Source organism: Xiphophorus hellerii, chromosome 15 (genome assembly GCF_003331165.1).
Source record: "Xiphophorus hellerii strain 12219 chromosome 15, Xiphophorus_hellerii-4.1, whole genome shotgun sequence".
Lineage (NCBI taxonomy): Eukaryota > Metazoa > Chordata > Actinopteri > Cyprinodontiformes > Poeciliidae > Xiphophorus > Xiphophorus hellerii.
Genome location: NC_045686.1, coordinates 20910685 through 21054863, shown reverse-complemented (window position 1 = coordinate 21054863; position 144179 = coordinate 20910685). Strand labels below are relative to the sequence as shown.

At 40.9% G+C, this 144179-nt stretch overlaps 1 protein-coding gene across 2 annotated transcripts; it reads left to right on the top strand.

The window, feature by feature from the left end:
* The first annotated feature begins 52566 nt into the window (after positions 1 to 52566).
* On the top strand, positions 52567 to 113758 carry flrt2 (fibronectin leucine rich transmembrane protein 2). 2 transcript variants are annotated; one of them, XM_032585217.1, is made up of 2 exons: positions 52567 to 53647; positions 103859 to 113758. In XM_032585217.1, exon 2 carries the CDS (start codon positions 104277 to 104279, stop codon positions 106254 to 106256), a length of 1980 nt encoding a protein of 659 aa, XP_032441108.1. In that variant the 5' UTR covers positions 52567 to 53647; positions 103859 to 104276; the 3' UTR covers positions 106257 to 113758. The 2 variants fall into 2 exon arrangements, with proteins under 2 accessions (XP_032441108.1, XP_032441107.1); XM_032585216.1 differs by lacking the exon at positions 52567 to 53647 and adding an exon at positions 100249 to 100850.
* The last annotated feature ends 30421 nt before the right edge of the window (positions 113759 to 144179 follow it).

The window sequence follows — 144179 nt, the reverse complement described above, 5'->3', positions numbered from 1 at the left end:
AGTTTGTCTGCAAACTACAGAGATATAATAAACTCTGACAAACTAACAGGAATTTAAAGGGGCAGTATTGTGTAAAATAGCTTTTTATCGTGTTATAATGTTACTCCATCATCAAAAACAAACCTGGACTGTTGTTTTCATTCTTTCATGCATATTTGAGAAATCTCCCGTGGCGACCATTCAGCTGTAGAAAACTCCTGGCCCCGCCTACGAGGCTCAGCGCCTTCAGACTAGCCAGGAGCAATTAGCAAACACCTGGTGGAACTGCAGAGTTCATTATAAAGCCTGTACTTCTCAATGAAACGCTGGTAAAAACATTGTTAAAGGATTAATAGAAGGGCCATGTTGTGATGACTTCCTGAAGGCGGAGTTTCAGAAAGAGCACGAGCTTCTTAAAGAGACAGACGCCCAATTTCAAGGTGTTACAAAGTAAAATTTTTCTAATGTCATATTTGATACATACAGCATTTTTACAACAACTGAAGGTAACATAGTTACCTGACTGCTATAAAATGGCGCTGTGTGTCTGGAAAAGACATGATACTTTAACTAGAATCCCCAGACACTCTGAGGTTTGTGGTTGTAATTACACAAAACGTGGAAACGTTCAAAGAACGTAAATGTTTTTTCAACAGCTCTGAAACAGGGCCGTTCAATTTAACGTTGTAAAGATAAAGACTTCGCCCATTCAGTGATAGAGAAGCCCGTTTCTTTTCTCAAGATACAAACGGTCGATACCTGCTCCAAGGTCTGGGTGAAACAGTCCTATCATTGCAGTCATCACCTCCGCCTCAGGCTTTCTAAGGCCTCGATCTCCTCGTTTTGCTCTTGAAAGCTTTTTTTAACTTTTAACCGGCCGAGCAGCCTCGCTCGCCCTCTGCAGCTTCCTTCCCTCTTCCCGTTACATGTGACGTGATTACTCTGAAAGCGGACATATGGACACCCAGGTTGCTTGGATAATTTCTCCTCATGCAGTTGACCCGGCGTGACCGACAGGACTCCGCTTGGCAGTTTGTGCTGCAGTTCTGGGCTGCCATTCATCAACCACGGCAGGTTAAACCCTGAGCACAATCTGTTTATATCAATAATTATGAAGCGTCATGCAGCTCGAGGGCCGCCAGGGTGCAACTACATCTGCTGTTGGAGCGTCAGCGCGAGGTCAGGCGTAGATGTGGGAAGGTCTATGGGTTGTGCATCTACCGGAGGATGAACCCTTTGATAGGAGTATTAGTTATGTGTGTGTGTGTGAGAGAGAGAGAGAGAGAGGGGCCTGGGAGGTAGAAGGCACGTCTCTGTCTGAGTGGACAGAAACTCTTTATTTCTTTCTACAACATTGGCCACAAATTGAGCTGTCATTCTGCTGCATCCAGGACCGGGCCTCACTCCTGTGATGGAAATATTTCAGCCGCGTGATCTCTCCTCCAGGTCTTTGTTAGTCTGGGAACCCCATCAGGTTTGATAACTTCATCCACCTTCAGGGTAGGGGGGCGGACAAAGACCAAGACCAAGCCAGAACGAGTAATGGGGAAATGTTCAAACTTTAATACGAAAAGTCTCTGTGACATTCTAATAATTGTCTTCAATTTAATTCGTTTTCGCCATCCGACTTGACTAAGGACAGTCTGAAATGTGAACAGGTTCAAATTAAAAGGGGCAGTATTATGTAAAACGGACTTTTTTTTTCTTTCTTTTTTTTAGCTTTATCATGTTAAAATGTTGTTCCCTCACCAAAAACATACCTGGGTGTTGCCTTGATTCTTTCATGCATGTTTGAGAAATCCTTCTACTCCTCAGTGAAACGCTGGGAGCCATGTTGTAATGACAGAGGCCCAATTTCACGGCTATAAGTCAGGAAGTAAAATGTCTTTTAAGTCATATTTGATATGTGTAGGATAACACAGGTAACATAAGCTTATTTATGCGCCTAGAAAACACATATTAATGCGCTTTTAACACCAACTCAGTTCAATTTCCTAGTAAATGGACCAATAAATCAAACTAAATAAATCCAACAGAGTAAGGCTGCCCAATATATCAGTTAAAATATATATCACAGTAGACACAAGAGCAATACATCTGATAGAATATTCAATATATAGAATATTCACCAAACTTTACACCAGTATCACGCAGCATTCTGGGGGATGTAGGCAGAGGAAAGGCTTTAGCCTCTCAATCTGCCATGGCTAACTAAGCTAGGTTGGTGGCATCAACTAACTCACTCTTTGGTTACCTAGCAACAACCTGCTGGCTAACTTGCTCAGCAGCAGTTTCAGGTTTTGCCATTGTATCTAATCATTTCTTAAAAACAAATAACCACAATGTGGAGTGAAAACTGTGGATAAAAAAGGAGAGATTATGTCACCAATTTGCCAGTATTTCAGATTTTAAAACAACATTTTTTTAGCAATATTTATTATTATTATCAACTGTTATTAAATGCTTTTAGGGTTAGGGTTATCATGTTAACTTGTGAAAAGATGCTTATTAAAGGGCATCTGTAGGGATGAGCTCAAAATTATAATTCATTTTTGCTTTAATTTAAATCATTATTATAGTAAGAATAAATAAAATATTACTAAATATGACTAAAACACATACTTATTTGAAATATGAGTTAAACAGATGAAATACACTTTATTCTGAAGGACTATCGGTTCAATTTAATGGCGCCAACTTTTGTTTGGGCTGTTTCCAAGGCAACCAGGTCATTTCCAGATATAACCAGCCATTGTTTTCTGCTATCAGGGTATATGGAGGTTTTAAGAGCTGCATCTACAAAACCACAAAAGCCTTTCTACTGAACTACATTTGTTGCTCAAAGACAGCCAAGAGCTCAGGGTAATTGTTGCGGCTGTACTCGTCCATGTTTATTTTAAAAATGATCTTTTTCTAAATGGATCAGAAGCCAAAGGGCCAATAATACATTTATTAGAAAAACAAGTTTTTTGTGTTTTAAAGGATTCTATACTTGACAATTTGGGGAACTGGAAGAAAATATGTGTTTTTGCCTTAAGCTTTCGGCCACATGAGACTGTATCAATTGATCTGCTGGCCTTAATCTTCCTCCCGTTGCCATGGGTCCCAGAGGTCACAGAATATAGATGATTTTGTCACCTTCCATTATATTGATTATTAAATTGCCATATTTCACAATTCCTGCCCTCTTCTGTCTCCATCCGCTGTAATTCATGGAGTACAACACCTATATTAGTGTCTCAATGTCAAACCTTCACATTTGTAGCCAACAGGAAATGCAGCACAAGTTCCAGCTAAGAAGACAGAGAAGAATTATAAATTTTCCAGCCATTTTACTGCACATTCAAGTAACTGTTACCTTCAGCTGTTCTAAAAGTGCTATAAATATAAAAGACATTTAACTTTGTAATTTAACATCTTGAAATTGGGCCTCTGTCTCTTTAAGAAGCTCCTGCTCTGAAACTCCGCCTTTAGGAAATCATGCATGAAAGAAGCAAGAGGTACATTTTTCCAGGTATATTTTGTATGAGGGAATATTATTATAACTTGGTGAAAAGCTCAAAAAAGGCGATTATTCATAACACTACCCCTTTAACAAAAAGTTTAATTTGCTCTGTTCAATGCAGTCCAGAAACGAAAGGTGTTCAGCCGATGTGGACAGTATTTCCTTTTACCGTTTTGATTCGACATGTCCTAATCAGGAATTTTTGTTGTGGATCGGTCATCCAAGGATAGGCATTTGTTGATAAAAAGCCCCAGACTACATACTGATTCTCCAACTTAGCAATGTTGCTTCTCGTATTCCTTCAATTGTCCCTGGATTTTCCTCAATATGTTGCTCCAACAGCAGCTGCTGGGGTTAAACAAGCTACTCTAATGTTTTGATGATGTGTTCGTGAAGACATATCAGATTTAACACATCAGTTTTCTCAACTAACTAGCTGGTCCACTCTCTGTTTTGATATGACTTGTTGATCATTTGGCTGTAGAGAAATAAGCAGATCTGGTTGGCAATGAATAAAGTGATAACAACAGGTTAGCCATCTTCTTAAAGGGCCAGCTCATTTGTATTTACAGAGGCATACCAAAGCCTTAGATGGATGTAATTATGTTTCTGCTCTGGTTATGAGGGATACAGTTTTGTAACCCGGGATCATAGTTTAGCATTTCGGGGACGATGCAGAGGACGGTCTCTCTGGGATCTCGCTCCAACCTTTAACTGGCCGGTATCCATGGTGTTCTTAGCATTCTGATTGGCAGGGATTCACTCAGAATATTAAACAATCACCCCAACACACCCAAACACCTTTCTGTTTTGGTGATCAGTGCACTTAAACAGCCTTGTGGTCTCCGCTTAGGAGACGGCCTCCTCCAGCCTCATCAGACGGAGCAGCGTCACAGGAAGCCATCTGCGCTGCCGTTGCCTCAGACACGCAAACGACTTCTGAAATTTGCTTTTACTCAACAACGCGACACAGGAAACGGTGGCGGTTTCAGAAGCCTGTAGACACAGTGTTTAATCGGCGGGGACAACATGGAACTTTCAATGGAAGATTCAATTTCTTCTGTGGGATGTTAGTTGTGGAATTGATAGCAAAAGAGTAAAAATAAATAAATACAAATCTATAGTTTCCAACATTCAAAAAAGTATTAAAAATCTTCAAAAACCTGAATTTATTTTTATACTGCTATTGAAAAGCATCAGCTAGCTCTTTTTTGGATACCGGCCAGCTCTTTTTAGCTAATGTTAGTAAGAGTCGGAGATCTGACCTGAACCGACAGGTTAGAAATCAAGAGGGTTGAATACAAAAGCATGCCACACTTTTCAGTTTTTATTTAAAGATATTATTTTTATTCCTCATGACATTTATACACCCTATTGTGTTCATGAATCTGACAAAATGCGTTGGATTTAGTGTTGGTGGCATGTCGAAATGAGCCTGTGTGTTTTTATGGATGTAAATATTACATTTAGTGAGAAAAAGAATCATCTTATCATCATTCTGACTGAGCCGTATCACACGCAGCTGGCAAAAGCTCCATTTCAAAGTGCACTCTTCTTTTCTCTTCTCTTCTCAGCTGTTTATGATGTTACAAAAGCCAGCGGGGCTCTAAACAGGCTGGAGTTTTGTTGTTTTTTTTTTTTGCCTCCCTGGGATGGCGAAACCGCCGTAGCTCTGTTTTCCCGAGGGCGTACGGATACAGTAAACACAACAATCTAGAAAGCAGCAGACTGCGTGTGTTTTACTTACTGTACGTAGCGCAGCAGCGAGTGAGCGAGACGTAGCCTAATAGCATAATGATATTAATGAGAGCCCATTCATCACACAGACTCATCACTTAAGTTGATGAATACCAGCAATTTATAGCAGAGACTGGAGTGGAACACGGCTCTCGCTGCTCCGCTCGCTAACCTTTCAGCCTATTACGCCGCGTCTCTCCTCAGGCTGCACACTGAGCGGACCCGCCTGGCAGCTGCCGAGTGTTTGTCGAGGGTCCCGGGAAAAGAACATCACCAATATATAATGACTCTGACTTCTCTGAAAAAAACATTTCCACAGATTTTTATAGTACAAGACAAAATTCCAACGAGTTTTTCTCAGAATCAAATTTCCAGAATTTAGTTTTGCATACATACAGTGGGGGAGAGGCTGGCTGGCTGGATGGATGGATGGATGGATGGATGGATGGATGGATGGATGGATGGATGGATGGATGGAGGGAGGAACGGATGGATGGATGGATGGATGGCTGGATGGATGGATGGATGGATGGATGGATGGATGGATGGATGGATGGATGGCTGGATGGCTGGATGGATGGATGGATGGATGGATGGATGGATGGCTGGCTGGCTGGCTGGCTGGCTGGATGGATGGATGGATGGATGGATGGAGGGAGGAACGGATGGATGGATGGCTGGATGGCTGGATGGATGGCTGGATGGCTGGCTGGATGGATGGATGGATGGATGGATGGATGGATGGATGGCTGGATGGATGGCTGGCTGGCTGGCTGGCTGGATGGATGGATGGATGGATGGATGGCTGGCTGGCTGGCTGGCTGGCTGGCTGGCTGGCTGGCTGGATGGATGGATGGATGGATGGTTGGATGGATGGATGGATGGATGGATGGATGGATGGATGGATAGTTGGATGGCTGGATGGAGGGAGGGACGGAGGAACGGACGGATGGATAATGAACTGATAAAGCTTTAATGAGTGTATCAGACTCCAGATGAGGTGAAACGCATCAGATCAGATCTTCTGCTGTAATTAAAAACTCAGATGCTGGAGAAGCTGCAGCCCAGTTTGAAACCTTCTGAAAACAGACAGAAAACCTAAAATTAGAAGACTTTATAACTCACTCTCCTTTTAGAATGTCCTTTTAGTCGCACATTAATTATTCATGCAATAAGAGGCATGTTTTTATTACTGAGCTGAAGCACTTGGAGCCCTTAGCTGCTGTTGTGTTTTTTTTAAGCGTATTTGTTGATTTATTTTATTTATTTTTCGTTCCTCTCTCCAGCAGCGACAAAAGACGACAAAAGCGTTTGGAGATATTTTCCATTTGTGTTACGACTCGACTCGCCTTTCTCTTTCCGAGGCATTAGACTGAAACGAGCTTTAATGACGGCAACTGGATGACTAAAAGAGACGATTTGCCTTCAGACGGCGCGTCTGCAGCCTCACGTTTAAAAATAGCGAGGAGAGTTTGTTTAAGGGAAGACGAATAAAGCGGCCTCAACCAAATAAACAATCTATTTCTGCTGTACATGGCTGCTGCGGGATTCATTTTTATCAGCCTAAACACAGCTCTGCCATCCAACCTCCCGTTCCCTTTACAAACGTAATTCATTCGGCGCCGAAAATATTCTGTCTGTGACTCACCTCTCCAGGCTTTAAATCCAACATACAGTGTAAACGCGACCGCCTCCATTCTTCTCATTAAGCGCGCCTGCAGATGATTAGCATTTATTAAATCAGAGCTGCTAAGGACAAAAGGAAACTGTTAGCTGGGCTAATTTACTCGGTAATGAGCGCATTAGCGGCAACGTAGTTTTTGCAATATTCCAAGGCAACGTTGAATTCATAAAGGCATGAATTTTTACAGCCTACGTTCACTCTGCTAGCTCCTCATCCCCTTCACCCACTTTGTCCTGCTTGAGGAGATGTGGGCGCTACGGACGACGCAGGAACAGAATACAGTTGTATAGAAATAGCGGGGTTTTTTTCTTTTTTCGTCCACCATTAGGGAAATGCAGGTGTAACAGCAGCATCAAGATATGTAGGCTCACACTAAAGATCAAAAAGTTTAAAAATATATAGTTTAAAAAACCAAGATGAGCAATAATAACAATGTGTTGTGCAAAATATAGCTTCAGAAATACTGAAATACTGAACAGTTATCAGAAATAGGATTGCACTCGCAATCCAATGGATGTCCAGTTGACTTTTTAAAAATATAGGTAATGTGCAAATGAGCAATAAAAAAAAAAGACAACCGGTTGTCAGTGCAGAAAACAAATGTGCAACGAAGTCAGCAATGTTATTTAAAAATGAGTGAAACTGTAAATAATTGTTGAAATGCAAGCAGGGACATTGATTTTGTTGGAAGGAGCTTTGATTTCGCTGCTTTGTGCACCTGGGATGCTTCGAAGGGAAATGAACCAAATCGCTGAGGATTGCTGGAAGTTATGTTGCAGTTACAAAACATTTTGTTCTGCTGAAACGAAATACGGCAGAAAGTGAATCTTCGCTTTCGCCGGTCGTGTTAAACGCTGGCACCATTGCGCAACTGATACAGGAAGTTAGAAAAGTAGCTCCTCCGAACTGATGAGCTCCAGAACGGATTTGTGTATTTTTGTTGCGTTGAGGTGAATGTGTTCAGTATTGATTAGGTATTGGCAAACAACAGCAGCTGAGATGAAAGTTATACCTTTCCGAAAAGGCGTCCTTCTACACACTTTAGTGTATTTAAATGTAAATAAACAATATGCAATAGGCACTTGCTGAAATATTGCACTTTTATTAGAGTTTAAAAACAAAGTAAAGCAATCAGTTCCAGTCTTGTGCCTCTGTCACAGTTTTGCATATCAGGCACAAAGATTTCAGGCTGTAGGTAAACATGTACAAGGGTTAGACACCATATACAGTCATATTCAATAAATATAAATATGCGTTTATCAGATTAAATGAGCCTTTTGAAAATAACCTTTAAGCCAACATTATCTATTGAATTTTTTTAATATATTATGTAATATTATTACTCTAAATGCCATGTTTTCATTAGCTGCCAACATTAATCATCCTAACAAATAAAAGCTTGAAAACAGCACATGTGTAATTAATCTATATAAAGGTGTTTCATTTAGCTGCAGTTAGCAAAAATGTACATTATGCTTCACATTTCCACTGCTGCAGCAGAATTTATGCCAGTGCTACTTAAACGTTGCAGCAACAAGTATTTGCTATGCTATGCAGACGCTCTGTCTTCACCGGTGAAGATTCTCACATCTCAGCCTTCTTTGAACTTATAGTGGCTCCAACAGGAGCTAATTTCTGTCAATAATTCAGCTACTAATTATATGACCACTTAAATTATTATCAGTTCTGACAGACACTAAAAAAATAATTGTAAAAAAATCTTATCATTTTTTTTAACTGTACACCCAGTACACACAAGTGACTTGCTTTGACAGTTCATAGATATGAGAGAAAGGCTCTTTTAGACTCCCGTACACAGGAGACAAGATGAGAAACAGTCTGGCACCAGCTTCAGATCTAGCGTTGAGCTAGCTGCAACAGCATCCTGGGAAGAGGATGTGCTTTAAATCACACAAGATCCAAGCGTACACATTTTAGGACGCTGGATTCCAAACACACGTGTAGCTTTGTCTTCTTTTTTTTTTCTCGACTTAATCTCCGTCTCAGCTGTCTTTTATTTTCCCCTCACACTTACACGGAGCTTTGGCGAAAGCTACAAAGTATCAAAAAAAAAAAAAAAAAAGGTTTCCATCAAAGAGCCGTGATGTTTAGGTTTCACACCATGGCTGCTGACAGTCTGAGTGCGGCGAGACAACATTTTCATGTCACCCGGTGCCTCTCGTCAGTCCGGCCTTGTCATCTCGACTCTCTGTATCTCTCAACATGTCATTTTCATCACTCCTCTCCGACTCTATCCATCATTTTCACCCCCTCCCTCCCGCGTCGTCGGGTCTTTTCTCCCAGTCCCGCCTGAAGTTTTTCCATCTCCGCGCACGCGGCTCATCGGTTATTGTGGCGCACGCGGTGGTCCTCTGAATAGCAGTGGGCGCGCTGTTAGGCCCATTAGCCCGAAATGGCGTTGAGGGGGGGAGGGAGGAGGAGAAATGAATCGGCACCGATGCAGGTTAGCATGACCCTGCGCGAGGCGCGGGGATGCGCGCGCGTGGGCTGCCGTGAATAGTGGCGAGTGTGTGGATAATGGATGGCTGTGAAGCGTGTGACACAGACAGGAAGGAGAGCACAAAAGAACATGATAACGAGCTCGCGCGACACAACGTGGGGTAAAGCAAAATGCATCCGTTTAACGTCACGTGCGCCTGGAGCTGCTGTGAAGCGAACAAACACAGTTAAGCTCAGATTTAATAGCATGATGATCAGACTTTTTATTCCCACTCAACCATGTTTGCACTTATGAAATCCTATTTATCCATTTCAAGTGATGAGAAAACAAATGGAGCTTTTAGCCATGTCTCCACTCCACAGAGGGAAGTATTTTACCTAAATACCAAAAATAAAATGTCGGTGAAAATAGCCGTACATTGAAATAAATAAAAACAAATATTTACATAAATAAAAACACCGTTCAGTTTTTCACTTGTGTGAAATGTCTGACAGTAAAATGTGTGTTTTTTCAGGGAAAGACATTAAGAGTGCACAGTAGCTTATTCTTACTTGCAAAATAAATAATAATATGTAAAAAGCAAGACATGCAGGTAAGCTGGCAGGATTGAATATAATAAGTAAATAAGTGTAAATAAGTTTATACTTCTGCCTACCTTCTTTACAAATAGCTGTAAAAAAAATCATATTGTATTTAAATTGTGAATGTGAATATGTTTGAATCAAATACATAAACTAAACTAAAACGGCTCAAGTTTCCACTGAGTGTTATTAATGCATATTAATACTCACAGTGTATTTGATGTTTGAACTATTGAAATAGGCAGCCATAAGTGTTTTTAGCCTGGAGTCCAATTCTCATTCAGTCTTAAAGGGGCAGTACTATGTATTTTCCAGTCACATAGTGCCATTTTATAGCACAATCATGTAACTATGTTCCCTTCAGTTATAAAAATTTCATATACATCAAATATTTCTTTAAAAAGAAATTTAACTTTGTAATTAAGGCCCCAAAATTGGACCTCTGTCCCTTTAAGAAACTCTTGTTCTTTCCAACATTGCACATTTAGGAAGACATTACAACATGGCTCCTCTATTAAGCCTTTAACAACATTTTTACCAGTGTTGCACTGAGAAGCAGCTCATTTAATGAGCTCATCAGATGCACAGCTCCATCAGGTGTTTGCTAATTGCTGCTGGCTAGTCTGAAGGAGCTGAGTGGGGGAGGGTTACTCTGTGAGGCTGAAACTCAGGAGCTTATCTGCTGGTCTGAGGAGGAATGGTGTCTTGTAGGCAGCGTGAGGTCGCCACAAACGTTGTTGCACAGCTGAACAGTTGCCACGGGAGATTCCACGATTTCTCAAACATGTATGAAAAAAATCCAGGCAACACTCCAGGTACATTTTTGATGAGGGAATAACATTGTAACATGATGTAAGGCTTAAAAAAAAGTTGCTTTTACATAACACTGCCCTTTAAGCATTGTCTCATGTTGTAATGTTAAACATTAAAGTGACCCCTGTCTGATTCCCGGTCTATGCACGAAGTGAGAGAACAGCACCGAGGCGACGGCCCATATCTGCCTCCCCTGCTTCTCAACTGAGCAGCTGCGGAGACCCTTTTTTTTCCTTTTTTGTCAGGAGTGAGCTTCCACTCCTCACATCTTCCTCATTTATCACTCCGTACCTCAATGGAATCTTTCCCTCCGTGTTCAGACGCGTCCAGCGGCTCCATAACTCACCCGTCTGACGGGCTGACAGCTCCGTACAGAATTATGAGCGTCTTCCCGAGCGTCTGCGCCACTCTGTGTGGGCCGTCCACGTAGGTGTGCGCATGCGGACGTTTTGTGAATCCATGTGTATGCCTGGGCATTAATCTCCTGTCTCGTCACACACACACACACACACTCATATGCCACACAAAGGTCTTTCTGTTCCACTCCGCACAAAAAAAAAGGTCCTGCTGTTTCTTTTCTGAGGACGTGACAGGACAGGTGTAAAAGGCTGGTGGCAGCGGCGCTTGGCAAAAAGAAAGTGGGGAGGGGGGCAATGTAAACAGCCAAGAATGTGATCCACATCACAGCCACTGATTTAGGAGCGGCCAGGGTTTGGCGGGGTGAGAGGTCACTCACTGCTGTGCAACAAAAAGAGATGAAACATTATCTCCTGTGACAATTGAACTCTGTTCAAGTCGTCCCTCCCCCTTTTTTTCAAACCAATTGCCATTGTCTGTCAACTTCCCGTGTGAGTAATAGATGCTTTTAGCCTCACTTATGATTCATGTAGATTAAATGTATCACTGTGGCACAGCTGACTGCTGGGAGTGCGGGGCGTTAAGAATAATACTGTGAGAAATGACACTAACAGATGGGCCGGTTCGTCTTGGATGTATTTATTATTGCCAACATGCCTCATGTACGTTTAGGCTTCATGTTTCTGCCATTAGACTTTTTTTTTTTTTATCATGAAGAAAATGGATTATGTTAACAGAAAAATGATCAAATGTTTGGGTTTAAAAGGATATTTTGCAATTTTGATTCTATGGAGAAGTTATGAACTTACCTGTGGAAATAAAGTTCTCATTATCAGTATCATCAAAATACATGAAAGAATATTCTAGATATGTGGAGTGACTTTGAAGTAAACATAGCTGAACCAATTTATGATTTTTTTAAAATTTATTTTTAAGTCATAGTATGAAATTTAACTATAAGGCAAACAGAATAAAATCCTACTTGAAGTTTTGTTTTTTTCTTCAAAATCTCGCCAAAAATTGCCAAAGTGACCAGCATTTTCTCAATCTTTCATAAAGAACAGAACAATACAGCGGTACTCCTCTGCACCTGTTGCTGTTTACTGTTGCTTAGCTGTCTAAGAGGAGATATTGCCTGTTTCCCTTGCTTACTGCAAAGGAGACGCAAATGTGATTGTTTGGAAATATTTCCGGTCATGACAACACCAGTCATGGAGGATGTCTGGTAAGCTACGGACAGGAGGCTAAATGAGCAGGTAGCTTCATTAATACTGAAATACCAGGAAACTGTGGTATTATTGCAATCTGTTGTTACCAGGGAAGACAAAGAAAATATCACAACAAAAGAATTTAAACTTCACACACAAAGCTATAGTTGTATGGATGCTTAGTGTAGTCCAGACTAGCTTAGCATTTCATTTGGAAAGTCTCTAACAATAACACTGAACAATAAGTCGAGCAGTACAACTTATATCTGAAAATTGATTTATTTTATGTACTTCCATTAAAATCTAAAACATTACCGGATTTTACTGAATAAAATTTCAGAGCTGTATTTATACAGCCGTTAAGCGTGATTGGAAACCAATCTGGACCTGACAATAAAAGCATCAAATGGGTACAGAAAATAGATGAGAGTGAGTCTCTATGACTTGTGTCAGAATATCCTGTCTTTGGATGCTAAAGGGGTGAGCACTGAGTTTTTCTGAGGTATTTTGTTCTGAAAGACTCAGGTCTCTGGCCGCAGCATCAACACAAAAGCAGCAAGATGCTGGACAACTCGACTCATCAGAGCTACGCTGAAGAAGCCGTCGTTTAGAGCTGTTAGACGCACGTAAATGTTTAAGGCACACTTTTATTTTACCAACAGCACATTATCAGCCACACCTCAAAGGCTTTTCAAAGGAAAAATAGTTTTTTTTCCTGAGATAACTCCTGAATTCTTGGCGTCATTTCTCAACCGGTTTCACGTTGGCTGTTCAGTAAAATAAGTGAACCGAGCGATTTGCAAAGGATGAAGTCTGCTGCGGTCGTACTTCAGCAGCAACCGCCAACCTGGCCTGGACGAGCGTCCCTGACCTGCTAGCTCATCTGTTTGAACTGACAAACTGAAAGGGCAGCGGGATTAGTCACTTATTAAGCAAGGGAGGCTGGCGCTGTAATCACTGGGGTTGTTTAGTGGACGGGAAAATGCTCCTGGACTCGGTGAGTCACCACTGCAGGAACTGAGACCAAAAACAGAAGTCCAAGAATAGCTTTGTGACAAAAAAAATTAATAAAAGATAGGTGTTTAGATTCTACAGTGACTGACCTCCTTCAGACAAAGGCTCATTATTTCCTCTACATCTTAAAGACACTATGAAAATCCCACGACTTGCGACTTCAACCCCTCGCTATATAACTGCTTGTTATTACAGCAGATTAGATGAAAGGTCTGGACAGTGCAGTGCTGGGACTGGACTTCTTGTTTTTTGCAGATGCTTCCACATTCCCCGGCCGCATCCTGAACACCATTCAAGTGCGCTAATTACTACTAAGAACATAAGAGGGCCTTTGATTTGTTGGAAATGAGCTCTGCGCCTCAAACACGAGCCTCGCTTTCAAAGAGACCGTTTCCTGTGAGAAACCACCGCGCTAATAAATGCGCCCTGATTCGAATCGTTCGGCTCCACAATCAGACGACACCAGAAGCAGAGATCGAGCGAAGCCGTGTGCTGTTATGGTAAAAAAAAAAAAAACAGGGCAGATTTATATTGCACTGGCTTAGCCCCAAAGCCATGACTGTTTTGTCTGTGAACCTCTCGGCTGCGTACTTCAAGGTCCATTTAAGCTACTATCACAACGTACTTGACAAGTTTGTCATTTCTCTTAAAGCGGAGACATTTCCTATTACCATTTAACACTCTCTGCAGAAGTAATTAGTGACAGCCATCTGGTTGTGACTCCGTCACAGAGGAGCATAAAGCAGGATGGTTGGCTTGAGACTAGAGATTTCATCTGAATTCACAAAGTAAATATTGTCAAAGAAAAAAAAAGCATCTTTGAGGTCATGAAGTTTTTGTATTTGACTTATTGTTGTTCTTAATGTTTCAAATTCATGTGTTTTGTCAGCAATACGTTTCACGTAGGGCTGCGCAGCGGTGCGGATGTTAGCGGTGTAGCTTTGCTGTAAAACGGATTGTGTTTCTGCATGTTCTCCGTGTGCATGCGTGGGTTCTCCCCGGGGACTCCGGCTTCCTCCCACAGTCCAAAAACATGACTGTTAGATTCATTGGACTCTCTAAATGGTAAGAATGGGAAATGGCCCGTATTTTCATAGCGCTTTGCACTACATTCAGGCATGCACTCATTCACACATCAGCGGGGATCAAACCAGCAACCCACCGATTGAAAGACAAACTCTTACCATCGCCATTGTTGCCCTACGGCGTGTGTGTGTGTGTGTGTGTGGGTGTGTGTGGGGGTGTGTGGGCGTGTGTTAATGATTATTTGTCCTGTTCAGAGATTAATCTGCCTCTCGCCCAAGGACCGCTGAACACAGGCACCAGTTCCCCTTATCTCACTAAGCAAGTATGAACAATGGATGCTTCATATAGAAACTTGTAGGGAATGACTTTGTTACTCTAAACATAGACAAGGCAGTGACTTGGTCCTGCAGGTCCCCATATCAAATCTCTGGCATTAGGAAGAGAATCCAGTGCCGAGTCCTTGTGTAAATTGAGGGAGGCTGTGTTGTGTTTTCTATGGGAACCCCATAGGAAGAGGCGAAGAAAGGACGACAACCACCCCTTTAACTCCAAACTGCCCCAGAACCTTAAAAATATGCCAGAATCTGGACAGTCTCCTCTACTTCTGTGGTCAGATTGTGGGGTCATGTGATCTCTGTAGTCCAGGAAGCTTAATGTAAGAGCCTCATAGCATTAATAGCATAATCACGTCTCTGTGAATTGGTTGCTAGAGAGTTTAAAGGAGAAAATGCCAAATTTCAGCCACTATCTCACGTCTAGCTCACATCAACTATCTTAATTTATGGTTACATATTCACCAAAAAAATCCAAAAATCCATCCTCTCAAGAGCCGTGGCTTGAAGATGAACCACATCATTTGCAAAAAACCCAACCATAATGTCCCCTAACCAGTCACCCGACTCCCCGTGGTTACACCCCGAGGTCCTGTCCATAAGCACCAAGAAGAGGATCAGAGAAAAGCGCCAGGCAAGGCAAGTCCAGCCGCACTGGAAATACTCCTGTCTTTTTTTGCTGACAATGCAAACACAGCTCTTGCTTTTATTATATAAGGACTGCGTAGTGCTTTAAAGCACCAGGAAGCACGAGCATTGAAAGCCGTAAAACACAAGGCCAATGCTACAGCAGCAACGAACCTTTCTTGTCTTAAAGGAAGTGAAAGAATGACACCCCTGCCTGGAGGAATGTAGCATTCCTTACTTGTCAAAAGATTTATTACAAGAGAAAATTCATCTAAGTACCTTAAAAAAGAAGACATGCAACACTAGAAATTGCTCTGGCAACACGACCGTGCTGTAATTGCTAGCGTCTTGAGAAATCTGCCGCCCGGAGACAAAAAAAGGTCAACATCTGCAAAGCCCTCACAGATCCTGTGAAGAAAGTCACGTTCAGCTGAGGTGACGAGTTAAAAGCAAACTGTGGCTCAGGCAAGTTCCGACAGACCTCTGGCAGAGTGTGAGGCGAAACTGTATCATCCGTTGTCACCGATGGAAACAGATTGTCCTCAGTTTAGACTGGGGCTTTATCTCGTTGGCACTCACAAAACACACAAAACACAATGCTTACCGCGAAGATAAAACCAGAGAGCAAGTCTCTGCTTGCAGCGTGTCGACAAGGCCGTGTCCATCGTCCTTGACACTTTGTGTGAATCCACTTAAAAACGTTACCCACTGATTGCGTCTCTCGCTCACATCCTACAATTACTCCGAGGCTCTTGTATTTAGCAGCTCGTACTTTGTTTTGGAACACACATCTGTGAGTCTTCCTCGCTGACAGCACCTTCGCTAGGATACGCTTGGGAAGACACAGAGACCAGCACATCAAAGTGCAGGTGGCCCGTCAGTAACATAGGGGCAGAGCGGGATGGAGGCATCACATCGACAGCGATAAGAGGCCAAAAACAATACCGCAGCGCCGCCAGGTTTCCCGTCGTCTCTCACCCGCTCACATCGACCTTCAAAAGGTCTCGTTTCATCTTTTGTCTACAAAGTCTCAGCCAGCTGGAGCGGGGCGGAACGTGCTGCTGTCTGTGAGCGATCGCTCAAGGTTGTGTGTTACAGTGGCAGGTAAAACAACAGAGCCAAGGAGACTAAGGCAAGTTCACCCGTATTTGCAGGGAGTGCGTGTTTATCTTGAAATAACGCGTGCTCAGTGTTTGTGTACATGCCGATACCTTCTTCTTCTCCTTTCTGAAGCCTTTCTCTTGATTGAGGTGACTCGGCAAGCTCAGACGTGTTTAAAGGCCAGACAAGGCAGCCATCAGTCATGTCTCTACAGTGGAAAGCCGACTTTACGCGTCAGGCTGAGGAGATGTGACCATCGTTCCTGATGTTGATGTACGCCTGTAAGAATACTCAAAATGTTCCCTGTAACAAAAACTACGGGGGATCTGGAGGGTTCTGGCTCACCCTTTGAACGGGTTCATCCTTTCTTAGTGGGCCGAGCCGATGCGCTCACCTCTCCTCAATCATTAATCACTCAGAGTGTTGCCAGCGCAGATCACTCAATCTCTAAATGTATTAAGGCTAAAGCCCAGTCTGGGAGGTTGATGAATTAATAATGAGGTTCACATGAAGGTCTGTTCAAAGTGGGAGAGAACAGAGGTGCTTATCAACGTCCCGTCAGCACGAACACCTTGGACTTCAGGGGTTCGGGTTAGGTGCCAAATATAACTGTGCTTCATGAACCTGTTAAAAGTAACTTGTAATTTTTTAAAGATATATTATTTGGAAGAAATCTTTTACGCAAAATTACACTTTATCTCATTTTGTCCTTTTATAGCTGCAAATTTAAATGTGGCAGACGCATCTAAAAACCGAGACATTTGGAATATAACTTGATCTCAGTCGGCTATTTTCAAATATTTCCACAGATTTAGGTCTGGACTTTGACTAGGCCCTTCCAGCACATAAGTATGCTTTAATCTAAATCATTGAGCCTCTTGCTGTTCATGAACTTTAGATTGAAACTCATCTTGACTTATTCTGTGTACGAATGGTAGAGTACAAACAAACTTGCCCTGAGTTGCCTTTGCTCATGATCACGCTCTCTGTCCTGTTTGTCGTTTCTCTCCCTCGAAGGCCAGATGTGAAATGGAGCATCCTTTGTTTAAACACACCTTTGGGTGTAACATCTGCGTTGGAACCCTCACCGGCTGATAGAAACGGCAGCTTCGCCGTCGGCCCAAACGGTGAGGCCGTAAACGTTGCGTTGGGCTGTCCGTGGCTTACGAGCGACTTGGGATCGATAAACCTGAGTTTTGTCCACACTAAAATAAGAACTGGATGAGTTTTCGATTTCAAGAACATATCTCTATTCAACATCTGTAAAACATGTGGAGACAGTGGGATGACACGGGCGTATAAATCGCTTCAGTGGGCCCGAAACATTTATTGACGATTTCATAGAGAACATAAGCATCTGGACACAGTTTTGAAATTTGTGGTGCTAAACTGTATTCTGCTCTGCTGTCTAATAGCTGAAGACAAACAGTTTTTTTTTGCTTGTGTTAAAAATACTTACTGTTGGGGCGTGCCGTGGTGGCGTAGCGGTTAGCGCGACCTGTATTTGGAGGCCTTGAGTCCTCGACGCGGCCGTCGCGGGTTCGATTCCTGGACCCGACGACATTTGCCGCATGTCTTCCCCCCTCTCCTTCTCCGTTTCCTGTCAGTCTACTGTCATTTAAGGGACACTAGAGCCCACAAAAAGACCCCCTGGAGGGGTAAAAAAAAAAATACTTACTGTACTCACAAGTTTTTGACCTTTTGCCGTTTTTCCCCTTTCATGTTTTCGCTCTAACAGTCACACAAAAGCAAAAGCAGCAGAAAAGACCAGAGAATCTAGGAAAGCATAACTTTTCCAAGCCAAAGTGCATCAGCAGGGAGGCCCCGCACAGCTGAGCTGCTCTCCCTCAACTTTTGTGGCCGGGACGTCTGTTGCCATAGCAACGGTGTCCTTCTCTCCTCGTCCTGTCTCGCGGTGCAAAGCGGTGTGATTTTTGCGCCGCCGTGTTGCTCATCAGCAGGTACGCGGGACGCCGGGAGCGTCTGCCGAACGGTGGGCGACCAGCCGTAATGACACTGCTCTCTGAACAGCTCAGCGTGCGGCTCCTGGGGCCCCCGGCTGCTGCAGCCTGTCTCAGCATTTCTTCTCCGTCAGTGGGAGGCGGCGCAGCCTGCAGGGTAAGAGCAAATTGGCCAGTAGGAGTTGAGGCTTTCAAGGACAGGAAGGAAACAGGGTGAAGAGGAAAAGCTAACGCCGAAAGTTGGAGAAGGTCTGGTCTTTACAAATCAGTACAGTTTGATTTAATAGATGGGTTTTGTCTTTTATTCCTATGGATAATTTAATTTTATATTCCTACATACAATGAGTGACTCGACCATTTGGCATTTTTGGTACATCCTAACCACAAAATTCTGTGTAATTCATTTGGGCAATTTTCTCAAAGACAACAATCTGAAAAGTGGAAAAGATATTTAGTCTCCAAGGTTGGAATTTTTTTCAAAGCGCTTTACACCATAAAAACATAATAGAGTATTATGTGCAACAGTACCTGTTGCACGTGTTGCATAAACAGCATGTTTGGCTCTGGTTCAATTGGATGATTGTACCAGATGACTGGATGGTGATGTAGAGTAGACTCCACAACCAGAATACCTTTGAGGTGTTCTGGTTCTGGAAGGTTGATGCAGCAACAACAACAACAGGTCTTGGATGTATTTTAATGCTAAGTCGCTCAGTGATTAACAAACTGCTAAAAACATGTTAAACTCTGAGCGTTCTGATCGACCTTTTCGGAAGACGCCGTTGCGGCAACCAGTGCGACTAAAGATGAAAATTGGGTTCTGCGATCGTTTTCTTCTTTTTGCACAATCGATTACGTTCTATTACTTCAGGCTTTGTTTGGTGCATCATGCCACCTGAGAGGTGTTGTTCTGATCTGTCTTGTTTTACAGCCCATTTCACATCCCTATAATTTGCTGCAACACAACTGCCGACTTTCTACTGAGTTTTGCAGCACTTAGCCTCTGGGCTCTTCCGTAATCTTTTTTTAACTGCCTCAGCTTAGGAACTGCCACCCCGGCTTCCCTCCTGCTCTAGCATGTTTTCGGTTATTGTTTTACTCACTAAATCTACTCATGTGCAGCTTGGTCTCCTTTTCGCTGTTCTCTGTGTGGGAAGGGCTAGGTATTTCAAATAGAAAGGCACACTTAACCCGCCGTACACCGGCTGCCCTAAAACAAGACCTCAAGGAAGTTAGTTGTTTGTGGCAAGCTGTAAGACGTGCTGCAGCATTCGGATGAGGGGAGCGCCGCCCCTCGGAAACCCAAATCAAAGTTAAAAGGCGAGGTTTCTCTGAGGCATGACTCCAAATGAATTCTAATGTTACAACTTCACTGTTTTGCTGCCTGAGAGGCCAGGCGTTTGCAAACACATCGCTGATTTAGATGCAGGAAATGTGAAAGTGCACTGTCGTGTGAAGTGTTACAGTCCCTTGACTCTTTCCATATCCAGAGTCGTGGGTTTAGAAGTGACCAAATTAGGAAACAAAGTTTAGGAGACAGAATGTAATCTCAGAATGCCTGCCACAGAGGTTTGTTGGAGAATGTCAGAGAACAAACAGCATCAGGAAGACCAAGAAGAGATTGGGCAAGAAGGAAGCTGTTGAGAGGTGTAGAGCAGAGCTGAGCTCTAGAACTCAATTTATCGTCTGGAAATTAAGAGCATGGCACAACCACAAACCTACCAAAACACGGCCATTCTACCAAACAGCAACAATCAGAGAATCAGCCAACAACCCATCCTGACTCTGGAGGAGCTGCAGAGATCCAACGCTCTTTCACTGAGAATCTGTTGACAGAACAACTGTTTGTCCTGGAATCCACAAATCTGGGTCAGATGGAACAGAGTCAAGATTACTGAGTTACTGAAAAAAATGTTATGAGGAAAATGTTTGGAGTTTCCCACAACTCGTTGGAGATCCAAACAAAAATCTGAAAGCAGAGGTAGAAGTCAGACAAGATCCAATCTGACCTTTTTGGCTTGTATGCAAAACTGTACATGTGGCGGTGGTGGTCCAAAGCTGTTTGGATGCAATTAATTAATTGAGACATGAAACTTCTTCCGATTTGATGGATGAAGCTAAATACAGGAAGAATGACACCTGTTAAACATTCAGGAAGACTTGGGGCAGAGACAGAGGTCCACCTTCTTGCAGGAGAGCAACAGCTAGAATGTTAGAACGGTTCAGTCAAAGACCAGACGTAAATCCAACTAAGAATTTTTGGAGACCTTCCCGAATGTTTTGCAGTTTTCTCTCCTCATTCTCAATTTCAGACTCTGGGAAAATCTGGTAGAGATGCACTCCAAAAGACTTTCTACTTCATGGTGAAAGAATTCTGGTTTTGATGCTCGCGTTCTCACCAAAACGATGAAAGTAAAGAACATCACCCAAGTTTTAAAGTTCTTACACTATAGAGAATAGTCTAAGATTACCATTCTTTATAGGCTTTAATAAACTTTTGTTTAAAAGTCTTTGAATGGTTTAGCACCAGAACTCATTTAAGACCTGTTGTTGTTGTCGTTGTTGTTGTTGTCGTTGTTGTTACATCAGCCTTCCAGACCTCTCAGGTCTTCTGGTTCTGGTTCTGGTTCTGCTCTGCATCATCAGAACCAAACATGGTGAAGCAGCATTCAGCTTCTATACGCCACAAAAATCTGGAACAAACTTCCAGAAAACGGCAAAGATGGCGAAACACTGAGCTCCTTTCAATCAAGGCTAAAACTCCACCTGTTTAGAGCTGCCCCAGATTCATAAGAACCAGAACATTGATCCATACATTTGATGCTCATTTGCTTAATGATTTTCATGATGGCATTTGTTGCTTGTTTCATAATTGGTCACTATATTATGTTTTTAAACCCCCTTGTCGCATATTTCTGCGGGGGGTTTTAAATGCAAAAACACAGAAAAATGAAACTTAACAAGCTGCTGTTAGTCTCCCCACCATAAACGCTACTTATCATTTGAAAGAGTCAACGATTTATTGGCAATAAGGTCAACCTGATTAACACAGTCACACATCTTGGAACACTAAACAGTGATTAATTGTTTAGTTAATCAGTGTTGGTCACTAATAATGCGACCGATGGCCTTTAGAAGTCTCATACTCAATCCAGCTAATTTTATCACAGTGACCACAGCAACCTGGACACGGCCGGTCACCTAACCCGACAAGGAGAGCTTCAATCAGAGAACCATTTGGCTTAAATCAAAGCGACTGGCCTAGTCAAAGTCCATTTGGAGAGACTTGAAACCTGTACAAAACCGATCAATCCAGCCTGAAAGAGTTTGAGGTATCTTGTATAAAATAATGGGGGGGGAAAAATACAGTCTGTAAGTGTGAAACTCAGACAAATCTAACAGACTTTCAGCGGCGACGTCCTAGAAAAAATATTGAAATGTATTTTACTAACATGCAATGCTAAGAAAATGTGGGAAGGTATTCAAGGCATATCTTGAATATCAAGGCATATCTTGAAGATCGAACTGAGTCGGATATGAAGATATCTTGAATATCTTCCTGTTTTCTCTCCCAGTCCACACCCAGAATGCACTTTTAAGGTCAGCCAGTCACCTATTAAAAATCTATAAGCTGTTGACTTTTAACCAATGAAATGCATCGGTCGGATTGAAGAGACAAATACTGGAAATATGGAGATAAAATATGAGAAGGAAATCATTATTAATAACAAGTTGTCAAAGGAGGCCCGAACCAATTATCTTGGGAACATGAATCTTTGGTGAAAACGTTTTAAAATCGTATTTGGGGGGGGGGTCCACATTAGATCCGTACCATTGAATAAAGTAATTTATTACAGAACATGCAGTACTGTAGAGCCCAGCAATGTGTCACTGAGAGCCTTTGTTGTGTTGATGGGGAAAAACACTGAAGTTGTGCAGTAAGACTGGAGATTTTTTTTTTTTTTTTTTATGCTTCAAAATGGTTCACTGTTTCCATGAAGTTCCTACCAGGGCTTTTCAACAACTGGTAAAGCAAACATCTTACCAGGAAGTTGTAAGTTTGCGTTTTATCAGCGATGCTTCTGATAAACACTTGAAACACTCGTAGTTTAGCTGAAGGTTGTGAGATTCAGTTTCAGATCACTGAAATGACAAAATCTAAATCAAAGCCAAATGACAGGAACAGCAATTAAACTGAGTGAATCAGATACATGCCCTTCAGCAGAAGCTCTTATAGGTGCAGTAGGTAACAGTTATATACTGTATATATATATTTATATATAAATATCTCGTCTCGAGAGCTGAACTTGCAAGCTGAAAGCATGTTTGACGCTAAGTGGTGACATTTGCCTTTCCTCCAAATATTATTTTCACTTTAAATACTAACTATTTTTAAATTCCTGCCTTTGTTTGGGAAGGTTACAAATTTCAACTATTTTGTAAAATAATGGCAAAAGTGAAGCTAAAAGAAAAAACATACTTTGGTCGCAATTTCTTCAATCAGTAATTTTAGGTCACAGCAATCACAAAAAGAAATCCTGGAAGGTTTTCTCAATTGCTGCTTCTACATCCCAACTCAATAGATGCTTCATTTCTGCTGCATTGTCTTGAGCATTTCATACTGTTTACTTTGTAGTAGTTTTTTTTCCTCTCCATCAATCAAAATAATTACAGTTCATTTCAAGATAAGGAAAGAAAAACACTTGAAAATACTCATTCGCCGTATTAAAAGTTGCAATTTTAATCACACTACCGTCTATTTCCTAATGATGTAATTAAGAAAAATGAAAAATTGAAAACAGAAGTGTTTAAACTGCACTGCTAGAGGTAAAAAAAAAGTGGGGAGAAATTGTGGTATAAGAAATGAACATTCAAAGTATTCGATAATCTGATTAAAAGTTTGGCTTTTTTTTCAGCTTGCTGGCCTTTCGTGAGTTTAAAAGATGGTTTGTATGTTGTAGAATTTTGAATGCAACACTTAGCATTAATTTAAGGGAAACAGTCTGAGAGAAGAAAAAAAAAAAAAAAAGGCGAGACGACAAACGTTTGGAAAGAGCCAGCAGGTCGCTCCGCGGCGGGCGGTCCGGGCCAGGCGGTCCGGGCCAGGCGGTCCGGGCCAGGCGGTCCGGGCCAGGCGGTCCGGGCCAGGTCACTGCACGTTTGGATGCTTTGCTAGTTTAGATCGAACTGAGTCGGATATGAAGAAGAAAATTTTTTTTTACAAAAAGTTATTAGGTGTCAGAGGTGGATGGAGGAAGATTAGAATCTTGTAAAGCAAAAATAGACAGGTGCTGTGTAGCGTACAGGGCAAACACACTTTTTTTTTTTACTGTAAAGTAACAAAAATCTGAAGTTGATAAGACCTTAAATCTGCTCAAGCAAAATTTCTCTTCATTTCTGCTGACTTGTGTTCTTCAAACTTAACTTCCGTAAGAGGCATTTGACGCCCCGAGCATCCATAAATATATATATATATATATATATATGTATATTTTCCATCTTTAAGCATAAATAGAGAGCAAAAATGTCAACAAACAAACACTGCTTTTAGATAAAACTATATCCAGGCTGAAGCTGTTTCCCATTCAAGGTCTGAACCGTGTCGTCTTTCTGCTGCAGGGAAAGAACAAAACACACTGAGTGTTTAAATTAGCTAAATGATTTAAACACTCAGTGTTTAAATTATTTTGTATTTACTATGTATATCTATAGACATTCAGAAAAGGATGGTATGTGTGGGTGTGTGACAAGAGGTTGTTGTGACTGATATCAAACATCTTTACTGGGTCATTTAAAGTGAACAGCAGTGAAAGTGTCATCGTCCAGTGCTGATGATTGGATCCGAGCGAAAGCAGGCAGAGGCAGAGAGCAGACTGAGAGATTTTTTTGTTATTTTTACAAAAAATAATTAAACAAGAACTTAGACAGCAGGGAAAACACAGAGACCAGATTGATTGGTTGCTTCTGACCCAGCCGTGTATTTCTGAAGTTAGTCCTGGCAGAGGGCAGAGAAGAAGAAGATTTATTTTTCCACAGATTATGTTAAAACTGTCACAACGTAGCGACACTTTTAACAAATACATACAGCACTTTTTTTAAAAAATAAAAGTTACATTCAGCCGGCTTTAACTCAGGAAAATTAATATAACCAACCTACTTTAAAAAAAAAAAAAAAGTTTAGTTTGTTTTAAGCAAACACGCAAACAGAACTCGACTGATTAGAAAGAATACGAATAAAATAATGAGACTTTTTCTTGGCTATTGCCAACGGTAACCAGCAAAAGTGTTTAAGGTCATAATTGGATCATATTTGTTCATCTAAATGTCACTAATTTACCTAAACTAGCTTACCTCTGCTGCTGTAAAGTAGATTTTTATTGTTTATTCCTGTATGTAAGTATTTAATCAAATGACAATCGGTGAAAAACAACTCCACAGATCAAAACAGGCTAAGCTTTCCATAATTTAACGGTGATGAACCCAACTGTACTTTAACTACACCTGCGTTATTTACTGCTTATAAAGAATGATTTACAGGAAGCTTATCTTGCATTTTATTGATGATTCAGTATTTTTCCACTTTTGCAGTAGAAGAAATCAGATGCAGTGACACATCTCTTTAAAACCTTTGCATTCTGTCGTATTATGACCAAAAACGTGCTTCGCTGTTTTATGATAAACTACATAAATAGTGCAGAACTGAGAATTACAAGGAAGATTATAGCTTTCTAACTGAAAAGTCTGGGGATGTATTTCTCTATATATTTGTACAGTTGCTGACTAAAGAAATAGCAAGAGAAAAAAGAGGAGAGCAAAAAGCGCTTTGTAAAAATTCCTCTGTAGTGATTTTAAATAAAAAGGTTTTTCAAACGATTTGCATAATTCTGTTTATCTTGCAAAAAAAAATTGCACAACAAGAGCTGCTCCTGCAGACACGCACACACACGCGTGTGCACACCCACGTGTGTCATCTTGCAATTTGCTCCATTGTGCTTGTTGCACATCAGAGCTCGCTAAATTGTTTGTCTGAGTAGAAGGTTGCGAAACGCTTGACGCGGCGCGGGGACCACGCGGTGACTCAACGAAGCGTGATGATTCTGCGAGCAAAACCAGAAGGAATACGTCAGCGGAGAGATAAGTGGAGCGGAGGGGGAGGGGGCTTCAAACGCCAGGCGAAGGCCCGGGGAAACCAAAATGAGCGGCTTGCGGAGAGCTTAATGCGGCCCTGCAATAAACAAAATTACAGATCAGCGTGGCTTTGTGTTTCACTTTTCAGGAACCGCAAAAAAAAAAAAAAAAAGTTGATTTCCTGTTTACTGGGATGGGAAGATAAGAGAGATGAGGCATAATTTCAACTCATATTTCATCTGTCTTTAACACGAGTGTGATTTTTTTTCCCCCCCTGACTCGACATCTGTGTGGCGACATGCGCACGGCCAGTCATATGACTGGTGTGTGTTTGTGTGTGTGTGTGTCATTCTGGCTTTGGGGCTATGAGTGCTTACAGAGCCAGCCAAACTCCGCCTTGGATTATGGGTGGATGTGCATATTTGTCCACAGCCTTAACACTAACAGTCAAGGTTTATGGTGAGAACATGTAGACAGGAAACCCTGCAGGGCAGCTGCCCCCTGATGAGTTTCACTGGTGTGACGGGGGAGTGGTGTTGGACTTCTTTGAAAGTGCTGAAGGCCGGGAATCGAACCTGTGACAACCACAGGCTTCCGTATGTGGGTTGTGCTTAACCCCTCCACCACCACAGCACCCCCAGGAAGAAGCTGCTTTAAAGGAATTATAGGGTTTCACACCTTCACAAATTCTTTCTTTTTTGTTTTATTTGAATGTTTTAGATCACCAAACTGACCTTTAAATATCAAATAACCATACGAAATGCAGTTTTCAAAGGATTGCCTTTTTTTTTCTTTTAAAAAAAAAGGAAAATAAGCTATCCAAACCAATGTGGTGGTACGTGAAAAAGTAATTGCCCCCGTCAGCCAATAGCAGCTTGTTTGACCCTTTGGCGGCTTTAGCTGCCATCAAGTGTTTGGGATAACTGGTAATGAGTCTTTGGAGAAATTTTGGCCGGATCTGTGGTGCTGATTTCTTCTAATTTAGGCGCATGATGTGGTTTTGCAGCATGAAGGTCCACACTGCAGCGTCTTGGAATGGATTTATGGCCGGGACTCGGAGTGAGCCCGTCCAAAACGTCATCTTTTAGTGATTAAGAGGTGGTCTAATGGATTGTTGTGCTGTTACACATTCAAAAATAATAAAAAAAAAACAGATGGCAGGACTTTTCATGGTTCAATATCCATGAAAAGCAAAAAGGAAGACCACCTACATTGTTCTTTTTCTTAAAATATGTGATAGTTTTAGGATATAACAAGATGCTCTATTGTCGTTTTTCTTTTCTTTGCTTTTGTTTTAAATTAATCTACTTTATAGCTTAATTATTTCATTAAAATAAGTTAAATTAAGTCAAACTCAACCTAATCATGTCTAATTTTGTCCCATCAGTCCACAGTAGACGGCTCCAAAAGCAGGAAGCAGACTACATCGCAGGGCATTCTGGGTAAATGCAACCAAAACAAATGCGAGAGTCTAAAGCTAGCAGGAGAAATGGCAAAAGAGAAATCCTACAAATCGCCATATTGTGACGTCAATCAATTTTTTTTCTTTTACATTTTGTGACGAAGGAAGTTGCGCTCAGTGTTGCGTCTTCTTCGGAGGTTTCCTTGTCGTTTTCTTCGGTGCAGCGCCCCCACAGGGCGGAGGGGGGAACTAGTTTTTCAAAGGGTTTGGTTGGTCGACACGGATCAGCCGAAACCGAAACAAATGTTGCAGTTTTGGTACGAACTATCAGGCGCGAAAGCACACCAAGTGATTTAATGATTCCATAAGACGGGTATTAAACCTGGGTGTGGCTAGTGAAATTCAACTGAAGCGTTCCATAAACAGGAATTCATTTAGATTTAGATGTACAACGGCAGCGTTTCTTCCCCACAATAAATGACATCATCGCAGTGAAACCAGCCTTTTTTTTGTTTTGTGGACTCGGGTCATCTCTATTGGATTTTGGCATTTCTGTTCTGATGTGGAAACATCCAAGTGTGGTAACCTCTCTTTACAGCACTGCATACCGCAGAGGAGATGGGAGATCAGAACTAAGGTGCATCTTGAATAAATACTAATCCAGAGCAGACTGTAAAGAAAGGTCGAGGCGGTCGTAACAGACGCATTGTCTTAGCGACGACTCCAGTCAGCACCGGGGTGTTTCAGTGGCCGGTACAACAGTGCAGAGAGAGAAAAGAAAAAAGCTCACATTCGTCACAATGAACAGCTGTACTGCAGTAATAAAACTATTCACATTAATGTGTTATTACCACCCACTCCAGCACTCGTCCTTGGCTCCAAAATCGAAAGGTTAGAATAACTTTCTGGAAGTGAAGCTGATGCATTAAGCTCATCAGACGTAAAGAAAAACACTTCACACTGCTGAATTCCTCGCATTGCTTTACACATATTTTCATAGATGAATGTCTTCCAGCAACACAAACCAACCCCGCAACGCCGTATTAATCAGCTCTCCGCTAAAGGTTAATATTTTATACGCCGCAACCTTTAGTTCAAGGGAAAGAAATATGTGCAGAGGCAAAGTCAGAGGTAATTACAGTGCGCCGAGGCTCACACAGTGCCTCTTTTGTTGTGTGACGGGAGTTTACGCAATCAGCGAGAAATGCGAAAAGGTGAGCTTTACCCCATCCCCCAGGCCGGGCCTCTCTGACAGCCTCAACTCTCACTGCTATCAAAATACATCGGCTCTTTCCTGAGTGTCGGCCCGGCGGCAGAACACAAGACGAAGTCACCCGGTCTCCACGCATGAAACATTATACAATAGCCAATAAATTCTGAACCTAAGCCCTGGCCTTAAAGCCTTAGCCCATAAATGTAAAACGACCTGAGTTGTCAGGAAACACCCCTTTAGCACCGGTGGGACGGAGTGGGTGGGTGGGAAAGAGTTGTTGGAGTCAATCAAGGGGCTTTGGATTGTGGAGAGGCGTTGTCTGTAGATCATTAAAAAAATAAAATAAAATCTGAAAGAGGCATTAATGATGGAAACAAAAGCCCCTAAACGGGGGAGTTTCTTTACAAGGTGTTCTATCATCCTATAATTTGACTCCCAGACTCTACAAAAGGAGTTTTGATGTGCAATTCCTCGGGCTTTCTGACAGACTCACAGTTTCTCTTAGAACAGTGAGTGAGATGTCTTTCTGTCAAAGAATTAAATTCCTCATCCAACCATAAAAATGCAAGTAGAGGGATACTTTGTGTATTCCAGTCACATAGTGCTTTTTGTTGCACAACCAACTATCTTACCTTCAGTTGTTGTCAAAAATGACTTAAAAGAAATTTGACTTTGAAATTTAACGCCTTGAAATTGGGCCTCTGTCTCTTTAAAAAAAACTCCTGCTCTTTCTGAAACTCCGCCTTCAGGAAGTCGTCACAACTTGGCTCCTCTATTAACCCTTTATTAGCATTTTTACCAAAGAAGAAGCTCCTATAATGAGCTCAGCAGTTCCACCAGCTGTTTGCTAATTGCTGCTGGCTAGTCTGAAGGAGCTGGGTGGGGGAGTGGAGAGGGTGCTCTGTAATCCAGAAGCTTGGAAACTGCAGCTTTGAGGAGGAGCTTTGGCGTTGAAGGCAGAGCTAGGTCCACCCCGGCGTTTTGAACAGCTGAATGGTTGCCATGGGAGATTATAGGATTTCTCAAACATGCATGAAAGAATCAAAACAACACTCCAGCTGTGTTCTGATGAGGTAATAACACTAAAACACAATGTAAAGCTAAACAAAGATACTTTTACATAAAACTGCCCCTCTAAAATGAGGTTTTATGATTTCCTTCCTTTAGTAACGATTTAGATTGGTTATTCTCTGATCTCAAAATACATTTTAGACCAGAAGATTACTGGTTGTACATATCTTCTTTCAAAAAACACGGTATAGAGGAAACTTTGTGTCAGCTCTGTGCAAGGTTTCTTCACGTTACTTTTTTCTTTCTGAGGACATGACGAGACAAATGCATGTAATCTACTGTCAAACATGCTTTAGGAATGCAAAAGGCAAGCCAGACTGGGATATGCCAAGGATTTACTTTCAGCACCTGATTAAAAAAGTAAAAAATGTGTGAAGAAGATACAAAAAGTCAAACGGAGTTCTTGACTAGAAAGGCTCAAGTCACCCGAATAGCGCAACAATCGCATAAAGCCACACACATTTAATCAGATTTAACTTGGAAACACAATGTGCTATGAAAGACAAAGTATAGACGTCCTTTTGTCTCTGGCATTCAAAAGCTTAAATCACAGTCACTCGGGAGAGAAGCGCTGATGGAATCAGATGCATCTACTCTTATCAGATTTAAACTATTTGACGGTGCATTCAGTCCCAGAAATGGAGCATGAACTTGTCTTCATCTCAATCACAGTATATTTAGAGTGATGAACACGGTATCCATGCGTGTCACTTGGATTAGAACGGAGCGGAGGCTGGGGTAAGTTGAGCCCAAGGGTAAGTTGAGTCGCCCCTTGTTGCTAGGAAATGGTTAAAAACAATGATCATGTGACCAACTAGTTAGGAGGCAAGCATCACTTTTTTGAAGTCTGTGAAGTTAAGAACCACACTGGTATATTTGTGAGACTTTAGACTTAGATATTTCTAAAATTTGTTTATTTGTGTTTTTTCTGAGTTACAACATGAGGTCATAAACCGAAGGTAAAAGTGCGGCATTTCAGTTGTGAGCGCAAATAAGGTGGAAATGGTAGCTTTGGGGTAAGCTTTGGGGGGACGTGTTTTTCAACTAGTCTCGATTGTTTGACACAGTGCTCTGAGAAAGAGAACCACACCAGCTGAAAATGGAACAAATGTTGCAACTTTGGTCCATAAATCAAACAGAGTCTATCGGACTTTCAGGTGGGAAAACACCCTAAGGTTGCCTTGGTGCAGGAATCCTAAATATGAAAAATGGCTCATCTTACCCCAGCCTCCCCTATGTGGCTGCTTGTGCTCCATTCTTACAAGAGATAAGAAGAAGAGCCAACGCTTTGGTAACAACGTACGGCACATCTAAGTATTTCATTGCAGGAAACAAAGCGCTTACATGACTGACTTGTGAATGACTAGTGGAGTTTAAAGGAGCGACTCCCGTTTGCAGCTGTATCGTGGAACCATTTCGTGTGCACGCCTAAAGCACCGCTATCAAAGCGAGCCCTGCTAGCTTTCTGCCTTGTAGCCGGAACACAGTCGTCTGGGGTGTGACGCCATTCCCAGCACAGAGCTCTGACTTCAGAGGCAAATGGAACGCAGCATTAGCTCCCCGGTGGGGCATCCATCAGATGTGTAGAGGGGACATCTGCCAGCTACCGAGTCATCCACCTCTCGAAATAGAGCCCTGACAGGATGCGCGCGGAGCAGGCAGCGCTATCTCACTCTCTCTGGTTACACAGGAGAGGATGTTTGTCAGGCTGAAGCTATCACATTAGCATAATCCACGCTGATGAATTTAAGATTAGTACAAGTAGAACACCGGGTATTACTAGGAACCTGTGTGTGAGAGACTGAAATCAGACCGAAGTGATCCGTCAGGTAGTTTATCCAAGGAATGTGATTGAAACTGTGCAATTGTTACACTTTCAAGATAGAGTAGATGCAATTTTGACTTTTACTTTTACCAAATCCCTGTAACTTTTTTAAACCTTAGGTGAAATGTGTGAAAAACCTGTAAAACCCAATTTCAATCACCAAAAAACATCAACATCAGTAAATATGAGCATCTTTTTCTTTTTTTGCAAACTATTGGTAGAAATATTTAAGGTATAGTTTCATTCATTGTCATGTATTATGCATATAGGGTGTCATGTGTTAAATGTGGAACCAAGCAGGCTGTTTGCTGACACAAGATACCTCTCAGTCGTTGTAAAACAGCAGCTGAATACATTTGTTTGAAATGTGGAGATTATCGAGCACCAACAAGGAGTTAAAGCTCAAGTCAATTAGACAAGCTCAACGGCTAACAGGAAGCTCCTCAGACCCCTTCAGATGTGAGAACCACTTGATCAGAAAGGACAAGCTCTGTTAAAACCAAATCGGTTTCTGATTATTATAGACATTTTATTATTATAGACGTATTTTAGGACATTTTGATACCAGGAATGATAGCCTGTCCATCGTCTTCCTACTCAGTTCCTCTTGATTCTCATCTCCCTTCAGGATTCTTTGGATTTCTCCCATTGAGTTTGATTTCTCCAGCTGAATTTCCACCAGAGCCAATTAGCAAACAGAGAGAGGAGTTGTGAACGATGACGTCGATTTTCTGCGCTGTTTTAGAAATGTAGTCTGTCTACGTAGGGTTGAAGTTTGGTAATGGCAGCGAAGGAAACTTCTGAGTCCGTGTTGGAGACACTTCCAAATACTGAACAATTAATTAATGAATGTTTAGGATTTTGCTGCTGACAAAGATGTCGAGACCCTACTTACCACGGGGTTGTTAACAGCAATTTCTGTTAAGCGTTATCATGCGTCATGACTAAATGTTAGCGGTTGGGTAAAGTCAGATCCAATTGTTTAAAACGAGCAGAGTCCACACCTCCAGCAATCAATCGTTTCTCTGTAATATACAGTAGGCTTCACAATCAACTTTCCTAGTTTTACTTTTAAACTAGCTGCCAAATTTTAAAATATACTGTATATAGATATATACAACAGGATGATGGGGTATGGGAAGGTGAACCTCGATGGCATCAGAGGAGAACTTGGCAGTCTATGGTAACCATGGTTACTTGTGCTGTCACTACTCTTCTCTGTACTGTAGCATCTTCGCAATTCCACGTGACGAATCTACTCAGCCACATCCACGCTCACTCACTCCATCAAAACAACCAAACAGGTCAAAGGTCATGCAATTGCATTATTAATGAAGGCTGTCTACTGAAGCCAGATGGATCCCCTGATTTAATAAAGTTGATCAAGTAATTATGCTCCAATCTATGGATATCGTAGCGCAAAACTCCCCCGGGACATACAGGCACCCAGCTTCTCCATACGGTACGAATGAAAGGCCGCAACAGGACATTTGAGGAAAAATAAATAAACGTGGTTCCTCTGCTATCTTTTCTGCTAGACGCTGCAGAAGTCACCCTGTGGTACTCAAACCCGTTTCAAGCCATTAATCTTCCCACCAACTGAACAAACTCAACCTGACTTGTAAGCTCGCCCTCGGGGAACACTTGTGACGAGGTAACGACATCAAACCTCTTCGTGCCGCATGCTTCCCCTGCTCACCGCCGCGCCGACTGATTTATTAGGAACAGCCGCGTTTTAAGAGTTTAATGCGGGAGTGGTACGGCAACCCTCTGTTGTAGCCTGAGGACGACGATTACTGTGTGTCAACAAGAGCAGTAAATCAGCCGTCTGCTTTTTCAACTCCACAATGCCTCAGCGGTTAACAAGACTGAGGATTGACACGTTTCCTTTAGCATAATTATTACATTTATTGCTTATTTATTCGCTTTAGACATGTTGGCTGCAGTTGTGCTCGTTCATTCAAATTTGTGCGACCAATCATCTTCAAGAATCCCCTAATCAGGCCTTACAAGTACAACCCTTTAAGTCATACACGAACAGACCTGCCAGCTGTGAGACACGGTGGTGGAAGTGTCATGCTTTTTTCAGAGGTATAACAAACTATCAATCAATTTCTTTCGATATAAAACGAACAGAAACTGCAGGTGTGTCTGGTGATTTATTTGAGTAAACAAACTTTTTCTTCATTTAGTGAAATTACTCACAGTGGTTAGGGTATCAGAAATGTTACTAGCGATACTTCATAATAAAATTATTCAGTAAAAGTAAAGAAGTATGGCATAGTAAAAATACTCTCAAAGTATTTTTTTTCCAACTAGTTACTCAAGTAAATGTAACTGAATAAATTTTACTAGTTGAGATTCACCAATCCAATATTAATATCTTTATCTGCCCCGATATTGAAATGAGTTCTAGATTGGGTATTGTGACACTGAGCCTGATCCATAAGGGCAGATCTATTCAGTCCAATAAATTCTGATTTATTTTATATTTGCTCTTCTACTCCATATTGCGCGGACAGAACAAATTAAAGTTGTTCTTACATGTTTGACCAAGCTTGTGAAGCTATTGGTGTGTCTCAGTGTGCTGTACTGGTGCGGAGTTATCCGATAAATTTCTAATTCAGTACATTTATGTCTGTGTTTTTAAGAAAAAGGAAGAAACATTTTAAGTCAATTCAGCTGTTTTCTTCATCGGATCTGTATCGGCCAATGCTAGACTTCAGATATCAGATATTGGAAGTGTAAAAGTGTTTTCCTACCCACCTCTGTGTAGGGCTAAGCAGGTGACCTCTGAAGGCAAATACATTTCATTTTGGAGTACACCTACCTCCTTCCACTTCACAGTTGCACTCTTGTTGTGTTTCTCTGTCTGATGAAATCCCAGTAAAACACGCCGGGAGTTCAATGTGACACAATGTGGAAGATTTAAAGGGGTATGAACACTTTTGCGAGGCACTGTAATCCCCAAGTTTTAGCAGGTAGCTACATTTCATCCTGAGGGTGACCTTCCTCTGTTTAATCTCAGCAGCTGCTCAGGCTGTGGAAGTGTGTGAGTGCCACAGCAGCAGCTGATGAGCCATTTCAGGGCTGTGATGCACTCAACAGCTGGTGGTGTCAAGCCTGGGGTGGGTGCAGGAAGGTCTTTGGGGAGGGGCGGGGCGCGCGGGGTTGCCTGTATGCTGAGGGATGTAGAGCATGTCGGAGGGCGGGAGAGAAGCCAATGGCTAAACAAAATTCGTGGAAGTTAGAGCCAACGCCGCATGATCTGAGGTCGCTTATCGACTGCATCTATAAGCGTCCCTTCACTCCGATGACTGAGTTACGCATTCCATCAGGATTCTTTGAATGTCTAGCTTAACACGCTGGATGAAAGGTATGCAAGCATGTTGACGCATAGAGTCAGGCTGGGTGTATCCGTCTAATTATCGATACTATCGATTGCCCAGATGAATATTGGTATCGGATCGCTACTAGCATGATAAGACAGAAGCTTTGACTTGCAGTTTCTTTTCCTAATGTCCAGCAAATTGCTCAGATTTCTTCAAAGACTTCACACACAGAAATTAAAATACCAAATATCAAGAACTTACATTTTACATTCACATCTTTTTCAATTTGAGAGCAGGGTTTCACACCTTTGTAATGTTTGCACTCTAGACGTCTTCTGTTGAATTGCCCCGTGGGCAAAGCTTTACTCCAGTACTGTCAGCGGAAACGCCGTACCGCTCTCTCTTGGCTATTTTAGCGTCATTTATCTTCAGGCAGCTGAAAAAAATCTGACACCCAAATTATACACTGAAGTAAAGATGTATACTTCAAACTTTATCTATTAACAAGGCTGAATGTGACAATGCTTTTGTGTTAGGTTACATACAGATTACAGTTTCAGACTCACGTTATAATATTAAACATTTGTATAGTAGTGCATTTTTTGGTATCGACCAAGTAAAGGGCCAGTGTGACTGATATTGATAACGATACCGATACGATAACTCCCTTTACTCCCAATACTTTCTAAGTTTGATATATAATCAGACTTTTGACCGTTTTTGTGGTTTGAATAATTTTGTTCAAACCGAGGACTAACTTTGGACATAATTTAAAGATGTTCACAAAATGCTCTCATAACATATTAGCATGACAAACGGTAATAATAGAAAAGCAAAAACAAATGAGTGTGTTTTGTGTTACTTCCTAAACAAAGTCCAAAAGATTATCACGAGAGCAATTTAAAACAAAATCTTTTTTTGAGGGAGAGTTGAGAAATGGCAATGCAAAAATAAAATTAACCTTCAAGAGGAAATCAATCTGATACTCATATCAATTTGGTATCGATATTTCCAGTCTCCAGTAGAAAGTAAAAAGGAAATTATTGAAGTTCAATTCGGCTAAATTGTAGGTAATAAACAAACTAGTTTACCTAAAATCTTCTGAATTTTATCATAAACAAAATCAAATCATCAAATTAATCAATGATAACATTTCTAGAAAAAAGTATCATAGAAAGTAGCCTTGTATTTGTAAGCGTCATCTATGCCAAAATCACACCTTTAGTGTAAATGCTACCATATAGCATTTTACACAAAAAAAAGTTATAATACAGCAATACCAAAACTCTCAGTATTGAACACCTGTTGCAAAGATGCAACCCACTATTCGACCACATAAGAAAAGCAAAAATGGTCAGTAAGTCCCTTTACTCCCAACTGTAGGTTGTGTTTTCATGAGATCCGCCTTAATGGTGTCGGGTGAAGGAAAACTCTGTCAGTCTGAATGTTTACAGACACTGGAAGATGAGAGCGAGGGAGCCGTTCAGTGCTTGACCTTTGTCTGGAAATATTTCAACCCTCTCGGTGTACCTCGCTCCAGCAGGATCCTCCTGCAGAGCCAGATGTTCCTCTGCTGCCCTCCTGGAGCTCTGTGGGAACGGATAGGTGATGCAGAGAGAGAGAGAGAGAGAGAGAGAGCCATGGGAAGGTGGAGCTCCCCGTCGAGGCAGAGCTCAGATGTAAATCCGCCCGCACTTCTGATCTGACAATCTGGGAAGAGACTCACTCCGCCTTTATGTTTCGCTCAATCACACGTCCCGCTGTGTGCGCTCCGAGTTCTCTCTGTCCTTACAAACGAAGCACCCTGTGTACTCTCCGGGCCCTGTGTGCGTGTGTGTGGGTGTGCGTCCTTTAAGAAGTGTCTGCAGTGATGACATGACAGCTGAACAAATAAAGAAAGAGATAAACATTGTTGGAGTTGGACACGCCAGATGGGTGCCGAGTGGCATCCAGACGGCGCTGACGAATCAGACTGTGATGCACTTCTTTATTTCTCTATTTTTGTTTCTTTTCCAATGAGAGAATTTAAATTGAAGCTCTTGTTTAAGAAGACATAAACATATTTTATTAAAAACGGCGTCCTGCACAGCTCGACGTTGCATGTTGCGCGTACAGTTCAGTGCACTCCAAACAATGCAGAAAACAAGGAAATATCCCAGGCACCAGACTTTCACGTAAGAATCAGCCGAAAGAAAATGCAGAGGTAAACAGTCAGTGAATCAAGAAAAATGTTTATGGATGAGTTTGAACGGGCCAAAAGATTTTTGTGCCAAGGCACTCACTGTATGGCAGAAGTAAACATGCTGATATAATCATAGTCACTCACAGAAGTCAGTGCAGTGAACCCCCGACTGTTCAAGGCTCAGTATGCAGTACGAAAACGTGACAACTCACAGATTTTTGCACACAGTATTCAACAGAAGTGCATCTTGGGAAGCTGAAATACAGAGACACAGGGATACTTGACACTACGACGGAAGCAGCCAATCCAGGAGCGCCGTTTATTTACCTTGGCGCTGATTGGATGTACGTCCAAGAGTGGAAATAAGGAAGCATGTTGATATTAGCTTCTGTGGTAGTTCTGGTTTATAGTGTGTGTATTGTTAATGCATATTAAGGTATAATTGGCATCTCAAGCATATTTTTGGATTTTTAGCTATTAGCGGCTGGTTGTGGCTTCTATCCGGCGGTGCTGCTGTGTTGAACTGGGAAAAAATGAAGGTGGGACACTTTTTACAGATGAAATGAATAAAAAATAACGGTGAGTGAGGTAATCAGGACACCCTATGAAAGCCCGTGTGTTTTTCTAACATACTTGGACACATTAATATCTAAAATCTGTTTTAACAAATGTGAGATTTAGAAATTCCAGCAACTATTTTCCCAACAATTTAGACTGAAGAAAAACTGCAGAAAAGTCCTAGCCCAGTGTAATTTGAAAAAAATCAGAATTCTGGTGAGGAATAAATTAGCATAACCTTTTTTTCTTTTTGTTTTGGTAGAAGGAAAATTTATGGGGAAATCCTCCCAGGATTCACTTTGGGATGTATTCAAGGGTAAACCAACTGCTGTAAAAAAAAAAAAAAAGAAGAAAAAGCCAGAAGGCCCCTTTGACATTTGCTCCAAAATATATTGGAAAAATACTTTGAGGACTGACCAGACAAATGTGGATCTTTTGTGAGGTTTCTGTTAAAAAACCCATCAAACTACCAGTCAAACATGGCAGTGGTAGTTTGATGCTTTGACCATGCTATAAAAGATTTTGCTCTTTATGGAATCATCCAATCAGTCAGCGACCTTAAGGTCAAGCAAACTCCAACCGGACAATGCTCTGACTTCCTGTCTAAGAACAGATTTGAAATTTGTTCTTTTGGGTCATAGTACATGTATTTATGTATTTATTTATTTTCAGTCACACCACATGAAGAAGCTTATTGCCTAACTGGCCCGTGAGCAGTTCTGTCTGCAAACAGGATATCTAAAGATGGTAACATAATTGCCTGATTGACCTTATAAAACCAGATTTACATTCACCTTTATTTTTTTTTTTTTTTACATCTCTTCCTCTTATGCAATGCTTTTCTGCTCATGTTGTGCTATTTCCTTTTTATCTTTCCCCTGATGTCTTGTAAGGTACTTTGAATTGTCTTGCGTACTATAATGGCATTATCTACATAACCTTGACGGTCCTGGGTGGTGTGAAAAAGATCAAAACGAAGGTGTTGTGGAGCGGTGTAGTCAAAGTTTGAACGTAAATCGAATGGTGATGCCGTGATGTGACTTTAAACCGGCACTTCATCGTCAAAATTCATCAAATTAATTCAATTCAAAACTACTTTATTGATCCCAAAGGGAAATTAAATGTTGTTGTTATTCTTTAATTCAAAGTCTTCAAAATTAGGATGAATTAAAACAATTCTGCAAAGAAGAGTGGAGCAAAATTTCTTCACATCGATGTTCAAAACTTATTAGCAATTGTCCTAATCACTGGATTGCTGCCAAGGGCAACACAACCACTAGCTTTGGGGGTAAATTGTATTTTCAACAAAGTTGCTTTTGATCACTTTTCATTGTAACCAATGCAATTATCATTTTAAAATATTTTTTTTGTAAGTTACATTCAAATTTGCTGACCTGGCAAAACAACAACAAGAAATCTTTAAAGGGACAAATACTCTCTGAATGCTGTACTGTATCTATAGAATAAGCAAATGTTTCATATTAGTGACAATTACTGCCATAAACTCATAATCTCATATTCGTAATTTGTCACATCCTGTATTTCCGTTCCCTCTTTCCCTCAGTGCAATATTGCTGTAAGCCTCCGTATTACAAAATCAGTTAATTTGTCCCATACAAAGTTCTCCCTGCCTCCTTCCTCTGCTCTGCGTTCCTCTGGCAGCGTTGAAGTAGCTTTTTGTTTAAGATTATTAGCTCCGATGTCAGTCACGCTCCGCGTCTTCAGAAGTCGAAATTGCTTCCAGTGACTGCTGTTTTCAGTCAAAACCAGAACAGAGACCCTGCTGCTAGCTACTGTTTTGGTGGTGTCGGCTCTGTGTTGACTCAATATCGAAGCGTAACTCTTAACTCCGCCAGCTGTCCTTGTGTGTTTCTGACATTCAGATAATCGGTAAAAGAACTTTTCCCCCATTCAGAAAATTGAGTTTCATTTAACCCTAGACGGAGGTTAGCAAGCATTTTCCTCTATGTGCTGTAGGCTTGACTAAAACGGGCTTTCATTTTGACCAATGGGCTTTCAAAATACAACTCTTCGTGCTTACAGATATGACAGAGAATACATGCAACTGATTCATACTTTTGTTCTAAAAAGTTTCACTAAAATCTGCATCAGAGAAACATCTTCCTTTTCTAGCAAATTCCACTTTCCAAAGAGTCGCTGCGATTAGCCTTCGTTTCAGACTGGGGTAAGGCGAGGCCTGGTCCCATATTCTTATTTGACACACTACGCACCTCCTCCGGTGCGCCCAAGGTGTGCCGATGCATATTTCAGGATGTCAAAATGGATATTGCTCCTGAGTCAGACGTGCTGGCACAGCCTGCAGCGTCACAGGTGGGGCATTAGTGCCGGGCACGCTCAGAGAGCAGGGATAATGTATCAAGATGTTATGGGGCCGGGTCACCCTGGGGTTTCGTTTTACCCCCAATGTTTGATAGAAGAAGGTTACATGTTTATTAAGCTGTTAAAGAAGGTGACGCAAAAAGTAATATTTAATATAAATTAAAGGATAAAGCAGAAGATACTCAAAATGTGGCTGTTTTACTTGGAACTGCCAACTAAAGTTTTGCTAGCCCTAAAGCGCTAACATAAACATCAGTTCCGCTAATGCTAGCACGCTACACCGACACGGCATTTAGAGGAAGCTAATGCTAAAGTGCTTACTAAAATTCAAATTATATCTACCTTTGAAGGATTTTGACATAATTTCCACATTACGTAATGTTGTTAAATGTTGTTTTTAGATCTTGTTCTGTACTGTCTGTGTTTTATTTTGTTCCTGTATGTTTGAAATAAAGTTATTGTGGGGGGGGGGCAGAAAGAAAGAGAAAAAAAGAGAAAGAGAATGGGAGGAGAGGAAATAGAGCGGCTGTATAAACCCACCCACTTCAAAATAAGAGCATGGCAATAAATAGTTAAGAACATGAAGAATTATTAACAGTCGATAATCAAAACTTCAACCCAGAAGTTGCACTTTATTCTACTGAAAGTTTTCGGGATGGCCAAGTAAAATAGTGCTTTGGGATTTATCAGAAAAAATACATTCAGGGGAAGCTAAATGAACGGAATGTTTTGAAAGTTAGCAAAACTGCTATAGAAAAAATTAGCTGTGCTATTAGCGCATCAGCGTGAAAAGTACCCAGCACCGCATTTGGTCTAATTTAACCAAACGTTTTAGCAAATATGAATCTGAAAAAATTTGTTGAGAAGTCAGCTAATTAATAAATAGTCTGCCTGTGTGTACAGCTGTTCGATAAATCAGAATTTTAAGCTTTGAATATCTGACAGAACGCTGTCAACAACTGTAACTGTGGAGAGCATAGCATAAATCCAAACATGTCAAACCAGGAAAGGTGGGAGAATCTGTGTGCTGGAATTTGTCCGGTGCACATCATCCCAAACACACCACCTCAACTCTGAAACACGGTGGTGGCGACGTCATGCTGTGGGAACAAGGCAGCTGTTCAGAATTGATGGCATGATAAATGGTGGGGGGGGGAATGCAAATATATACCACATTTTCTAGAATCTATTTTTGTTTTTTCGAAATGATGAATCGTTTTCCATCTGCTTCACACTTGCGCTCTAATTTTTCTTGGTTCATCACTTGAAACCCCCTCAAAATCTATTAGATTTTGGTAGCAACATGACAAAATATCCCGTATTCGCGTTTCCTCATTTTTGCAAGCGCAGACCATTACATCAGATCATCCGACTCCTGCAAAACTACGACATGATACAGTCGGCATGCTAACCCCGCAGCTAAAATGTTAGATCACGACTTTATCTCCAATTCCCTCCGTGCTGTTCGAGGGTATTTTTTCATTTTTCTTTTCTTTTTTTTTTCCTTTTTTGTTTGCAACAAACTTCTCTCGTATCTCTTCAGAAGATAATCCCGCCTCGGCAATTGTTGCGTTGCAGCAGACAGGTCTCCGGTTGCTGGTGTGAAGCCAAGCGCAGGAACTGCCTTTAGCCAATCCGCATAAATAGTCGGTAGATGTAATCCGCCGTGGCTGAAATGAGCCGGCGCGTCCTCCAGCGGCATTTTACGAAAGAGAACGGAAGATGGAAAAGTGACACCTTTATGTGCCGCTTTCCTCCCAAGTGAGCTTGACAACCAATAAAGTTGGGCATGAAAAAAAAAAGAAGATATGCAGCCATAATTGTGAGGACATGTACAAAGCGCAGGAGCTTATTATTTGGACATAAGAGGCACATTATGCTTGGCTGCTGGGCTCTAAATATGCAGCAGGCACTTTGACAGCACCTACAAAAGTGCTGGGAGCCCTGTTCAGTTTTTTCTCTCATCCCTCTCTCACGCTCATTCATGACAATACATCTTATCTTCGAGTATCCATCTGCTTTCATGTCTCCGCTCAGGATCTAAAGCAGCGTCATAAGGGCCGTGCCATGATTCAAGTGTGCTTCTCCCAATTTATTTTCCGTACGGCCGCATCACTCAGGCCTCAGAGGTAATAAAGCCGACGCTGCTGGAAAAAGGCATTTGCAAAGTAAATAAGGTCTCCCGTTCTGAACGCCACAAATCCGGGCCCACAAAGTGCGGTTGCCACAGCAGCGCCTGTCTGCGTCGATATCGCCGGTGTCGCCATGGCAGCGCGGGCTGATGTTAATCTTTTGTGCGGGTGACAGAGGCTGCTGGTCGGAGTGGGAAACCCCGGAGCGCAGTTATGCAGAATGCATTAGAGATACATTATGTAGGTGCAAACAGAGCGGAGGGGAGTCCACGGCCTGCCTGGGTCCAGGGACGACTTATTTGGGTTTAGAATTTTACTTTTGCATTACTTGATTCAAGTGACATGAAATTTGGCCATCAGGTGTATTTAAATTTGTTTTACTTTTTTCAAGGTTCAATATGTATTACGGCAATGCTAGTGGAAAAAAAAATAATAATAATTATAAGTAATAAAATTAAGTGAATATAGTCCTAATATTACAAGAGTAAAGTCATAATATTAGTATAAACTCATATGAAAATAAAGCATAATATTACAACTTTATTCTCGTAATATGACTATTTTCAAATTAGTATTACTTTATTCTTGAAATGTGACTATTCTCATATTATGACTTGTTTTTGTAATATTAGGACTCATAATACTATGATTTATTCTCGACATATTTTGACTTTATTCATGTACGAGTTTTTTCTTATAATATGACTTTGAGCTATGTTCACTCTGTACCACTGACTGATCAATTCTTTTTACTGATCAATTCACTTTTACTAAAATTTTTACAAAAACCCTTTGCAATTTTCAAGTGGGATCATCGCACACAAGGTAGAGATATTTTTCTATGTTCTCTAAAATCTGCAACTTTGCAAATCTTTTAAATTATATATTTTATATTTAGGAATTGTGCCTAAAGAATGAAAATACTTTGACAGTAAATGTTGCTGCTTAATTTGGACGTTCCCAGACTCCTGAGGAATGCATTCACTCCGCCCGGTCTTCGTCCAAAATAATTCAACTTTGATAAACCAAACAAAACGAAGGTTGATTATAATACATGGTCCAGACTGAAGTTAACCATAGGATTTGTAAAAACAAGTTTGAAAAAAAATATACATATAGAAGATATTTTTTGGCAGTCTTTACAAGGCCATTCCATGTGTCCATATGACAGAGATGAACGCCCAAAAAAAGTCTGAGTTAATGTTGCGACCGATTTGTGTCACTCCAAGGTTTGGATAGTGTCCCTCTGAAAGCACGTTGCCTTTTTAGATAGTAAAAATACATTAGTTTTAGTGATTAAATTGTCTTTTTTGGTAACAAGCAATTAACAGATTAAAAATTCTGGAAATTGAAGCGGTATAAGACATAGCAAAAGAGTGGATTTGTCCTTGACGCAACTTTCTGAGTTCAGATATTCTCTGTCTGTTTCCTCTCTGAAAAGTGTGAATAAAGGCCACAAGTGCTGAAAAATCTTTTTAAAAAAGAAGAAATCTTTCATTCTTTGGTATGTTTAAAAAAGTAATAAAATCAAAAATAGGAACACAAAATGTTGGAACCCCAAAGGGATACCTGATGGCCGACAACCCACAGACAGTCAGATCAGTTATCTTTGATAGCAAGGCAACAGTTACGCTACAGTGATGTCTTCCACCGGTACCTGAAGACAGCTGACATCCGATTGTTATCATGGGAAAAGCTGCCAAAAGATCAGCCTGAGTTAAGGGAAGCAACCGGAATCTCAGTTCTCAGAGAAAAGACCTAGAGAGGCAACGATTGCTACGCACAAAATAAAACAACAGCCCCTCCTACGCCAATAAACGTGATCTGCCAACCCGATCCGATCTGGATTTGTTAGTCACCAAAGAATGCGTAAGGTCGGAGCTCTGATATCAGGAGAATAAAATCCTCATCATTTGAGGGATTGATGCTAAACAAACAAAAGCTTTAGGATCTTGGTCATGAATGAAAAGGCGCGGGCAACAAAATGCAGCTGGATAAAAGTATTGCGTGAACGAATGGCACTCCAAATATTCCCAACACACAATGTTGCATCCAAGCGTTCTTTTGTGATTGCTATAATTAAGCTGGAGAAGGCAATGATGTTTGTTACTTGTTACTTAATTTGTTGACCAACTCTACTTAGATGACTGTCTTAAGTTACAACAACCAGAACATTTGACGAACATTTGTACACACGTCAATGGTTCTCAGACTGACTTCTGACTTATTCAGATTCAAGTGGACGGCTTGAAACATGACCGTTCACTCTTGGCAGCCGTTTGAATAAACTAAATTTGCTGCCTTACATGCAAATCAAAACCAAGCCATGACACACCAAAGTCTGGAATAACAAACTCTTACTCAAGCGACAAGCTCTTACTCAAACCTGTGGTGTAGTCAGCACCTCTGTTGAGAAACAGTCACCGGATCAGATTGGTCTTTCAACACCTTCCAGTGTCTGACGTGCTTCCAGTGTTGCTTGTTATCATCTCTTGAAGTTTTCTTTCATCTGACGGTTTAAACTTGCACAGAATTGTGTTAGAGCAGGACAGTGATTAGTAATCTTTGTCCAAACTGAGTTTGGAAACCTTACATGAAACTATCCGAATGGCCTTCGCAAATCGCTGACATTAATCTAACCAAAATTAGTGGACAAACCAATTTAAATGAACTAGTGAATGCTACCAAGTCTGCCAAGAACTGGTACAATCCAAACAAGATTACACCAAATATTTTTTGATGACTAAAGAAAAAAGCTAATAGCTTAGGTGCAACTTGCTAAAACTGTCAAATATTAATAGGGATATATGCCTATGTATTTGAGCATGTGTGTACAGTTTAAAAACTTGGAAAAATCCACAGTGAATTTAAATGTGTACAACCAGTCTGGTTTTAAAAACTCATCACGTTGCTAATTGTGAAAACCTTCCATCCTGGAAAAAGAACAGACTTAAAACACAAAACTTATGTTCAGACCATTACATCCTCAGACACACACAGGCATATTGGTAAAGACAGCTGCTGCCTGAAATGATATATAACTTGTGAGTTCATGAAAAAGGAAACAGCTCAAACACTGTGCAAAGATTGAGATAGAAAATTGAAAAATTAAATTATGTAACATTATTAACTATTATCACTATTTTAGTAGCACTTAGAGAATTAAAGAGATCACCACATTTCATAGATAAGAAAGGATTAAGATTTGCAACAGATTTACTAACCAGCACTGATAATGATAGACCATGAGACAGCAACCAATAGAAAATCTGCTGTCAGAGAGGTTTGTGTTTGGCTCGGTAGAAAATGACCAGAATAACAGAAACCAGTTTGAGCAGAAAGACAACCACAGGTGGATTGATATCAACCGTAAAGAACCACAAGGGTCAGTGTTGGCTCAACAGTATTTATTCATCACACAAGAACTTATGTATCATATATTTAAAATATATATATATGTACGTGTAAAGTGTAAACTTAACACACATTTCAAATTTTTATGTTTACAGGAAACGTACCTATTTACAGATTTTGTTTCTAAATTATTCAAAAGAAATTGCAGCTGAAACACATAACACCAATACTACTTGACACGCTACCAGCCAATCCACGAGGGCCATTCATTTACCTTGGCACTGATTGACTAAAACCCCCAAGAGTAAAAAAAGTACACTATTGACATTCTGTGGTAGAGCTAAGACAGCTTCTGCTGTGTGTATTAATGCATATCAACACGCTGTGTAATTGGTGTTTGAACTAGTAAAATAAGTTTTGGGAGTCTCAAGTATTCACAGGTATTAGCTAACAACGGGCGGCAATGAACTCCAACACCGGTGAATACTCAGGGCGAGAGAACGTAATGTTGATTACAAACTTTAATGGAAGTCAAACTGACAGTAAAAAATGCAGAAAAATACTGAAGACTTCACTGGTCAAGTATAGAGCAAATGAATTAATCTCAAAACACCAGTTTGCTTTAACCAAACTGGAAAGTTTGGTTAAAGCAAACTGGTGCATTTATGGTGCATTTGAGTGTGACCATAAGAAGTAGTAGTAAACCTCTCAGTGGAACTGTAGATAAGAACACTAGTTTATTGTCCTGTACAATGATCACCATGCGCGCTTTAAAGAAAAACGCACCCATAGACAGGAAGATAGAAACTTGGCTTCCTCAGTGACAAAACAGCTTTGAACCAAATCTATTCATCAGAAGAGTTGACACTCTGCTGCAGGAGGCGCCTGTACGCCACAGAGTGAGGTCTGTTTCTGTTCTGCAGGAATATGAAAGACGCTCGTCTTTCTTTTCTCAGTTTCTGCTCGGGTCGGTTCTCTGTCTCTTAGGGAAGGGGACAAGCCAAATCGTGGAGCACATCTGGGCTTGGAAGGGGCCAAAGCATGTGTGTTTATGTTGGACAGGTGGTGGTGGGTGCTAGAGAGAATCACCACTGTTTTCTTTCTCAGCAGCGTGCCCTGCGCCGGTTTACCTTGCAGCCGTGCCACATTCCCAGCCCGGGGAAATAGGCTTTATTAATACCTCTAAGAACACACAGGGCTTTGCCAATGTGAAGGTGCATTGTCGACACCTTTTCCACAAATAAGGCTGGGGCCTGAAACAAGTGAGTTAAAGACAAGGAAAGGAAAACATTCTCCTGGGGCCTCGGTGGAGCAGCGGGCAGCTGGATTTTGGCCCCTGTCAAAAGGGGCCGGGGGTAGTGGGGCTGTTTCAGCCGAGCCTCTGCGTTGCAGGTGTTGCTTTTTAATTGGCAATTCCGCGAGCAATAAAGCATTTCACTTACTTTCGCGTGTAAAGTGCTTTCCTTCCATCTCCAAATGATGTAATTACCCTGCTGTCCCAGGCGAGCGGAGCTGCGGAGAGGCGTTAGCTGCCGCTCGCTCGCTCAGCAAGAAGCCTTGGCGACGGCTTCCTCGGCGAGTGTTTTCATTTAGGAATCCAAACACCATAAAGTGAGGTAGTCGTTTGCACAGTAAACACGCGCTTTAATTTCATTTCGAGCCAGCCCCCCGCTCTGCGCGGGGCTGATATTAATGAAAGAAAAAGACATTATTTCCAGTCCACGGTTCTGTTTGATGTATGAAGGGCAGAGGCAGACTTTTGCTCTTTGTTCCAGGACACAGATGGTGGATTTTGTGTTTGTCCAGCCCACAGGGCCGTGCAAAGGAAGTCCTACTGCTGGAACTTTTTCACATTTTCTCACAGATTCATTGTGTTTAATTGGGATCTGATGCAGGGTTCCTTTGCATTTTGCATTCTGGAAAAGTGTGGAATTTGATTGGCGTATTTTCCAGACCTGGATGAAAAAAGAGGACAGAGTTTGAAAAATGTGTTGTGTTTAGACTTTATAAAGTGTCCTCTTATGTAAACAATTTTCTGTCCTTGTATTTGTCTTTTTTCCTCCCTCCCTCTCTCTTGACCTTATTTCTTTGATTCCTTTCTTCTTTGTGTCCTCTGTATTTCCTGCCCTCTTATAACCTTCCTCGTGTCCTACCACCCCCCCTTTTCTCTTTCCTTTTAGCTTTTCTATCTTGTGGTCTCTCTTGGTCTTGGAAGACCTTCATCGCCCCACCTGATGTAGGTCGAAGTGATGGGAACACAATGATGATGGAAAATCAAGAGACGATTCTGGAAAATGTGGATATGGATCCATAAAATCATCACAATATTGAACAACATGTGTACAGTGTCATAAGGTTTTAGACCAAACTTCAAATCGCTTTCTTTACCGGAAAAAAAAAGGATCTATCTGACTAAATGACATTTTCAACAGGAATAGTCCAGTCTGAAAAGTATTATAACGTCCAAAAATTGGGCTTTGGGTGGGCAACATAAAACTGGTTTAGTTCATACCTGCAGGACTGAACTTTCTGTGTTACTACAGAAAACTTTAGGTCCATGTCAGCACCTATTTCCTGTGGAGTTCCCCAAGGTTTAATTCTCAACCCTCTCTGTTTTGTCTGGTATATTCTTCTGTTAAGGTCAAATTTGAGCAACCAGTGCATCTCTTTTCATTGTTACCCAGATGACTGTCAGATTTACCTCCCTATTAAGCCCAAAGGCCCATTCAGCATCTCCTAAAGTGACTAGATGACATCAAAGCATTCATGGCCACAGATTTCTCAGCCTTAATGCTCCTCCACCCTTCTCCAAACTCCTCCACCCATATTATTTCACCACGGGCTCTAATCAAGAGACTTTGTTGTAGCTCCAAAACTATGGAACAAGTTGCCATTACATGTTAGACAGACTTTTTCTTTTGCAGTTTCTTTCTTTAAAACACACTTGGTTTTTGACACATGGTTTGTTGTAGCGTTTTTTTTATTTTATTTTACTACAGTATTTATAATTTGTATTCTTCAGTATCTCATGATTGTCTTTATCTTTCTTTGATCTGTCTTAGTACTGCACAGCACTTTCGTTCAGCTGTAATATTGATGAAATTGGATTTGGATAATGTTAGTCATGTGTTTTCCAAACGTTGCAGCGGCCCGTGCGAATGCAGAGGAGTATATAGCAGGGGAAACAAAGTCTGTACCGATGAGTCCTTCCAAGGGACGACGTCTTTCAGAAACGCCACAAGGGCTCCGATTACAAATATGCTAATGAAGTCGGCTAACCCATGTAGTGATGTTATCGTTGGAAATTTTATGTTAAAGAGGAGATTATTTTCTTTCTTTTCTTTTTTGCCCTCCCTGCCCGCCTGGTGTGGGATTTCCTTAGCGACGTGGCGAGGTCAGAACTTAAGCCAAGTGTCTGTCGACCAGGCATGTGGAGACGCGTAACACTAACCTGCAGTCGTTTGACTAAAACCCCCCTTGGGGGGGCTCTCTCAGCCCTGGAGAACAAGTTCAGCCTGTCAGCTCGTGGCACCAGGCACACTCTGAAACATGAACCCAGTTCGGTCAGAAGAACAGGTGAAAAAGTTCCGCCGGAGCCTCGTGAACCCGGCAGACTGCGGTGTGGACGTGAAAACACAGCGGAGGAAGTGGGAGTGAAAACATTTTCTCTCATAGGGTCTACCTAGCAATGATTTTTTTTAAATTATTTTTTAATTTTTTTTTCATATCAGACCTCCCCAGTGCCTATCAGTATTCCAGCAAGCAGCAACACTTGCCAAAAAACACAAAAACAAGCTGTTCGCTGCCCCTGCCGTTCCCATGGGAACAGGCCCGCCGAGGGTGCGCCCCGCTCCGACACTTAACTGCACAAATGACATGCGAGTTTTTGGGGGGGGGGTTTTCTTCTTCCTACTGAGTGAAACCAGGAGGGCAGGAAGAGAGCGACACGGGCTCTTTCGTGGAGAACCGGAGCCCTCGCTATCAGTAAGCGATTAGCCGGACCCCGCTTGTAAGAGGTGCAGCGTGGGGGGGAAAAAAGGGATCAAGACACCTGAGACGTTGGGCCTGCGGTGCTCACTTCCTCCTGCTAATAAAGTCCACACATTCCTAGTGGCTAGGGAAGCAGGGGTAGAGTGAGGCTGGGGGGTGGTGGTGGTTGTTGTCAGGGGGTAAAGGAAGGACAAAAGCACGAAACAAATACATGCTAAACCACTTCAGTGAGCCATTTTTATTACGCCGGAAGTCAGTCTGACAGCGACGCCTTTCAAAGTAACACTCTGCTCTCGAATATTAGCCGTTTCCTTCCGCGGTTTGTGTCGTCGGGTTAGCCTTCGGTTGGAATTAGCACCTGTCCTCACACCTCTGCTGTTCCTCTCCAGGTGGCACAAACACCGTGTAATTATCCCACAGTGTACCTGCGTGGCTTCGCGGAGGCGAAAGCGAGCGCGCGCCTCAGAACAGGTGTCAGTAATTGCTAACAGTCTTCCACTCACCTGCGTGTGTTCAACGAGAGCACGGCCGAAAGGTTCGACGTCGGCGGCGATGGTGTGCGACAAGGAGAAAGAGAAAAAAAAAATGTTACAGTACAGGATTTGAGGTAAGGTAAATATTTTAACTTTTAAATTAGCTTCAGAACTTTTAGCCCAACCTAGAACTCAAACCAAGAAAAGCAGAGACGCTTGCTAAGTTTTTGTATGTTCAGAGGAATCCATGGGGGGAAAAAAACCCCAAAAGATATAGAGCCAGTTTTAATGGAAACGTCTTTGAAATAAGAGAATACAATTTATTTTGTTCCACAGTTAGACATTTCTGTGCAGCTGGTAAAAATGTGCATTAGTTTTGTAGGTTCGCCATCTTAAATTAAGCACAGTCGGATGTAAAAGCCCAGCAATAATTCCTCCTAAATCTCAGCACTTTAACTAATCTCCCTTTGAGACTTTGGCCAGTTTTTCCTCAGTAAATGCACTCTCCCTTGCTAAAGGCTTTGTGGACTGACTTGTTTTAATCAAAACTGCTTTTTCTGAAAATGTATTTGAAACAGGTTTTTTGTTAAAAAATATATATTTTTTTGTCGGCAGAGCTGTATGCACGACCTGACCACTTTGTTCAAAATGCTTTAAAACTAAGAAGGTCAAATTATTTCATCAAACCTTCACTCTGGATGTCGCATTCCCTAAACAAGCACGAGATGTTCCAGAAGAGGAAAAACATCTCAGTTTTTTAAACGGGAGTGAGAAAAAGCTAAATTATATTTATTAATCCATCTTGTAACAACACAGGGGGAAAACAATGTTAAAAATCCAACCTCAAAATTTGAAAACTTTTATTCAATAGACTCAAGACCCTATTTTGAAGTTGTTTTAAAACTTAAAAATCTTGGCAAACCCAATAAAAATAATCTCAAGAAATCTTTTAATAAACTTTTTATCTATGCCATTTCCCTGGGGCATGAATATGTGACAGAGTTTTAATTCTCCAAGCCGTTTGTCAAAATGGGCAAGAGAGGAAGATGAAGATGGGAGGTTGATGTTTTTTGATGGCCATAAGTCAGGAAACGAATCATGGCTGCAAATTTGTACAGTCACAGCAGTAACTGAAAAGGTTAAACAGAAATGGTTACAAACAGAGTCTGAATGAGGAGACAGGCTCATTCAGAGAACAAGTTGAAGGTTTTCTGATTTAAGTCATTTTGGAAAATAAGCTCTATTTACATTTTTTTTCAAAACAAATGGAACAATGCAATTGGTTTCAAAATTAAACCTAAAAAAATGTAGATTATCATAAGATGTCATATTTTGCAATACATGGACAAATACATAAATAAAACTGAAAAAATAATCTAAATAAAATTGAAAGAAAGCAAAGTGAATAGCAGCTTTTTGCCATTCATAAGACGTGAAGAAGCAAAAATGCTGCAGTCTTTTACTTTACCTTACATCAGCAAGAGGCTGAGTGATCATCCTTGAGGAACACCTTTGGAGAAAAAAAATAGCAAAGCAAACAACAAAAAGCTAGCATTGAACAACTTAATCTCTAGAACAGTGGTCCCCAACCTTTTTGTCACCACGGACCGGTCAAGGCTTGGCAATTTTACTGCGGCCCTGGGGGTCACTCGGCACAACTTTATCTTTTTTTTTGCGCCGATTTCCCCCCTATGACAATCTTGGCGTGTTCCGATAATAGTAACCGATCCTCCTAGTGTGATGTGTGTCACGACTGATCTGGTTCAGTCGGTACAACACTGGGACTGCTCTGATCTAAAATCAGACATATTCAACATTGTCTTGGCCCGACTATCGCAGTGTGTGGGATTTTCCCTGACTGGGAGCAAAACTGAGAGGCGACAATTTTTAAATCGTGCCGTGTGAACCAGACTAAAGACTTACAACCTCTACTCCTCTCATCTCGTCTTGACCACTGCCCTAACGCTCTCTGGCTCTGGTTGCTATGGTAACATTTACACATCCCTTCAAAATAAGATACAGATGCACCACAAAAACGAACATTTTTATGAAAATTGTAACTCACGATAACGACTAATGGGAGCCCTGAGCTTGTTTCTCTGCAACGAGACGGTCCTATCTGGGAGTGATGAGAGACAATGACGCCCGAAGTGTTGCTTATGAGCCGGTCGCCACATATTATGCAGAGCGGGTTTGGAATGTGGGAATCACCTGACGGGATAAATCCATTCTCCTGTCTCTTCTCTGGGCCTTTTCCCCTTCACAAAGAAACTTTCTAAAGACATCTGATCTGTTTCTTACTCATTTTGCTGCTTGTGGGCTCAATGTTGGCACGCAAGAACTGAGAGAATCTGGTTAAAGGATTTTCAAAATAAAGGAACCTCCAGACTCAAATAATACATAGAACGGAAATATTTAATTATTTCTTGTGTGGCCCGGTACCAATTGGTCCACGGGCCGGTACTGGTCCTCTGCCCAGGGGTTAGGGACGACTGCTCTAGAAGACTATTGAGTTTTCTATAACAAAGAGAATGCCTCCTACCAGTTTTTAAAAAAATGTTCAACTCAGAATAGTGGTGAATTTCAGTCTTAAGGTATTATCTGGTATTTAAAATGGAAGTAGACCTGTTTTGATTTGGTAAAAGTTGGTCTAATTTGAATTTATTTTCAAGCTAATCAGTTGCTTGTAGACCTTCTTACAATTTCAGTACAATCAACAATATGCTTTGTGTTCTGCTTCTTAGCGTTATAGTTTTTGCAGTTCATTACGTTGTTGAACACCTATTGTTCTACACCTCAAAATAACTGCCGCTTCCTACTACGTTAATGGAAAGCAAGGTGGTGCATTAACATCTGTCTTTTCCTTTTAATAAGCATTTTAGCTATTTTTTCTCTCAAGTTAGTGCACCGCCTTGCGAAGCAAGTACACTAACTTTACCTCTTTCTAAAATAAGCATTTTAGATATTTTTCTTGTCTCTGGTTACCGCAGTGCACCCACTAGTGCACTATGTCCATGTTAGTCAATATTCTTCTGATCTTCCACTATTAATATTATTTTAGCTAAGCTTAGCATTGATTCTAATTTTTAGCATCCCTACTCTGGGTTCCAACCGACAGGCATACTGTGGCAGGCCCCGTTCAAATTTCTTCAGAAGTTTTCTAGTTTTACCTTCTAAAACTACAAAGGTAAAATGTACCTTTCTAAAATGTACTGTTTTAATCTTATTAACTGAGCCGGGGTTAGGCTATTAGCTTGATTACCATTAAATATATCTTTTTGTATCAATACTCTGTCCAAATTAAACTATTATTCCTTTTGTGCTTGGGGCGACAAACTTTGTTTAATCTATTTGCAGATTTCATATTGCTGACCTAAGTCTGTGAAAGCAGTAGCTCAACAAAAGGGGGTGGGAAAAAAGAAGTCTCTCCCTGAGGAAAACACTCCGGTCTCTAAGTGAGCAGTAAATCTGGCACTTAGCAGTGGTAGTGCGTGTGAATTTGAGCGTGTAAATGTAGTGAGCGTCGCCTAGTCCATAGCCTCCAGAGCTGTCAAATGTTGCCTTGCTCCACAACATCCGTAACCCGTGACCCTCGTAACTCCTGTTATGTTCTCGGCTCTCCAGGCCCCTCAGATTTCCCTCCATTGGTCCCAGATGACAGATACCCCTGTCGTCCTAGTTCCTCCAAACTGCCCCGGTAGCCTTTGACCTCGCCCGGCACCTCTGCCTCTGCGAACGCTGCCCTCGCATTCCAGCCTAAGAAGCTGAAACCTGAGCCTGCGGTGAGCTCATCACCAGGGCCGCGGAACCCAGAGTTAAGCGATACAAAAAAAAAAAAAAATGGAGAAAAACCTGAGAGAGAAGAAGGGGGTGAGGCAGCCGTCGGGAGTGGGACAGGTCTGGAACTGGTTCTGTGCGCCTTCCTGCCTGCCTGCAGGACCTCGAAGGAGGTCGAGTTACACCGAGGAAAGCAAGGAGCAAAGAGGAAGAAGCGTCTTTGAATTCTCCCTGCCTTTGTTTTTCTTTTTTTTGTCCGTCTTGTTTCTTCTCCGTTGTGGCCTGACCGACCGAGCGGCTTCCTCTGAACTCACGGCGGCAGGAACCCACCGCACTCCGTCTGGGCTTTCAAGTTAGCGAGACCGGCCGCTCTCTTCCTCGTGCCTGGGATGTGAGCGTAAACGCCGTGGGGTCGCGCTCTCCGTTCTCTCAGCGCCTCTGTTCTCCCTCTGACCCTGCCATGACCACCAAGTGACCGAAGATGGTGAGTGGCCCTCTTGAAATTTTCAACATGTGTTTGTGTGTGGATTGCTTTAGGGGCTGTGCAGCCTTTTTTTTCTTCTTCTCTTTTTGGTGAAATACAACTGAAAAAAGACAGTCTGTTCCAGAAACTTAATTCAGAAATCATTGTGATTCATGTCTCATATTGTGATGAGTGCCATTAAGATAAGTAATCACTGAAAACATAATTACACCAATCAGTGTCTCACTCACACTGAGTTTGGAGGATGACTTCATGTACGTCGGTGGGGCGGGAGAAAGAGGCTTTTTAGCCAAGAGCACCCTCAGCTGAAAGATGAACTTTTAAAACTTTTAAGAGTGCCATTAGACAAAACCTTTGGTGCATGCATTATTCATAAGCGCCGTGTTCCCTTCTAACTCGATGCCTGTTGTTCCTCCGTGACCTCGCGCTCATCTCGTCAACCTTCGGGGTGACGTGAATCATCCGAGGAAGAGTCTTAAAGAGGTTTGATGATTTTAATGAGCGACCTACAGGTGACGGTAAATAAAAGGTTGGCTACGCATTCTTTTTTTTCTTTTTCTCTCGCTCTTTTTTCTTTTCTTTTCTTTTTTTGAACCGAGCGTGATAAAAGAGCACTTGCATGCTTTCTCAGGGGGTCGTTTTAAAAATTCAAATCAGCTTAAAGGCCAGTCTGGAGTCTTCCATCGTCTTTTCTTTTTTCCTCCGCTGAAAGCCATTAAAAATAACTTTGGAGCCTTTTAAGTTTTACCTTTTTATTAGTCTGAGGGTGAAACGCAAACATTTATCTCTAATCTCTGCCTTGTTGCAGAGGTGTCATTATTTAGAAAAAAAAAAAAAAGGTGTGAAGTCTTCCTCTGCCTCATGCAAGTAAACACACCAAGAAAATGACATTCGCTATGATCAAAAGCTTTGTCGGCAGGAAAAAGAGCTGCCCCCGAATGCACTCAATTTACAAAGCTGCTTTATTTACGGCTTTCACTTAATACACCTCCGGCGCGCTGAACACCAGACCCCGACTCCCAAATGCATGTGATTAATGACGGAGCGTTACATCTTATAGAGAATAACAATGCATACCTCCCCGGTGTCAACATATTTTACTGAAGTTTATTTTACCGAAGATCCACACTTGCTGTACAGGAAACCCTACTTTGCTTTTTTTTTTGTAAAGAAGAAGAAGAAATTCTATTTACAGAATGATTCAATGGCAGCTTTTACCGTATCCACTGAATGGCAGGATGAGTCAAGGGGTCAGATCTATAATGTGCTAAAAAGGAAATAAAGCGCTTCATAACACCGATTCCCCCTGGAGATCAGATGAGCTCACCTTCACTGAGTCACTCATTTTGTTCTGTTTTTTTAAAGAAATCAACGCGTTTTTTTTTTTTTTTTCAGGTCCTGAAATTTCTATTTTCTTCTAACATGTCAAGCCATGTCAACATATGTAAAGTTTTCCGTTCAGTGTTTCTAAAACTCCAGCCGTTGTGTCCCGTATTTCAACTATTAAAAGTAATGTTTTTTTTTCTTTCCTTTTTTAACAGCTCTAATGTCAAACCACTGCCGAAACCACTTAACTATACGTAAATATAAAAACAATAATTCATTCACATATCAGGCATATTTAGATTTAAGTAAGTTTTAAAGATTTCACACTAAAGTATTTTTACTTTAGTGTGAAATCTTTAAAAATGTTATTTTAACACAGAGTGGCTATAATCCATGACAGACTCTGTGGAAAGAATTAAAGATTAGGGCGATGGCAAAGAGGGTTTCTAACCTCAAGAAGTTGAGGTACATTTTTCAAATACCAATCGGCAATCACAAGTAGAGTTTGATGTCTGTAATACCAGTCAAGTATGTCCGTTGATTATTGGAAAGGACACACAAACTTTTGTGGTATCGTGTTAAATAACAAATAAAAACAAATCTATGTATTTAAATTAAACTTCTTTTACTTTGGTTTAATATATTTAAAAATTTCTCATTTTGGAAGCAAATTTCAAAATTAAGTCTTAGCTGAAGCATTTTATTATATTATACAAAAAAGTAATAATGTGCCCTTTTCAACAAGTCTGACTGCTTTTACCTTCCTTTGTAGCCTAAAAGCTACTTAAAAAAATGGCAATTTAGGATTACTTGCTGAATTTGTATGCTAACTTTAGCTTAACTAAGCTAGTTTAGGGCAATTTCAAATGGCTTACTCCATCTTAAGAAGAAAGAATCTTTGAAACACTGGCTTTTAAAAACTCAGGAAATACTTTTTTTTCTTTCTTTTTTTTCTGTAAGTCATTTACAATGATTAACATGTATCAGCAAGCTTTACTTCAGCTAGTAAAGCTAAAATTGTTGGCTAATTTTAGCTAATTAAATATTTTCTGCCTAATCACATTCTTTTGCTTATTCTATTAATCTTGGTCCCTTGTTTTTGTTGGCACTGTGTTCTATCTAATTTACTTAACATTTTTGCACCGAATTGTTTTTATCAAATTTTGCTAAATTAAACTATCGTACAGTACAATTTACGTTCTTTTTTAAAATTATTATTATTATTATTCTACTACAACCTGCCTGCAGTATTAGCTTTAAAACTAAAATAAAAGTCACACAGTCCTTCTCTTTTGTGGAGAAGTCTCCCGAAGCGACATCTTTCCTAATCTGTGAATTCCATGCATTGTCATTCATGTGTCAACTGGAAGACAAAGCATGTTACTAATGTGTCATGGAAGGTGACAGCTCAACAGGCACCTTTTTGAGGCATTTGGGTTTAAGAGCCAAAAGTGAGCTCTGTCACTTGTAATTGCTTTAGGGGACAGGCAGGTAGTCTGAAACAGTTTTATATATTGCAGCAGGATTGAACACATTCGACAGCTGGAATGTGTTTTTGCAAGAAGCAGGAGGGGAGGGAGGGAAAAAGGAGAAAAAAAAAAACGGTTTATGCCTCTGTTTCAATACTGTCCATTCTTACAGTTTTAGGCTAAGAAGTAAAATTATCTGACATTATTTTTGACACAACGATGACCTACTTAGTCTGGAGAGTTTTGTTAAAAAAAATAAAAAATTGGAAATGTTGGAAATAAAAAGCACACTTGGATGACATTTCTTGACTTTTTTTTTTTCCCTTTTAACAATCCTCTTGAATTTCTCTCTCATGTGGAAACATTTGCTTGCTCAAGCCCAATCCTGTTGTACAGTGGAGTCAAGTAAAGGCAGCAGCCTACTATGGGCATGAATCAGCCGTTGTCTGAAGCTGGACATAGCCTGAGGGTAATCCTGCAATGGAGCGGGGAAAGAAGGAGAGAGAGAGACGAAGAGAGGGGGCTAAGACGAGAAGTAATGAGAGAGATCTTAGAGTAGGGAAAGAGAAAACGGACAAAGAAGACTATAGCATGTTTCACCGGCCAATAGGGAGATCCAACACAAGGAGAAGCTTGTTCTTGCGCTGCTTCACTGTTCTTTGAGCGTGTAGCAGAGGGGTACAAAAATGGAGTCGAATACCGTCGGACAATGTGATTAAAGGCAAATCAGAGAATGAAGGTTAATTGGAGTTAAGTGTCTGTAAAAAAAAAAAAAAAAAAAAAAAGCTCCCTCTATATACATCTGCAAGTTAGCCTCCATCCCACCAACTGGGCTCAAATTCCCTCTGCCTCCTGGAAAATAAACAGAAACTAAATAGTTCAGAAAGAATGTTGCAAATGTATATTTTTTGAAGATAATACCTGGGTACTTATAACACGGTCATTAGATTAAAGTCCATTGCCGAGACATTAGAATAACACAAAGACCAAGACCAAAAAAAAAAAAAAAAGGCCTTAACGGTTAATTCACGTCAATGTCTGGAGGTCGAACCACGGCGTTGACGTCAACTGTAGCAACTTAAACCAACAGATGTTTTCATCAAACGCTCATAATCTCTTGCTTAGCGACCACAGCAACCTGTTTATTTGCGATCTGTCATTCAGAGTTAGAAGAGGGAAAAAAAAAACACTTAAAAATTTAGCCTTGGTCTCTAAAAGATGACCAGAGCTAAACAAGCGGGGGGAAAAACTTCACTACTTCCGATATACCTCAGTTTGCAGCCGAGTCGTCCACAATGACCTTCGTTGTGCAGCATTATGGATGTAAGCATCAGTGGTGAAATGCAATCTTTTTCTTAAACGAACCCCTGCCAACCTAAATGAGAAAATCAGCCTGACTGCAATAGCAACAATGCTACAGAACATTTTGAATCTAAACTCTTTTGGCATAAAGACATTTTTTGAACATTAAACACATAATGAGAGAGATTTGAGCTCGACCTCCAGGCTTTTCTGAATGAAAAGAAGGAACTGCTTCAATAAAAAATATATATTAATACATTTCTGACTTTACTTGAAGTAAATAAATAAATTAAAAAAAAACATGGTTAGAATGTTTTTATTTTTATTTTACTTGTGTTACCAACACTGATATTTAAAAGAAGAAAAATTATTTGCAGAAATTTCACTTGCTTGATTTTATGCAGCAAAGTAGCAGCTAACAAATGAAGCTCTGATGGCGTAAATTCACTTAGATAATGAAATGTAATTTAAGCTCTTCAGTTTTATGTGACAGTTAACCTGGCTGTGCCTGCTTGATACTCAAAGTCTAATCATGCCCTTTGCACCATGATCGAATAAACACAATAATTTTTCTTTAGCAAAAAGGCCTCTCACAAAAACTACACTAAGGCCCTTGTCACATTTTCATGTATGTATTTCGTTTTAAAGAAACAGAACTTCAAATAATGTTGCAGCACTAGCTTTCTATACATCTGATATTGTAGCATATGTTATTAATAATTAAAACAGATTTTTCTGTACTAATATACTAATATAAATTATCTCACCTCAATGAAATTCTCGATGTAGCTCCAACGGCGTGGCAGCGGGACCAATTTTCCAACACGTTTACAGTGTGTAGAGTGTTTGATCCTTAACGATCATCCCCAGATGGTCATACAGTCTGCAACAGGGCACCTGGAGGAATGTAAGTGATGCAAAATGTACATATGTTATAAATATTTCACAAAATGTGAGCATCTCAGACCTACAGAAAATGCTTATTTACATAATATCAATTAGAAAAACAGTGTCACTGCACTGTAAACATTGCGTCTGGTAATCTGGAGATTAAGTTCTCTTTATTCCCAGTTGAGGTGGACCAGTCTGATTTTGGAACAGTTTTTAGGTTGGCAGGCTGCTCGTTTCTGGGTTATACCATATTTTTTTTATAATTCTTATTTTGCCAGTTATGAATCTTCCAGGGCCAAAGAACAAAATCTCCTGTATGAAAAATAATTTTTGACTTTGAACATGTTCCAAGCTTGCCTAATTAAGATTTTTTGATCAGGTTACAAACAGTCTTACTTGTTCTTAGGTGTAGTCCTCAGGTAGATGGATATCTTGGAAAATGAATGCATTTTCATGCATTTTGGCCTCTCTAAGAACAATCATTTACAAAAACTCTGACCAAAGTGGAGAGTTACGAAAACTCTGAGTTTGTGTGTGTACATGGGAAAACATGTACACTATCACATTGGCACAACAATTAATGTGCCAATGTATCTCGATACTTGCTTTGACATGATTCCTAATTGGCATCGCCTTGTGTTTTAATAACTTTATATTCTAATACTCTATTTAAAAGTAGTTCAACTTTTATATTGTCCAAACAAATTAAACTTCTGGCACCATGTTTAATTCCTGACAGGAAGTCTTGGTTGTTTTGACGACCTATGTTTGGCTGACATAGGTTTTAGCTACCATACCCACTATTCGTTTGGCATATTTACAGCAACGCTTCATGGTATATTTGTGGAAGTTTGTGTTGATGAAAACTTTTCTGAAAACAATCCCGTGTGTACAGTATTATTTTTGTAAACGATGTAAGATATTCACACCTGTACAAGGAATTAGTCTTTACAGTGAAATCCACCATTTGGAAAATCCTGCAGATTGCAGGTGCAACACTTCATTTAGCTACGTTTAAATATTCATTTTGGAAAACGGTAACATGACGAGGAAATATGTTCAGACTATATTCAGGACTGATTTGAAAAAGTTGAGGTCTTTTGATTTATCCCAAGAGAGAGCTGGTGAATATGACTGATTCTGACTAGACGAAACAATGGGCTGATACTTATTTTGGTATAAGACCAATTCAGTGGACCAATACTAGTGGTGAAAGAATGTCGTCCAACCACAGGAGTCCTGTCAATCACTGGCGTGGGAAATACATGTACAAATAGTTTAAACATTAGATCGTTTTCACTAATTTGTTCAAAGAATACAAATGCACTCTCACTGTTCTAAAGTATCCAGCATGCTGTTGTCCAACGTACCATTAATCTAAATCCCACAAGTGGGCCTTTTTAAGACAAGCATTTATAGAATATGAGGTTAACATTTAGTGTTAATCTGATATGAAAGGTAATAATACCATCATGCCATTTTTTTTTTTTCTTTTTACGCGCACAGCGCTGGCAATGACTGAGTAGGCTGACACACATGTTTTACAGCCCGTAAGCAGAACCATTACTGTTTGCTTTGGAGCCATCATAAATTGGCCAAAAACGCATCGGTGACTCCGAGCCAGAAGGCCTGCCAACAGGCGTACAGCACTCAACATGGAACCTCACTCTGTGATTTTCTGCTCCAGCCTCACCGAACCTCGAACGGGGCCTCGCGCCTCTGACACGTTCTCAACCCCGTCTGCCCTCAACTTTCCTCTCTATCTTCCATTTTTATGTTCGCACTTGATTAAAAACTCACCTTGCCTTCAGGAGCTTGTCTTCAACAGTCGGGATCTTTCGGAGCGAGAAACCTTTTGTTGACGTTTTTGCGAGTGGCGCTTCAGGTGGTTTATGTAGAAGCAGAGAATTCATAGTGACGGATGAAACTTTTGTTTTTTTTCCCTCCCCCCACAAATGCAGCGGCTGATAAGATGAAAAATGGAGACGAGTCCCACTTCACAACGCAGATATGGTGGCGATGTGGGCAGGTATCTGCGGCACACAGATGTTTCTGTGTTTACGCTCCAAACAAACTGTTAAATGACACAATTTAGCCGTTTCGATTTTCTCCTACCTTCTGCTACATTTAGGGAATTTTCTCCTTGCTGCAATTTCATTTGCAAAATATGCTTGTACTTGGTTTCTGTTCACATCAGTGTAAACTGTGAACTCTTAAATGAAGCTTTTATCTAAAAAAGCTGTGAAGCTGCACACCTGGAAACTTTCAAATAAACAATTTAATTCAATCAGACAAGAAAGGAATTTTTGGGGAGATTTTATATTCAATTCATCCCCAAAAGGGCAGGTGCTGATATTTTTTTTTCTTTATGGCCAACAATGGCTAGTAATGTCATGATTCAATTATTGTATAACCAGAAGTGAAGTGCAATCCTGGAATCAGAAGCATATAGACAAAGCTAATAGGTTTAAAATCTGAGGCAAAATTAAAAAATTGCTGCTCTTCCATTTAACCTGACTGAGCTACAGCTACGTTTCAAAGAAAATGCAGAACATTTGAGCCTCTTGAGCTGCAACACCAGCTAGGACATTTCCCAAATGAATGGTTTGCTGCCATATAATCGCACCAGAAAGGGGTTCTAAATTTGAAGACCATTTATCATCCTACAGTACTTCCTGTCTACAGTTATCTGCTTTACGGTTTTGGTTGCATAAAATCTAAATGAAATGCATTGAAGTTTGCTGCTGTAACATTACTCACATCAGGAAGTTAAAGGTGTATGATGATACTTTAGAAATGCTCTGTGTTGGTTCCTATTTTAAAGTAAATTAATCCTTTTTCTGCCCTCGAGGCAAAAGATTGCTTGGATCAAATTTCAATGCACCTAATAGTTTTATGCTCTTCAAGTCGCCACTTGATGAGATCTTAGGCAGCTCATGAAAAAGTACCCTTGTTTTCATCCCCCTTTACAGACTGCCCTGTTAGTCTTTCCATTTCCAGCATGACATCACCGCCTGGTTTCTTATTGCGATACCAAGAGTTGTGACTCAAGGTGGGAACAATAGCCTGATTGTCACAATGCAGTATCGCTCCCAACCCAAACAGCATTCTGACACCATATATGTAACTCCTTGCCTCTCCTGCTAGGGGTTACCGTAATTCTTTTCTTTCTAAGCTTCTTCACATGTACAAAAAGAGAGCGTATTTGTTTTAGTACCAACTGGTTTATCTTGAAGATGCCTATCCAGGGCGAGGTACCGCTCTATGTTTGGATTTTATCAGGAAAATCCCTTCATATCTCTGTGGATATGTGTCTTGTTTGTATACACACATTAGTGTGGCCTCACTACCTGTGTACATTCTTTGCCTATTTGTTTATTTTATGCCTCCTCGTGGTACGGGCAGTCTACATTCTGGCACAAAACACAATTATTCTGGTGTTTTGCATGTCGCTTGCTGGGTTAACTCGCTCTGTCGGCGACCTGCTGATTGACTGATTCCCTTCTATCACTAAATCTTAACCGTTTTTTTTTTGTTTTTTTTGCCAGACCATAGCTGGTCCAGTTAAACTGCAGACTTGTCTCTAACCCTAAAAACACAAAATCTTACCAATTGATTTTGATCTAGCTTCTAGTGAAAATACCTTGGTACACTTGAATTAAGACTAACATAAAAGTAATTTTTATCAAGATATTGAGGCTTGTTTGAAGTAAATAATTCCTTAATTTTGATGAAAACGGTCTAGTTCCATTGGAAGATTATTTCACTTTGTAACAAGACATTTTTCACATTTATCTGACAATGGAAACTTTTTCATCAATATTAAGGAATTATTTACAAAAGAAGATCATATATCCTGCTGAAATTTTACTTTAAAGCTGGTCTTAATTCAAGACAAACTTAAGTTTCAAGATATTTGCACTAGAGTATAATTTGTTTTTGTAGTGATTATGTCACGCAAAACACAAACTCCTTCAGCAAAAGCGAGATTTTTCTCTTGTAGTAAGAGAACTTAATTGATTTCAATTATTCAAATCTAAAATGTCTGGAAATGGAGAGAGAGAATCTCTCTCAAGTGGCAGACAGGTCTCACTTTGCTTAAAAAAGTGAGAACTCAACTGAACACAGCCTCTGGCGACCATCCAGCTCGGCCACATTCCACTTTCACATGACCTTCTCAGCAGACCTGGCCCAGAGCGAGGCGAGAGCCGCCCAGTCCGTCCCTGACCACACTTCAGCTCGAGTGGCCTACATAATTCCAGGCCTCCTTGTCTCCTTTTCTCCTCTTCAGCATTTACTAAGTTGACTCAATTCCAGGCGGCTCAATTGGCTTGTAAATTTCACTGTGCGTATTTACAGTTTTGTTTTACAAGGACAGACGGACATCCTCTCAAATTGTGGGGCCTTTTAAAACTCCGCGTCGTCTCGGATATTTTACAGCCCGTCCTCGGCAGGTGAGAATAAATGTTAAGCCTTGAAAGATTTGCTTTTTAAAATGTAAAAATAAATAAATGAATTGGGTTACCACTCAATCGAAAGTATCTTTATATATCTGAAAAATAAATTCACATGTTTCAGGCATGAAGAATTGAGGCAAGTTTTGTGAAACATCAAGTGTTGGACTGCATCAGGATGGACTATGCTACTTTTGCTGTGACGTTAGCATACGTTAAGTTTTTTCTATAATTACTTCTGGCCTGACTGTTGGAATGAAGATTCAACACGCTATAGTCAGAGTGTCCCTGAGAGATTGACTAGTTATTATCTGATTAACTGGCGTAATAAAGTGATCAGGTATCACTGGCACACATTCTGTGGTAGGGATACAGGATATGTGTAATCTCTAATTTGCAAGAAAATGTTTTGTGACTCTCAAAAGAATCTGAAGCAGTCTGGACAAACTGGTGATCAAAATGTCTAGTTAAATACTGATTTATCAGACGTGTCTAAAACCAATGCTAGATTGATCTATATCCTAAACCACTTTATCTTTTTCTTCCACTGAGAAGACAGATATGGACCAAGTGAGATGAGTATTTTTTTCCCCAAACACAGTTGGAGAAAATGTATGCAATTATCTGACAAAAACTTAAGCACTGAATAATGTCTAACACAAATTAATTTATTAACAATTTTAATCCTTAAATTAATAGATTCCGGACCATGAGAAAAAAAATACATAAAAACTGTGAATAATCCGATATACTACTGCACAGCCATTAGCATAGCGGAAATACTGTCGTTAGCTAGTTTTGTTAGCGACGACAAGTTAAATTTCAACTCCTTTGTCTTCCTACAGATTTAAGATGATACAAGCACTGACCTACTGGCAAAAGAGAACGTGTTAACTAACTTTGGTTTTTGTGTTAGCACTCTTCCATCTAACTCTGAATAATTTGTTTTCTCTCTTTTTTTTCTCTTTTTTTTTTTTGCTTTACTCTGCACAAGTTTGTTCAAAACGATACTTATTTTCTTGAAAACTTTTGACGTAGCCTAGCTCTTTTCATTAAACCCCAAAGTGCTTCTGAAACCAAGCTAATTTTATGTGGAATTCATCATGCAAGAAATCGGACTGAAGGCTTATATAAAAAAAAAAAAAATACCCGGGAATAAATTATGTTCTCTGTTCTGAACACAAATGTCAAACATTGTAAAAATTCCTTTCCGTATGATGAAATCCGGGGTTTTGCCACCCCCCGCAGAGCGTCGACGGCACCAGCTGTCCTTCACACACTTAAAAAGTTTCTGGTCGGGTTTTTATTGATTCCGTGGAAAACAAATGCGGTGGGTCGGGTTTATAGAGCAGGAAATGGAATTGGCTTTTGCAAATGATGTTGTGGGTGTTTGTATTTACAAAGTCAGGGAGACAAAGCCACGGCGCACTTTAATACGCCCAATAATGCGAGAGAGAGAGAGACGGCACATCTGTTTGAGAATCCAACATAAAAGCAGGTGGTGTGTCATCACAGGGCTATGCATATATTTCCCTTGTTCTTCCCATCCATCAAGGAACAGGCAAAAGATAAAGAGCTATAGAAAATACTGTACAGTTATAGTCAGGACTAGAAAGAAATGATGCACTGAAACAAAACCAAGGAGATGGATGAGCAAGTTACAACTACAGCATACCTATCTAATCAGTCGCCTTCTCAAGGTTCTGTCCTTGTTTTGGTCCTGCGTGGGTGGGGATAATTCTGTTCTGTGGGGGCATCTGGAGGAGATTAGGGTTCAATCTGACACTGCAACCCAGCTGAAACATAACTCAGGGATGAATGGAGGGCTTTTAGACTGGTGTCTGTCTTCCCACACGCTGTTCTGCTATTCTTTATTTATCTGTCACCCAATAAAACACTCCGCGTTATCTGATACCCACAGACTTAGCGAGAAAATAAGGTTCTGCCAATCCTATTGTCCGCCTGCTTTTAGACGAGCCTTTGTTGACGCTCTCGACACATGCTGTTTATTTTTTATCTTGCATGAGAAGAAAAAAAAACACCATTGCCTTCGAATAAAACAAGACGTTACAGACAAGGTTGAGAATTTGAAATCAGCTGTCTGCACAGACTACAGTATCATTGTGAGAGAATTTGCGAGATCAGCAAACGTCTGCTTTTTTTCTCTCGTGGAGGGAATCGGAGCAGAGCAAGACGGGAGAGCGAAGCAGAGGGCCGTGAGGGAACGTAACAGAATGACGGCAGTTTAAACCTGGCCAAATTACCCGTCCACGTTGCGCAGGCCTAGTTTAGCTACGTTTTTCATTGGATGCAGATTGGGCTCTTATTGGATTCCGACTGCGTTTCCACTCACGAGCCAGACAGCAGCGTTTATCCAGTTATGCTGGGGCTCCCCCTCAGCACTCTGGGGGGGATCTGATTGACTTCTCTCTTCGGGGCCAAAGATGGAGTCGTGTGTGTGTGTGTCACCAATGCCACCTGCAGTCAGAGCAAACAGTCGCCCATCAGCTGCGCAGTAAAGCGGAGGGAGGAGCTATATACAGTACAGACCAAAAGTTTGGACACACCTTCTAATTAAAATGGGTTTTCTTTATTTTCATGACTATTTATAAGGCAAGAAATCCCATTTATTAACCTGACAGGGCACCTATGAAGTGAAAACCATTTCAGGTGACTACCTGTTGAAGCTCATCAAGAAAATGCAGAGTGTGTGCAAAGCAGTAATCACAGCAAAAGGTTGCTACTTTGAAGAAACTAGAATATAAGGGCTATTTTCAGTTGTTTTACACTTTTTTGTTTAGTGCATATTTCCACATGTGTTATTCATAGTTTTGATGCCTTCAGTGTGAATCTACAATGTCAATAGTCATGAAAATAAAGGAAACTCATTGAATTAAAAGGTGTGTCCAAACCTTTGGTCTGTACTGTACCTATATAGTGGTGGGACTTGGTTCAGATTTTTCATTGTGCCGATTGGAGTGTCTGTAATTAGACTCGTTCAGCGTTCAAGTGTTTCAGGAACCTCGGATCATTCAAGTAACTTCTTTGAAAAACGACTTATTTAGAAATATGGCCCGTGGACACCGACATTGACGTTGGGGACGTCTCTTCTGCTGCAACGCGTTTAGCATTGAGATGCTTTATTTTAGGCTTGAATAGCTTCGCTGATTGGCTGACTCCTTTTTGAATAATATTCACACAATTGTCTTTTCCGGCGTCGCATCAGATCAATTTTTGAAGCAGAAACTGAAACTAACTAAAGGTTCCAGGTGGAACGTTTGTATGTAAAATAAATAAATAAAACGAGTGATAAACTGTTTTAAAACTTTAAATCCTTTCAAATCTATCTAATTAATTAAAACTATATTTACAGCACGTTATAAAATTATTTAGACACCCATTTCTGTATTCACTGACCTCACAAATCTCAATGTATTTTACTGGGATTCCATATAAGACAAAACTATACAGCCTACCATTGTCACATGGAGTGAAAATAAAATGTGCATTTCTTTTACTTAAACAAATAAAAGTCTGAAAAGTCAGGCATTAATCTTTGAGGAATATGCAATTTTGCACATCTAGAGATGCCAATTGTTTATTGCAAATTAGTTTAAGCTCAATCAGATTGGATGGAGAGTAGGTGTGAACTGTAATAATAAAAATGCCATCGTAGCTTTGGTTGTATTTTTAGGTTTGTTTTCCTGCTGGAAGGCAGACTTCAGAATGACTGACTGCTTCCAGAGTTTATCTGTATTTTCCTCAGTCCTTGTTCCATCAACTCAGTTTTGCTCTCGATCTGCATCTGGGAACAAATTGTGGAGTACATGATCAGCGGTTTTTCTACCAACGTATTCTGCCACCTACGTTTTGGATCTCTACAGGTCCTCCAGAGTTACAGTGGAGCCTTGATTCAGTGGACTTAGTGAATTTTCAAGTCCTGGATTTAACTGTCCTAGTTGAGATGTTTCCTATATTTCTAACTAGGCAAGAAGCATTTTATTTTATTTATTGGTACAATGCTAAGAGGGTTAAAAATCTTACTGTTGCCTTTAACCTTAGACTTATGTCCTACTTTGTGTTGTTAATTCATAAAATTCCCAATAAAACCCATCAAAGTTTGTGGTTCTAACGTGACAAACTGTGAAATAGTTCAAGCGATAAGAGAACCTCGCAAGGCAATGCATAGGTTTTGTGTCTATTTCTGTGTGTGTGTGTGTGTGTGTGTGTGTCTATTTCCGAGTGTGTGTGTGTGTTCCTACATATTTCAATCATCATAAGAACCTCCTGTGGCTGTTTAACGCAGCAATCGCATTTCCATATCTCTGTTTGGTTGCCTGCACAATTACCCGACTAGATGCTGCTGCTGTCAATCGAATTCTCATTTTTCGCGAAGGAAAAAAAAAAATAAGGGAGAGGAGGTTATCGCTTGACACGTGTATGCAGACGCAGTTCCACTGCCAAGAGTGCTCAACCCGACTAACGTTTTCATGACCCAGAGAAAGCCTTGGCATCGCAAAAGAGGGTGAGGGGGGACTCTGGGAATTGTTTCAGCTCGTCTCCCTGTAGTCAAAGCGAGGGGCCGCCTGGGTGCTTCTCCCCCTTTGAGAGCGTGCCACTGTCACCGAGCCGGGTTTCAATTTCATCTCCCTCAGCACATCGGTGACACAATTGCTTCCTGCTGCAATTTATTACCCTCGAATTGAAGGATTCCAAGGCGTGAGTCACCGTGTGCGGGCTTTTGGATGTGCAGGTCGGGTTTACATGCGTGCCTTTCCTCCATCTCTTCGCACAGCCGGGGCTCTGACCGGAGTTTGTGAGAGCTGTAGTTATTGTAACCAGTCTTCTGGAAAGAGAAACAGAAAGCGGCGGGTGGCAGGGTGGGGGAAGAAGAAGAAGAAATTGACGCTCTTCCAAGGCAAAGAGGGAAGAGGATGGCCCATTAGGTGATCCCCCCTCCAATCGAGCTCCCTAGAGGCATATAGACTTACTAGCATTAAAGCATAGGAGTATGCTCTGGAAAGCTTCAAAGTGCTGCATCATTTCAGCTGAGACACGGGCAATGTGGGACAGAGCACTCTCCACCCGTCGTTACCGTGGATGCCCGCATCATCTATTTATAATCAATTTTCCATCCTCAAAACATGCTGCGTCTCAATCTCCCATATGGTGGAGAGGGAAGGGAGGACGGAGGGTACAAAGGAAAGAGAAAGAAAGAGGGAGCCTCTGGAGGAGTTACACAACGCTTTTCACATAAATGGGCCAGACACGTAAAAAAAAAAAGATTTTAAAAAAAAGGGGTTTATTGAGTCCGTTTTGCTTTGAAAGCAAAGCTCAAATGAGGAGAAAAATACTCAACTCGTACGGGCCGTAAGTCTGGAGCGGTCCTCCTCTTTACATTAGCCCCTAAACCGTGGAAACCCGCGTCGTTATCAGCAGTGAAATGGCCTCATTTGCACCGCCGCAAAATATCACCAGTCAGCTAGCGAGGGAGCTTCGTTCTCCGTCCTCTTCCTCTGCCGCCTTTATTATCCAGGGACGCTCTTACACTCTGATTACTCCGGGTATGGCTTTAAACGTTTTTTTTTCCCGTGTGTATTGGAAACGCGCTCATGGGTGGAATTTGTTTTGCTTTGGGTAAATGTCAGAGGAGCCGCACTGTCAGGGGATGAGTATGGTGAAGACGTCGCACATCTTGGTGTGCCCAGATGACAAACTGAAACGTGGCTGTGTGGGAGTTAGGTGTGAGTGTGTGTGTCCTTTTCCAGAGCAGATGATGAGTTGCTTCATTGTTGATGGAGGTGATGAACCCACGTTGTGATGACATTCTGTCTAAGTGTGTGTCTCTGCACGCCCGCCGTGTTATTTTGTCTCAGACATGGATACGGTGAAGGAAGTGAAGTTCAGCGTGGGCCTGTGATGATGACGGAGAAATATGACCAAGCGCAGACACAATGGGGGTCAAGAGCTTAGTTTTACCCTAATAGCACTTATTCAGACCCATATGGAGGAGGATCGGGGCTTTTTGATGCCACTTGGCTCCCGGCCACCGCAGCATATTAGCCAGGAAGTACCTACAATAAACCAGAATTATTTCCTATATTTACATCCCTTGTCCTCATGCAGTTTTTGTGTGAAAATTTTTTTTCTCAGATTTGAAAAACTTGTATGCCAACATGCACTGGCTAGCCTCACCATATTAGACAAAGTGATGTAGCTTCCTAGCTCAGCCACACGCCCACTCACTCTTTGCATGCTAGGCAAAAAAAAAAGAAACATTCATATGAAGCTCATTCTTTGAAACATCAAGTCAAATTTATGAAAAATATGTCACTTCGGCTATGTTCACTAAACAGGCAAATACAACCCATATCAGGCTTTATCATGGCAGTCTGACCGGCCCATTCCGATATTTTCACCCCTAAAATATTTTGATTTGTGTCAGTTCCTTATTAAATCGTATCTACAGTCTGAATGGAAATGTCGCGTTTTATGTGACTTTTAGAATAGAATAGAAGTACTTTATTCATCCCAGCAGGAAAATTACTTTGCAGTTACAGCATAGAGACAAGACACAATAACAACTACCACTGAGTAGTAGTTGTAGATAAAATAAAAAATAAAAATAAAATATAAAATGCTATGAATTGTAAAAATATAAAATGCTGTTAATATAAAAAGCAACTTAGAGCAGTCCTTGCAAAGATTTAAAAAATGCAGATATGTATATGTAAATATATGTACAGCCAGTGTGCCACAGTGCAGTTGTGCAAAATTGGACTGATTAGTGCAGAACAATGATTTAGCTTTTATTGTACAGTGAGATGGCCTGTGGCAGGAAGGATTTCCTGTATCTGTCCCTACGACAGCGGAGCTGGAGCAGCCTATGTGAGAAGGTGCTCCGCTGTCTGTCCACTATGTGGTGGAGAGGGTGCTGTTTATTGTCCATAATAGACAGAACCTTCTTCAGTGTCCTCCTCTCCACCACAGTTTCCAGGGACTCCAGCCTTAGTCCCAGTACAGAGCCAGCTTTCCTGATGATTTTGTCCAGTCTATTAGAGTCGCTGGTTCTGATGCTGCTTCCCCAACACACAGCAGCAAAGAAGATGGCACCGGCAACAACAGTGTGATAAAAGGTCTCCAACATCTTGCTGCACACATTTTACATCACTTTCGTGATACCTGCGTCATAACTATGATCTAGCAGAAGCTAAACGCGGTAAAACTGTACGCAACGTGGCTGAAAATTAGAATTTTGAAAATTCTGAGCTCATGAAACGAGGCTGCCACTGAAAGCCCATTACATCACAATCCCACCACTCCCGGTTTCGACAACACATCCAAACAAACCGTCTTTATTAGTCGTACCTTCTTTTTACTAGCTTCCTTTGCGTTGTTTGATCTTGTGATGATACTGTCGGCTCCCATCGTTAAATAACTTCAAAATCGATCTATCTACGGGTGGCATCCGTTATTACTTCCGTAAACAGTGTACAGGTGTGTGACGTCTATGTCCAAAATCTGATTTTTTCCCTCCCACACACAACTTCTGTGTGAACAATTTATTTCCACAAAGAAGACAAAACATCGGATCTGGGCATTAAGACCTGCTGTGTGAAAGTAGCACTATGTCCCGTTTTGAACAGAGCGCGTATATTTTAATGAAGGCTGTCAAATTCTGTGTTCTGCAATATCAGGACAGGGTGTGCTGCTTTTCTTGTAATTGTATTGCCATATCTAATTGGGGGATCAATATTTAAGTTTCTACACACAGTAAATGAATGTGTGCAATTTGTTTTTTTGTTGTAACAAAGCTTCTTGGCATTACTGGAGAGGATTTGTCAACCCTTGTATTTTACTTTGCTGCTCAATCAACAAATGTATTTCCTCTACAAATATGGCATAATTTAAAGTGAAACAAACAAGCTTTTCAATAATTTATGGTTGTTCAGTGTTATCTAGTTACAAGTGAAATCATCATAACTACCTACCTTTCTGGTATTTTCATTATAAAGACTGCCAATAGACACGTGATCGATCCACATTTAACAAGGAGTGATATAATCTCTGTTAGTTGTCGTCTGTTGACCAAAAGCTGAGGCCAAGGGGCGGAGGCTAGAAAAACAAAAATCTACTGCGAGAATAGAGCATGTTGCTGTTTCAAAAGAACTGGTGCAGGACAAAATCCTTTCTAACATTGACAAACAGCAGAAAATCCTCTGTAATGTCGCGCTGCTGTCAAAACAACAGATTCAAATTTCAACCAACATTCTGCACCGGAGCTGCCCACATTCATTTTCCTGCAAGCCGTCTTTCAGCTGGGCTTTCGAAAACAAATTTAAGATGTTTGAAAGCGCTGCACGCAGTTGCTAACGAGGAGTTTCAACGGGCGGTGGTTCGGGCCGAGCGAGGCACCACGGCGCTCCAGAGCTGCAGCGCCAGTGCAGAGAGAGTTGGCACCACATTCGGCCATTGTTTAAGAAGATGAGGTGTTAGGTTGTGAAGTATTCTCCGCAGTACATCAGTGCTGGCTGCAAAGGGGGACATTTAAATTGCTCCTTTCACCACATTTGAAAACAGACGCAGTTTCTTTTGCTCTTGAGCTCACGATTTCTAATCCATAATCACGTGGATTGATGTGCCACCGCAACGTTTTCGCACCAGACGGCGGATGTTTCACGCATGTAACATGTTCCGGCATCGTTAGTCGGTTGTCTTTGAATGTGGCAGCATTAGTAAAGCACACACTCAAATTTGTTTTATATGGAGTCAAACATAAATATCTGAAGCTACTAAATGTTTTTCTGACCGACCTACAAGCCTCTCCTACGGGCTTTGTGGAGAACATTTTTCTCATTTACAAAAGCGCGCACCGTACAATGTAACTACAGGTTCGTGTTGAGAACTATGGGGCTTAAAATCCGTCTGACAGTTTTGTACAAGCGGAAGTAAAACCAGGCGGGGAGACATGAGATTGAAAGTGCCGCTCAATTTGGAACAACAAGCAGATTAAAAAGCTTAGACCATGTTTTCTTTTTCTTTGGGATCGATGTGGCCACAACGCTGTGCACTTCTACACAGTGGGATAAGCTGAATATGCCCATATTCCATACAAGTGTGTAGTTAGATGTACTGGTGTCAGCAAAGTTTGTGTGTGTTGTCTGCTTAGCTTTTTGTGTAAAATTTCTAATATTTCTTAGATTTTGTTTTTTTTCACCTGGAGCTAAGCTAACCTAACACTGGTCATTTTTGTTACAGAATATTACGTCCAAATCTGTCTCTATTTAAATATAAACTTGATACAGTATAGAAACGTTTAAATTGCTCTCAATAAATGGTCTGTTTAAACTGTCGCTTCCTCTCGTCAGTCACATAATTTAAGCAGCATCTCCAGACCGTTTGAATAGAAAAATTGGTTTCTGAATAAAAAATTGTTTCTGAATCGAATCGTGACCTTATGAATTGAATCAGCAAACACTGAAAGATTTGCATTTGCTCTATGCACGGATGCTGGAATGTTGTTCCATATTTTCCTCTTAAGGAATGCAAATGTACAAACTTCTCACAAATACTGCAGTAATGGCATGGTGTGAAATCTCTCCATTCTTTTTTATTGGTTCTTTTATTGTTGTCCTCTTCTGATTAGACATCATACAAACATTATTTATGCCCCTAAGAAGCTGTAGTAAAAATGAGATATGTCTGAGTATAACATAGGTTGTTTGGCTAAGGTAGCTAAAAGCTAAAAATACTATGAATGAACATTGAAAGTCCTTAAGGCAGTTCTTATCTAAGTTCATATCAGAGTTATGGATGCACCAATTTGTCGGCCGGTTTCCCTTCAACACGTCTGACCAGTGATCACCAGGTCTAAACAAAGTCTAGTTCATCCATAATCAAATAACCACAAACTTCCTTGTCTTTGGGTCATAAACTTATCAGGACGTAGAATATTCTCTGATGCATATTCAGTTAAAGATTAGACATAAACTTTGGAGCATCAGTAGAAATAAACAAAAAAATACCAAAATTTTCTCTTTAATTCATAAGCTTTGCTACCCAATAAGGTTTGAAAGTAGATTTATTTAGAAATGTAATGTTACTTATTACAAACGTTACAGAACTTCCTAAGATACATATTGACTTGAATAACAATAATAATACCACCAATTCTAATTAGTTTGGAAGTAAAATAACTCAGAAATAATACAAAATATTACATTTTTCATCCATCACTGTAGTATAACATTTAAAGCGTAGCTTAAAACAATTTTCTATTGCAGTAAAGCACTTTTATAACTTTATAAAACTTTATATACATGAAACACAGAAGGTGTTGAAATAGTCCAGTCGTGTACATTTAATAATTTAAAGTTCAGAAAGCCAAGAGGGGAAAAAAACGTATAAATCTGAAAGGTAATACAAAGCTTTAAGGTTCCTTAACGCCCAAGGACACATTCACAGCTCCTCATTTCTGAAGGATTATAAATATTTTTTATACGAGCATATCAATTATACATTGCATTATGAATACTTTACAAACCTCTGCTTGAACGAAAGGAGCTTTTTTTACTCACAAGCTCTCCCCAAGGACAAAATAGGTGTTTAAAAAATTAGCGCCTCATTAGAGGGAGAGAAGAAAAGACCTTTGAAACAATTCCTCTGATCAGCAGGTCTCCATCCGCTAACGCTCGCCTGCTGCCGAGCTTCCCGGACTCGGAGGCCCCGTGATGTTCCCGCCTGAGCCGCAGAGTCACGGGGACGGCCTGATGAGTAGTTATGTCACATCAGAAGGTCCTTGACTTGGAAGCCCTGGGCGCCACTAGAAGACTATCGGAGTGCAGAGTTATTAGGAATCCCTCGTTCTCGCTCCGGCGCGTGAAAATGGCCCCGTGGCCTGCAGCCCAACAAAGCTCAGAGGACGGATCGCCGGCGTCCGGCTGAAATCGGATCGAGCGTAGATGAGGGAGCTGTGGGAGCGGAGCGGGAATGGAGCGAGAGAAAGTAAAAAGTTGTGTGTTTGTGTGTTCAGTCGGCCCGGCTGTGTAAACTGTTTCAAGTTTAAGGAGATTTTCTCAAAAGCGTTACAGGCATTTGGGGAAGGACAAGGTAAAACTTTAGAAAAATGCTCCCATGGTTACTTGAACAGTACTCCACTGGAAACAGACTCTCTCAGCTGAAATTACCTTTGTTCCATAGTAATATTCAATTGAGTAGATGTTCATAAAACCTTCTGGAATAATGTCGTGAGAGAAACACCATATGGTACGACTTCAATAATAGTATGTGCTGGTATGTGCATAATTGTTTTGGTAGTGATGTCAAACACAAGATAAACACGATATTTTTTAAAATGGATTCCAAGAAAGACGCCAGCAGTCATGAAACAAGGAAATAAATCAAAAGTTTGTCTTATAATAAAACATATTTCCTCGCGTTGCCCTGTAAGCCCCCTTGTATTCTTTAGCACTTTGTTCCAGGAGCAGAAGAAATAATCTACAGCAAAACTGGATATTCTGTCAAGAAGCTGATGGATGTAGCACTGCATCCAGATCGCAACATGAGACGATCCACAATATTGGGTTCCTGAGAGCACAAGATTTTCAACATAAAAGGTGAACCCGACCATATAGCATAGAATGCCAAAAGGAACAATAAAAAATGAAAATGTTGCGAGAATGACAAGCTTTAGAAATATGAAACAGTATTTTCAGGATCTCTGTTCAGTCTAGAATTATCCACTTGGCGTTTGGCCAGTCAACGAGATGAAAGTGTAAAACTAGGAATAGGAAACTAAAGCAGAGTCCAGTTCCTGTTAGCCATTAGATAAAGAAAAAAAAAAAAAGTCAAAACTTTTGATGACACGATCAGAAATAGTGACGGGTAAAAAGGGAAACTACCAAGACGAAGATGTTTGGTCATAAAACAGGATTTGAGGGTTTACGTGATGTATGTTCATGTCTACTTATTTTCTGTCAGCCTCTGTTCCGTTTGTAATGATAGTTGATTATATTTTGAACGTCACCCGGTTCTCGTCTAGAACTGGGTCACAGCATGTTTACACACAAGAACTGGCCGTCTTTTTCCTAAACCTGAACTGCTTGGTGTCTAGTAGGGGTTGAGTTCTGAATAAAATTACACTTTAAGTGTCATTGTTTTATAGTTGAACCTCCTTAAAATTTCATTGGATTAAAAAAAAAAACATTGGATAAAAACGCATATCTCAAAGTTTTTATTTTGCTCAAATTTATCCCAATGAGACTTGTTTGTCAGATTACAAGTACCTTTTGAAAATGAGCTCCAAGCAGGGATTAAACATTTTTAATTAAGTCCGTATTTGTGCATGAAAGAGAGTATTTTTCACAACCAACTGTATTGAGCTTTCTGTTATGTTAGAATGTTATTCCCTTATCAAGATGTACCTGGAGTGTTGCTTTTGATTCTTTCATGCATGTTTGAGAAATCCTTGAATCTCTCGTGGCAACCAGTTGGGAGTCCCAAAATGCTAAAAACTGTTGTAAACGACACAGTGTTTACTTCTTCACACTGCTGTGAAGACTCGCTGAAGACGAATTGTCATAAGAGCAGCAGCTTTTTAAAGAGATAAGGGCCAATTCCAAGGCATTAAATTGCAAAGTCAAATTTATTTTAACTTATGTTTGATATATACAGCATTTTTACAACAGAAGGCAACATAGTTACTTGATTGTGTTATTAAATGGCACTATGTGCCTGCAAAATACATAAAACATACATACATAAAGCCTTGACAACATCATAGTAATCTATATAATGTGTTCTGCTTAGTTAATTGAGTTGCTGAAATAAGTCATTTTTTCAATTTTGTAATTCATTGTCTGGATCTGTATAAAGTCTCATTTGTGACTCACACCATAACTTTTCCCTGCATCAAAAACTCATATTGGACCCAGCGTCATCCAGACACCAAGAATCCATTTCTAATTCTTTTGACTGCTCTAATCCGACTCTTGTACCCGACTAAGTCCCAGATTGCAACCACCAGAACTGAAAATACAACAAACACAGCAGGATTTTAATTACTTCAGCGCTCCGATTTTGGGGTTTGCACTCCTAACTAAAAGCACAGGGGCTGTGATTCGAAGCAGAATAAGCAATAACAGTCCTCATTAAACCCAAGAGTGAGCCGCGTGACGGAGGATGCAACACAATGCGCGTGTTTTGGGGCAACGGAGGAAGCGAGGGTGGCTGCAGGCGGCCACATGTTTTGTCTTTTGCGGGCGGGTTTCTAAAAATCAACAGGTACATGTGACTTCCTGTGCGAGACTAAAAAAAAAACCTTCTAGGATCAGACAGAAGAGACTCCTGATGGTGTCAACCACACGGCAGGTTTTTCAGACCCTTCCAGCTATAATAACACTGTGCTGAGGGAAAAAGTATTAACATCTTGCCTCCGCACAAGCCTTGCGCTCTTTGTTCAAATGACACAGAGTGTGAGTAATGCAGCACTTGGCCTTGGTACTACTCGAGAGTGGGAGTTGTGTTTTACACTGTGCGTGTGTGTGTGTGTGTGTGTGTGCTGGATGTGGGCAGCAGTCCGAGCGACAGAAAATGAAAAAGTGAAGGCTTTTCTGTTGGCATAAGTAAACGGGTCTGATTGCGACACGAGAGGAAGCATGGGAGGTCTGCGGAGGAGTCGCCGATGGAGAGAATCGGAGAAAGTGTAGGAGCTTGTAATTACGCTCCCCCGTCACAGAGGTGGGCCGCGGGGGGGAGGGCGGGTGTCGGCGGGGGCAACGCGGCACTCTGCCTCACCCCGAGTCGGTGTCAGCGGGCCGACCTGGAGGAGACGCCGCTCGGTTCTCTCTGTGCTTTAACTCCCGTCAGCTAGCAGAAACAATGGTGTCACATTTTTGTTTTCATCAGCTTCTCTCTCTCTCTCTGTCTCCAGAAGTTCACTTTGTGTCTTTTATAATGCAGAGAGGCATACAGAGCACAGCTACTCCCCAGATTTACTAATAAAATGTGCTGAGATAAAGTTGCAGAGATGTGTAAAGCAGGGTTATCCCAGGCTTTTAATGTCTTACTGAGGACTGCTCTATCAACAGGACAATAGGGAGAGTATTGAACAGCTGCAGGCCTATCGACTGTCAATCAGGGAGGAAGACAGGGATGATTTTCATTTTGGGTCACATCAAGATCATGAATGTTCTCAATGGGCCGGTTGAACCAGAATGTATAGATAAAAGCCATAAAGAAACTTTTAAAATATTAATAGCCGTCTCTGCATTCTATTAGTCCTTCTTGAAGTTAAATAATATTGAAGATCTTTTCATATTCGTGTAATTTAGCAGCACACAAATAAAACCTGCTTTTATTTGATTGATAAAATAATATTAAAGCACACATCCGTTACCTTGCAAGTTCTGTTTATGCGGCCCTCTATAGTCTAGCGGATCACACCTCAGGTGGGAGAACTGCAGTTGTTTGCTCCACAAATCTGGACTTTTATGCGTTAATTTCAATGAATTACTCATATTTCAATACATTAAGAATTTTAACGCAATTATGTGTTTTTTAAATTGATTCTTACAGCCAAAGGTTCCGGCCAGAACCTTTGGATTTGCGCGTTTCCGTTACTCCCGTAAATCTGACGCACAGGCAACATCCAAAAACGGCAACGGACGACACAGCCGCTTCTCTCCGTCCACTGAATGTTAATTTTTTGCTTCAGAGATGCTGGAAAAAAGACTATAGCTGTGTTCAAGTTGTGCTAAAAGACGTTAGCCTATCAGCAAAGCTGTTCCAGCCTGACACGCCATCTGAATGGTAAACATGTAGCAGCAGCGCGGACAACCCCAACGCTTCGTCCAGTTCAGACGATTTTTTTTCCCACAGAAGTTCCATGAATGATCAGAGGTTCATGAAACATTTGAAAGATGAGTGGCTATAATGGCCCTTTACACCAATCTGATAGATCAATAAGTCAAATAACAGATTTAAAACAATAGCTAGCTCAAGTGTCTTTTTTTGCACAAATTTATCAGCAAAAGGGGTTTTTGACTTTAAAGTGCTGCTCATTTTGTTTGTGATTAACTACAGAATTTGCAATTAACTCGATTAAAATTGTTTTGTTAGAGTCTCACCACAAGAGAAAATATAAAAACAGACTCGGTACACAGATGGTTTCCATCCGGTCCATCTGGGATTCTTTTCCTTTCTGAAGAAGAATGCACAAAGCTGTTAGAAGCATTCCCCAAAAGACTTGTTGCTTTAATTGCAGGGGTGTGAATTTATACAAAGTTTCCTTTCACTGCACAGCTATGTCTGACACGATTTCCTGCCTTCTAATTGGCTGGGAGCAGGCAAAGGGAGGGGCTCACCGAGAGAACTGCTGCGGCCTACATCCTACCATCACACCAAGATGTTGGCACTCTTCCCATTGAGGCAACAACAGAGTTTATCTGCTTCAAATGTTGCCATATCTGCATTTTTTCTTTTGCCTGACATCAAAAAATGCAGAGCAGTGATTAAATCTTTTGCTTGCAACGGATCGCAACCTCAGTTATCAAGCTCGCATCGGCCCAAGACATCTTCTGCTTGTTTTTTTTTTTTTTTTTCGCAGCGTCTCTCGGTTCATTTTCTTCCCTCAGCCTTCAGACTTTACCTTTTACTTGTTTAGATTCCCTCTCCTGCCTCTCATCAGCGCTCTGAGGTGTTGTTTATCAGTGCCACTCAGCCCTCTCCTCTCAGCAGGTGTTTTGAATTCAGACTTTTTTTAACGAGCGGGCCCGCTTGGCACGCTCCTCGTTGTCGTGGGCGAGGAGCAGAAGGGGAGGGGATCGATAGCGAAGGTATCAATAGGACCGAGGTCCCGGCTTTAAGTAATAACGCAGGCTTTGAGGCAAACAGTGGGAAGAATGGAGCCATCTCAGGTTTGTTTTCAACAGGAACGCCGTGGCGCGGAAGAGAAAAACACAAGGATAATTCTGAACATTTGTCATGTGGCAAAAACAACCCGTCTTTTACAAGAACAACGGGGTTTTAAACCAGCATGACTTTAAATCTTAATCATTTCCTATAGACACCAATAGCAGTGGAAATATGTACAGTGGGAGATTCCAAGAGTTTTCTACAGTACAGTAAGAACTGAGCTGGAATTGGCACATATTCATATATGATGGGATTGGAGATGGTAACAGGGTTTATACAGGCTCAGAGTTGGATTTACTGCTTTTTACTACCTTTCTTACTACCTCTACAATATTTTTACTACCAACACAAAATCGAGCCAATTTTGCGCCAATTTCCTCAATTTTGGGAGATCGGTGATCGGTTGATATTTACGTGAAGCCAATCTCATCCTCTGATCTTTTCTACTTCAGCAAAGGTCTAAAAATCAGCCACTTTCTTCTTCTGCTCTGCAGTCAGCATGCGCACAGCAGCTTGGAGTCTGTCAGTGACAGCTCAGGTCCTGCCAGTACGATAGTTATAATTTTTTTATACAGATTTTAGTAAAACGAACTTAAAACAATAACTGAGCATCAATGGAAAATTAAAAATATTTTGAAGGGAGGATGAAAAATTTACTATACCTTTTACTCTCTTTAGTTACTGGCCTGCATTCTTACTACCTTTTACTGGCCTTAATTTGAGCTCATTTAATTTACTACCTTTCACTACCGCGTGGAAACCCTTGGTAAGCTTCTTTTATTCCATTGGTAAACCAGTGTGATAGTACAATTCTTTAAGTTGGGCAGATAAACTCCAGGGTTTTAAACTTACTGCTGACAATGTTTCGCTTGATTGTTGGTCTCCATGAAGCGTCGTTTACGTCTGGATTTACCAGGCCTGCCTTCTTCCGGGGCAGAATCATGACTCGCGCCTCGCAACAGTGACGCAAAAGTTGGATAAAATGCGACGTGACCGTGTGACGCTTTGAAAACGAGATGTGTACGCGATTCAGTACCACATATAAAAGCAACAAAATGTGGATATTTTGAGCCAAACAGCCATGAAAAGGCCACATATAAGTTGCACATGGACAAAACGTAGCCTGTGTTGGTGCAAAGAACAAAACGGCATGTTGGAGGTGTTGATCCTGGCATTCGGAGGTGAAAACATCACCAGTTTAACGCCGGACCAATGACAGCCACCCATTTTGGTGTGGTGTTCTTACTGAGAGAAGAAGCCTGTTAGCTACCAGAGCTATTTACAAATCAAGTCCAAGGAAGTAACTTCAAAAAGTAGAAGAAGCTTGTAGAAATCTTGTAGCTGTTCATTCAGTCTGCTCCAGCACAAAGTGAGATATTGGTCTAGTTACCTTACTTGACATTTATAGTTAGTAATGCTAACTGCGCTAACTATGCTTGTTTTGCTACAGGCTACATGCATGCCAAACGCTGATAACCGCAGCCAAGAAGGTGAACTCTGTAATCATTTTCTTTATTTTAAATAAATTCCATTTCTAAATTCTCACCAACTGCGCTCTCTCATACATCTCATAATTTTGCCTTTGGTTCTAACAAAAATAATTGATTACCAACAGCAGAAAAGAGTATCATGGCTTTTTTTTTAAAGTTACAATTAATTAATAATAGACTTAATTTCTTTTGCAATAGAAAATAAGATATTTACTCAGGTACTAAGATGGACAACGTTATTTCTAGGGGATTTAGTATGAAGAAGATGGTATTATACACATCAGAGAGCTAAGCTGAACGTAAACCATATGTATAGATCCAACTATCCCATAATCTTGAAGATTTATCAACATCAGTATTGTAAAAAAAATTGAGAATCTTGAATTGGCCACAGAAAGTGTGTATCGGTGCGTCTCTACCGACGACATGAGGTCCAGCAATACCTTTGTACATTTGTGTTTATTTCAGAGGCTGGTTGAGTCTCTCCTCTGTCGGTCTATCTGGATGTGTGTGTTGCCGTGTGTAGATGCGAGCGAGAGTACTGGAATTTTTGATGTTGGCATTTTTGTTGATGCGCGTGTGTGTGGAATAGGAATAAAGCAGTCCATTGATAAGAACAAGTTCTTCTTGTTAACATATCAGGAGAGCTGGACCTGAGCCAGGACTCAAGTCCCAGGGGTGTATTTCTGCTCAACCCCCCACCTTAACGTGGCAGTTGCTTTGCTGCAAGGCCTGTTATACACGCCTACACAGACACAAACCCCCCCACACACACATGTGGGGCTGGGCAGCCAGGGAACCAAACATGTGCTAACACTCTCTCCAAGAGATACATTGAAGAGGACATTGAGCGATGTTTCTCCTCACATCCCTCTCAAATACGGTCGGTCTAAAACGATTCCACGTGCAGCCCTTGCATTCCGCCTACCTTTAGCACTACCTTCCACGACTTTTCCCGCAGATACCAGACACCCAGGGGGAAAGCAGATAGTCATGAGAAATACCTGCTAGCTTTTATCAGTTTTAAATTACAGCGGGAGGATTTTTGCCATTCCCTCCGTCGTGTTTTTTCCGGAGTTTTGGCCGTGCGTCAGCTATTGTTTCCCGCTTCGCAGGCACCCAGGAGTTGCCGACGGATGCCAAGGCCGTTTCTATCACTTTCACAATCGCCAACCCGTCCAGTCGGCCATCGCGGACCACACCTCGCCGTCAGACGGGAGCGTCTGGACTGAGGTCGTGGCAGAACAAAGACCTACAGTGTGCGGGAAACGAGGCACCTGCAAATCCCAGCCGTGCGGCGCGCGTTCACGCTCCGTTTCGCGTTAATGTTTTCGCAGACCCTCTTTACAGCCTGTGTACACAAATCCCTCGACAGCAGGAGCCGACCCTCATTCGCATTCGTGCGCGCCGAGGCCGCCAATCGCGGCGGTGGGTTGGCGAACGCATGCGGACGGCTCGTGCCGGGAGCCCGAAACGTGCCGTTTAATGGGCCGATTACGTACATTGACGCGGTATTTAATAAAAAACAGACTCTTTTTTTAATGTGTGTGTGGGGGAGGGGCTGACCATTAAAACGCATTCAAAGAACAGCGTCGCCCACATCTGTTTCCATACACAGATGGGAAAATGCGAGGGGGCGTCTGGGGACGCGCGCTACCGCGATGACGGACAAGTGTTTTCAACTCTGGCTGCGTCTAAATTTAACGCGTTGTCATCGTCGTCCTCAAAGCGTTTTCAGCGTGTGCATGAACTGATTTACTCTCTTCCAACCAAACCCCAGCACACCCGCATCAGACCAGGAAATTAAAAAAAAAGAAAAGAAAAAAAAATGAAGCACAAAACATGCTTTTAAAACGCAAGCCGAGAACTTTTATATTCCAGATGGCTTTCATAGAGATCACAGCCATGTCACCAGCAAAGCATGCTTTCTGTTACTGCGAGTGCTTAAAAGCTTCGCTCCTTAAAGCAAATGCAAAGTGACAAATGCAAAAAGGTTCCAGAGTAGGGAGGTAAGGCTCTACAAATGGAATTGTCCCTGTGGGCAAACCGCATAATATTCATATCAAACCTGATACATCCACCACTTGAATTTCTAACCATGCAATCAGGGTCCCTGCCAAGTTAGTGAATGCACCCTGATGAGGCTGATGATAAGAAGGGGGGATCAATGGGGCGCTGTGGCTTTGTGAAAGCCTGTCCTCTCATTAGCTATCAGACATCTCGAGTCGCTACTAAATATTAGCTCGCAGGCAGTAAACTCCCGCAATGCCAGCCTGCTGGAAGATCAAATTTGACAGGAGCAAACCAACCCCACAAGCGCAGTGAATGCCGCGTTTCCTCTTCACTAATGGTTTTCTTCAAACTTTGGTAGAGTGCCTTTCGTCTTACGAGATCTTCCTGAAAAGCTGCAGCACATTGCCAAAGCCTTCAAACGTCTGGGAAAAAAGTTACGGTATGTCTCTGCTAACTTTGGAGACCTCAAGATTATGAATCTTTTGCACAATTTTTAGCTAAATACCACAATTTACCAGTATTGCTATAGATTCTTCACTGGATTTGTCTACATTTGGACTAGGCTTGCTGACATTCTACATATACTCACATTCACCTTCCCATCAATGCCCATCAGGTGGTTAATAAGAGCATTCCCCCACCATGATGCTGCCAACACCATTTTTCGTGTTGGGAATAGTTTATTCCAATTAAAGTTTTGAAGTTAGTTTTTCAATAGATAAAGTGTCAAACTAAAGGCCCGCTGACCAAACCCAGACCACCAGACGCTTTTATGTGGCCCTCTAGACTCTAGATATAAAATCAAATAAAACAATGTTTCTGTATTGTGCTAAATTACATGAAGGTGAAAAGATGTTAAACATAATTTGATTTCAATGAGTTGTCGAATGCAGAGTCAACTATTTTAGCAAAGCTTCTCGAATGTCTATCCTTGGATTTCTTGGTTCTAGTATTTTAGTATATTTGCACCTTCAATTAAAAAAGTTAAGTATTCTTTATTAATCCCAGAGGTAAAATGAATGTTGTGACTCATATTCAATTTTCGTTATCAAGTTGCTGTAGATGCTGACGGCTCTAGCTCCTGTAGCAGTCTGTATTACAGCGGTTCTGTAGAAGCATCTGACTGAAGACACTGTTGCCATGTAACAGTTTCATGAAGAGGACGCTTAAGGTTGTCTGTAGTTTTTTTATTTATTTTTTTATTTTATGAAGAACCTAGTTTGATGGGTTTTTGTACATCTAACTGATGTACTGCTTGTTTTCGTACATAAAACGGCCGCTAGCTCATCTGCATGAAATAAACGTGAAAAACAGAGTTGTTGTTTTTATTTCAACGCCTGGCACCTGGAGAACTCCATAGAGGAGCTGACAGTGGTACAGCAAAATGAAATTAAGCAGAATTACAGAAATACTTCTCTAGTGTCTACCTTCAGTTAACCTTAAGATGCTCGTTATAACAAAAAAAGTATTTCTATAGTTTTTTTTTTTCTTTTCCTTGAGATCAATTACTGTATATATAAATGTTCCTTGTGGTGAAAATTACAGAGTCTCCCATAAAATTACTCTGTGATTTTACGACACCAAAAAAAAAGAAACAACGAACACTTAAAACGGTGCCAAAACCAACAAATCCAAATGGCTTTAATCCGTTTGCAGCCATTAAAATAAGCAAATCCTCTTCACACAGCTTTTGTCCAAGCCTGATGTTTATGTGACAAGCACGCCGCGTTGACATGACAACCCAATTGAGCCGTCTGGCGGGGCACCGTGGTTAATGTCACTTTGGTCAACACTTTCCTATTACTTCCCTGTGAGTGTTGCCAGAAACCGCCGCTGGCTCCCGCGTTCAGCCTGTCCCTTTCTTTTTAGTGCTGTTATTCTGGGCAGTGGGTCCTTATAAATAACTAATAAAGACCAACGCTGGGACGCATTCATCTTAACGCGTGGTGGCACGGCTGACAGGTGCGCGGGCCCGTTCCTACCTTTTGTACGACAGAGCAATTAATCTGCTTTGTGCCAGGTTAAGAGCAGAGAGTGGACCACGGGACGAGACAAATGGAAAAAGCCAAAAAGGAAAGTCATGAATTTTACAGTGAACTCCAGCCAATGAGCACCTGACCTCGGTTATCTTTACTCTTTCTCCTTTTTTACCCCCTTCACCTTTTTTTTCTTGAAAGGAAAAAAAGAGTCAATAGGGAGAGACTTGTGAACAAAACAACATATAAATCAGTAATGTTCATACAGTGCCTAGCAAAAGTATTGATACTGTAGGTGTGCGATACTGAGTATGTAACGGAATTGATCCGATACCAAGTGAATACATGACCAGCATCAACAATATTAATACCAATTAATACCGAAACGTATTATTTATGTTTGATATAACATCAAACTAATGACCTTCAGGTGTTTTTGTGGTTTGACTTTTGAATTATTTTGTTAAACCTTTTTGAAAAATTTGGACAAAGCTTATAGCTGTCTACAAAATACTTTTAGAATATACTAACAGAGGCTGCAAAAGCGTTGACCGTCCAATAAAAGGACAACGAAGCCTGGTGAAAACTAGCCCCTCGTTTGCTTCGTACAGAGTATCTGGACCATTGACGATTGGGAAACGATTGCTTGCTGGAGTCATGAACTCGGTTGCAGTTTTAAATTATTGGATCTGATTTTACCAAAGCGTTACTGTTTGGCTATCACATATGTAATTTGTGAACAAAGCTACGCTACGAAGCTTGGCGGAAATTATGTGGGCTGTAAACAACCTGCGAAATGAAAGAAACACTGAGCTGAACGACATCTTTGCCAGCAATAACGTGTCTCAAACATTCTTCTTGGTCTGACTTCAATTGCTCAACATTTGGAAATCCAACACTGACTTGCTGGCTACGTTTGCTTTCTCCGCTGGCATTGCTAAACGGAAACCCTACGTACAGACCTCAGTTTTAAAACTAATTGACATCGTTCATAAATCTCCCTTCTGTTCGCCAATTGGCACGGTTGAAATTCTGCCGGAGAAATTTAACTCAATAGGAGAAATCCCAGACGGAGCACTGAAGGGAGATGAGAAACGAGCGGAATCCCACAGGAAGGCAACAGCCAGATTAGCAACAATGCTAAAAACCCAGCTAAAGCCACAATGAGATTAAAACGTACAAGTTTGACCAAAGAGATGCTCTCCATCCTACCTAACGTTGAGCTATTTTGCACAGAAGAACTGACCAAACCTTCATTCCTTATTAGTACAAATCTGGTAGATTCTCTAAAGACTCTGTATGCCAGAACTTTCTGATTTTTATTTGTAGCAATTCAAAACTCATGTACCATTTCAACTCAAATTCAATTTTGTCATAAAATCTTGGTTAAAATTCATAGAGATTTGTTCTTTTAATGTGACAAACTAAGGAACCACTACTTCAGCTATCATAAAGGTATGAGCCACGTGCGATTCATTTACAACGGCACGCTCCAATTAACGTTCACATGGTGGCAGGCGCCAGAGATGGGCCCACTGCCACCTGAGAGGGAAGGAAGGAGCCATGAAAAGCAATCCGTCTGAACTGATTGCTCGCTTCGAGCTCTTCTTCTTCTTCCTCCTCTTGGCCATCGTACCTCATGGGGACACGAAGGCCGGGCAGAGCGACTCGTTCTCTGGACGTCTCTGCAGCGTCCTGCCAGCGACGTGGGGCGGAAGCTCCCATCCACGTCGAAGGATGGCCTCGGGAAGTTTCAGAAAATTACTCTCAAACCGGTCATCGAGTGGAGGGGAGCTGATGAGGACGGGGAGGCGAAAAACCCACGGCGACCAGATGGAACCGCAGATTGTCTTAAAGGGGAAGAGGGCTCTGCAAAAACAAAAAACCTGATATCAGTGCAGTCTCTTGTTACGCTGTCCGGGCCGTTTAGTTTGAGGGGGAACGATGGCAGGAACGCCACGAGTGCGTGAGAGAGAGAGAGAAGTCTGTCAGAGACGAGTTTCGCCTCGACTTGAGAGCAATATTCCCGAAATGAAAGCAAATGAACACTTTCCAGACTTTAATATCACAGCGCATTAAATTACGCCCGAGCGTGCCAAGGCCAATACTGTGATTGTTACCAGAGTAAATAACATGAAAAAGTATGATGATGATGAATTAACAAGAGGAAAGAAACGCATATTAAGACCTGGGATAAGAATATTGGATTTCGGCTGGTGATGGGAGAAGACAAGCGGCGGTATCTGCGTGGCGAGGGATTAAAGGCTGCAGCTTAGCAGCTTCTGACAGCATAATTATATTTTTAGTTGTGTGGGTTTTTTTGTTGCTTTTTTATTTCTCTGAGCTGGTTCACCTGCCTGCTGATGTAATCTGGATTTATCCAAATTCCCACCTCGCGCGCTGTGAGAGCATTTCAAATGCTGAAGGGGGAATGACAAAAAAAAATAAAAAGAATAGATAATTGGGGGACAAAACAATGCCTGCGTTTGGACGCAACGCGAGCCTGAAAACGTCTCTCTCCGCTTCAGAGGCAATTAAACGTCTCCGGGAGGGATAGAGATTGGCAGAGTGCTTCATCTGAAACTGAAGAAGTGGAAGCGGGAGTGAACAGCCTCATCTCCAGAGTGCCCCGCATCCGGTTTGATAACCCAAAACCTGCCGCCGTAAATTAAAAGGGAAAAAAAAAAAAAGCATAAATGAAATTAAAATCCAGGTAAAAAAAAAAAAAGTAAAAAAACCAGCGGTTTTTACCTCGATCATCCTCCTGTAATTCACACATAAAAACCCAAACATGACAGTTGTACTCCACTATATGCTTAAGATGGAGTAATTTCTCCTTTAATTAAAATACAGCAATTAATAAGTGTCTCAGGCCACATGAGTGTAAATTGTTGTGAGACATCTTCCACTCGGCACTAATTTAAAAACGGCGCAACAATGCGTCAGCTGTCAGAGCAGGGGGGGAAGGTTCTGGAGGAACTGTGTGTTTTGGTGTTCTGGGGTTTAGTTAATTAGTTGGAGAGGAAAGCCAAAGATAAACACAGATTGTCATTCAAGCGCAGGCGGAGCTTTTAAACAGCTGCAAGGACCCGATCAAATCAAGGTGGTGCTGAGACGGAGCAGAACGCCGCCGCTGTGCTGAGCTAAAGCTTAAACGCACCAGGCTTCACATCACAGGTCCTTGTTCTACATACAGGCTACTGTTCTAATGTGATTAATGCCTCTAATTATAAAGTTACATGCACTTAACAGTAGAAAGGTATATTTCAATAGTTTGCCTGCTTTATAAAAAGAATACTGCTACAGTGATTCAACTCAAACAAATGACATCTATGCAGATAATTTCAGACACAGTCTGTGTTTTGTTTTGTTCTTTTATTATAGATTATATATAATAAAAAAAAACCAAAGGTGAGTGTCTCGATCATTTTTAAAAAATCACCAAAGAAGACGTCACTAAATGTAATTTCTAATGGCTACATGTTAATGGAAAGCTTAGTGGAAGGAAAAAGTTTGGTAGACGAATACACGGTGAAGTGATTTGCTAAACTGGGTCTCAAACAATTTAAATATACCACTGTCAAACATAAAAGGAAGCCGCAAAATGTAACTTCTATTGAAGCCGACTACATAATATTGGGAAGTTTAGTGGACGGAAAAAGTTTTTTACCAAAATGTTCCAAAGGGACAAATATTTTTTTTAAATTGGGTCTCAAATAATTTAAATGTAAAACTGACAAAAAGAAGCTACAAAATGTAATATCTGATGAAGCTAGCTACATATTAATGGAAAGTTTAGTGGAAGGAGAAAATGTTTGGTAGAAAAAAGCTCCAGAAGAACAAATATGAGGTGAAGTAATTTGCTAAATTATCACTGTATAGACATTCTTGTTGTTGAAAACCTTTTGCTAAATTATACTTATATGCAGGTACTTAAAAAAAAAAAGTTAAAATAAAAATGTATTTATCGTGGAATAACACTACCTGATGGAACCATTCAATATGAGTTTTGCTTTAAAATAAACTTTTCTGTTATGCTCTAATGTATGTATGTACTTGTAAATTTGAATAAATGTAATAAAATATAATCCACAAAAGCTTGTCAACAATCCCCATATTTGAAGAAAATAATTGGATTGCATTAGACTGACTGCTGACGAAGACAAATGAACCATTTATTTATTTTTGAGATTTTTGGATATAATGTACTACCATAAAGTCATGTTTCTTCATTAACCCACTATATATATCAGCTTTGGTCTGCAAAATCTGATATTTTGTTTGTTTTTTGTAAATGCTTTAATTCCATTACTAATGTGCAAGCTACATTTGCAATCATCTACTGATTACTTTTCCAAATTTAACAAAAAAAAAAAAAAAAGAACAGTCTCTATTTTTATGCTCCTCTGTAATAGAATTACTGAACTCACATGAGCAGCATAAAAGACAATTGGTTGGAAACAAAGAGGCATATGGCTTTTATAGTGCGTGAATTCTTAAAATGTCTACTTTTTCTTTTTTTCACACTGTCCTCTACGGACAACAGCATGAGGTCAAGCAGAGGGCAAACAGGGGAGATTATTTCTCTGGACAGAATGTTGCCGGTTCCAAATGAATCTGGGTCTGCTCTGGTGAAACTACGGCAACAACTGAGCTAAAGATAGCCAGCAGAGAAGCAGGTGACGGGTCACCGTGCTTCCATAACTTCTTATTTCCCTCTTCCTTCATAATTGAATCAATAATCTGCGTCAGACCACTCTGCTTCCAATTCCATCTCAATGATTTGCAACCGCAATTCTAAAGTATATCTCGAAATTCACAGAAAACATAGAACTGATGTCCCTGCAGCTGTCCTTTCTCATTTAAAAAAAAACTGAAGTAAAAATAAAAATCTAGAAAAATTGATTTGCATTTGTATGGAGGCCTGTTTACTCTGTTGCTCATAAATAAAATCCAGTGCAACCAAGTTCCCCTGAGGTCGCCTAATTACTAAAGTGTGATCTCGTCAAATGTGCGTTTGATCTAGTCTCCGTATCGATCCAGGTGTTCTCTGAAGGTTTGTTGGTGAACTATAGTGAACAAACAGCATCTTGAAGATCAAGGTGCCCAGCAGACAGGTCAGGGAAGGAGGTTGCAGATGTTTAAGCTAGTTAGGTTATGAAATAGGATCCCAACTTTTGGACATATCAAGGAGGGCTGGAAAAAAATCCAGAGTTTTGGAACCGTTCAAGAGGCAAAAGCACCCAAAAAGGTTAGAAGTATCAGTTGTCGGGCTATGGACACAGAAAATATGTGGAAGAACGTCCTTTGGTCAGATAAGATTTGAATCGAGCAGAATTGCATAGGAAGCCAATGGCGACGCTCAATAGGACCCACAACCAATGTTGTTTTGGCTCTACGGCAGATGGTTTTCCAGTTGTAAAACGTATCTTTTTCCTCCCACCTCACTCACATCCACTGCTTTGGGTGGGTCTATCACAAAATCCCAATAAATTACACCAAAGTTTTTGAAAAGAATTAAGGGAATACTCCATCAACGAGTTCTTTAATTTCATATTATGTAGCATTTTAGTTTTCATTGTCAAAGCTCAAAGCTATGAGCAAACTTTAATTGAGGTGAGAAGTTCGTTGAGTATTTCTTTCTTCTCTTGTCCACTGTATGTTGAGTCAGTGCTGACCTGCGTTTGATATGATGTGGTAAATGTAGTGATTAATACCCTCCACCCCCAGGGTTCTTTCCTTGCTTATCTGCCTTCAGTGTCTAAACATGTCTGCGCTCCTGTGTGTCACTGAATGACTTATCTGACACATTCTTGTCCTCACCGTTGGATCCCCATGATCAACCCTGACTACATGTCTGTGACCCCCCCCGCTTCGGCTCCTTCTGCCTTGACTCATGGCGGCAACAGAGTTTCGCACAGTTTAGCCCGGCAGGCCACGGCGGGCCGCATCCTCCTCGCACCCACACAGAAGACTTCCTCTCTGCTCGAGTCAGAAACGGGGGAAATTTGGCCCAGATGTGACTTCAAACAAAAGAAAAGCTGCGGGGATTGGAGGTGGGATCAGGCCCATCTTTCGCCTGACCCCGGGACCCGCTCCTTCCTGGCATCTGTCTATTTTTCTTCTCCACTGCATCTCTTCTGTGCTGAGCTCTTCAAAGTTGTTGTTGGGTTTTTTTTTTCCATTGCTCCTTTTATGGCTCGTAGAAGGACAAGGCTGTTTTTAACAAGTGCTGATCCGTCTGACCGGCCTTGTTGCCGAACATCATGCGCAGAAAGATTAAGAGACGACGTGATACAAGATCAGTGTCTCAAAGAACTTTGTTCTCCTTTGAACTATCAATCACGGCATGCATTGTTCTCTGGCTTTCCTCCCCCCTCTGCTTCCTCAACTCATACACTGTGACAGTACAATGGACTTTGAGTAAGTAAGTGTTATAATTCACTCTAATGAAGGTCATTGTTATTGTTTGAGCTGCTGAGCTCAGCATGAGCTTTAGCACAGATACGCCAACATGGTCATTTTTTCTAGCAATCTTGAAAGCTTGGAATGCGGCTCTGTGAAGCTATTAAGACTCAAACTGCTAACACCTGCATCAGAGTTCCTGCACATTTTTCCAAAGTTTCCACACTGATCCATACACAAATGGCTTGTTTTGCTGCTTTTCTCTAGACTCAGGAATATTTTAGTCCAGAACATTTAAATAGATTGGATTTTTGTTGTTTTGCGCAGGACGGTGGCTTCACACAGGGGTTATTGACAGCTGCTAGCAAGAAGCTAAAATCTGCTAATACTTCAGACGCCATCAAAAAATGCTTACCACTACAAATGGATTAATACACACCATGGAAACTGTCTTAATATGTGCAGCCTTCCTAAGTCCTACTGGGCATGTCACCATAAATGTTGCTGGACAACAAATTGTTGCAGAAACTATTATGATAAACAACATTTTCAAGTAGATACATTGATAATTGCAAAAATAATGCACGTTTGCTCTCTCAAAGGTCAATAAAGTTTAATTTGGTAAAGAACAAGTCACACAGGAACTGGAAGATGCTTAAATGACCACAGACAAAATAAAGCCACCAAATAAAAAATAAACCAAAAACAATAAATAAGATGGAAATAAAAACTAAATTCAACCAGTACCATAAATAAAACCGATTATGAAGTCCAAACAAAATTGGCCTCTAAAAAATGTTAAACCCATTTAAATTGACCTAATTTTAATTTGTCTTAAGATTAATTAATGAATTGGTTATTGCGACACACTGCAAAAACATAAAATCTTACCAAGTATTTTTGGTCTAGTTTCTAATGTAAATATTATAGTAAACTTGAAATAAGACAAAAAACTAACAAGTTAATTACAAGTTCTTATATTGTTGATTAAAAAGTAATCCTATTGGCAGATTATTTCTCTTATGACATGGGAAAATGTCTTATTAGTGAAATAATCTGCCTATGGAACTAGGGTTAGGGTTAGGGTTTTCATCAATATTAAGGAATTATTGACTTAAAGTTATTTATTGACTTTTTGCAATGCAGGTTTAAAAATGAAATTAACAAAGGGCTTTAAATGGAGAAAACAGTCAGGAGAAAACCTGAAACCCTTAAATGGAACAGCTTGCTTTGTGTTACTTTGACTACAAACACATCAGTGTAACATTACAGTTAAAAATCTGATATTACATGGCAGCTATCTGATATACCAAACAGTAGGAGGACAAGGATGACATGGCAGTTCTGTCAGAGCGATTTTTTTTTCCTTCTTTTTTTTTTTTACCTCCAAGGTTGCCCTCCGTCTGTGACGGCCCCTCCCACCTCCTGCCATTCCTCTTCCCATCCCTCTCTCAGCAGAACTACAGGGGCTCGCTTGTTGTCAAGTCGGTGTTTTTACAGCCTGGCATCAGCACAGGGCAGCATTCAGCGAGGATCGCGCGCTCCCTCCTCGATAAATTCACATCCCAGACCTTGCTTACTGCAAGCACCGCCACATATGAAATGGCCCTGATTGAGTGCTGCTAGGCCTTCTGACAGCTTCCCCATCTATTTTAGACTTTTTTTAAATTCAAAAATAATAAATCTTCTGCTGATAAATCTTCTCGCCACGTATCATATCGCACATGACATTTTGCTGTACTGTGTCTTTCAAAATTATCTATGTCCTCCGAATACTTTTACATTTTTTTTCTCTTATTACAAACCACAAACTTTAAAAAATTGCATTGCCACTTTGATTATGTATTTTACAAAGAGAAATAATCTGTAACTGGAGCATGTATCTGTAATCATCCTTTATTTCAAAATTAGAACTCCATTTTTTTCCTCTTTCTGCAGGTCTTGACTTATGTTCTCTCTGTTTCTTTCTCTCTTTTTTCCCTTTAAACCCTTTCCTCCCTCTTTTCCATGTGTCCATTAAATTTGAAATAAATCCAAAGCAATTTCTAATAAAGCATATACATAAAAAAAAACCCAACTAGGTTTTGAATCAAAAGTTTTTCGACCAGCCTTGCACATCTTGCAACTGAATGAATTCATTTTCTCCCAGCCTCAGTCAGACTGGGTGGAGAACATTTGTGGCTATCAATATCTCAAGTCTTGCCATTGATTCTCACATGGGTTTAGGTCTAGACTTTGACTGGGCCGTTCTAACACAAAAGTAACTAACATGTCTTTTGTAGCTTCTAACATATGCCCCCCCCCCCCCCCACCCCACACACACACACACACACACACACACGCACGCACACACAAAATTGTCCTTTATTGATTCAAATGTCCTGGTCTTAACATATTGACAACATAATCACCACAATGGACAAACACTACAAAAACACAAACTCTTATCAAGTCTATTTCTAGTGAAAATATCTTGGTTCACTTGAAAAAAGCCAAAATTGCATTACAAGCAACTTTTGATTACGATATCTGGGCTTGTTTTAAGTAAATTCTTTAGTATTGATGAAGAAGCACTAATTCCACTAGTAAATCATTGCACTTGTAACATGGGAAATATGTCATAAGTGAAATAATCTCCTTCTGGTACTAGCAAAAATGCATTTAAATCCAACATTGATTGTTGTGAAAGAGCAAATGAGGCCCTACTTAGTGTTGCACTTGAACAAATCCCAGTTAAAATATGTTGAATGTTGTCATTGTTGTGTTAGAAAATGTACGTATAGTTTTCCATCTGTAGCCCTGATACATTTGAACAATTAAAGAAGGTGTGGCTGGAATATAATTTAACCTTTCATCTCAGAAGATGACTTTTCTCATCTAAATGACATCATATCCTGTTTAGTTGCTGTATTCCCTCCAGTTAAGAGACTTTGTGACCTTTAGAAACTGGCCCAGTGGTCAACCAGTTGCCATTACACTATATGAAAGGAGAGCAAACAACAAAATCTCCTTAAACAGCAAAAAAAAGATATTATCAATGTAAGCAAATTCAACAAAAGTAAGATGGAAAGCTGTGCTCTTCACATTTACGAGGAGTTGAACTCGGTCTCAGAGCAGATAATGAACTTCTGACAAACACATAAACATATGGTAACAGCGTTAATCTTTCATGTGCCACATTCTTGAGAAAACGTAATCAATAGTGCTAATTTCTGCCTCAAATGACATCCTGATGTGTAAAATGAACAGACACAAATACTCTATTTGAAGGAAAACTGAGCTGTAGCTTTATTTGTAACATTCTCTGTACAGCTGGGTAAAACGCCGCCGTGCTCCATGAGCAAGACATACGGCGTGTTGTTGACTGACTCGTCTGGTCGGCTCTCCTCGGAGCCCCGCCGCGGCATGAGCCGTATGTAGATTGATAATCGACAGGGGCAGACGTAATTACACCGCCTTGGAAATTAATGAATGCATTGATCGCCCACTCTAAACACAATCAGCATATTTTTCCTCAAAGCCTGGCGAATCTCGAGCGACGGAGCCCGATTACATCACCGCTCGCCGTGATACTGTGGTTTCCCACACTCGGGCTCCTGAGAAGGGTCTCGCCAAGACTTGCCGAGGGGAAGGGGGTTTTTAAACACTCACGCTGTTGGCACCTTTGAAGTGCCTCTCGGTGTCCAGATGTAAATTCATGCAGGAGGGCGGCGGGGAGGAATGTGATAAGCTAATGATGTCCTCAGGGACCGGAGTGGATACAACCAGGAGGAGAAACATATCTGCATATCTAAGTGGATCGTTTTTTTCTTTCTTTCTTTTTTAAAGCCCATCTACTCTCCGTTAGAGTCTGGGGCCTGAGCAGGAGCAGATGGACGGAGCAGGCTTTGAAGTTCTCTGGGGTCATGGCTATCTGTAGTTTTATCACGCCACACATGCGTGCCGAGTAAATATGCCACACCAAAACACAGGGCAAGGCAGGGGGAATTTCCACTCTGAGATTTGAGAGAAGGGCGCGCATGGATGTTTTACCATTTTACTCTGCCTTTATGGAATGTGGATAGAAAAAATGCCCTGCAAAGGGATTGAATATACCTACATTTTGTCCCGTTAAAAAAACCACAAATTCCAATGTACTTTATCTTTTTATGGAGTAGAGTAAATGTAGGATAAGGAAAATGAAAAGAAAATGTTTTTTACAGTTTTGCTACTTAAAAAATGCACCTGCCTATTTATCTGCTATTTCTCTATTGAATAAAATCCACAGGTCATCAAATTACTCACTAAATTCCACCTGTGGAGGAGTCGGCTCAGGTGGAAGAATGTGTTGATATGACAACCACTCATTGTGTGAAACGTAACTCTTTGGAAAACATGGGACAAAAAACAAAAACAAGCATGCAATACAGTATTATACACATATCTTGGTATTGATCCGATACCATGTAAATGTAGGAAAAAATATCGCCGATACTGATACCGATACTTTTTGAGTTAAACGTCTGATCTCTAGGTGTTTGTGTTTTTTTTCCTGTGAATAATTTTGTTCAAATGTAGCACTAAATGCAAAGTTTATAGGGAGCTATAAAATATTCTAATAACATAACATGAATTATGTGAATTTTTCCTAAATAAAGTACAAAATATTATATGAAAGCAAATCAAAACAACATTTTTGAAGTAGAGTTGAGAAACTTTAAAAATAAAAACAATTAAAAGATCCATGCTACCGCGCTAGCATGGATCCAATATTTATACCCATTTGATGTCTATTAACCGATAAGTTGGATCGTTCCGCCTCTACTATACATCCTGCACACACCACCTTCATGCTCAAGCATGGTGATAGCAGCGTCATGCTGTCGGGGTTATTTTTGTCAATAGAAAAGCTGCTCAGGAATAATTAATGGATCAGACTCTAGAAGGAGGGCTGCACAGTGGCGCAGTTGGTAGAGCTGTTGCCTTGCAGCAAGAAGGTCCTGGGTTCGATTCCCGGTTTGCGTGTTCTCCCTGTGCGTCGGTTCTCTCCGGCTTCCTCCCACACATGCCACAGTTTTCACAGTATGCATGCATAAAATACCAAAAAGTTAGAAGTTTGTAAAAATTTGGAAGTGTAATATCACAAAATATTAAGAACTTAATTGGGTGAGAATACTTTCCAATACAGTGCACAGCATGCAGTCATCAAACCTTAAAAGAATGCACCAAACAGACTCACTTCATCAGAATAATACATTTGTTTTTTTAAAAAAAACAAACTAAAGCGCTAATACTGTTCCAGCCTTTTTACACGTAAATGCCGCTCGGCTATTTTGCTTGGCAACAATAAACACAATTAAATTAACGGGTCGTATAATGGCACCGGTGTGTTTGTCCTCTCAGGGCCCCTCAGGTAGCTGTAATTTTTATTCTCATTTGGCTGCTTGAAAGAGACATTCCATAATGCGGAGGCAGAGGCGGCGGCGGCGGTGGCGGCCGGGAACGAAGTGCACCTCCGCAAAGCACGTCCGTCAAAGGGAAAATAAAAATAGGCCGTTTCCTCTAAATTCAGTCAATCAATAATGCATGCCGTGCAGAGAAGCTTGATTTATGAAGGAATTAAACGTTGTGGACTGGGGCTTCGCAACAGCCGTCCGTCCTGGGGACAAGGCAGACGAAATTGGACATGAAAGGAGGGGACGTTTGGAACAACCGAATTGTCTTGTGACGGAGTTGACGAGTCGGGCCGTCGCGGCGCGTGCGCGAAATGACTGACTGCAGTTTAAACGGGAGCCTTGTTATTTGCCGGCAGTCTGGTGTGTGACTTGTATATGTTGAAACGGGTCAGTAGAAGTCAAACATTAATACCGCTCGGGAACCGGAGGCAGAGATGAAAGGGAAAATGTGCACCTGCTGACCCGTGTGGATCCTGTGACTCCCGTGTGCCTTTCTGACCTCGACTGCAAGGGGGGGGGGAACAAAGAACATGACAGGTTTAATTTTTTTTTTTTTTTTTTTAAGTAAAACCGGGGCCTTTGAATCTGAAAGTCTTATGGCTTTCACTTGTATTTCATTTCTTTTCTGCCTCGGTGGATATAAATTAAACAGAAACTGCAATAAAATGAAATGGCTTAAACTGATGTTCCTCTGAAATTTGATGCCTGAAATTGCATAATGGCCATAAACTACCCTGCTGCACGACTGAATCGTTTCTTCGTAGCCTAAAACAGATAAAGTATATATTCTGTCATCGTTCAGCTTTCAGGTTTACATTCAACTCAGATCAAGAGTCGGTATATTGTTCTTTTAGAGGTGAGTTGGTTAATAAATGCTGAAAAGTGTGTAAACCTAGATAAGATGGGAATACTTTTTTGGCTTCTGTTGCCAAAATTGGTCCCTTTCCACAATCTTAGAAGCGGCGTTGAGATTAAAATGTCTGTCGAGCATCTGGTGAAAAGACAACTTCCGTCAAACCCTGTTTTAAAAAAGGGAAATACGCCTCACTGTCCAGGGTAACGTTCTGCCAGGGGGCGGCAAAAGCATTTAAAATACTTTTAAGTGTTCTGCCACTTTTATATTGTTCTCCTCTCTGTGTTGACAGAGTGTTAAATACTCAACTAGCAGCTAAAGCCATGACTTTACAGATTCACTCTCTTCATGATTACTTTGTGCTACTCTTATCACTCATTCAAAAATCTAAATTACTTAAGGAACAACTGTTTATAAACTATACTTAATCTGACTGCTATTTTTTCATTTTAAAAAGAGAAATGTTTTTCATTACAAGATGGCGGTGGAAATGCACATATCAGAAGAACAGCATTAAGATGCACAATCACTGAAAAATCTAACATTTATTCTCTACAATAACAGATGAACGGGCAACACTACAGAGAGTCAAATCCGTTCAGGCACTGCACGGTGTGATGAAAAATGCTAATATTTTGATCATAGTCATGCTAGCGCCATTAAGTTTTTAAGCTATGTTAACTACTAGCAAATATTTGGCACTCTGACCCATAAATTTATAAGATTAAGGCTGAAGTAGTAAATCCCCTGGGTGTACCAAACAGGGCCAGGGTGTAACTTATAGTTTAATGTTTTCCTATTGGTTTCCTAAAACATTAGCATCTGTTGCCGCAGCCCTGTATGTTTTTAGAAGCTAAAAATGTACATTTTATAGTTTATAGGTCAATTTTGGTTGCTTTTCCACTGCATTCTCTGTGTGAGTAGAACCAGAGGGTGGAAAGGTGAGGCGGAGGAGTAGAGGAGATAAAGAGTGCAACAGACACGCGGGGACATCTTAGGATTTGGACAGGTGAAGAAGAGGTTATCGGATAGATAAAGCGTGGAGTCATCAGCTTGTCACAGTTGAAAGTGACCCTGGTTGCATAAGAGGACATGGAGGGTTCCAACAAACAATTCACCGGACGACTGTCATCAGTGTTGAGGCTGTAATTACTTCCTGGTGTTTGACTTGCGCTGGGAACAATTGAAGTAATGACCGAGACGAATGCGGACTCAATCAGTGGTTATTTCTGTTTCGTTTCTAAATGCACAATCCAGCACATCATGTACTCATTTCAACATTAAAGATGTTCAAACATGTTTGATTAGGGTCAAATGTTACGACCGTAACTCCATCTCTGGTTTTATCTTAGTTGGAAAAGAGTGTAAAACTTTCATGCTTTATTTCCCCATTTGTTTTTTTTAAACATTATTTTGAGTGCATGAGACAAAAAAAAAAAAGAGAGAAGTAGGATTTTGTATGTATTTCATGCTAGCGCTTGCGGCTAGGTGTGCCTTGCTTTAAGGAATATAGTTGTGCATGTTTCAGTGGATTACATTTGTCGTATGACGTCTGAAATACGACGTCATAGTTTACGACTTCCAGCTGAAGATCAGCTGGAAGTCGTAAACTATGACTGTAAATCCAACATGGCTGCCACAGTCAAGGAACATTGAAAGTTGGAGTTATTTGCACACACGCTATTGGACAATATCCATTTCCCATAAAATTCAGAGAAATACGTTGACGTCGGTTTGTAACGCTAATTCTATTGGAGCATTCTCTAGCTAGCAAATGTAATAGATGTAATAGATTTTTAATTGTAATAGTTGGGAGTCATATCACTCCGAGCTTTTTTCTTAAACCAAGCCTATAAACCACAGCAGTGACTTAAATCCCATTTGCAGGTTATAATTATGAATTGGTGCTACTTTAAAACACTCTGTGTTCATTTTTGCTTCAAAAAATGATCCGATGATGCTAGAAAAGACGATTGTTGTGGCCCATCACCGAGGCTCCAGCAGCACAAGTGTACCCAATGCTAATGTTAGCATCCACATTTCTAAAGAAGTGTCAAAGAAGCTACATGGCTGATGAGGGAAACACTTGAAAGCTGAATAGATATAATAGCACTTTGCACCAATCGAATGGCTGAATAACCTTAACAGATTTTAAAAAATTGATATCTTTGTTGTTGAGCTCATCTCTCTATTCATTCAATAATTTGGCAGCAAAAAAAGGGTTTTTGAATTGAAATTGTTAATGTTATTAAATGGTTTGATTAAAACGTGATTAATTGTGATAAATTACAGATCGATTAAAGATTTTAATCGATTCTCATCACTAATAAAACTAAAACAAATTAAACTTCATGTGATATGTTTTCTTTGTGGTCCTATAAAATACTTTGTGACAAAAAAAATGAGGGAGAGATGACGGGGCTACTGCCCCTTTAAGCCCTTTCTAAACTCAAGCAGAGAGGATGTGTTCAGTTTTGTTTAGGGGGGACACAGAGGAAGAGTCTGCCCAGGCCCCAATTCATGCTATTTTCGCCACTGGATGTAGGGTTAGGGTAAAATCTTTGTTACATTAGTTCTGCTGTGAGGGCTGATCCAGATACCCGTGGAAAACTCTGAAAAAACTCAAAGGGGTTCAGCTTTTCACTCTTTAACTCGATCACATCACGAATTAAAACCAAACTTTCAAGCGAGTTTGAGCTAATCATAAAATACCAACACATAGCGAACAGTGCAGCTGAAGGTTTTAGCCACCAAAATCCACCAATCCAAAGAAACAAAGGAATCTTCTGTGTGGTTTTTGGGGTTGTTTTGTTGGGGGTTTTTTCACCGTGGATGTGACTCCAAGTCGAATGCCTGGATTTTGTGCATGAAGCGCAAATGAAAGCCGTGTTATCGCTGCGGGGTGAGAGGGGGAGGCTGGGCGAATAACGCGCAAGGATCAAGTCTGTTGAGAGGCAAACTATTTTGTGCAGTTTGAGAGGCGGCGGGGAGGATCTGTGGCTTGGAGCCATCACGGAGCTGCTGGAAGGAGAGGCATTCTTCACCGTGAGGAGGGGGCGGAGGAGAGGAGAGGAGAGGGAGGGAGGGAGAGGTGAGCGGAGCAGGCACGTCGCACTATCAACTGAATCCATCTTGGAAAACAGCTCGCAGGGAGTCCGAGCTCCGAGTTGCGCAGGCAGAAGAAGACTTGAGCCTCGCGACTTTTTCTTTTTTTTTTCTTTTTCTTTCTTTTTTTAAAAGAAAAACACACACGGACGGACGCAGCTGGCCGCCATGGCCCGCCGGAGCGGATCGGGAGAGTGCGTCCTCGCCGCGCGGAGACGGTGTGTGAGCGGGGAGCCGCGTTCCTCGGTCCCGGTGCGCCGCGGACTGTGCTGAGTGGAAGCGGCGGAGCTCTCGCTCTCACTCACGCAAACACACACGCACGCACACCCGGTGAAAAAGTGCGGACGCACGGACGGAGAGAGCGCGCAGGAGACGGAGGACGGGGGGGGGGGGGGGGGACCCATGCGGGATAAAAATGTTTCGCTGTTCCGAGGAGTCGTCGGGTCCACGCCGCTGATGGGAGCCTTTTACGCACGGACACGCAGCGGGACCGCATGAAGGACGGAGGATCGGAGAGAGGGCAAAAGTTAAATGCGGTTGCGGGGTTCGAGATGGACGAGGGGTCGCAAAAGGTACGGAGAATGTCTCATGTTAAAGCGGGAGAGAAACGGAAAGAAATCCATGTGTGGCTCTGGCCTAAATGACATTAAGATCGAAGACTTTTTCTATAATGTATGTGCAAACACACAGAACAACTCAACCTCTTTACAGTCATCGCATTATACACTTTAAAAAAATAATTAATTCCACATTTTTAGTTCATGTTAGTTGGATGCCGTGGATTACTGCGCTTTACGTTTTATTTTTCCTCCTGTTTTGTGATTTGGAGGAGCTTTTCGATGCTCTGCACGCTCTCCTGCCCCCGTCCTTTAGAAATAATTCATTCAGATGAACAGCGCTCACAGGGCAGCGCTTTGAAGTCTACCTGATCGCCTTCTTTTTAAACGGTCCTATCCATTTAAAATGAAAAAAAAAAAAAAACTTTTTTTTTTTTCTTTCTTTCTTAAATTGCGTTTCAGGCGCTAAACCCACTCTCCTAATCGGATTGTCCTGGTCGCGTATCACCGCGTTCATCTGGTGGTGAGAAACTGTGCTCCCTCGACTGGAAATGAAATTAAAGAAAAGAAGAAAGAGAGCTAGAGAGGGGGGGGAGATTAAAAAAAGAAAAGAAAGAGCACCCCCTGACGTGCTGGTTCCTGTCTGCATTTGACATGAGGGAATTTTGGTGTTTTCCTGTAAACTTGTGCTGCTTTTTGAAGGTTATAATTTGGATTCTTGGTGGCGCTTGACTCACGCTGCCATAATAATCTTGATGCTGCTGCCTTCTGCTGTTGATTCAGCCGCATTTTATCTCCTCATGCAGTTGCTTATCCTTATCCACCCCCCATCGCCACCACCACCCCTGAAGCTTATTTGATTAAATGTAGCTCTTTTCAATTTAGAAAAGTAGATCACAGATGTGTGTCAAAGGATTGCTCCTCTGTCTCTGGCTCCCATCTCCACAACAAGCAAAGGCAGGGTACATTTTTTTAAAAGCGCGGCTATATGTGTTGTATATTTGGGTTGAGTTGGGTTGAAAACCAGCTTAGATGATGATGGGTTCAGGAGAACGAGACAGGATGGTTTGGAGAACCGAGAATCCGGTTTTTGTCCCTGAAGGGTCCACTGACTGAACATTACGGTCCTAGGAATCGCAGAAAGTAATATTATTTTGTTTTCTCAAAAAGAATAAACATAGCATCACTTTCGAGAAAAGCTGTGAAGCTAATGCTAACGTCAGTGTTTTTAGCTAGCAATTAGCTAAAAACACTGACGGTATTCTCGCGGCGCTTCCATGTAATTTGTTTGTCAGTGTCTCTGTTTTCAACTGAGCGTCCAAAATACGTCCACATAAGTCACATAAGTGTTGCATGTTTTTTTTTCAATGAGTTATTTGTAAGTTCACTCTTTAAAGCACAAGACAATGGGGCCTATAAGAATAGTCTATTCTTATAGGCCCCATCTAGGTATTGGTGGCATATATACTGTAAAACAGCATATACACACAAATATATATATAAAGTGTGAGATATTTTTCATAACTAAGTAGCTATGTATTCTTTTGCTTTCATGTTTAACTAAGGGTAACATGGTGATTTCTTCACTTTCTAATCTATTCATAGCTACATCAAAGAACCTGCAGCATATTTTTCCACTTCTATGTTTTATAATTGTTAGTGTAAAACACAAAACCGGGATCAGTCAGTAAGACACGATCAGTGCATCCATTGATCCATCGATCTGTTTTTTTTTTTTTTTTGTTTGTTTGTTTTTTTAAACAGATTTGACCCGTTACGGCTGCCAGATGTAATTCACCCAAAATGTCATTAGCAAAAGCGTCCTACTCTCCTTAAAAGAGGCACAAACTCTGCCTGTTTTCCCCAATCCGTCTCTTTCTGGCTGCTCCAAACCGAGCAGGAACCCTTCATCTACACTCATGGCCACTGCAGTGCTTAACATTCAACTCCTCGCTCCCAACGCCGTGGCCGACTCGGGGAGGGGCTTCGGTCAAAGCTGAAAGCTGCAGATGACGACCACTATCTTTAAATCCCGCAAAGATGGAAGAAGCGGTGTTTGATGACTTGTAAAAGTTGGAATAATGGATCCGGAGGGGTGGTAGTGTGTGGGGGGGGGCGGTGCTCAATATCTCTCCAGTGCTAAGTTATAAGCCTGTATTGGTCATGCATTGCAGCTTGAAGGGGAATATGATTTTTCCAATCCCATTCCAGTTGGCAGGTCGTGTATGTCACGCCGATCCGGAGGAGGAGCCGACACGCAGTGTCTCTATTCCTCGACTGCCTCTGCTTCTCCCCAATGTCCCCGGCCTTAAATCTGCACGTCATTCCAGTCTGCGCTGGTAATAACAAGCTCCTCTGCGGGCCACCGGCAAAACAGTCGCCTCTGTTTACTGTAAGCAGTCGTGTTTACTCGTGCACCTCTCCGTGCAACGTCTGCTCAAGCAGGTGGAAATAAAGAGAAAATAATAACAATAAAAGCAGGTTCAGCTCTTATTTATCCATCTCCCCCCCCCCCCCCCCCCCCCCTCATGTTGTCTTCTTCTCACCAGGAACCGTCTTGTGCATCCATGTTGGCACTTAGAAAGCCGATGTCTGTATTAGCCTTATCTCTTTTTATCATGTTTTCCATTAAGCGGGCCCCGATGTTGCCGAGAAGCCCCCGTGAATCCATGAGTGAGTGTCCTTGCAGTGCTCTATTACCTCCTTTGATAGAGCGCGAGGGGAATAAAAGCCTTCTTTATGTCTGTGAGACCGGATGTGTGTGAGAGCTGTTCTGAATATTTATCAGACGACGACTCTTTTTTTTTCCCTATATAACATAGTCGGTGTATAATTCCAAACAATACGTGACCCGGGTTGTCTATTCAAGAGACAGGGACACATAGATGGAAAAGTGTGTGTTTGTATGTTAAATAAAGGTACACAAGGCTCGGAAGAAAAAACAAGGTCCCCATTTTTCAAGAACTAACCATTCCATGAAAAAAAACAAAACATTTATTTAGCTTTCCTTCATTTTCCCACAGGTCGCTGGATCCAAATGCCGCCCCCTGTGGGCTCTGCGGTGGTCTGGGACCAGCAGTGTGTGACGGACAGGCGAGCGAAGCCTGTGGCGGCCTTCTCCTGCGAATCTTCAAATTGGCCCTGGCTGAGCTCTTTGTGGAGCGGCGAGTGAAGGGTCCCACCATTGTTTGACGTCTCAGCATGGATGGAGCCGCCACCGTGAATGAGGCCGTAGCTCTTCAGCTGAGGACTATTTACGGGATTACTGTCTTTGTTCCCAACTAACGGTAAATTGTTGGTAGACTCTCCTTTGGTGGACATTTTTGCAGGGTCTGGGTTTTTTTTTTTTTTTTTTTTTTGGTGGATACCAAAATTGCCCTTTTTTGGGAGGGGGATATATATATATTTTATTTTTGGTTTTCCTTTTTTTGGCTTTCCACTATGGAGTTTCTTTCTGGACCGTGGAATAAAGATTGGGCATCATTTCTGCAGTTTTGGTTGACTGTCATCCTTAGCCTTCACATGCAGTTCAGCCCAATTGCTTCTTGCCCCCAAGTGTGCCGTTGTGACAAAGCGTTTATATACTGCAACGAACGCAGCCTGACATCAGTGCCTCTGGGGATAGGGGAGGGCTACAGCATCCTCTACCTACATAACAACCAGATCAACAATGCCGGCTTCCCTATGGAATTTCACAATCTAGAATCCATAGAAGTTGTTTATCTGTACGGCAACCAGCTGGATGAATTCCCCATAAATCTGCCCAAAAACACAAAAGTCCTGCATCTTCAGGAAAACAACATCCAAACAATCTCCAGAGCAGCCTTGGCTCAGCTGAGTAAACTTGAGGAATTGCACCTTGATGATAACTCCATCTCTACAGTGGGGGTGGAGGAAGGGGCCTTTAGGGAGGCGCAAAGCCTTAAGCTCCTTTTCCTTACCAAGAACCACTTAAGCAGTGTTCCTATTGGCCTTCCTGAGGACCTGAAGGAGCTGCGGTTGGATGAGAACCGCATAGCTGTTATTGCAGAGGAGGCCTTTCAGAATGTGACGCGCCTGCAGCGCCTCCTGCTGGACGGGAACCTACTGACGGACGAGGGCATAGCGCCAGGGACTTTCAGGGACCTGGGCTCTCTCCGAGAGCTGGCTCTGGCTAGGAATTCCCTCACCTTTCCCCCACCCCTCTTACCCAGCCAGTCTCTGATCAAGCTCAGTCTGCAGGAGAACCTGATCGACCAGATCCCTGTGGCGGCCTTTGCCGACCTAAACAGGCTAGAAAGACTGGATATTTCCTCCAACCAGCTGCAGACTCTTACACACGGAGTGTTCGATGGCCTGTCGAGCCTAAAGCACCTCGTGGTGCGCAGCAACCCCTGGCGTTGTGACTGCTCTGTCAAGTGGGTGGTGGTGTGGCTCAAGTCATTGCCGTCCTCCATCAACGCCAGGGGGTTTGTGTGTAACAGTCCAGAGAAGGTGCGAGGCATGACAATCAGAGAGCTCACGCTGGATATTATTGAGTGCCCTATTTTCCCTGACCAAACGCCCTGGCCCACTCTCCGCTCCACACCCCCTCCTCCACCCACCACCGCCCCTATCACAACTATGATTTCCACCCTCATCACCACATCTAACCCTTACTACTTCGACTCCCCCTCTCCTCCCTTACCACCCATCCATAATAACCCCCCTGGGCCACTTCCCCCCTATGAGGATCCCCTTCAGATCTCCTTCCATGTGGTCAACTCCACCAACATCGAGGTGAGCTGGGCGTCCTATTTCACCGTCACAGCTTACAAAGTCACTTGGGTCAAAAGTAGCCAAAGGCAAAACGAAGGGATGCGGGAGAGGACGGTGAGCGGGGATCGGCGCCACCTAAGCCTCACTGACCTCGAGCCCCGCTCGGTGTATCGGATCTGCGTTCACGTTCTGGACACCCTGAACTCCTACAGGCCAGGAGAGGATACTATCTGCTCCGACGCCAGGACCAAGGCGCCCGCTTCCACTAAGCCTCCCGGACGCGAGCAAGCCCCACAGGACACCTTGAACTCCACGCTGCTCATGGCTGGGATTATAGGCGGAGCGGTCCTCATCATCCTGGTGACGCTGCTGGGCTTGTTCTGCTGGCACATGCACCGGAAGAGCCGGTCGTCCTCGACCAAGTGGAAATACAACCGCGGGCGGAGAAAAGACGACTACTGCGAGGCGGGAACCAAGAAGGACAACTCCATCCTGGAGATGACTGAGACCAGTTTCCAGATAGTGGCTCTGAACAATGAGCAGCTGCTCAAGGGAGACTTCCGGATCCAGCCCATTTACACGCCCAACGGGGGCATTGGATTTAGAGACTGTCACCTCAGCAACAACAGCATAGCCTACTGCAAGAGCAGCAACGTGCCCAGTACAGAGTTCTGCCACACGTGATGCAGTGCTCGGACGGACACGGACCAGAAACAACTGCTTAAATACACACTGTTTGTGTAGATGACATCTAAAAAAAAAATATATACAAAAATTCTAGTGAAATATAACTGTACCATATATATTTCCAAGATCTGTCTACAATGTAATTTATACTGTGGATAATAATGTGGGATTCTCTGCTATCTTTTTTATTCTTAGAAAAAAAGAGACACAAGTGGGGTTTTTTTTCTTCTTCTTTTGTTCTTTTTCTTTATAACCAGCAGGGTTTTGAAAGTCGTTTCAATGGTCAGTACTGTACACGAACATAGGTTTGTACAATCACGGCATCCTGGTGTAACTCCTGACAGACAAATATAGCGTCAGCCTCGGAAACGAAAGGGCCGCTCCAGAGGGCTGGGATCCTTTGCTAACCACAAAAACAAAATATGACCTTTTCTGGTTATTATCCTCACAACTCTAAAAACGATTATTCCCTTCCACCCCAGTCACTCCCCGGTAAAACAGAGCAAGGAGAATTGAAGCACTGCTGATTAGTGTTGTAAAATTTATATATATATATTGAACAGCAGCCGGGCAGGAAGTGAGTAGAGGGTAGAGATGATGGAATTGTGGATGGAGAATGTCAAACTTGAGTATTTGTTGAAATTTTCCCAAAAGTGCCACACGATAATAAAAAGCGTCTTTGTTCTGTTGCTTCACAGAGGAGGTTAGAATAGTCGTGACACAAACAAAAAGTCTAGAAAAGGATGTGCAGTTTTCAGCAAAAAATAATTAATGTGGGCTTAGAAGCAACAAAGGATTGTTGTCTCTAACGAGGAGACTTGAAGCTCCTTTCTAATTGTAATGTGCTCTTATCCTGTCCTTTTCTTGGCCTCATCTTTTGGCCACAAGGGGGCAGGTTTTCCTTCAACTGTGTGTGGGGGTGTGTGTGTGTGTGTGGGACCAAGTAATGGTAGAGCGGCCAGAGAGATCACTTTACCTCCACCGTTCTCCCCAGAGCCTTTTGCCCAGACAGCATTACTCACGCTCAAGCAGCACAGCCACGCTCATCGAGCTACTTAATGACACGGAAGCGTTTAAAACTAACAGTGTTTTCAGTGTTTGGTGGCTAAATGATATGGATTTTCAGCTACAGCATAAAGATTCCTCTGAGATTGTAGAAAGAAAGAAAGACGGGGGGGGGAGAGTGATGAATTTGGAGGTGGCGCACACATAACGCTAATTATACACCCACATATTTCATCCTTGTCCCGGCGTTTATTAGACATAGTGATGAATTAGAAAATGACTTTGAGATCACGCTCCGCCCATGATCACGCCGAGCACTTCGCCTAGCTCATCATTATTTATCTCTTTGTCCCCACCCTTCCTTCCCCCCCTTTGCTCGTCTCAAACGTTTGCACCTGCTCTCTTTAGGGCGACAGTAGCTGGGAGGATGATTCGCACTCTGTCCAACCCGATTTACCCTCCATTTCTAGGCCGCATTGCTCTTGATCCCTGCATGGGCTCAATTAAAACCCTCTTCCTGCCCTCCGGCTCAGACGCTGCAGCAGCAGCAGCAGCCCTTCAACGTGCGAGAGGTCTCCATTTATGCACTTCTTAGGACTCCATTTGATCTGACACAATTTGATTTTAAGGCGGCCAAGCTTAAAGAATTCCCGCCCACCTCTTTCCTCGTAATCCTACCAAAAAAGGAAGAAAAATATGTCAACCTTATTTTCACTTGGCCGCATGAAGCCCGCTCTAGATGAAAACAGTCTTTAACTCTTTGCGAGGCTCCACAGACGGTAGGAAACGTTTAGAGCGGAAAGCGTTCCAGATTGGTTCTTTTCCAAAATCTGAAAATTTAGTTGGTTTTGATTTTAATTCCAGCCGTGATTTACTTGTCATAAGGCATCCCAAACCCTACTGCTAAATAATGGATCAACATAGAAACAGCAAATAGACACTATGATAAAAACCGTTTGACAATTAGCAAACGATGACTGTTTTTCTATTTGTTTTGAAATTGAAGTTAATTTCTTAAGAGTGACGAGTCCATTTCCATCAGAAAGGATTAGATTTTTTATAAAAACACCACATCAAGTTGTAACACCAGCAGCATTGACAGTAGCTACTACGCAAAGACTCTTGTCAAAACAACAAATTAACAGATTGTTGCTACGACCTCACAATTTTCAAGTCGGATTTAGAAGTTGGTTCCTTTTTTTTCTGACAAATTATTTGCTTTGACTGTTTTATAGTAAAACGTTTCAAGAATTACTTGATCATGTTTCCTGATAATCCGACCAAAAAAAAAAAAAACAGGAGAAAAATCTGCAGCGCTGGATGAAGCTCCCCCTAGAAGATTAACTTTAGTCGTTGGAAGAAATTTTACAGAGCAGGTGAACTTTTGAAGCAGAAGAAAAAACAACACGCTTGTTCCAGATCACGGAGATAATCGGTGGAAAGTATTTATCCTCAAGAGTTTTGCAAAATTAGCTTCACTTGTTAGTAATTCCAGCAGCGGTTGAGGATGTTTTTAGCAAATTATATTTTGCACATATCAAGTTATTTTCTATGTCAGCCCTGGTAGATTTCTATGTTAGATCAGCTTTAAAACCTGCCGGGAAACAAAACAGACGTCTTAAGAGAACAAAATAACAGAAAATGAGTATCAACATTGGGAGAAAAAAAAAAAAAGCAAAACAAGTCAGCTGGTTTCATTATTTGTTTTATGGAAAAATGTATAATTAGTGGAAAAGTTATTTATTTTTACATTGTAGTCGTCAAACCCTTTTTTCTAACTACTGGGAAAAGCTGTACGTTGGAAGGTTTTTGTTAATTGCCTCACATCTTCTAACAGCGTTCCAGTCGCAAATCATAAACCAGAAGCGATTAGCCAACTGCTGCGCTGACTGACCGGACTATAGTTTTCACATTACAAGCCAGTTCGATAATATTTTATGGCTCCAAACACCAAAGGGAACATTTTTACAAATACAGATACTGACGTTGGAGCTGATGTGATCAAATGCAACCAGTTACTGCGACTTTCACTATGTTCTTCTTTCACTTATTCCAGTCTGAGGTGGGAAAACTAGCTTAGCGCATCACAAATGTTAGAAATGGGCAAGAGGTTAAATTTAAAAAGAAAATGATCCTCTAGCTGATTTGTCAACAAGCATGATTTATAATTGGTCTGAGTCAGGTCTTGCTTTGATTTAAGCTCACCAACTGGCTGCTTGCCACTCATGAGTTATCAGTTTGGTCATTAGTTTGGGAGTGAGGTATGTTGTTTCAACTTTTCCTTTAAATGTAACATAGTCGGCGGTTCTGTGTGAAACAAAATACCTAAAATAAAATGTAAAAAAACGGAGGTATTCCATTCTAAAAAGCCAACAAAAATCAAAATGGTAAATTCTTGCTATTTCATTTTCCTGCCAATTCAGCTGCCTTTTCATAAACCCCTGGAGAAAAAGAAAGTAATCAATAGACATTTCTAGATTGTCACAGGATATGACCCTCATTTGATCTCATTTTTTAATTCCCTCTATCCACAAACAAAATCTAGCAAAATAGTATCAAAGCACATGTCGGTTGTTGCATTCATTGGCCAAAAATTGTGGGAATTCTGAGGTTTGATAGGTTAAAAGACTTTAAAAAAAATCTAATTATTCAGTTAACTCTTTTGATACGTTCAGAGTACATTTGAAAAGTTTTTTTTTCAGTAACTCAGTTCACAAAGTGAAACCCATTAGACATATTAGTTGCACATATGAAGCTGTTTTCAAACTTTTATTTCTCTCATTTATGATATTTTCCACTTACAGCCAATGAAAACATGGCATTTTTAAGTGTTTAAATGGATATGCACCTAAATCATTAAGTGATTGTATAAATAGACTGCAGGGCAACAGCAGATCTACTAGATCAGCTTCAAATGGAAATTGTAAGGTTCCCTTTCGAAGAACCACTTTTGCTCAAAGTGCTCTGTCCGTGAGAGGATCTGCAGTTTGGAACTCACTTCCTGTTGATTTAAAGTCTGTAACCAGTTTTAGTACGTTTAAGAAGCAAACAAAACTCTGGTTATGTCAAAAACAGAACTGTACCCACTTTTGATGTTTCATGTTTCACTGTTTGTTCGATTATTACTTTAACTTTTAGAGGTATTTTAAAAAAAAAAAAAAGCCCATCTAGGGACAAGTGCTGCGAATTAGCTGTTGCTATTGCACTATGACGTAAACATGGGACTGCTGTTTTGTTCAGTTTGTCTATGTCGCTGTATGTCTGTCCCAACCAAATAAACCAATTAAATTAAATTTAAAGTTGGAAGATAACGGCCCAATGAAAAGGACAAGAAAACGTTCAGATTTCAATGTCCACAGTTCAGAAATGTGGGCTTAGCAAAAATATGTTTCATACCTTATTTCATAAGCTTATTTTCAAAATGTACTTTTAATCTGACGAAGAAGCGTCATTTGATGCATACTCTAATTTATTGCCATCTACAGCCAAGTCACGCAAAATTGTGTGATTCTAATATTAAAATAAATTTGTTTTTAGTATTAAAAAGAAACAAAAAAAAAGCAATTTTCAAAACATGTCACTGTTGTCATAATGTAATATCCACTACGGTTAAATACAGGTATTTTACCGTGAATTAGGGATTTTTTTTTGCAGTGTAGTAATGCCTGCCTACTCCATTGATAGTTGAACGTCGCATGTTTCTGCTGCTGTTATCTTGTGGGCTGGAAAGTGAAAGGTTTGGGAATCGGTTCACTAAGCAAATATTGTCCAAGTGGGACACGATTAGATGGGTTTATCATCAACTTCTGTGGTTACCACAGCCTCCCCAATTTTTTATTTCACCGTTTCTCTACGTCGTCTGCGTGCCATTCCTCTCCCACTGTCCCACGCAGTGACCCGCCGCCATGAACCTCTGTTTGCCCCGGCCTTTTTCAAACACAGAAGCCCCATTTTGAAGCCACACGCTGGTCAAACAAGTCGGGTCGAATCGTTGCCACATAGCATCTGCACCTGTCTGTGAATGTTTAACGGAGACGGATATTTTTGCCTTACCTTTGTTTTGCTAGCTACAGAGAGCTAAAGGGGGTGAAAGATGGGAAGAGACGTCAACAAGAAATGCTGAAAGGAAAGCACATTTCTCACAGAGCCCTAAGAGGCAGGCTAACTGTTAGCATCAAGCGTACTAGCTAACCGAAGACGGTTCGTCCACCATTTTGTGCCAAAAAAATGAGCCCGAGCAGGCAGCGGTGGAGCTTTGGTTGTTTTACGTTTTCTCTTAACTTTCGCTGACAGAATGTGGCGTCACTGTCAGGACCAACAGCTTAACAGAAAACCTTTCTGAGGATCACAGTGTTCCCTTTTGTGTGTGTGGGTGTGTGTGCGTGTGTGTGCAGAGTGCCAGCAGGCATATTTTGGTCAGAAACCAGGAATGGAAAAACGACAAACAAAAAAAGATGATTGGATTTTTGTTGTAAAATACAAATAAAATTAAGATACAAAGTTTTACTTTCATTTTTGTTATTTTTGCAGCCCTCAACAGATGATAGAAATCTGAATGTCGCTTTGTCTCATACAAACAAACTCACAGGCAAAGAGCATAAAAAAATTCTACCTTTTTTTCCCCCCCCCTGCCGCAGTCCAAGACGGACACATCTGCAACCATTTTTATATCTCAACAGTCGGGGTTTCCGCTACTTTTGTGTACCTCAAAGGAGTTATGCTGCTTTTTTTTTTGACCAGAGATTAAATACAGTTGAATAAAAGCATACGAAATAAACACATTTCTAAAATATTAAGGCGTCTAGACAAAGATGATTGTTTTCGTCACATATTTTAGAGGCTGTGAGGCTAGCGAAAGTGAGATGTAGAGCGTCAGAAGACGAGAAAACAAGCCAGCTGTTTTTTGGGCCTGTGCCTGTTTGGTAAATTAATGTTCCCATAAAACGGTAATGACAAAAAAAAATACATCATTTGATTATTTTAGTTTTAAAATGCAAAAATATTCAGTTCTTGGGGTCAAAAATGGATGAGTAGAAATTTGAATTTAGCCTACTTTAACAAATTTATTAGTGCTATAAATGAAGTGTGCCGGTTGTCCTGTTAGCAAACCACATCTACCCCGACAGAAAATAAAACAAGTGTAAATTCCACACAAAACATGATGGTTGAAATGATAGAATTTTCATTGTAAAAAAAAACAAGCAAACAATTTTTATTCTATTTTTTTCATATTGGTGCTTGTGACCTTAGGAGGTACCGTGTCTTATGAACACCTCAAAGGTGACGCCACAAATATTTTTTCACCACAAATAATGAATAAACAAAATCATACAAAGTGAAAACCTCCACAGCTTCAATACGTTTGGAGAACGACAACAATGGATTTTTTTTAAAAAAAACAATCCTCTGAAGCATTTACTACTGCAACTTCAGATATGGAGGCTGTTTTTTTTTTTTTATTTCCCTTTACCAGTGAATTTTTATTATTTTATATATTCAAGAAATATGTGCTCTTGTCCTTCTTTGACCCGAAAAAGAGCGACTGCTTGCATTTCAATTTAATATTCTACATTTAAAAATGCAAACAAAAACTTGTTCTTTTTTTTTTTTTTTTTTTTAGTTTGTCATTATTTCCAAAGAGAAAATCCAAACATTGCGACACACGTGAACGTCTGTACCGACTGTTTTTACATTGTGGGGGGGCAAAGAAAATCATTTACATCATAGCTTTTAAGAAAAAAAAAATATATATATATTTTAAATTGCACATCAATTTAAACCTCTCAATAATTTAGTTTTTCTGTGAAAATTCAACAGCTGAAACATGGAGAGACTGTTCACATTAAAGCGTTTTTTTAAATCATTTTTTAAATTCAGACAGAAACACATGACTCTGGATTCATGTCATCTTTTCTTCATACTGACAAAACCTGTCCTCAAAACTATTAGTCAGTGACATTTTTTAGGTTTTTTTTTTTGTTGCATGTTCTGTATTTAGCTTCATAGCCTTTCATTTTGTTCTCTCACCAGGCTTTGGACTGGCCTTTTATTTTTTTATTTTTCCTCCGTCTCTCTGTTTTAAGGAAATCCCCAGAGGTGGCTGAGCTGCAGTGTGAGCGAGCGTCCGCAGAACGCTTCGTGTGGTTTGGAGGACGCAGGCTGGGAAAAAAAACAAAATAAAATAAAATACATTTTTATGCAGTGCATGTAAAATGGCTACGTTCGGGAATACCGGCTTCTCATTTAGACGCGGCAGTGTTACATTAGCCATCCACACCGAGACATTTTTAGGAACCAAAGTTTAAAAAAAAAAAAAAATTTTTTTTTTTTTTTTTTTTGTTCTCATGATGAAATATTGATGTTGTTCCATGTATGTGCCTTGAGGTTGAACTTACAATGTAAAGTCCTTGAAACCTTTAAATGTTTTTGCACAAACTGTAAATACTTAAGTGAAGCTTTTTGAGAAATAAAAAGAGCCATTGGATTTAAACGAACGCTTTTTTTTTTTTTTTTTTCTCGTGAAGTCACCCAGCATTCTTGGTTTTACACAGAAGCTGGCTAAATTTATTCTGGGTCAGACAGTCGTAATTCTGGGTCAAAGGTCTCTGGCTCTGCCCCCACCCAGCCCAGTTATCCGCGTCTCGCTGTGAGGGAAGCGTCTTGACAGACGTGGTAGCGTCGCCGCCGCAGTGAGCTGGGGGAAATCCAGGATTTGACTCACATGGCACTGGCTTAATCCCAGGGTGAACTATTTCCCCTAAATTCTGGAGCCTCCGTCCCAGTTTGGAAACCCACATTAGCCCGGTTCTAATTCACTCTGACAATTAACCGCAGCTGGAACACAAAAGGGCGTGTCACCCTGGTGTTTGGAGTGGGAAGTTTCTATATTCCTTAAAAGCCCCCAAAACGTCAAAATGTGATTTGTTATTACAGAAGTGAAGGTTTTATGGAGAGGCTAACCGAGTGAAATGAACTGTGGCTTTTGGCGCTGGCATCGGCCACCTTGTTGTTCTTCCCTCCTTCTGTGCTGTCCACTTCATTAAAAGTTATGCCCTCGTCAATTTTCTTTTTTTTCTCTTTTTTTTTTTAACTAAACTTATGCGCCCAGCTTTAGCAGAGCTAATGTCATAAAGTGCCACTATGGGTTCTTTGTGATGTGGAAATCTTTGTTTTCTAAGAGAGAACGATTAAAAAAAAAAAAAACCCCCACTGCTTTAGGATTTGGTTTGACCCAAAATACAGTAATAGCTTCGGACGCCGCCGGGTCTAAGGGAGGAATGGTCTGGATAAAATGTTAAACGGTACGAAAAGCGGGAATGTTGACGTATTTAGGCAGAAGAACAAGCCGTCAGTTGTACGACAATACAAATATTTCATTTTCATGCATCGCAACTCACATTATTGTCAAAAGTCTTTTCAAAAATGTCTCTTCTCTTCCCAGCACGGTTTGATTTCGACCATTTGTGATGGTCTTCTTTCATTTTAAAAGGAAACGGGCCACCACCGTCCATACGGCGAAGTCCAGCGAAGTGGGAATCTCCTCTCTATTTATTATTTTATTCGCTGAACAGATGTGAGCTGGACGTCTGCTTTCTTCTGTTTGTGCCAGAAGAGCTGTCAGTTTACTGAAAGCTCCTTTAACGGCCTCACTTTGTGATCCGCATTTAAACAACTTCTAATCAGACTCAATATGGAGAAAATGTAATTAAGGGATGCGATTTAAAGGAGGCTTAAAACAGGTATTGCAGACGTTTACATCTGGGAAAATGAACTTGCAGACGGCCCGTTTACTCTTGCGCTCGATACGTTTCCATCTTTCATCGGCTTCAGTCGCCGTTTCATTGGAGAACAAATGAAGCTTCGTGTTCATCACAGCATTTAGGATAAATGTCATGATATCTGCTTTTCTTCCCCCAAGTAGATGTGAATGACAAACATATAGCAAAATTAGGCAAATCAATTAAAAATCTTTCTTTTTATGATGAAAAACATGTTTTGTAGGCATAAAAAATTATAGTAACAATTCTTAAATGTATCTTCTTTTTTTTTTTTTTTTGAAGGATCTCATATTGTTGAAGCCTTTAAGTGGAGACACTCTGTTCTCATGATATTCATTTCTCGAAGAATTCCGCTTTCATGAGACCGTGACACATTTTTTGGTTTTGGGAAACTTTAAATGCAGTTTTGCTAAATTGAGCCAGTCTTGAACGCTTTTCCTCACAAGAAAATGCTTCTGACTCATCACTCTATTGCTGAGATGAGTCAGCAATAGAGGTTGCTGCTATTAGTTGCTGCTTTCCCGTGCAATTATGCCTGAAAATTTTTTTTTTTATCTCGCTTGCAGTACAGTGTGGGACAAGGAGCTGGTTTTTACCAGGCTACCATTGCATAGCATCGGCCAGAACAGGGGCGAACACGTGTACTGCACAGGAAGTACTTGTAGCCCCTTGAAAGTGGTTGAAGGCCTCTTCGAAGCCTCCTGGTCCACTTTTCTTCTTGTCTTTTCGTCAACCTTAGTGGAGCATTCAGTTCTTAGAAATTTCACTTGTTTTCAACACGGTTTTTAGGTCATATCAAAGATTAAAAACCTTCAAAACCAACTTTTTATCCTCTTTTCATTTATCAAGATTTGACGCGAGACAAAGCACTGAAAATACTGCATCGACTTCGTCTGGATTTAAGCATTGAACTCTGAGGAAAAAGTACCTTCAATAGCCATCAAGCTGGGTGCTGTTAATGTTTGTAAATGAAATTATCTCCTCGGTTCTCAGTACACGCAATCAACAATCTTTCCTCGCAGAGAAAAACGGGCTCCTTTTCCTGATCAACAACAATATTGTTAAATTACATGCTCACTACATCGAGTCTGGCTGTAATACCGTAGTCTGTGAAGTCCACTCAGTAAAACTACAGCGGGGTTAACCGGCCTGAAAACTGCTGCCTCAAAGCCTCTTGGGTTCAGGAGGCGTTTACGGGCCGTGACACAACAAAAGCGCCAGCCACCATCCGAGGCATGACGCAACCCACAAACAGAACCGTGCAACCAGTTCGGCCTCTGGGAAGTTTCCGACGGTCGGATTCGTTGGCTCAGTTTCCCCTGAGGCTCGCACTTACATTTGCTTGCAAATACGAGTTTTGAGCACGTCTGCAAAAGGTCTACACTACCTGGTTATACGCCAGGTTTTTATGATGTAATAAACCGTATTGAAGGATTTTATAAGTTTTATTGTGGAATATACAGTATGTTGAATTAAGAGTTTAAAATGTAAAAAAAAAAAAAGAACAAACAAAAGCAACAAAAAAACTTGTTCATTGTTTCGATTCAGGTCAGTTGGGCTACGGTTGCCACCCCATCCATCTTGAATTAACTTGTATTTTTAAGTGGTGTTGCAGTTATTATACACGTACATGTTTATTGATGTGGTTTCTCTGCAGGTTTACAGTCAGACGTTCGGGGTGTCAACTTGTGTATGCGTCTTTCACGCCTCTACTCCTAACTCCTTCGTTCCCTTTAAACCTTTTCAGCACCTTCCTCTCTCTCTCTCTCTCTCTCTCTCTCTCTCTCTTTGTCTCATTACATTTGAAATAAACACAAAAGCAACTTCTAGTTAAAGTTACATATGTACAGCTATGGGACAAAAATAAGAGCGCACTGCACTGAACCCCATTGAAAACCTGCTGGTTATTCCACCAAAATATTGCTTTCTGAACTCTTCCTGAGTTCAAACATTCGTATTGCCGTTTCTAAATGAATGTGAACTTGTTAGCTTGGCGTTACTCGAAGTCTGAAAGCGCTGCATCTTTTTCGTCATTTTGACCATTTCTCATTTTTTGCAAATAAATACGAAACTTTTGCTTGGAATTTTGGAGACATGTTTTCAGTAGTTCACAGAATAAAAGAACAACAATGTTCATTTTACTCCAACATATACATGTATAAATGGTAAAATCAGAGAAACTGATCATTTTAAATGGTCTTTTAATTTTTTTTCACAGCTGTATATCAAGTGGAGAATCTTGTGAACGTAAATCCATTGGGCCTCACTTTAACGCTTAACAATTCAGATAAAATAAGATCAAATAATACTCTGCTACTAAGAGAACTTCCCAGCTCTATCCAACACAGTGGCACCACGTCTATAAACAACTTCATTTTTGGTCAAACTGTCTCTTTATATCTTTTTCCTCCAACTCCAGTTAATCCTACTGATCCTGCAGGTCGAGCTTTAACTGCTCGATTCCCTTCTGGCTTTAAATGTGTACAACAATAATGTGAACAGTTCAGAACCACTTTGAACGCCACTGGAAAACGTAACGCAGAAAGTGTTACGTTTCCGTAACACTTCAGTGCGATGCGGCGTAATACCGACGATCTGCTTCCATAAGTAAAAGCGAGCGAAGCTGACTGTTAAGTGATAAAGTTTTTTCCCCAACATTTTTCTGCCAGCTAACAACCTATAGGTCTCGGCACATTTTTCTTCTCATTATAACAAAATCAAATCTTTTTTTTTTTTGTGTTTTTACAGAAGTTGCACTGAAGAAAACTTCTTCTCTAATAGGTGATTTCTCCATTCAGCATACGCTGCAGTGTTGGGCGCCTTGGAAAGCCTTTTATCATGGGAAAGGTGATGTCTCCGGAGACAGGAGTACAGAGGAATAATTGGCTCGGACATAAACAACGCTTTCTTGTCGTCTGGCTTCCTTGATTTAAAGGCGCGGTATCTTCGCCAGCCAAGGATTTTTGAAAATATATGTGTAAACTTTGTCTAGGGGTGAGCTGGGCGAGAGATTTAATGGAGAGAGAGAAAAAAAGAAGTTGTTTGTTGTTTTTTTTTTTGCATGCACAAGATGAAGAAAAGCACCACTGCTCAAAATAGCTTCAAATGTGCTGCATATGGCTACTTCTGGCTCCCAGTTGCTGCTGATGTAAACGTCACCGGTGGCTAAACTAAATGTGAACCCAACTATGTCAATAATTAAAGCGCCACCTGCCAAGGAAACTTTGAGCAAATTCCCGAGTAGCTGACCAGATTAAGGCTGGGCTTTCTCTCCGGGAACTCGTGGAGCGCGGCGACGCCTCCACATGCCGGGCCGGCGGGTCGCAGGAGTCGCCGATCCAGGAGGGACGGCGCAGCTGTGACCTTGAGAAGGACCTGCCGTCTGGTAGGGCCCGTAACGCGTGGAGACGGTGGTGAACAGCGAAGGCGGCGGGGCTCGCAGCTTACCGGAGGTGACGAGGAAGACATTCTTCCTCGTTACTTTCATGGTGGAGGTGTTTGCGAGGTCCATGCGGTCAGATTTACTGTTCTCGGGAGACCCGGGGCAGTTGGACTCTAGGCGGTGTACTTTAAAACAACTGCCAGAAAAGTCAAGATCTCTTAGAAGAAGAAGAAAAACAATTATTATTTCAGTTCACATTTTGTAACTGCTTTAAAGTTTAGTTTTTTAAAGGGAAGCCTTCCTTTGCGAGGTCCAAGGTCCAAACTATGTCTTACGGCGACGTATTTATTACAATGGCAGTGACTTGAATATTAAAGGTCAACTCATCTTAACATGAGTTATGAAGAGCCTTGATAAGACAAAATTAAGTGCGCGCATTTAAAGACTTTCAAGGCCTGCAGCGAACGTGAAGCGTCTAAGAGCCTCAGGACTCGCCTCAATCAGTCTGACCTGCACAAAGGCTACGGATGAGAGACGAAATACCTTCAGTTCAAGCACACAGGAAGTCCCCATAAATCATTGGTAGAGTTAATCTTTGAGGTTGTGATGGCTTTCATTAAAAAAGGAGGAAAAAAAGGGCAATAAACTGATGTAGTACTTGAGCGATGTTTCTCCCCCAGGAGGTAAAAAGGATATGACCAAAAATGTTGAGAGAGATCTAATCATAGCAACTACCATCATTAGCTAGTATAATTATATTCTTCCCTCAACCCAGAACAGGAATTAGAACAAACTTAGAATCCAGAGAAACTCCTATTAGGTTAACTAGAGAAACTACTCATTACCTTAGATCAACATTTAGCATTAAATTCTTAATATCGGACCTAAATAAACTCCTGCAGGTTTACAAATCCAGAACAAGCTTAGAAAGTACCATCTAGTTTTATCAGAACAAGAATCCCCTACCAGTTTATAAATTACAGACTACTTATTCTTAAACATAGGGAACTAATAAGTAGTTTTATACTTTTTTTCTTTTGCTCTTTTGTTGTTTTATTCTAATTTATGTAAAGCACTTTGAAAATGTGCTATATAAATAAAATGACTTTACCTTACAATGACACAAAATTAATTGAAAATAGCAATCACTTATTGTAAACAAAGAAAGATCATTAGCACCATTCCAGCCTCTGCAGACAGTCTGGTGAGTCTGACAACTTGGATTAAAAAGGTTTCTACCCTGAACTGCATTACTGAGCTTATAAAACGTCAAACTGTACTTGAGATAGAGAGTTGGATAATTTAGACCATCTTAAGACAGTTCAACATATGCTAGCCTGGTCGTTGCTTTCCTATGCAACTGCTGTCGATTCGCATCTCACTTTAGCCTGCTAGCTTACTGGCTCACAGGTCATATGCCGAGGTGGGAGTAATAAATCAGAAGGATACACCATCCAACTTTATAGCTTTACTTCTGGACTTTATGGTCAATTTATGGGCAGCACAGACGTATTTAGACATATCCAACGTCGCCTAACAAGTGGAAACTAAAGTATTTAATGAGACGTTAGGATTCGGTTCAATTTTCCTGTATATGAAAGTTAAAGCATTCACACTTGTAAAAGTTGCAATGATGGGCCTTTTCTTTTTTTTCAAACTCCAAAATTTCTAGTTTTCCTCGGCTTTGTGCAAGTCAGGATCCAATTTTTCAGAGTGTGCCACTTTCCCACTACCCTGCTGTTGTTCTCCTGAAGTATCGGTAGACAGCTTCAGTTGGAATGCGAGACGTCGAGTTTCTCTCCGTCGTGAACTCCCTGTTCGCCGCGGCATTCTCTGGACCGCAGTCATAAAAGCCGCTCTTGCAGAGAAAGTGATGCCTGTTGTGCTGCGGTACAGCCGGCCCAGATAGAACGAAAGCTTTTGAGAGGCAAAACATTTTCTCATTTATGTCGGAAAGACTGCAGAGGTTGTTTTTTTTTATTTTTTTTTTTTGTCTGGCAAACATCTGCAGCTGATGTAACACTGGGAAGTGGCTTTTGATGTTCACTTATTTATGGTCTCACTCAACTCCCAAGTTCATTTCTGGCAAGAATTTAACACAAAAAAAAAAAAAAAAGCTTGGAAAGACTTTTTACTTTGTTCATTTTATTAAAGCTATTAAAGGGAAAATAAAAACATCGTTTGACTATTATTTATTAGAAATGATCAAGTTTTATTATTTTTGTGGTTTTTTTTTGCTCCACCATAACCACACATAGGAATTTGCTGGTATTTGGTTGTTGTTAGCAGCGTTGGTGTGCATCAGTTCTTCAATCCAATAATGACTCATGAGAAACATAAAATCTAATAACAGTTACTGATTGCAGATGAACTATTTATACTTCTTACTTTTTAAATTAGGCATTACAATTGAAACTGTCTTGATTAATTAAGATGATGTTCTTCAGAACCACCAAAACATAATTGAGATTTAACTGTAATAGTAGCACTAGACATGTGCCTTTAATTTAAAAATCAAAAATGTAATTTAAAACATATTTCCCATAAACACACAATGTGAAAGCCCTGATCCTGCCAACACAATCAGCTTGTCCAGTCAAAGTGCTTCCTGTTTAGCTGTAGCATTTCCTGTTGTATATTTTATATACGCACCACAAAAAAAGGAAAAAGAGAAAATCTGACTTTGCAGATTTTATGTGAATAATTTAGTTACATTCCACAGAATAATTCACAAATAGGTAAACATTGAAACGTAAATAGGGACATCGGTACCAGTGCAGCCCTTACAGTTGCACATGCACATGTTTTAAAACAGAACCAATGCAGAATGTTTTTACCTGCAGAACTATCTGCACAAACAGCACATTTATACGCAGAGAACGTTGCCCAAAACTACAAAATATAACTAAAATATCCAAATATTTCTTACTGACAACTTTGTCCATTCTCAGGCGGACGTCGTCTTTTCCTGGTTATGCTTTATTGATTTAAAATAATCGAGCCAATTCCCAGTCAGTTCTGAAAGAGTCGCTCTCTGAAGTTCTAAAACAAAAAAAAGAGGGTCAATGTTTGAAAAAGGAAAATCTGTTTCTCCCGATCAAAGCATACCGAAACGTACCGAACAGGTGACTTTAAAACCTGGGTTTTGTGTATATTTACACTCCTAGTAATTTCCAGTAATCATGCCGTTACTAGGGGCTTTTTTTTTTACAACCAGCAAATACAGGAATTGTTTTTGGAAAATCTAGTGTCGACAAAGTCTAAATCAAAGCTCAAGCTGGAAGCTGAAAAAAAATAGTAAGCATGGCTATTTTTGGAATTTGGTTGCATCTAATAAGTACTGCAGCTTCAGTTTCAAACAGCTTTGAGAGAAAAAAAAAGACTTTTTTTCTTCTTAGAGGGAAATTTTGAATTACTACTTATTCTTGACCAACTTATTTCCGTCTATATGTTCATGCCTGCAATGCCTGGTCCTTTACAGTCTAAAACAAAGACATCTCAGTCTGAGCTAGTAGCTCATTAAAGCCTCACATGTTCACTCAGAACATGGAGCGGTGAGACATTATTAATTTTTCTCTCTATTCCAAACATAAAAGGCTTTCCCATTTGCATCAGGTTCGATGATTGTTGTGCATCACAGACCAGCAGAAGGGTGTGAATGTTCCTCAGCTGAGCAGAAATGTTTAACAAGCTGCTAACAACACTCGCTGTCCCACCCTCGTCTTTCCTCCCTTTTACGCCTTAAACCAGCAGAGACAAAAAAAAAAAAAAAACAGCCGCCGCTCGAGTGGGATCCCACAAGAAAGCGCTGTGAAGAGAAATCCATTTTGAGAGGTGGCGACAGTTCACGTCGCAAAAACCGAAGAGGAATCTGCGTGTGACGGAAAGCAGAGGCCCCCCTTTTGTCTCGCAGCTGGGGGAAGCGCGCCCGCGAAGCTGCTTAGGCGGACGCGGCGGACGGGAATGGTTCTTGTGGGCCCACGGTCGGTCCGGCGTGCGTGATGCATGTTAATGATTTGGAACGCAGACAGCAGAGCAGAGGCTCAAACTGCCAATTAAGCATATGCTGCCGACGCCGCTGGGGGTCGCGCATCTGATGGCGCGCAAAACTTGGCCCGTGGTTCAGAATCTCTCCACGGGACGTGGAGGCACTCAAATGGTGAGTCATTAGCCACAGACCTCCATGGAGGAGCGGAAAACAGCTGCAGACTGGATCGCCATCATCTGTTAGTTAGTTGAAGGATGCAATGTAAAGATGTTTGTAGTTGGGAAAAATGAAAGGTCCCTTGAAATCAGTCGTCCAAGCCGGGAAATCAGAGGTTTGTAGCCTTGAAAGTCGGGATAGCTGGTTCTGATGATTTGCATATTATTTAATCGTTCACATTTGGAGTGTATCAATGCACAACCTCTTCTACTGGACAAGTTGTCGCAGTGTTTGAAATGCACAGAAATTGATTGGTTTTAGCCGGTGTTGGTAACAACAGTTGTCCCAGTTCACAGAGTAGAATAAATTGCACATCAGTGTTTTGTCCAATTTCGAGCTTGAACAGAGTTAAGTTAGGTTAGATGTCCTTCGCTCCACCTTAAAATATTCCAAGAAACATTAATAAAGGATGCCCCCCGGCTGATGACCCTATAGGATTTTTCTCTCTATTCCAAACATATTCCAAGCCTGCATATTGGTACCTTTGGGCATGCATCGGGCAGAAATGCCAAGCAGGTACCACCACCTGTGCTTATGGACACATCGCAATGTGACCTCATTCACGCCCCCCAACTCTCTGCTGGAGGGCAAAAATCTGCTCGCCGACGATGACCATCATTGGATTTGAATGCTAAGTTGTCAACTTGGGGTGGAATACTTTATCGGCCAGCTGATTTATCGGTAGCCAATTTCATTAATTTTGGGAGATTGGTGTCAATCTCATCCACTGATGTCATCTACCTCAGCAAAAGTCTAAAAATCAGCCACTGTCCACTTTTGCTCTGCAATGAGAGGTTTGACTGACAGACCAACCCACTAGAAAAAGAAAAGTTTTGTTTCAACTGTATACCTCTAATACCTCCCGATACTACAAATACACTACAGTACATGATAAATACCAACACTGTTAAATTATGTACCTTAGAAAATATTAGTGTAATTAAAAGGTAAATAGACAAACACTTGTCCATTATCAAAAAAAACAACAAAAAAAACTTTTATTTGTAACATCTGTTTGTTGATGTTATGACTAAGTTGGAGGCAATGCTGCGCCTCACATGGCCTTTAACTAGCTTCTGGAAAACCCGGTGACTGAGTCATACAGCGTTTGTTTCCCATGTTTAAGCACTCATCAAACCATCAAGTCTCTTTCAACCTGCATGGATACATCCGTATTCATAAAAGCACATAGACAGTGATCAGGAGCTGTGCAAAGGTTCTACACCCTAAAGATAGAGTCAAAGTGCTTTTGAGGAATAAGGTTCTAATGTAGCTGGAACCACTGAGTCTGACCGGGGGACGGCTACATTGGTGGACTGACGTGGCAATCAAATGAGTTACCACTCATCTGAAGAAATGTATCTCACCGAATCTCGCTGACAGAGACAAAAAGGCAGCAATCCCACTCCCTCGTTTTGTTTTGGATGTTTGTAAGCCGCGGCCCTCATACTGTGCCGCTGATGAAAGTCTCCTTTCTCTCTGATATGCAAGAAGCAAAATCAACAGTGACAATTCAATTTTCCACGTTCCACGACTGTTCATCCACGGCCGGGGCCGAAACCACACACACCAGCGGCTGATAAGCGCCTCCGCACCCCGAGGAGGAGCGCCGATGCCAAAAGCAGTTTGCACAGCGTCTCTTTGACCTTGGGACGATTGCCTGTGAGGCACTTTAATTTAATCAGCTTCCCCAAGCTTGAAGCTGTGCTCATTGTTAAAGAGAGAGCAGGACCGGTGAACAGCACCCACACATGTACACACACACTAAGGTAGACTGCTACCTTATGAGGCAAGGTTAGCAAAAGACCAAAGCTCCGGGGATCTGGGCCTCACGTTCACACAAAGGCCAACAGACAGAAGGGTTTGCCAGGCATCTCCATCAAACGGCCCCGTCTCTAATTATGCCATCAATCAGGCAGGAGATGACGGGCAGGTACTCAATTAATGGCCATCGGAATGCGGCGCTGGGTCTTCGGGCGCCGTGCCATCCCTGTCATCTCAGACAGGCAGCAGGACATGCACATCAGTGCACTCAGGGAATGCGTGGAACAAGGAGGGCCGTGGAAAAACACATGCAGCCATTGTATGCCGTTCAATGAGTGGGGTGGGGCTAATTTCTGCTGCACAGCTGCTAATTTTAACATCTTTAAAGAGAGGGCGTGAACCGATGCGGGGTTTTAATGTCTGTTGTAAATTTTATTGTTGTACCTGTGAATTTGTGACTGCTTGAACAGTTTATTTATTTATTATTCCTGTTTGTTTCATCCCTACAGAAAACACTGGCACCTTTATACGTTTATATCTTTTCCATTGTACTGCAATTCTAAGGAAATTTTTTTGATTGTTTTTCTAAGCAGAAATGTACAGGGATTGCAGTCATTTGACTAATTATGCAGGGCAAAGAGATTTTTAGAGAGGGAGAGAGAATGGATAGGCCTGTCACAATAACAAATTGCGATAAACAAAAATGTTGTTTTGAGATTATTTTTAACAGTAATGGCAAGACAATAATGCAAGAGCACATTCTCGAAGATCAGTAAACTTTAAATTTGAATGAACATTTAAGACTGGAACTGAAAGACATTTTAAATACCCAAAATAAATAAACAAAACAACAAATAGGGGAATTATGAAGTCTATGTAAACAAAAGAATGATCTAGTTGAGACCGAAGCACCAACTAGAAACATCGAGCAGCAAAAGTCCTGCGACACCTTGAAGGTGGGAGGTGATGGACAAGCGGATGGATGGATGGATGAATGGATGGATTTAGAATAAAAAAACAGGGAATTAAGTCTGAATATGCAAACTTTTATAAGAACAAATTTCTCTTCCACACTGTTTAAAAATATATATATATATGTACACGGGATTGGTTTCACAAAAGTTTTCATCAACACAAACACGTCCCTGAGCGTCGTTTTAAACATGTCAAACCCAAAAGGGGCAATGTGGTGCAAAGCTAAAACCTGTCAGCCAATCAGAATGCTCCGAAGCAGTGACAATTTCCCATTGGGATTTAAACGTGATGCCAGGAGGTTTGTTTGTGTGGACCGATATATTGGTTAAATAGCGTATTATAATAAAAGGTTAAAACTGGATCACGTCGATTTTGTATTTGGCGTGTTTGTCGCAGACCGTAACGCACTCGACCCGAAATCCCCGTTTTCCACGTACACACGAAATACAAATACGCAGTGCTCTCAAAAACCTCCACTTTGGTTGGTGTTTTTGTAAATCGTTTTTTGGTGGTGTACAACGGAGGTTTTGTGTGGATGAGAGGCTAAAACGCATAAAAATGTGTTTTCTCAGATAACTGGCAACATGTGGACTAGGGCTCAAAACACATCAAACCAATCCCAGCCTTTGCCCTCTGTGTTAAATAAAATATGCCCACTTGGCTTGTTAAAAGTGTTAATAGTTCTCCTTTTCCTGTCCTTACAGACTTTTCCATGAATGTGGTTTGCCTTGTTGTTTGACTGTTTTCACGGGCAGTTAAGTGTGAAGGGCTGATGTATTGTCATAGTTTTATGGCTTTTCAAAGTGGCCTAATAAGGGTGCTATAAAATTTATTCAAAGTCATTTCATTAGGTGGGTAATCACTGCTTTCTCCAACTCCCATTTTGGCAAAGGGACAGTAGAGTGATTAGCCTGATTGGGCTCTACTGTTAAACAGTAAAACTTAAATGTGAAGCTTGCAACACCACTGGTGGTCCTATAACTCAACATTAAAATAGGAATGTGCCTTTCCTTTTTAAACTGATGTCTCTGTAAGGGCCGCAGAACCGGGTGGACGGGTGCAATCTCTAACACACATCATCGGCGGATAAACATGTGCAACATGTTGTTTACCAAATGCGTAGAGATTTACTCTGAATCCAGTGTTTGTACAACCCAGACTCTCCCCCGCCCTCCTTTCAGGAAGCAGGTTATTCCGAAGCCGTTTACGCCAAATTTGCGTCGTTCGCCGCCAGCTGCAGGAGAACAGAACGGGTTGGGGAGGATAGAGGAAGCTTTCCTCACATATTTCAGACGTCAGGAGAATGTCTTACAGTGACGGGATTATCTCCGAGGCTTTCTTCACACCTTTAATTTATGCGCCTGATAATATCTGCTCTGAATGTGTCTGTTCACATCAGGCATTCGGATACGTTATCACCTGCGGCTTCAGTTCTCGCTTATCTTGCAATCTGCAGCGCCTCACGAGAGCACGCAAACCCATTGAACAACTCATTTTGTGATATCGCAATCATAATTGTATTGGTATTTAATGTGATAGACACAACACAAAGTAGGGTGTAACTGTGAAGAAGAAGAATCATCCAAGGTTCTCAATATTCTTTACTAACAATATGAACGATGTTTTGTGGATTTGTACTTAGCCACCCTGCTTCAATAATTTCTGGAACTAAAGTGTTGCTAATAAAGCCAAGTGTTTTGGCCTATTTCTCTTTAATAAATAGCACAGGCTTCATCAGGGTTCAACTGAAAGCATCTGTGACCATCACCAGCTGCGTTTCTGTTTTAAATCTGCGCTCATCTTCGTCGCTATTCTGCTAACGTTGGAAAAAAAACAACACAATTTCGCAATTACGGTGTTCCCATTAAATAAGAAATGAAATTAAAAAGTCACAGGTGAGTTAGGGCTGTTGTAAACGATTATTTTAGTAATTGAGTAATCTAGCAACTATTCCAATGATGAAACAATTTGATAAAACAAAATAAAATATGTTAATTACCGCAACAACAGTAGTATTTATATCGGATATAAACATCGGACCAAATTTTCACATTTGTGCATCCTTAACATTTACTTTTCTGTAGTTTAGAAAATTAACCCAGAACAATAATAACTCACTGTTTAAGTTAACTTGGGCAAAGATTATACATAAATCTGAAATTCTATTAAATTTAATAATAAAGCAGCACTTCTAAAAAAAATGTCTATACTCCAGTTTGTACGCTTATGTGTTCATTTTCGGTCAATTTGCCCAGCCATTTATAGCTTTTGTGGTGTGAAACTTATTTCATAACATCCAGTTTGTTCATAACTTGCGTTAAGCAGCAGCTACCGCAGCTCACTGTGTCCATCGATGTGCATCAGTCTCCGCTCCACCTGTATGAATACACCCGCCGCGCTCGCTCCGAACCAGCCAGGCACTGCGCCTGTCACGCATGGACTGGTACTGCAGCTCCGCCATACCAATCGGATTTGACCTCCACTTTTTATCTAAATAGAGAGGAAAATTACTTTCTTAAGATCAGTGCTAAAAACACATTTTTTACTTTCAATACTCACAGTGTGCAAACTTGGCTTTGAAACAACTATAACGAAGATCAGGGGGGGAAAAAATGAGGCAATACCAAAACCAAGGATGTTGCCAAATATGAAGTTTCTGAAATGGGTCATTTCAAGCACTTAATGCAGACGTTTGCAAAGGACAATATAGCTGGAGTTACTGTACCAGTTAATGAAACAGGACTGGCTCCACTGGCAAAGGCAGAAATTTCCCCCAGTTTCCGTTTGATGTAAAAATGGAAGTGGTCGAAAACTCTCTGAAAATAAGCTCGGAATTTGTCCAGCACACAAAATGTCCTCAGTCCGTCCAGAAACCTTAAAAGAAAAGAGAAGAAGAACTAGATGTTTTTTTTTTTTTTTAATTCTTGGTCATTTGATTATAGCACATAACAAACATAGGCTATATTAGGCATTTAGCACGAAACATTAGACATATCAAGCATACGTAACTGGACCTCAATATAATCACCAGGTGGCAGTAAAGTGCTTCCTACATGATCCTTGGTTAATGGTGACATGCTCACTTTGACTTTGCGGTTGTTGTTGAAGGTGAGGTGAGAAGACGCCAGCGGTTCTCCTACATTCTATTTCTGGTTTTGGTTGGAAGACATTGAGAATAAAACAAGACTCAAATTATAGTTTCGTCTTTTTCTGCTGACTTCCACATTGGTGACCCCGAACATCTGCGAACATCTGAACACGTTTTGCAACGAGAACTCACCAGATGCTGCCGCCGCTTCTCCGCCAGCTGTGGTTTCGGACCCAGTTTCTTGCCAGGCGGCCGTTGCACCGACCGCCGCTTCTGTTTTTGCTGCCGTTATCAAGCTTCCAGAGTTCTGTTAGCACGGCCCAGAACCATGGTTCCAGCATGTGGTAGCCCAGTTCCATCTCCGTGGGATAACCACCGAGTGAGACCAAGCACTTCCATGTAGTCGCTGCGTTGGACTCCGTTTCCACCCACCGTCTGATGGGTTTGCTGAGGAACCCACCAATCTGCTTCGGCTCTACCAACTGTCAGACTCTCTCTGAATGGCTTGGGGGGATCGCAAGCCCTCCGAGCTGATGGAGAACATGCTGGCATTACTTGGCTCGGGAGATGTTTCCTTCCTTTTTATGCATCTATTTCTGCGCCGGCTTCCTCCACCTGTTCGCACCGCGCTGGCCATTTTGAAACTGGACAGTTCTCCATGAGACATTCAAATCTTCGATTATTATTTTATAACCTAACCCTGCTATAAACTTCTCCACAGCATCCTCTTGATTGATGTTCGTTCCCTAATGTTCTGTAACGAATCTCTGAGGCCTTCGCAGAGCGGTTGGATGTATATGCAGTTTGAATAACATAAGGTGAAATGTGTTTTCCTAGTAGATGAAAGCTACTGATTACTCAGGGCTTATTTAGAGGCATTATTAACATGTACTTCAGATTTTATGTGTTATGTATCATTCTTCTTCTGCTTCACAATTAAGCACTACTTTGCACTGATTGGTCACATAATTAGAATAAAATACATTCGTTTTTTTCAATATTGAAGTTGTATACATGTATACCATCATTAATACATTTCAGATCAGCTAAAGTCACATTGATGGCACTTATTTTATACATATTTACTAATAATTTAAAAGTATGCAAACAGAGTTTGAAACGCTTATAGGTTTCCTGTATTTTAGGACATTTCTCACTGCTGACTTTTATGACTGACCCAGCAGTCTGTGTGTGGGAACTTTAACTTGTTTTGCCTCTCAAACTGCAAATTAAACTTTTTAAAAAAAATGTATAAACCCTTTCAAATCCATTATTTAGCTATACATAATCTTTGGCTATCCTACGTAAACTGTTAAGGAAATTTTCTGTGTATGCTTCCTACTTTATGGTGATGCCTAAAATTGTGTGAAAGCTGTATGGAACACCAATTGAACTGATCTTTTTCCAGTCAGGGAAACAGTCCAAATTTAATGTGCGAAACTGTCACAGAAGTTAGTTCCTATGAGTGAAAAAAGCTCACATTTGGAGATCTGCAAGGTGGTGGTGTTCCAGACTTTTCTGTCATGAGTTCACCTTCCTATTAGACTCCATACTTTTGAAACTTCAGTCTTCATGTTAGCTTTCGCCTCTTGTTTACTTCAGCATTTGGACTCACTTGTATTGGTTTTGTGCCAGAAACAACACCGTGCACCTGGGGAGGGTTTTAAAAAACATATTTTTGCGCTGTTGTTTTTCTGGCTTTCAAGTTGCCGTGTTTGTTAGCACTGTTGCCTCACAGCCATAGGTTTTCTGATTTAACTGTCAGCTGGAGTCTTCATGTGGGGAGTTTGCATATTGACTATGTGCATGCTTAGATTTTACTTTTCAGTCCAAAAGATTGGAGGTTAGGTTAACTGGTGAAGCTGTCTGAACTTTGATGAAAGTTTAGTAGCATCTTCTCTGTAAGTTTAGTTGCCTAAGAACCAGCGGTATCACACTGCCTTTAAGCAGATACAGGAATAAGGGAAAAACATAATTGAGACTTTGTCAACTTCCTAAAATAATGGTCTTAACAATTTTATTTATTTATTTATTTTCCCAAAAGGGATTTCTCTTTTTTGTTTAAATCATCTTTTGGCAAAAAAAAAAAAAAAAAAAAGCCTTGCAGCATTATTTTATGATGACGATCAACTGTGATATGGTACATGGTGAAAGAATGTGTCACATTTAAAAACATATCTATTGTATTTTAATATGAATTTATGGGGGGGGGGAAGTGGAATGACCATTTCAATACAGTACCTCTTATACTGATACCTCTAAATAAAATCCAGTGCAACTAGTTGCAATCAGAAGTCGCATACGTACAAAGGAAATTCCTCTCAGAATGATTCCAGTTGTTGATGCGAAGGCTTCAAAGGTTCGTTAGAGAACATCAGAAAGCAACCAGAGTCATAGAAAATGAGAAAAACAACAGACAGGTCAGGGAGAAAGCTGAGGAAAGTTTGAAGTTGGGTCAAGTTATAAAACAATATCTCAAATTTGAAGCGTCTCGCGGAGGACTGTCCAATCCATCTTCCGAAGACGTTGACGGGATGATGGACGAAGCTAAATACAGGGCAATTGTGAAGAAAAAGAAAAGAAAAGATGATGGCTGAAGCTGAAAACAAAAGATTTTGGATTTGGGAAAAAGTTTCAACTTCCAGACTAAGATCTACAATTGAAGGGTATAAATCAGAGGGGTGCAAATTTAAGTTTTAAACAATTCACCACCTTCTCATTGATCTTCGTTTAATCAAATCAAATTCAATAGTACAGTAAGCCTCCAGTATTCCTCGGGGTTAGAGAATACTTCTCGTTATCCAATGTATGCTACAAAATGTACTACAAACAGTTAGGTTGAGAGTCGGCCCAATTGCAAGCATTTTCACAGATCGTCTGAAAATCCTATAATAAACTCTGAGAAATGGGAAAAAATGTATGTGCAATGTTCATATACATACCCCCACAAAAAAATTGCACCTGTATTTTCACTACAAGGTGGCCCTACAAGCCTAGAAAAAACATGTATAGACATGCTGCAACGTCCTGTCCCCCCGTTCTCCACCAGAGGGCAAAAAGCTGCTCGCCAACGATGCCCACCATTGGTTTTAGCTGGAAGTATCAACATAACGCACTAAATCTTAAATGTATGCATAAAATGTAAAAGAACAAGGAATGTAGTGCTTTGCTACTAATTGTCAGCACTACAACAATTAGAGAAGGCCAGGGAAAAGTTTGAATTGAAAAAAAATATTGCAGCACAGGGAAGGAGATCCGTTATGCTAGCTTGACTTTGACAAACATAACATGTAGATGTACTGCAGAATTTGGAGTGTTTCGGTTCAGTAAAAAAAAAAAGTGTGTTTCTCGGTGTTGAGTACTGACACATTAGTGGAGTTGTTGTCAGTCGGTTGCTATGGTAACGGGTCTGTGTGCAGCGTAGCCGACAAATAGAAAGAAACAAAGAAGGTTGAGTGGTTTTGAGCTGTTATTCAACGGTTATTTTTCCCTTTGATGTGGCAATCTGCACCAAATTCATAACACCTACATCTCCAGGTTTCATGTTGTTAGCAGAACTGTTCTACCACAGCAGCGCGGCTTCGGATGGCATGTAAACAAATAGTCTTTTTGCCCTCCAGCAATGTGCGCATGTGCGAAATTTCCAGATGTAAACAATAATATGCGACGGGTCTATAATCCTTCTTCTACTTCACAGTTGGGCTCCATTTGTGTTCCTCTATCACATAAAATCCCATTACTTTCACAAAGCCCCGTAAGAAGGTATTGAAGACTGTCCTTTTAGGCATTTTCTCTCTCTAAAAACAGCAACATCTATCACTTATGATGGATTTCAGTAATTCAAGACTAGGCTTCAAATTAAAAAAAAAGAACAGAACTGCGTTAGGATGCCATTGTGGACTCGTCACTGTTGCAACAAAGAAGTTCAGCCTTTTACCATGTGTTAACAAATGTGACATAAATCCAGCCCTAACTGTAATCTTTCATTTGCCCTCTGTACACTGAGTGAAAATGAATAAAAGCAACCAAAGTCACACAGTTGTTTCAAACTCAAAATACACCACTCCTCTGAAACCTAAGCAAATCTTTGGCGCCCTTACATGGCCACTGTGGTTCTGTTTGAAACAAGAAACTCCAAACAACGTCCTCGAAGAAATTGTAATATGAATTGTATTTGACAGTAGTGACAACAGAATTGCTTAGAGTTTTAGAGACATTTTGTACCCTGGAAGAAATAATCCATCTTCCCATTTAGAACCAACATGCAATGACATACAATCTACGATTACTGTCTTTATTCATGTTTTAATGTTTTCAAGTTCCGATTCAGTTAGGAAGAGTCATAATTGAATGTCTTGTCAGCCAATACTACTTCCAGGGAAACTTGTGATGTCATCATCGCTTTGCATCAAAAGGCCCTCGCATGTAAGAAGGAACTATTTTGAGATTTGCATCAACCCAACCATTTATTGACTTACCAGGAATTTGAAAGAGAGATATCAACAACTGTACAGAAAGATTTGGATGCTTCAGAGAGTCTAGCAGCTCCCAGAACGGCCTCATAAGGACAATTCAACGAAGGCATTGGGATGCCAACATGGTGGCCCAAGAAAAGCTAAAGAGCCACTTCTCTCCGAGAAAACCATCAAGGACAAACTTACAATCAGTGGGAAGTGGCTTAGATTGCAGAGGTCTGGAGGAAAGCTTTTTTATTTTATTTTTATTTTTTACAATGAAGCCCAGACTGTTTCAGACATCAGGGGAGAAATTACCGTACGAGTCTTGTGTCATACTTACAGTGACGTGTAGATTCCATGCAGGTGCGACAATGAAAACTGATTTCGGCACTCCTGCTCAACCAAGAGTCATTTACCCCTCCAAAAGTCTTAGAACGTACCAGCGCACTTCTACATATATCGCCCTTACCATACTAATGCCCCATTCCACCCCAGCAACACTAGCATGTTTGGGATCAGCTTGGTCGTAAACCTCAATCCAGAACAAATTTTGCATCTTGAGCAGCAAGAACAGCTGCAGCCCAACTTGCTGCATGAGAGGATACAATGACTCCATGGCTCTGTACCGAATCTGTAACTTCATTGACGCACGAAGGCTGCTGTCTAATAACATCCCATTCAAATAGAGAGGATCATCACCGTTAACTCTGTTGTCTGTTTGAACTAATATTGTATTCATTGCAAGATAGCCATGACATTTTGAGACATACAGTACACATTCTTATTTCCATCTCTACACCAACTCTAGTGCTTGTTACCTGTTGTTTTTGTGTCAGTGAGGGAAGATTAACGTCTTTATTAGCAGGATTGATTTGAACCAATTCGAGAGAAAACATTTTGTTCAACAGACTATTTAAGAGGTTGACCACCTAAGGTTTACATATGGAAGGCAGATAAAGGTTTCAGCCAACCCAAAACAATCCGTCAGCCATTTCATCCAAAAGTAAAAGATGGGTATTTAATCTCACGTACAATCGTTTTTATCTAATCAAGTGCGCAGACAAGGTGGGGAGGAATCCATATAATTTGTTTGCGGCGATGCGACGGCTTGACATCAGACCATCATTCTCCCGGAATGAACTTTGATCAGTGAATTGCTTGCAAAATGAATCGCGGTGGATTTAATGATGTTCGATTCCCGTGCAGGCCAGACTCATTAGCACCCCCCCAAGCCTGAACTGGGCGGGCGTGAAATGGGCGCCCGCTGTGTGTCAAAGTGAGCCTCTGCCTCGGTGTGCACGGCGTAGCATTATCAGCAGGTTCAGAGGTTCAGTCACAGCCATCTGATAAATAGGAGGGCAGAAATGCACTTGAACTGATTCATTTGATTAGTATTGGATGTGTGTTTTTTTTTCTCTTCTTTGTGGAGATAACCTGTGCCTTTCTGGGAGCGGGGTTGAGGGTGTGTGTGTGTGTGTGTGTGGGTGTGCGTGCGTGCCGGCTGAAGGATGTCGTTGCAGTCAGACCATGGAAATAAAATCAGGTGAAGCCAATTCTCGTGCCCACAACAACATATTTTTATAGAGCTGGATCAATAGTTTTCAACATTGGAGTGCCATCATAAGAATACCAAATTATTTATTTATGCTTTGGAAACTTTTTATCGTTGATACTGCATTTACATTTTGTTAAATCGCTTCGAGTTGCCTCAGCTAGTGTGGGAAAATTGACCCTTCTTCTTTAGGTCCACCTGTTGACGTTTGGCATACAATTATGCCAGTCACATTAAAATCATAATGCAAAATATCACACACAAAAGCAATCACATAACATAGAAAAAAAATTGGTATTAAGCATTGCGAGCTGTTTGTGACCAAAGTCTCTGGTAAAAAATCCAGTTAAACCTGAACGGTATGTTGATTCTGAACAGAGTATCTGTAAAAATTTTCAATGAATAAATTTATATGTGAAGTTATTAATTTTTATTTGTATAAACGTATATTAAAGGCTTTTTTTTCGTCATTAGGAATTCCTGAATTTCTGAAAAGACAACCATACATATGGCAATATAAGAACGAGTAACAACACGGCTGGATTATTATGCACAAAAAAATAAATAAATAAATTTTGTCTTATCTTTAGAACCCACTGTATCTGGTAGTATCTTATCTGGTGAGTTACATGTACTGTTATACCTTAAGTGAAGATATTTAATGCAAGATCCACAAAGATCTAAAAACAGGTTGTCAGTTTCAAAATGAAAACAAAGAAAAGCTGGAAAAAAAAAATGCTGTTTTCGCTCCTCCAGACCTGTAGGTGGTGCTAAGCATTGAGTATGGGATTTGATTGTGACGCAACCACGCTAATCACAAGAAAACAAAAACGGTGAACAGCAAAACATGAGAGGAGTCTTTTGTATCATTTTTTGTAGACGCAGCACAAACATAAACACGTAACCCACCACTGTCGTTACGTAGGTCAGGTTAGAGACTTCACTGATCAAATGAATACACAATTTTCACTTGGGAACTCATGTCCCAAAAAATCCTAAAATGTTGTGGGTCCCCTAAAACAAATTTCTTTGAGAATGCAAAAGAAAAAAAAAAAATCTGCATGGACACAACCTTAGAAATCACTGTTTATGAAATCAGTGGAGGAACATAAAAACAATATCACTTACATTTAGCTTGAAGATAAAAGTGCTAGATCTTATTGTCTTGTTTTTTTTTAGCTATTCTTTTTTGCTTATCCATACGAGGACGATGTACATTGAGGTTGTTTGGTTTTTCGTTTGAAACAAAAGAAAATAAAAAAAAATACTTGTTTTTGGTTTAACAAACCAAAAATAAACCAAATATTTGGTCAGAATTTTTTATTTTTTTTACCCCTCCAGGGTTTTTTTCCTTTTGTGGGCTCTAGTGTCCCTTATATGACAGTATGCTGACAGGAAACGGGGAAGGAGAAGGGGGGAAGACATGCAGCAAATATCGTCGGGTCCGGGAGTCGAACCCGCGTCGAGGACTCAAGGCCTCCAAATATGGGTCGCGCTAACCACTACGCCACCACGGCACGCCCTTGGTCAGAATTTTTATAGTCAGAAGCCAACTTAAGCTCCATATATAAAACAAAGTCTGGGTATAAAGCTTTCTGCATTCAGGTATCACAATCAAATTAAATGGAATTTGCTTTCAATTAATAAATGGGCCTCTACGCAGCGTGCAGGGCAGAGAGAACCTCCGGGTCAGGTTATACGTGTCATAAAAACCAAACTAAAGTTTCAGATGAATTTTGATTGAGCGGAAGCTTCAGTGCCATCAGCTCAACACTGTCTCTATCCTCGAAAATCAATAGTCACCTTTTTAGTTCTGATCACATTCCATGTTTTCCTCCTTGTCCACCACACTGCAAAACTGTAGCCTTTAGTAATAACATGCTGTCTGAAATCTGACTTACTGAGGCTGTCAGTAAACTACTAAGTCGACCGGTCTTCATGCAGCATGCCATCTGGGTGTTCGGTGAGCAGAGCGGAACCTTAATAAGCTCTGGTTTTGTGCTTCAGAGTCCAACTCATTGGGACCGTAGCACTGAGTGGTGAGCTGAAATCAGCAAACGGCATCCTAATGTGGGGTTTGCTGTTGTCAGGGTGTAGCTGAAAGATGGTAGTTCTTGTTTATTAGGATCCCCATTATCTCTGGCATTCTGGCAGCTATTCTGGCGGGGAGCCAGAGAAGTTGGCATTATGTGCCATGAGGTAGCGCAGCATCAGCTTTTACACTTCAACATCCCCAGTTTCTCTACTTAATCAGAGAGGTTTTCGAGTGCAACGCGGTGACTGTCGTTTAGACCTGACACTGCAGACTTCCTGCTAATAGGAACAATGCTTGCTGTCTTGAGGAAGGTGGGAGCTCTCCTGTGCCTGTGATATTTCGAAAGTGTGTGTAGATTCTTTTTCTTTTTTAGTTTAAAAAGCAAGCGAGGTGCATTAACACTTGGCACATGTATTCTCACCTCCTGATTTGGAAAACTTGTAGTGGCAGGTCAGCTTTAGACACTGGTAACTGGTCAAATCTAGTGAGACTCTCTTGCCTTGTCTCACAGATGGTCCATGCTTTTTAAAGTCTGTTCTGCTCTGCAAGATTTCATTTTCCAGGGCCTCGTCGTGACTCCATTTTGTTTTCTATTTCAGTCTTGCTAGCAATTTCTGCTTGAATACTTTCTTTACCTCATTTCTGGTTCCAACATTCATCGTCAACGTTCTGGCTTATGTAAGACACCACTGATTATGAACATGTCTCTGGACTGATTGTTTCCCTGCTCCTGGCAGAGCCGCCGTACTGGTCTTAAGAACCACAGTGTGCGTTTCTGACTGAACTTTATGAGCTTTTGCCGATGATTTGCTTTTTTTTTTTATTGCCTGGATGCAAGCTGGCAAGTCTAAAGTCGCGGTTCTAGCATTATAGGTACCAGCTCAACATCTGGCAGAGGTTTTCATCCCAACATTTGGCAATCAACTATCAACTAATAAAAGCAGTGATTTTCCTATTCTTAGTCAGCTAATGACATGGCCCACCCATTAAAGGCCAGATCTTGAGCTTTGATCGGTTGATTAGGCCAGGTCTAAGTAAATACCTCATTTCCTGTTGCCTTAGCTTTAGCCTTTCATTCGTTTTATTAAACTGCCAGTCAAGATCTGTCAAAAGGAAAGCTGGAAGGGAATTATATTGGGTCCAGTTTGCCTCAGTTTAGCTCCAATATAATCTCTTTGCGTTACTTCCAAACCCCCCAAAAAAGGATCTCAGAGATGTTTGGTTTCTGCTGGTTTTTTGGGTAACAGGAGGAGTTTGAAGATACAATCACTCTGCTTAATGCAGTGGTCTAACAGAAATGTATTTCAAGCTCACTTTGTTTCTGGAGCTTGTCTATGAATACTGTTCTTATTAATATGTCAGACAATTTTTCCCGTGTTTAGCTTACTTCCCAAATTAGTCCTATATTCCAGTCTGTTTGTATCAGTATGAAATAAAGACGCCCAACATTCACCAGCACAGAGAATGATGATAACATCCATCAGCCAATCAGTGGAAGAGATTGAGAGGTCATGTCTTATGACTTATGAGCGGATAAACACTCGGAGACTAAAAGGTAAGTGTGCAGAGCCTTTGTGTTCTGGTTTCACCATCGTCTGCAAATGGATTTGTCTTGGAGTTAATATGGATTACCAAGGATGATTACATACCGCAGCGCTAACAGACGGCCAAGATACGGTATTTTTAGTACTTCTTAACTCGAGGAAAATGCCTGTTTTTGATACAAAAAAAAATCCAAGATCCAATGCATGTATCGGGCATCCGGTTCTGAAATAAATCGCACACAACATAACTGGAAAGTCATAAATGTTTATATTACATTCAGAGCTATTGTTGGTTTTGGTATTCTGGAGTTTCCAGTAACATCCAAGTTCTCCATACTGTATGATTAAGAGCGATACAAATGGTGTCATATATTAGAGGTGTCTGGTGTTTTGGCAAAACTAATATACCAAAGTAAAATTATATGAAAATCATCAATGCTGTCCAGAATGGGCTTCAATCCAGCCTTTGTAAAATAGTGTAATAAAAGCAAAAAGCACATGCATTGGTGACTGATGGCTCTGACCTATTTTCAATACATTTCATATAGTGAAAACCTTAAGGCTTCAAGTGATACGTGTGTGAAACTGTGTTTAAATGGGTAATTGCAAAAACAGAGGAAAGAGAAGCCTTAGCTTTTAAAGACAGTTCTCTGTCAAAAAGATTACGCCTCAGCCCTAAGTGGTCAATATCATTCCCCACAAATTATTAAGCAGCAAAGTTACAGGAGCCATAATAAGAGGAGTAATTTCAGAATTTTTTATAGCCATCTGTTCATGAGTTGTACATTTTCCTCAGGAAAAAAAGCTGAAGCCAGGAAGTAAACAGCGCCTGAGTGCAACAATACTAATTCGTCCGTAGAAACTACTCTGGAGGCCTTTCATCTTCCTGCTTCGAACCGTACAGGGAGATAATAACACACTCCAGGTTTAAGGGTTTCACAAGTGGAGGCCTTGTTCTTTTTTTGAGTCCTCTCCTACGATGATTGTAGGAGGAAAAAACTGTAGGTTACACATGTGACTAAGCCTGAAGCCAGTTATTATTATTTTTACCTCCAAAGTACATGAATATAGATCACACAAATCCCCAATTGTTTTTTTTTTTAATCTCTTGGGGTTTTTCTTCATCCATGCCGTTACAACCGAACTCCACAGTGATTGGTCTGTTTCTTTGCCGTGTCATTCAGCCTATAAAACCTATAAAAACCACAACTCCAGCGAAGATGACGGCTTGCAGAGAGTCACGTTAACTTTTAGCAACAGACATTTAAAGCGTTTTATCGAACGGACCAGATTAAAGACGACACGATCGGATCGCAAGCCGAAGGGAAAGGTCCGAGTCGCTCACGGCTGCGATCAGAATGTTAAAACGGATTTGTGCTCTGCACCTGGGGACTGCACGGTGAGCATCGCTGTGCACAAAGCTTAGCTCCGGTGCAGAATGAAAGCAAGGTCCTTTCCCATCAGCATGACGGATCACCTGCGTCTCTGCTGAGGCGGCACAAACCCTGATGCGTTGCATCGATCGCTATTGATTCCAGCATCTCTCGTCAGCATTGGAATCGCAACGGACCGCTCATGTGGCTCGGCAGGATTTGTTCAATTCATTTAGATTTGTTTGACAGACGGAGTGTCATTTACACTTTACTGCAAAACAGTCATATTTCATATTTCCTTCTTTGGAAGACGGGGACTTTAATGATGCAAAGGTTCTAATGTGGCGTTGGGCCAACTTTTGCAGCTGCAGCTCTTCCGGGAAAGCCTTTCACAGAGGTTATTGTGTCCATTGGAGTTTTTGACCATTCATCCAGAAGAACATTTGCAAGGTCAGACACTGATGTTGGATGTGAAGGCCTGTCAGCAATAACAAATTTTACTGGATGACAAATTGTACCAGAAGTTATTGTGATACACGACGTGTCTGGTTTGTAGAAACGGTCTGCCTGCTTGTGGCAGGTCTTAAAAGTAGACAGAGGTACAGGTGAGAGCAATGCACTAATCAACAGGTAGGGGCGGGGCTGTGAGCAGCGTGAAATACAGAACTCATGACATTTGACTGATGTTTTAAAATCTCAACAAATAGAGGAACTTACTGGTGGTTCTTGTAATAAAAGAATTATGAACTAATGCTTTTGAGCCACTGGTTGTTCCCTGACACCTGGCTCAGACCAGCTTCCGAAAGCAGCAGCGGTGGCTACAGATGTCATGCGCCAAGAATAGCCTGTTTAATTTGTTTTTAATATATTAACCTAAAAAAGTTAGGTTGGCTTTCGTTTCTTTTTTCTGTTGCACAAAACCCATGCTAATAATACTTGGCATCAAAATACAGTAAGTCCTGTGACACACGTAATGCCTAATTTCTATCATTTTCATCTAAATCTGAGGAAAAATTCAAGTATGGCCAAAACAGTTAATTGGATTTGTCGCGATTAATCGCTTATTGAAATAATCGCCAACTTATTTAGTAACTGATTAATCGATAACTAGGGTATACAAACTCAAAAACGGCCATTTGCTGAAAGAACAACACAAAGCAGTAATTAAATCCAAACTGCACAAAAAATATATATAAATTTAGCATTTGACATAAAAAAACCCAACTTTGTCCTTAAGTGACAGTTTTAGCTTCTCCTGGTTCAAATTTTGTTGAAAACATCTAATAATCACCTTTAGCTAAACAATTATTTAACAGTTAATCCTAAAAATAGTCAACTGATCAGCTTCATGATATGAGATATTGTTAAGTTGAGCAGAAAGGACTGAGATTCTCGCACGTTGATGTCGGAACTAGTTTTATAAATGCATTTTTTGCTGCAATTGATCCAAGTGTTGTTATTGGAATGTTGTTATTGCATTTTAGGCAACAAAATGCATATTTCCGTAGCTTAAAAAGTGATTTTTGAAAATAAAATGATTTAATACAGCATCAAATAATCTCAAGATTTTAGAAAAACTACAGAATATGCCAACATTTATTTCGATTAACTGATTATCATCAGATTAATTGATTGCTAAAATAATTGTTAGTTGCAGCCTTAAACTAAAGATGTCGATAACCTCCTTTAATTGATTTTCACAGTGGTTTCCATTAAGTCTAAGTAAACTTCATAAGTATATGATGGTTCTCACTTCAACACTAGAGTCTGGTTACAATCAGATCGTTACGGTTCGTAGTTGTTTTTATCTTGAAGGTGATTTAGTAATAAATCAGTTAATTGCTGTACGCCCACAGGTTGTTGTGCTTTAAGAAAATGCATTTGTTCTGGAATGTAATGGCTTTTTACATTACAGCAGCTAAATGTGGCCAGTACATTTAATGTTTCAGTTTAATGAAAGACATTTATTTTTTCTTACTGTGGCTTCTCGGATTTCAGGAGATTTTCCCTAACGTATGAGTAAAAAGCACAGCAATCACAGTGGCCCGTATAATTAATGAAAAACACTGGTTGGAACCGATCATTACTTACTTAATGATTGGTCCCCTTAAATTAGATTTTACTCATTATTTAGCACCAGTAATTAGCTCATTACAGCTCCCACTCAATATTCAATTTTAAAACTTGGCTCGATTTATTTCTTTTTTTTTCTACTTTTGCAGCTCGTTGCAGAGGGAGCACTCTCAAGTCATCAGAAAGTCTGAATGTGAATTGGCGGAATGAGGAATGCTGCGGTGGATCCTAATGAAGGCTGACTGGATGCAGAGCGGCGGCAGGGAGCCGGCGTGGCCCCGGCGCGGCCCCGGCGCGACCCCGGCGCCTCCAGGGAGCCACAACAGACCAGAAACCAGAGGAGATCACGGCCCTGCCAATCCCTGCTACTGTACACCTCCATTCCTGAAAATGAGCATTTCTCTCCGTTTTCCGACGCTGTGGGATTCGGGCGGGAGAACAAAAGGTAATTATCCGCCCAAGTTATTAATGCCGCACGAAAAAAAAAAAAAAGGTCCAACTTAAAATTGCTTTTGTTTAAATAACTGCGGCTTTTCACACCGGCCTTTATTAGGGATGTGAATCTGCTCTGCTGCAGGACGTTTGTTTAATCAGCAGGTTTGATAAAAGGTGATTCATTCAAAAACAATCAAAAGCTAGAGAGGTTACAGTTCTTCAGCAGCATTGTCTTTGTTTTTTAAAGAAACATTTTACTTTGCGATCGCACTTTCGTCAAATAATAAGGTCAGGGTGTTTCAAAAAGCTCTACTAATAAATTAACTTGGTTAAATCAACTCTCAGCTTGACGACATTAGCCTTCGTGGCAAAATGTGTGAAGACTACTTAGGCTCAGATATCCATTTACCAGAGGTGGGGACTCGAGTCACATGACTTGGACTCGAGTCAGACTCGAGTCGTTAAAATCACGACTTGAGACTTGACTTGAAAAAATGCTCAAAGACTCGGACTTGACTTTGACTTTCATGCCATTGACTTGGGACTTGATTCGACTTGAAGCTGTTTACTTGAAAAGACTTGATATTTTTTACTCAAAGTCTTAAAATTTAAAACACATTTATAAAGTGGCGTCATTAATTAATTTCACTCATTCCGTATCAATATGCGCAGACCGTCACTATGTTTTTCCTCTCTCCTTATGTATGTATGTGTACGTAGCTGCAGCACAACCAATCAAATTAACAGGATTTGGACGTTTAAAAAAACGCGGCAAAGCTACAGAGCTCAGGGAACGAAATACGAAATAACCGCTGGAATATGCTTCCGCGAGTAATTTCTTTTGGCTACGTAGGTTATGAACTTTCGACTAAAAAACGAACTGCAACTTGCAAAACATGCAAGAAGAGAATATCGGATGGAGATGCCACGACGTCCAACTTTGTCCGGCATTTGAAGCTTCACAAAGATCGGTAGGTGGCACTTTTCTTTTGCTGTAAGATAGTTGACTTTAGCTAACTTCGTGTTAGCATGTGTACTCCGGGTTAAATTGGTGATGATTTACCATAAATCCGGTCCTTCAAATGCCTCCACAAATAATGTGCACCGTGTTAGCTCAGGAAGCCGGTGGATAGTGAGCGGGGCTCCGGAACAGAAAGCAGATTCTGGACCTGAACACAGGGAACAGAGTCTCTCTGTCCCATCATGATGATGAGCGGGTCTAGTATCATCTAAGGATGGTTGGTGTATTTGAAGACATCTACGTTGGGAAATTATATTGACAATATATTGTTTACTGCAGTCAGTGCATTAAGTCAACTGTTTTTGACTTAATGCACTGACCGGCGTGACTGTCACATGTCGCACAGAACCCATTTCCAAGTAGTATAGCTTTGCTGGGAAAAAAAAAAAAAAGACCAAATACAGTGACTGTCCCCAAATAAATTTTGTGTTTAGAATATCTGTCCCATATTTACGGATGACTGAAACTAACATACTTAGAAATAAAAGCAGAAAAATAAATGCACCAGATCTTCCTGAGTTTACTTGTGATAACTTCATTTATACTTATTTCATTTTTTGAAAACTATGATTGTTGTGGTGTTGATGTTTATTTATGAATAGAAGGAGTAAACTGAAGTCAAATGTAATTCATGAAAGGCTGTAATTTATTTTCTGACATCTGTTTACTTCTGACAGATTTGAAGAATACCAGATGAATAAGAGGATCACAAATGAACCTCAACAGCCTTCCATATCACAATTTCTGGACACTCGTGCTGGGCAGTACAGTATGAATCATCCACAGCAGAAAGCCATTACAAATGCCTTACTACGTGATTTAATTATTGGTTGCAATCTGCCCCTGTCTATTGTGGAAAACAAGAGTTTTCGACACTTTCTGACAGTAGTCGACAGCAAATACAGCCCAATATGTCGCAGAACAATGACATCAAAAATAGAAGATCTTGCTGCTGAGAAACATTTGATGTTAAAAACCCAGCTGAGCCAGACTGATCATGTTTCAGTGACAGTGGACATTTGGTCAGACCGAAAGATGAGGGGTTTCCTTGGCATCACTGTGCACTGGATACAAAAAGGAATTGAGAGGCTCGAGGTAAAATCAAAACTGTTGGCCTTTGAGCGCTTCAAAGGCTCGCACACAGGTGAAAGAATCTGTGAAAAGTTTGAAGCTGTATGCGATGAATACAACATCAAAGATAAGCTAGATTACATTATAAGTGACAATGCTGCCA

What these genes read in the sequence shown, in the direction of transcription:
- flrt2 (XM_032585217.1), top strand. Translation starts at nt 104,277, where the DNA reads ATGGAGTTTCTTTCTGGACCGTGGAATAAAGATTGGGCATCATTTCTG.